We start from the raw sequence: 144,179 nt of genomic DNA, 5'->3' as shown, positions 1-144,179 counted from the left end.
TTTCCTTACTCTGTATTAGCAGGTTATCACATTTTTTCCCCTCTTAGAAATGCAAGTCCAGAAGACATACTGATCAGTTTATGCTCAGCATGAGAAGGGATTGGAGAGGGTATTTCTGAGAATTTAATTTACAATGAAACATGGCTCCATCTGTAGTGATCAATGCCCCCTGGCCAGAAAATGATTATTTGCTTTAGTTGTGTCATTTTACTTAGGAAAATCAAGAAGGTAATTCAACAATAATTCAATCACTTCTTTCTCCACCCCTGAACAATTTTCCTTTTCCTGACCAGGTTTTAGGAAGAAATCAATCACTAAGGGTCCATCTCCATTGCTACCCTCACCATGTATTATTGTCGCAAGGGGAGGACCCAGTTAAGGGAAGGCCTATTTCAAATAGATGGGAACTAAGGAGGGACAAGGGGAAGGGCTGCTGTCAGAACCAGCCACGTAATTTGCGGGGCTCCGTTGCAAAAGAAAACTGCAGAGTCCTTGTTCAACTGTTGAGAATTTCAAGGCAGGGACAGCAGAGCCCTAACCAAAGTGTGGGGCTCCCCTGAGCATGGGTCCCTGCGCAACCACACAGATTCACACACCCAGGAAGCCTGCCTGGTGTACAGCAGCAGCCACACCCCTCTGGAACCTGCCTGCCTACTCCAGCTTCGGGGCGGTGGTAGGCGCTAGTCTGCATGTCAAAGTTCCTTCTCCTCTCACTGAGGTCTCTTTCTCAGAGTACTCTAAGGCCCCTTCTGGAACTTGGTTATTATTGGACAAAGATGTCACGAAGCCAAACATTCAACAGATGTTTGTGTGTTGAAAGCGTCGTCTAAATCAACATCCAGATTTTTGTTTTGTTTTGTTTTGTTTTGTTTCTCCTTATAGGAGTCTCTCTGTCTTCTAAGTCATTCATGATCGCAAGCGGGTGGGAAAGGAAATGGGCCGGACTCAACTCCAAAACAGGACTACCGCACCCCTACCACGTCATCTAACCGCTCTCAGTACTATAATCACCACCAACTCCCACTCCCCTTGCATTCCTGGACATGTATTTGGCACCTCTGCAGCAAACCGTCTTGTGAGACACAGGGACCCAGTCAGTCTGGATGCAATGAGTTGGGCAAATATCGCATTGACTCTATTCTTCCCTGTCTTTATGCCAAGGAGATGGACTTGGACTCCGCACATCCCTCCTATCAATTCATAGCATTTTCTACTCCCTCTTCCCTGCCTGATTACTTCGTCAGGGCTTACTCTGTTAAGAATTAAGCACACATATTATAAGCAAATTTTAAGTGTCCTCGGTCAGGGCCCCTGGGGCCCCATTCCCTTCTCAGACAACCCAACTTGAAATTGGGGCTTAGCCCACACCCCCCGTATCTGCTGGGCTGCAGAGTATAGTTGGTTTCACATAGACCTACATGGAGTCCTAAACGAGTAACTCAGTATTTCCAGCTTCTCTTCCTTTCAAAAATCCCATCAAATTGGGACAAAAATTCATCTTGACATATTGATAAAGATTCTGGGGGAAAAGTATTGAGAAGGACAAAGGGGCTGTCCTCAACTCAGGTTAAACCAGCTTCATCTCATAAGAATGGTGGCAATCAAATTTGTTCTCACCTCTTTCAAAAACATAATTAGAATGCAGGGTGAAGCATATGAAAAGGGATGGGATTATTTATAAAAGTTTTAGAATAAATCTCTCTGGGTCAGGAGATTTGCCCAGAGGCAGGAATTTAATACATAAGCATAACTCTTTAGAGAGCTCTTGCTCTGGGGATTTCCTGCCCCCCCCCAAAAAAGAGGGAACTTGAAGAAATGAAAAATTTCAGAGAGATGTTAGGAGTGGATGGGCAAAACCCAATTTGATCTCCACTGTAATGGTATTATTTGATTTTTGCATTAAAGAATAATATCCATAATGTGAAGATTATGCCAAGTACTCTATAAAAGGATACAAACCTTGAGGCAGTCATCTCTGACTTGCTTCCAATTGTGCTTGAAAGGACACACACACAAAGATATGCCAAGAAGTGCAGTGTCAGCAGAGCTTTTGGGGCTGACAGATTGAAGAAGAAGGCAGCTGAGTCCCACCCCGGAAATACAGAGACTCGTTACATAGGAGAAAAAAAATATCCTTTAGAGGTTGAAGAGTTTGTCTGTGGGATGGGTATGGGTATACTAAAAGTATGAAATGATTATAAAATAGACTTCCTTGATGGAAAAAAATCGTATCTCATACATCTAGATATAAACAGTTACATAGCTATAAGCACAGATACATATGCAGACACATAGGTACAAGTAGTTTTCGGCTGAGTGTGTATATTCTTTGAGAGTATATTCTTTACAGAGTCACTGAAAATGTGTTGCTGTCCAGCCCAGCATCCACACATGAAAGCCCAAATTTCACTTTTGTACCTCTTCATGCTGGTCTATGTCTCTGCTCCTGTTTACAGAGAAAGGTCAGAGAGCTGACCGGAAGTAACCGCTAGGTTTTATTGCACTTGTCACATCCGCAGTGGTTTCCTTAAGAGCTGTGTTGAGAGCAGTCATGTGTGTGTGTCTGAGACCAGCAAGAAAGATTACACAGAAGGAATAGCGATGTCTACCATGGCATACAAAGGAAGACTTTTTAAATTTTCCATCTCTGTTCTGGACTTAACCAAGGTTTGGGAAATAGATGGAGGAGGGTAGATTTTTAGGTCATGAGTGATGAAAATGGCAGGGCGGTCGTGGAGACATATGGTCTCCCTTCATGAGTAACCACACAACCACACCTTTGGGATCCACTGGGGTCCTCACACTGAGGATGAATGAGCATGGCTGGGGTACTAGAGCCAGGTAGTTTCTACTTGACCTGAGTGTCTTCTAAGGAACTATTTTGAAACTCTTCGCACTCAGTCTTCCTTCCTTTCTTCTCTCCTTTGACAAGTGTCATACTTAAATGTCCTCTGATGGTGCTCTGCTTTATTCTGTTCTCTTGCTCCTTCTTCTCTCTGCTACAGCCTTCACAGGTGTTTTCTCAATCAATAACTCAAACTTCTAATTCCTCTTATTCTTGGGAAAAAAACTGACACACAGGATAGAAACTAACATTACCCCTGGTGGAGTATCTCAACAAAACATTTATTCTCTTCTCTCCTTCTTATTTCAGTAAAATTTATGTAATATAAATATTAATTGATTCTGAGGTTAACACAGAAGCTCCTCCTCTTTATAAAATTTTCATAGAAATGAGCAGAGCTATGTATACCATAATGTATCATCAGCCTCCACCACTAGTAGTTGAGTTGTGTGCAATGACTTTGGGTTTGTGGACCATGGATTTGTATATGTTTTGCCCAACCTGATTACTTATAGGTGAGGAAGATACTCTGATGATTAGACTAAGTGCAGAGAAAGAAAAGGATCTATCTTTCACACACATTTGTTTCCTGACATTAAGCTTTGGATTTTACCTATATTTACTATGGCAGAAACGATTTATGTATCTCTTATTATTGGCTCAGAGTGAATCATTTTTTAATCTGATACAGTATCCTGCATTTTTTTAAAAGATTTTATTTATTTATTTCAGAGAGAGAGAGCGCACAAGCAGGGGGAGCAGCAGGCAGAGGGGGAAGGAGAAGCAGGCTCTCTACTGAGCAGGAAGCCAGATACAGGACTCCATCCCAGGAGCCTGGATCATGACTTGAGCCGAGGCAGCCACTTAGCCGACCAAGCCACTCAGATGCCCCAAGTATCTTGCACTTTTTTAACATGGTTTATACATGGATATATATTATATGAACCCAGTTCTCATAATCACTAAAAATCAAGGCATTGCATCAACAAGTCAAATCAACCCCAAATAAACAATTTAACATTAACTCAGTGGATGACACAGAAGTTGTCATTCCTCCTTTATTTCATAGGCCCAACGTTTCTCCAGTCTTGACCTTGTATATATCAGACTAGCTAATGACAGGAGAGAACTTCTCTTGTGGATTATTTTTCCCACTGTGATGTCTTTTGGGTTTGGCCAATGGTCCCTTCGATTTCTATTCTTCCTACTCCAGGCTTTGCCCCTCTTTCACTCCAACAGTACAAACCCATGCGATCTGTTCTTTTTTTTTTTTTTTTTTTTTTTTTTTTAAAGATTTTATTTATTTATTTGACAGAGAGAAATCACAAGTAGATGGAGAGGCAGGCAGAGAGAGAGGGAAGCAGGCTCCCTGCTGAGCAGAGAGCCCGATGCGGGCCTTGATCCCAGGACCCTGAGATCATGACCTGAGCCGAAGGCAGCGGCTTAACCCACTGAGCCACCCAGGCGCCCCATGCGATCTGTTCTGATATCACTACCAGCTATATTTCTATCCTTACAATTATGGTCATGAAATGACAACATGAAACCTATAGTGTCCAGTCAGTATTGATAAATAATGAGTTCAAGGTATTGGAAAAGCTTTTCACAGAAGACATTTATTTTATAAAGGGGCATTTGCCATGTACCCACTTTAAATGGCAAAGACGTTTTATTGTATTTGATATAGGATATATCTTTCTATTTAAATATTTATGAGCATTCTGAGTTCCTTCTCTTTAAACATTGTTCTCCAATGTTTGCTTTTATAATCTTAGAAAAATCTCAAGTAAGGAAAATGAAGGAGAGGCACCACAAGGAAGAAGCTAGTAAACGGTACCAAGACCGAAAGCTTGGTCTCTTCTAGATTTGAACAGATTTACATCAGATCTGCTAAGAAAAAAAAAAAAAAAAAGCCATCTAACGTAGGCACATGTGTTATAGAAAGCAGAAGGAATAAGTTCACCAGATAGTGAGTGGCACATGGTTTGATGAGCAATTTCTTAGATGGCAGCAAGATATTTTCCTGTTAGGATTTTAAAAGACCGATCTTTCTTTTTCTGGTGAATGATTACTTTTCCATTCTCCCCAGAGGATTTATTTTTTTTTTCATTCTTCCTATATTATTTTAGTTCACTGTAGATGCTTCTAAAATTCTTTTTATGAGTTAGAATTTCATTCTGCTTCTGGTGAATCCCTCTGAGAAATTAGGGGAAAAAATGGAAGTCTTTATTGTCTTAGTTTCGGATCATATTTTGGGGCCCATCTGTAATTTAAGGAATACTAGTTAGAGATTAAAAAGAACCAAACACATTCTTGGGAAGAGTTGACTCTGCTTTGTAACCAAAGTACAAATAATAACTTCTATAGAAAAAATCCTGGGTTTTGTTCACTATCCATAATGCACATCTGGAATTTCAGTTTATCTGTTCATAGTCATTTGATGAGGCCCCTATTTAAGGATAGATACATTATTTTTTAGACCATCTCATTGAGCATTTTTCCTTAACTTTAACCATGGCAGTTTAAGTTTTAATTTGGTTGGAATTCACTGTTGAAATCTATGCTTATTATTTAGTTCAATTTATTGACAGAAGTTTAAGTCTAGAGAGAACTACATCTCTCTGATATCTATGTTTAAAAAGGACATCAGTGAATTAAGTGAGTCTGAGAGTCCCTACAGCTTTTGTTTTGACATATGTGGCCATCCATTACACTAGTGATTAAAGCTACCTTACTGCCTAATGTGTCCAATTCAGCTGTCGACATTATGCACCATCTTTTCTTAGATCAAAGAAATGAACGATAAAGGGAAAGCTCTGATGTCACCCCTTAGGTGCTAGGGACACATAGAATCTATTAGTTTTCCCTTTACAGAACAGGATCACACCAAGGTCAAAGGCTGATTTTTTTTTTTTTTTTCTTTACAGAACATTGAAACTGCAGATCTCAACAGCAAACCCCATGTCTACTTTTTTTGGTTGGTTGCAACTTACACAAGATTTTAGCTTCTCATTTCTGGGTGTCTACTTTGTTTGTGTTTATATCTAGGTTCATCCATCTCCACAGCTGTATGATCTCAATTAAGCTAGTCTACATCTCTAAGCATAAGATGCCCCTTTATATTGAATGTCCACCTCAGATATACAGACAGTATTTTTTTTAATATCACTACAGTATTTAGCAAAGTTACTAACAAGAATAAAAAATAATATTGTGGGGCTCCTGGGTGGCTCAGTGGGTTAAGCCTCTGTCTTCGGCTCAGGTCATGGTCTCAGGGCCCTGGGATCGAGCCCCACATCAGGCTCCCTGCTCAGCTGGGAGCCTGCTTCCCCCTCTCTCTCTCTGCCTGCCTCTCTGCCTGCTTGTGATCTCTCTCTCTTTCAAATAAATAAATAAAATATTTTTAAAAAGTAAAAATAATGTGTTTATACTTTCTAAATGCAGTAATTCATATTTGAGATAATGTCTTAAAGAAATAACCTAACATATAGAAAAAGTCCTATGTATGTACAAACATGTTCAGTGGTGATATTAACAGAAGTGATGCTGGTGGGGCCAACACCCCTAGAGGGGGGCCCTCAGGTCCATCACCAATAGGTTTCTGGGCTTTGCTTGAGAAAGAATTTAAGAGTGAGCTGCTTAGAGAAAGAGACAAAGATTTATTAAATATAGAAGAAAGGAGCCACTTCACAGACAAAGCAGTGATCTCTCCTCTCAGATGAGGAAGATGATCCCTCTTTGCCTCTAATGAAGGGTTTTATAAGTTTGTTTAAAAATTAGCTAACTGGAGAGGGGCTTGTTCTTTATCTTGGAGTTCATCATTTACACTGGGTGATTAGTTTTTCCATTGTCTTAGGGTTATGGAATTACTCACAGGGAGCAATGTTAAAAATGTATAGCCTTTGTGGCTTTTACTGTCAAAGGGAGTAGAGTCTTGTGGTTTTCCATGAATTGGATATTGTGACCCTTTTTATGACCAGCTGACTTTTAGGTTAAGGGTCAGCCTAAAACCAAAACAGGTTTAGGTTGGTCAACTTGTCTCCCGAATCTGCTTTCCCTCTTGCCTCGGAAGTAAAAAAAAAAAAAATCAATAATAGTGCATAATGTCAGAGAACTGTTAAAGATCGTCAATAAAGATAATTTTATGCAATCAGGAAAATTATGACCATAAATTAATATATAAAAAGGTGAAGTGCAAAGCTAAATTTATTGTGCCATCAAAACTTTGTAAGAACATGAAAGTCCAAAAACAAAACAAAACAAAATTAGGGCTGTGTGGGTGGTACAGTCGGTTCAATGTCCAACTCTTGGTTTTGGCTCAGGCTGTGATCTCAAGGTCGTAATCTCAAACCTCACACGGGGCTCCAGGCTCAGCATGATGTCTGCTTGAGATTCTCTCTACCCCTCGCTCTGCCCCTCCCACTTGTACAGGCTCTCCCTCTCTTCCTCCGGAACGAACAAACAAATTAAAAAAAAAAAAAATCATATCTATAATTCTTTCAAGATGGTAGATTCACTTCCGTGAATCAGAAGTGTTGAAGTGTTGTTTCCTCTGTTTTTCATAATTTTTATAGTGCAGTCATCTCTTTTATAAATAAAAAATTCAGCAAGAAACTTATCGTCATTATTGGAGGCTTGGAAGCCTGGAATGGTGAAGGAGGACGTACGTTCTCGGAGCTGGCTCTTCAGCACTGGAGATTGCTAGAGTGGAGGCTGCTTCACTTAACTGGAACCGCAGAGAGTGCGGTTCACCTTCAATCCCGAAACATACCGCCCAAGTCCGAAGAGTTCTTTCATAGTCTTTCTACTTCTGTGAAAAATAAAATAAAATAAAAACTTAAAAAAAAAAATTTCTGTCAGCTTGCCCCATCAGCACTACCATTAGCAAAATGCCCAGAAATCTTTTATAGATTTTATAAATCTAGCAATAATCGCGCCTCGGATAAACCTCATTGGCTACGATACTGCCACTGCTCTATAAAAGATTTATAAATCTGGTTTATAAATCGTGGAGCAGCAATATTTCAAATGGGGACCTTGGGTTTCATTAATTTCACACATATACCGAAATACTCTCCACTACTCAGCAGTCCTACCCCTTCAGCCTCCTCCCAACCTCTGACCTCTATCAGCTCATGATCCACAATTACTAACCCTGAGGAGCTAGATACTCTATGTGGCTTTTGCTTTTTGTGATCTCATTCCTAACAATTACCACTTATCTCATTCCATGTCAGTTATGCCTCGCGCTCTTAAATATATCCCATCGCCACTTACCCTGAGCATTCTGAAACCCCAGCTCCTGGAACACATTTACTTGAAAAAGATTTTGAGAAAATCACTTCTCCTTAACCTCTGAAAACTGTTTGAAATGGATGTCCTCCCCACCCCCAGTTCTTAGGCATCAAAAATGTGTGAGAAGGAAGACCGCCCTCACTCCCCCCTGCTATTTCCAGTTGTTCCTTCTGGTTTGTTGCTTTGTTTGTTTGTTTGTTTTCTTGACTCACAACCTCTCTCTTCAATTTCAAAACGTCCTTCTCGGTGTTAGGGATCCTTCTAGAACAAAAGCCAGGACAAGGACAGTCAGCCCTTCTCCGTCAGCCTGTCCTTGTACTTCTTTCATTCTTCTGAGAGTTCTTGGCAGCGCACTTAAAAAGGAATTATAGCATCTGAAACAACATTTAAAGGAACAGGTATATTTTATTGAGCTATCACCGCTAGAGTGCCACAGCATTTCTCATCTTTATAAAAGCATCCACTGATAATGGCCCATTTCCTTGATCACTCTTCAGGGCTGGATGGGTGTTGGAATAGAATGGTGTATTCCCAGGCTGAGCTCTTTCCCTTTGCATAAGATGAGAAAGTTGTAAAATTTCCCAGAAAACATGACCTTTTGTTGGTGACCATCTGATACCACCCTGAACTTTTCCAAACTCTTTTTTGTAGCAGGTCTCATGGACTGAGCAGTTCAAAGTTCTGAGCCGCCTATGTGAGGATTTGTACTGATTTCAGCTCAGCAACTTTTACCCGTTGATCAAAGAAAGCATGGTGGTATTTGGGGGCAACATCAGCAAGATGGCAGAATGGCCCAGTCCCTCCCAAAGAGATACCAACTCAGTAATAATACACAGACCCATTCCCTTTGTGAGAAATCAGAAAAGAGTTTAGAGCAAGAAACACCACATGAGCAGGAAACACCACATAGATTCCAGCAGGAAAATTCATGGCACCCACTTGCCAAAGTTTTTCCCCCAAGCTCAGTGCAGTATGACTGTGAAAACAAACAAACAAACAAACAAACAAAAACTCTCAGTTTTTCACCTTTCCATGAGGAAGGAAACAGAGGACTAAAACATAGGCCCAACATGCAAATCTTTCATGGGCCCCAAAGGACTGGTTTTCGTCTTGCCAGAATCTAAGTGCTGACAGGAAAGGGCGTCAGGCTGGGAGCTGCTGAGAACAAAGGCAAAAGTTTGGACTCACAATCACTCCGCTCATGGTAGCCCCTCCCCCTGGTTCACATAGTCAATACATCGGGAGGAAAAAACCAACTCCCAGCTTCTCCCTGGGGAGGGAAAGAATGGAACATGAGTCCAATGTGACAGCTCTTGGGGCAACTGCCTGAAGGGCTTATTTCTGTTTCTCAGAACTCAGAGAACTAATGAGACTCCAGAAAACCTGCGTTAAAAGTAGCTATAGAGGCAAATACAGAATAGTGTAATACTGTAACAGCAGTGCTCTAGACAGACACCAGAGGGAAGAGATTATGAGCTCCTGAAAAAAAAATCTGCAAACCCTTCTAAACTGAAAATGCTAAAAATGTACACACGCAAGCCCAAAGAAAGCACGTTTATTTTCACTGAGGCATTATTTACAATACCCAAGACACAGAAACAACTGAAACACTCATAGAGTGATGAGCGGACAAATAAGACATGGTATACACAAACAGTTGACTGTTATTTAGTCTTAAAAAAGGAGATCTTGTATGTTGCAACATGGCTGAGGAGCACATGATAATAAGTGAAAAGTAGAATCGTGGTTTCCGGGGCTGAGGGGAGTAAGAAATGAAGATTTGTTGTTCAATGGAGCTATGGACTGATTTTTTTTTTTTTTTTAGGATTTTATTTATTTGGCAGAGAGAGAAAGAGCACAAGCAGGGGGAGTGGCAGGCAAAAGGAGAGGGAGAAGACTCCCCGCTGAGCAGGGAGCCCGACGAGGGACTTGATCTCAGGACCCTGAGATCATGACCTGAGCCGAAGGCAGGTTGTGATCTTAACCAACTAGGCCACCCAGGCACCCCAGCTATGGACTGAATTTTGTCCCTCTCAATTCATATATTGAAGCCCTAAGCCCCTTTGTGACTCTATCATCAACAGGGCCTTGAAGGATGTGATTAAGGTTAAATGAAATCAGAGTAGAGCCCTGGTGTGTTGGAATTAGTGCCCTTATAAGAAGAGACACCAGAGAATTCCTGCTCTCTCATTGCCCCCTCTCACAAGAAGTCCTTTGAGCATACAGCAAGGTATTGCCACCCAAAAGCCAAGGAGATAGACATCACCAGAAACCCACAATGCTTATTCCCTAATCTCGGATTTCCCGTCTCTGCTACTGTGAGAAAACAAATGTCTGGTGTTTAAGCCAACCATCTCATGCATTTTGTTATGCGAGCCTGAGCTGACTAATAGAAGCAGGCCTAGAGTTGTACTCATGCAAGATAAACAAGTTCTAGAAATCTGCTATACAAAAATGCGCATTTAGTTAACAATACCTTACTGTATACTTAAACATTTGCTAGGAAGGTAGAGCTCATCTCATGTTTTTTACCTAATCAAGAAAAAAGTAGTTGTGGGCGCCTCGGTGGCTTAGTCGATTAAGCATCTGTCTTTGGCTCAAGTCAGAGATCTAGGATTGAGGCCCACATCAGGCTCCTTGCTCAGTCTGCTTCTACCTCTCCCTCCGCCCCTCCACGTGCTTGTGCTCTCTTGTGCTCTCTCTCTCTCTCAAGTAAATTTAAAAAAAGGAAAAAAGAAAAAAGTAGTTGTATTTTCATAAAGCCTCATGCTGGCCAGTGTGTTCCTTTCCTTTAAGTCCATGTTCTACTCTTACACACACCCGTTCAAGCTTTCATACCTCCTTCCAGCCCAGATTTTTTTCACTTATTTCCGACATATTATCATTAGTACCTACATCTTGTTTTCTTTCTTTTGTATAATATTTATTATCTTTTTACTTTAAAAAAGTGATTTGAAGAAAAAATAGAAAGATAGGCTATAAAATCCAAAAGATAGAAAAGAGTACACAATAAAACATAAGCCTTTTACCTCTGTCTTCCATCTTGCAGCTACCAACTGTCTTCTCAGAGAGAACCCCTATTTCCTGCATAGTTTTCCAGATAGAATCTATGCACAGACAGACATAAATACATTTTTCACAAGATGATAGTATATTAAACAGTGTTTTACACCATCTTTTTTTCCCTTAAAACTACGTCTCGGTAATCATTCCACATAAGTACATATAGATCTACTACATTCTTTTTAAGAGCAACAATAAAAGTCCCTCTTGTTTTACAGAACAAAACATGTCTATGTCAATAGTTATGAAATGAAGCTATGAGTTCAAACCCCAGATCAGCCACTTACTAGCCGTATTACCCTGGGCAAGTGATGTATCTCTCTGTGCCTCGGTTTCCTCATCCATAACAGAAGGATAATAGGGATGCATGGGTGGCTCAGTCAGTTAAGTGGGACTTTTGATTTTTGGCTCAGGTCGTGATCTCAGTGTCCTGGGATCGAGTCCTTCATGGGGCTCTGCTCCCAGCATGGAGTCTGCTTGAGATTCACTCCCTTTCCTTCTGCCCCTTCTCCTGCTCTCTTTCTTTCTGTCTCTCAAATAAATAAATACATCTTTTAAAAAGAGAGAGAGAAAGATAATAGTCATTTGTGCTAATGGTTTAATTGAGAAGAAATAACATAGTCAATACATATTAAACACTGAAAATGGTGTCTAACTCATAGTAAGCACTCAACATTATTTTCTATTAGCATTTATCCAGTTTCCTATTGAAAGGTGTTAAGTTATTCCCAAAATTTTGTTATAAATAACTCTATAACAAACTTCCTCATATAAAGCCATTTTGTACTTATGCAAGTCTGTCTGCAAAATGATTTCTGAACATGGAAATTTCTAGGTCAAATGAAGTGTGTATTTTATACATTCATACATACTGCCAAGCCACCTTCAATTCAGATTAAAGTAATTTATTCACTAGCAACAGTGATAGGCGAGTGCCTCTTTATCCCACTCTTTCTATCATGATGGTCAAAAACTTGTATTGCAGCACAGTTCTAATTTTAATTACCTATTTATGTTAAGTGTTTTTTCATATTTTAAGAGACTTCAGTGTTTCCTTTTCCCTTTTTTGAGGATCAATTCACTCAATTACTTGTCCCACTTTTTAGTCTCTTCCTTTGTTTATACTAACACATTTTTCTAAAGTGTAGATGGGCAGTGCAGAATCACACACTTCCCTTTCTGTTGAAATTGAAACCTCATGCTCAGAAATGCTGGGAAGCTGCTCTCTGGTACTTATCAGTGACCTCCAAAAGACTTTTTAATTGCGTCTTCTCCATCAGAATTCTTTCTTTTGCTACGAAATTGACCATCCTTGGCCATTTCCCCTTCCTGGGGGCATTCAGGACACTTCTAAGTTAAACATTTCTGCTTCTCTTCAGAGTTCTCCACTCGCTTTTCGATTCTCTGAGGATGACCACGTAGGCCACCTACTGTTAAGGTTAGGGTCTGCCATGTAATTTATCATCAACCCAGGACAGTTTTTAAGGTAAGAGAGGTATAATAATCACTCTAAGGACAATAGTTGCAAATGGATTATGCCCCAACCAAACCATGACATATGCTCACTCGAATCAAGACCTAAAACCATCTTTCTATCAAATATTTTCTTTTCTCCAAAATCCAGAACTTTTTTCGTATAGCTGTGATTCTTCACCTTTGCCATTTATTTCTTGAAGTTGCATTCTGCTAAGATGAGATAAGGAGTAGAGTCTATTCATCCCAGCACCCTGTTTCTTTGCTGCACCCCAAATCAAACATTAATCACTTGGAATTTTTTTTTTTTAAGATTTTATTTATTTATTTGACAGAGAGAGTTCACAGTAGACAGATAGGCAGGCAGAGAGAGAGAGAGGGAAGCAGGCTCCCTGCTGAGCAGAGATCCTGATGCGGGACTTGATCCCAGGATCCTTAGATCATGACCTGAGCCGAAGGCAGCGGCTCAAACCACTGAGCCACCCAGGCGCCCAATCACTTGGAATTTTAAAGACATTAAAAACATGAGGAGTATCAGAGACGGAATCTTATCAGAGAGAGGACAGCATGGTCATGTCTGGAACAGTGATCCACCAGCTAAGGGGGTAACATAAGATGAAGCATATGGTCAGTGAAGATGAGCTGATCTCTTGAAGGTCAATGCTCAGCAGGATCTCTAGAAGCTCAATTAGCTATGTCTTCACAACAGATGATGGAGTACTTCATTCTAAGGAATCTGAGGTCCCTGATATTGTGAGATAGCACCACCGTTGTTTCAAGTTCTCTAGGACCAAAACACCAGAAGGAATTCACTTTTGCCCAGAGAAGGAGACACTGCCAGAGTGAATGGTGGAAGGTGGACCTCTGGCGGGCAGTCTTTACTGTGCGCTTTGAACTCCTGTCTCAAGGAGACAGCTGGTCCACCCTACAGACCTGAGCTATGTGGCTGCTGCTGATGCTTCATTCAGGCTGGATTAGGGTTGCACCATCAGTCCCCGCTTCATCTCTCTCTACATCCATATGTAAGCCTGGGGATAACCTTGTGTTCTTTGCGTAGCTGATAAAAGGGATTTTTTGTGGCTCAAGGCTGAAAGGTATGATATAAAGACTACATTTGTGGAACGGGAATCCAGAAGGTGGGGAGCAATTCACCTCTATACAAGTTTTATGTGGGGCAATCCAGAGTTCCCTACCCAAAATCTATTCCTACCTTTCTCCTCGCCAGCACATTCTCACCAAGGATCACACTAACCTAACAGTTTAGTTTACTCACTTTGTCCCAGCTTCAATCCATTTTATACATTCTCCATTCAAATATCCACTTTAGTTATGTCAGGGTCTGGCTCAGATATCTATTGATATTTCTCCAGTTTCTAATAATATTTAAAGCATTCGCCTTTTTTTCCCTACCAAAAGCATAGCACAGCATACCAAATTCAATATACTATTAGCAATTTTTTATTTTTTAGTTCGCAGCCATTAGTAATTTTCAAACACAGCCAATCCTATGTATGAAAGCATTACTGACTTTTTATTTATATTTCATTAATGAGGGCCCTGAGAAAGACACAGAAAGTTTGCACAGCTAGTCAAGGGAAAAAGAAAACAAGCACGCCAAGCTCTGACTTCGATACCTGCAATTTTCTTGCTAGAGTATGCGTCTCTCTTGTCCGTTGGCTACCGGCACCAGGCCAGCATCCCCAGCAATACTGGGACACACAGTTGCATTTGTGACATCTGGGGTTTTTCCACTGGTTGTCCCGAGGAAGACAGAATTCTTTGTAGTATAATTTCATTGCATACAGAGCTACCCAGAGGTCCCCTTAAGGCATGAGAATAGCAAAATCCCAAGATACCTTCATTATAATAGGAAATAAGAGTAGCCCAGAGAATATGAAGAGGATGTTTCATAGATAAAGGAAAAAATGAAATCTGATAAATCTATGGAACCGTACTTATGCACAAAAGGGATAGCTCAGCAAGTTTGGGGAGCCCAAACCCTCAACATTCCAAATAAAGGACTGGCCTTTCCCAGCTCCAGGAAGATAACCTCAAAGTCTTTGAAATATCCTGCCTAAGAGTGTCATTGTGTGCCTGAAAACTTGGGCCAAGCCAGAGTGTTTGTGCCGGCATGTCCTATATGGCGGAGGCCTTGGGTCATACTATACCGGTTTGACCTCTGGAGAAGATGGAGAGGAACTAATGTCAGCCCCGCAGGGGTTATATGCCTTCAAGACTGTTCTAATGAGAATGCTGAACACCGAGACTCAGGTGAGCTTCCCTAGTTAACGATACTCCGCATGTCTCATTATACGTGGTTACTGGGAATATTAAGTGCTCTCTGTACAACTCCAAGGGGGGAACACTGCTGGCAGTTTGCATCTGGTCTCTCCCAGAATCTGCCTTATGGACATCCTACCTCTGCTGACTTTAACCTCTATCCTTTCACTCTGAGAAGCAATAACCCTGAGTATAGTCACTTACCCAAGTTCTGTAAATCCTTCTCGCAGATCATTATACCTGCGCTTGATCTTGGGGATCCCTGACACCATAGCTTTTGGTGGCTCATTTAGGGTTAAGGGAAAGTCTAAACGCAACTCGATTACCCGAAGTAAACAAACATGTGAAACAAGCATAGTAACTAACATTTGTGTTGATAGTTTATAGTTTACATGTTCTCTTTTGAGATTTTTTCTAAAACTCTATGAAGTATATCCTCATTTTTTTAGATAAGAAACTATATTTGTCATTTGTTTGTGTAAAAAACAAACAAACAAAAACCCGAAACTCAAGTTTATTGGATTAAAACAACAAACAAGTATTAGTTCATCATTTCTGAGATTCAGGAATCCTAGAGCTGGCTGAGCTGGTTGACCTTGGCTCAGGGTCTCTCCCAGGCTTCAGTCACGTGGGGTTGCATTGTATTGTAGAGCCTTGACTGGATTCCAACCTCAGCCTCTGAGAAAGACTTACCCAATGGCTATTAGCTGGAGCCCTCAGTTCCCTGCTGGCCGTTGTCTACAAATCTTAGTTTCTTTCCATGTAGGCCTCTGTACAAGTTTGCCTAGGTATCCTCAAGACATAGCCCTTGGCTTCCCTCAAAGCACATGCTGCCTAAGACAGAAACCACAGTCTTTATAGCCCAATCTCAAAAGTGACTTGACATCAGTTCTGCCATACAGCACTGGTTGGTCCCACAGATAAAACCTTGTCCACGGGTGCCTGGGTGGCTCAGTGGGTTAAAGCCTCTGCCTTCAGCTCAGGTCATGATCTCAGGGTTCTGGGATCGAGCCCCTCATCAGGCTCTCTGCTCAGCGGGGAGCCTGCTTCCTCCTCTCTCTCTGCCTGCCTCTCTGCCTCCTTGTGATTTCTGCCTGTCAAATAAATAAATAAATCTTTTAAAACAAACAAACAAACAAACAAAAAACCAACCTTGTCTAGTGAGGAGAGTATACACTCCCTGACACCATCTTGCAGGTTCACCCCCACATGAACCAGAAGTTGGCTAACAAGGGTCTAGTCATGCCGTGAGAGGCAGAGCCAGAAGAGGCACTCTTATCTCTAGACTCCAAATTTCCTTGAAAGTTCTTCCATAACTGACCCAAATCACTTACAAATATTTCCTTTGACTCTAAGGAAACAGCAGTAGAGGAGAAGCTAATTTAAGCCTTAAATCACAGCTCTAAGTAAATATTATCATCTCATCTGATACATCAGAATAGAGTTTCAGAAAATTTACCCTGTTCTAGTTATATAATAAGGCTGAGGAAGAGAAGCTAATCCATAATGACTTCAAATATATCCATATTCTATTCTAAATTGCCTCTATGTCATGCTAAGGAGCAACACATAAAATCACTCATCTTGCTCCTCCATTTCTCTACATGTTGTTTTTTATCTAATCTGAGGTATCAATGATTGAACTGTCTGGAAAGGAAGAATTGTGCATTTTAAATTATGAATCAGTATTTTAACAAGGTCCTGCACAATTCATGAACTAGTCACACTAGGCTTTCATTGTCTGGAAATTTCTTTCATCTCTCCTAAGAGACATGTTAATTTCTCTTGCCCTCAAATTCATTGCTTAGAATCTACTAGACAATCCTTTTGCATATATACCATTAAGAAAACAATATGGCTTCATTATATGTCAGGATTTTTTTTCTTAAATACTTGGTTGCTGCTTTGTCAAAAAATAAATAAATAAATAAAAGGGAAAGGGGGACACCTGGGTGGCTCAGTTGGTTAAGCCACTGCCTTTGGCTCACGTCATGATTCCAGGACCCTGGAATCAAGTCCCGCATTGGGCTTCTCTCTCCGCCTCTGCCTGTCGCTCTGCCTGCTTGTGCGCTCTCGCTCTCTCTCTTAAAAGAAAGAAAGAAAGAAGGAAAGAAAGAGAGAGAGAGAGAGAAAGAAAGAAAGAAAGAAAGAAAGAAAGAAAGAAAGAAAGAAAAGAAATGAAATGTATAATTTTAGTTATTCCATCAGCAATAACTATTTGATAAGGGAAAATTTATGCCCCACTGCACTGTTTTCATGCCTTTTTTGCTTACATACAAACTTTTCCTTTGATGCCAATTAGATTTTTACCTGCAGTAGGAACAATACAGATGTCAGTAAGTGCATGGAAATGATGACAAATAAGAGCAATTGTGAACAAGTTGTGCACACCCACGTGGCTGGGAAGGATGGTAAAATGCCACTGGTTCTATGATAAAGGTTGATTTCTACTCTGTTAAAATACAAAAAACGTGGGGTGCCTGGGTGGCTGAGTGGGTTAAAGCCTCTGCCTTCAGCTCAGATCATGATCCCAGGATCCTTGGATCAAGCCCTGCATCGAGCCCCGCATCGAGCCCCACATTAAGCCCTGCATCGGGCTCTCTGCTCAGCAGGGAACCTGCTTCCTCCTCTCTCTCTCTCTCTCTCTCTGTCTGCCTCTCTGCCTATTTGTGATCTCTGTCTGTCAAATAAATAAATAAAATCATATATATATATATATATATATATATATATATATATATATATCTGTCTTTGAATCTGTGTACATCTACTTTGGTCCAAGTTTTACTCCACCAATGTTTGTGGGATACAACCTGGTTAATTTCAAGGTGCAAGTCAACTAGTTAAAACCAAACCGGGCCCCTTTCACCTTACTTATTATTCCCTCCAGCAACTTTCATGTTATATTTAGGATCTCTCAAGAACAAGTGAGAAATCAATGCAAAACACTAAGTCCGGTGTCCAAAAGAGAGAGAGTCATCCTTCAAAGCAGTTTATATCAACATGCAGGGGATCTCCACTGACAGAGGCTGGCAAGCCTTATTTGGGTAAAATGAAAAACAGAAACAATTGCCTTTGCAAAAGGAGAACTTGTGAATCTACTCTAACCAGCAATTTCAATAAACGTGAGTAAATTCTCCAGAAAGGGTCAGGAATGGTTTCTGAGAACTAATGGAGTGAGACAGGTTGAGAGGCAAATGCCACGTGGAGTTATATCATCCTGATATAGTCACAACATTCAGGAGACATCTCTCATTTTTTTTACTACAAACAATTGTTTCCAGTTCAGCTGCGTACATTTTAGACACAGATCCTATTAGTTTCTGGTTTGTTGCCATAGCTAATTGCCACAAGCTCAGTGGCATAAAACAGCACAAGTATACATCTTATAATTCTGGAGGTCAGAAGTCTGACACAGATCTCAGTGGGCTAGCATCAGGGGTCGGCTGGGCTGTGTGCCCCCCTAGGTAACTCTGTCTAGGGGAGAATTGACATCCTTGTCTTTCCCGGCTCCTAGAGGTTGTCCACATTCCTGGACTCATAACTTCCTTTCTCCACCTTCAAAACCAATAATGTTGCATCCATCTGTGCCTTTTCCCCCTAGTCAATGGCCCTCTGACTCTTCTTCCATCTCCCTCTTCCACTATAAAAATTTGCCATACAACTATGAGGCAATTGATCTATTAGTAATAATTTGGGTTATGATCATTTAAATGTTCCAATTCCACTACCAGTTCCTTATCGCAGAGCTTCAAGATACTAAATGTTAACAAGAATTGGCTAAAGGCCTGTGGGAGAACGTCTCCTGCATTTTCAAAGAATGAACTATTGTATAAGCACAGCATTTCCTTCATAAGTAAAATGTTTTTCAAGAGCCCTAAAACCCAAGGGCTCCCCAGGGTGCCTCATCTTCAGAAGGTCTGATTTTAAATAGACCGTCTTTATTACAGATGTAAATTGCATGACAATTATGATTGGCCACATCTCCCACTCTGCAGGTGGTGACTTTTTTTTTTTTTTTCCCCTTTCCATACCTACAATTGTATCAAGGAAACTTGTTTAAGTGCAAGTATGCACACAGGTGGGCCACGGCCCATGGTCGGTAATTTAAGGGCACACTTTCATTTTCAATGTAATTAGCTGTCTAATTGAGCATCCTAATTTAGCAGTGCATTTGCATGTGCAATTAATTATGATTTAAAAGCAGTCTGCATTAATGGTTTCTTTTCCATTATCTACAAATGTAATTACTGAAGGATGGATTGAGTTTGGAAATCATTTGGGAAAATGTTTTTGCACCACTGGAGCTCAATGCTGTAAGTGGTAACAGTGAAATCAGAATCCCACACCCAGAGGCATAAGGCTGAAAAGGGAGTTATTTGGTGGCGATGGGCTATAAGACAGGACCAGATTGCTGATTTGGGTATATGGTAATCTTTTTCTTGCTTACTGGAATTAACTCAAATTATAGTCACCATATGACTTCGCTCAGTCAGAACGAAGATAAACCCTGAATTTGCAATAGTAGATTTTAGAGGGGAAAAACAAAACAAAACCCTCACATTAAAAAAAAAAAAAAACTAAAAGGAGATAATATCTTAGTAATTTTTCATAAATCACAAAAATTAGTATCTAGCTCAGTTTAGGAACATTTGTATGGTTTTCTTGATTAAGGAAAGTAAAATATGACTTCAAAAAAACTAGGATAAAATTCAAATGAGGAGTCAGTAATAATTAATAGAGAACAGACTGAAAACATAGTCATTGGAGAGAATACAAAAATTTTGAATAAGCAGACTGTGTACTTTCCATTGGCTGAACAACTGAAAAACTCTGCTATTGTTTCCTGAGGAAAAACAAGCACGAAGCTAACCTAGAATTTTTTTTTTTAAAGATTTTATTTATTTATTGACAGAGAGAAATCACAAGCTGACGGAGAGGCAGGCAGAGAGAGAGAGAGAGAGGGAAGCAGGCTCCCTGCTGAGCAGAGAGCCCGATGCGGGACTCGATCCCAGGACCCTGAGATCATGACCCGAGCCGAAGGCAGTGGCCTAACCCACTGAGCCACCCAGGCGCCCCTAACCTAGAATTTTTATAAATGGAATGCCCATAAGTCTGTGGAAAAAGGAAGCTCAAGAACCATCACAGACTCTGAGTTCTTGTATCACCACCCTAAGGAGCACAAAGACTCTTAAGGATGAAGGGACACTGGGTTGGAGTATCTTTGAAGATAAACACTGGTGTATCTTCACAGGCCTAGTTAGGTTCGAACCTGACCCCCTTACTGGGAAATGCTGAGAGAGAAAGTGGCCATGGAGATACTAGAGGGGGCTTCGGAGTCGGCGGGGGGAGGGTGATGCAAAAAGGTCAGGTGTGAAAGAAAAAATCCTCAACCCTTATTTTATTAAAGTTTAATTCTTTTAAAAAATGGTTAAATAAATAAAATTATTTTAAGTTTTATTTAAAATTATGTGCTAAATTATTGAATTAGTAATTTAAGAAATAAATTTTAAACAATTATTTAGAATAAATTGTTTTAATTAAAGCCAAACAGAATAGTATAAAACAGTAAGTAAAAGCCTTTCTTCCCACTCAGAATGCTGGTTCTTCTTCTCAAAGATGACCATAGCATTTTTCATGTATTCATCCAGAAAACAATATATATTATAGCTTGAAACTTTAGGCAAATTTTTATATCACACTACAATCAATCTCTTTTTTGTTCATTACTTTTTCTTCATATTAAAAGAATTTTGATTTCCTTGCAGATCAAGACATTCAGCTCTACCTCATTCTTATGGCTGCTTAAAACATAAGGAAACAGATTTTTTTTTTTTAAGATTTTACTTATTTATTTGACAGGGAGAGAAAGAGAAAGAGAGGGAGAGAACACAACCAGGGCAGAGAGTGGGAAAAGCAGACTCCCCACTGAGCATGGAGCCCAGTGAGGGGCTTGATCCCAGGACCCTGAGATCATGACCTGAGCCAAAGGCAGACGCTTAACTGACTGAGCCACCCAGGTGCCCGCAGAATTGAACAGATTTTTGATGAAATATTTGACTCTTCTCTAATTGATGGACATCTGGGTTTTTCTAGTTTTTGTTTTTTTGTTTGTTTGTTTGTTTTGTTTTAATTTATTTTTTATTTTCAGCATAACATTATTCATTATTTTTGCACCACACCCAGTGCTCTATGCAATCTGTGCCCTCTATAATACCACCATCTGGTACCCCGACCTCCCAACCCCCACCCCTTCAAAACCCTCAGATTGTTTTTCAGAGTCCATAGTCTCTCATGGTTTACCTCTCTTTCCAATTTCCCCCAGCTCCCTTCTCCTAACTCCCCATGTCCTCCATGTTATTTGTTATGCTCCACAAATAAGTGAAAACGTATGATAATTGACTCTCTCTGCTTGACTTATTTCTCTCAGCATAATCTCTTCCAGTCCCGTCCATGTTGCCACAAAAGTTGAGTATTCATCCTTTCTGATGGAGGCATAATACTCCATAGTGTATATGGACCACATCTTCCTTATCCATTCATCCGTTGAAGGGCATCTTGGTTCTTTCCACAGTTTGGCGACCGTGGCCATTGCTGCTATAAACATTGGGGTACAGATGGCCCTTCTTTTCACTACATCTGTATCTTTGGGGTAAATACCCAGTAGTGCAATGGCAGGGTTAAAAATAGAATTTCTCTAGTTTTGTTTTTAATTTAAAATAGTGCAAAGTACATTTATGTAATTACCTTGGCATACTTTGGTGTGAGTATATAGAGAACACATTTTTAGAAGTGAAACTGTCATCAAATGACATGCACATACATACACTTTTAAATATTGATAGGTATTGGCAAATGTACTTTTAAGATAATATTCATTACCACAAATAGTGTCTGAAATACTAATCTCCCCAATGCTTTACCAATTCATCTTCAACATTTTAAGACTTTTCCCAAGCTCATGAAGAAAAAATATTGTGTTTAATTTGCATTTTCATAATTACAATTGATACTGAATATTTTTCACATACTTAGAGTTTGGTATCTTTTCTTTATGAATGACTTAATTATAGCCTTTATTTTTCTTCCTCTTCTTTTAAAATCATCTTTTCCTTGTTGGTTTGTTTCTATTCTAAGCCTTAACTTCTTGTCTGTTCTTTATGCTACATATATTTTTCATTTTATTTGTCTGTTGGGTCTTGGTCATGCTGTCTTAAGCTCTGTAGTGCTGAGATATCTCTGACTTTGTCCTGCTCAGTGTACTTTAAAGAATAGGATCATTGGCTTACTTTTGAGGTCTGTTTTGGTTTTTTCTGTAATAACAGTTTTCTGTGGGAAATGTCTCCACTAAAATGTACCTTACACTCCCAGTCTTGAACAGACCCTTGTCTGTGATGTCTATTCAGCCTCCGTTATCCTTCATAAAACTAAAAAAAAAAAAAAAAGTTCAGTTTTTTTGGAAGGGCAAACATTCTTACGGCAAAATGACTTCTGGATTCTGTTTATCTTTCTGGAATCCCTGCTTTGCTTTCCCTCCCACTTTGTTCTGCTATTTTCTTACTAGGTTTTGTCAGTTCTTCGATACTTTTCAAGAAGATTCTTAAAATAGTTTATTCAGCACTTTTACTTGTAAGCAGCAAAAAGTTTGTCAGAATAACTTAGTTTTATATTTCCTTAACTTAAAGTACTCTGCTCTTACCCTTATTAATCTTACCATTCATTCTATTTGGGAAAAGGTGGTGATTTTTCTGCTTTTTCGAGCTTTTTGAGACTAAAATGTATTTATTCTCAGGTTTTTGTACCCAGTGAATGTATTTAGAAGTATGATTCTTTCTCTGAGTACATGTTGGGCTGCATCCACTGGATTTGATATGTAGTTAATTTTAAATAGTAATTTAATAACTGAAGTTATTAGCATTTATTTAATAACTAGCAGTTATTAAAAAGGGGTTTATTTTTTAAGGCATCATTTGTCAATTTTTTGGCCCTCCTCCAACTTATTAATTCCTTATTTATGTCATTTTATGCTATCGATCATGAGCCATGTGACATATGGTTTTTATGAGCTGTAAATATCACTCTTTACCTAATACCTGAACAATTTTTATAACTGTTACCTGTATTTAAAATGACTACACATGCTGAAAATTTTCCCTCTTCTGGAGTTGGGAGTAAGTTTATGTTTCTTTATATTAGTTTATCCAACAGATATTCATTGACTACTATTTTGTGCTAACCTCTATCAGAGACTATGAGGACAGAAGAGTCAACAAAACTGACAAATCGGTGTCCTCAATATAACTGACACTTCAGTGGAGGAATCAACCAATAAATAAATAAAGTTATTTTTAGTGGCAATGCCTATGAAAACAAGATAAAGCATTGTAAGAGAATGGAGAATGGCAAAGGTACTCATTTCAACAGAGTCTCCGGGGAAAGTTTTCTTCAAATCAGACATGGAGAAGAAATTTGTGTGCAGGTAATGATTGACCTTGTGGAGATTTTGAGGAAGAACATTTCAGAAGAAGAAAAAAGTTACTAGAATATGGCTTATCAGTTATGTCATTCAAATCATCCATTCCTTAACATTTTTGGCTGTTTTAAATTTCTAAGAGATATTAAAAGATGTTTTTAAGATGTCTACTATCATCAGACTTTGTAAACTTACATATATTTTAAAAATAGGAATTGGGGTGGCTGGGGGGCTCAGTTAGTTAAGCAACTGTCTCTGGCTCAGGTCAACAATGGTCCCAAGGTTCTGGGATCAAGTCCCACTTCAGGCTCCTTGCTTAGCACGGAATCTGCTTTTCTCTCTGCCTGGCACTCCCCCTGCTTATGCTCACTCTCTCTTTGTGCCAAATAAATAAATAAAGTCTATAAAATAAGAACTAATTGAAAATCTAGCTATGAAATATTTGCGTGATATTGTACTAGTTCTCAGCGTATTTAAAGAAAATTAAATAAAGAAATTAAAGAAATGGCTTGGGGGGAGCTAAGATTTCTGGTATTAATATAATACCCTCCAGCATTAAGCTATTTTAATTGAAGTCTGACATTTAGATTCTTGTCTAAGTACCTGAGAATGAAATGGATCAGCCAATAAGGCCAACAGTGTATGTTCCAAGTGATTCTTCCCATTTAAAGGACAGAAAAATGGGAAAACCATACTACTCATACAACAGTGAAGTAGCTATGAAGAGAAAAAGGACTAGCCCACAATTCTCAAATAGAAAAGGACAACCAAGGATAACCAGATATATAAGGAAAACAGTGTCATGAAAGAAAAGATAAAGAAAGATCCACACATAATACAGGAAAGATAACACAACTTAAATCTTCTAATTATTACCCTGAGAGAAATTTGAGGTGATATTGCAACACACACAAAAGTGAAAAATAAAATTGCTAAAATAGAACAGCTGGAAGATACTACATTAGCTGGAAGATAAAGGCAAAGATATCATAGAAAATTAGAAGGAAACTTTAAATACACAACATCTGAGAAAGAACATTAGGGACAGAGACAACATGTTATGCCAATATTCAATTAGTATTCTAGAAGAAAAAACAAAAAAAAATGGAGGAAATAATTTTATCAAAGAAGAACAGAAGGATATTTTCTTAAACACATTAATTGAGCCATGTTGTAAGGCCTTATGCTAAATACTAAAGAATTTAGAATTAATTCTATAGAATTAAGGGCAGTAAAGTCTATACCTATAGACTATACTATACATATATAGCGTATATGTATAGTGTACACTATATACAATGTGTGTATATATATATATATATATATACACATGTATATGTATATATATATATTATGTTACTCACATGCTTAAAACCTTCCTATAGTCTATATATATTATAGACTGTACTATGATCTATAGGCACTAGAGAACCAGTGGAAGGTTTTAAGCATGTGAGTAATGTAATCAATATTTTTCTTTTAGGAAATGATTTCCTATCAGCAATGTGGATAATAGGCAAGTTAAGAAAAAGCTTATATTTTACTAAATCTCTTCATCAATATTTTCTTTGTAATTGTAATGAGGGCGAGTTGCTACTATTTCCATTGGACAATTCTGACTGAGGTGCTGTAGACCGTATTTGCCAGATCAGAGACTAAACATCTTTTTTTTTTTCTTGACATCAACATAATGTTCTTTTTCCTCATGGTTATGTTTTTTGTCCTTTGTTGACATTTCCTATGTATTTGGCACCATTTTGGGCAATAAACTTTAGTCTGCAATTCAAATGGAAAATGTTTCTTTGAATTAGCTAAGGACATATTATTCAATAACTGAGTGTTATTTAATAAATCTATTTCTCCTATACCTAGATAGATGACATTTTCCAGATCCCAGTTTGATGTTGCCATGAACTAATTTCTAGCCAGTGGAATTTGAGGGGAAGTTGTGTGAACCTCTTTTGATCCTAGTGCTTAAAAAACTCACACGATAATGAAAACTCGTGTGATAAAGAAAGAGCTGGCATACGTAATTGTGAGAAACCTAAAACTTTTCGACTAAGATCATGTACAAAGCAAGGATGTTCAAAGCAAGGGTGTTCCTTCACCATTCTTTTTCAACATCATACTGGAAGTTCTAGCTAATGCAATAAGAGAGGAAAAGGAGATAAAGGTACACAGATGGGGAAGAAAGAAATAAAACTCTCCTTATTTGCAGATGATATGATTATCTACAGAGAAAATCTGAAAGAATTAACAAAAACTCCTGGGTCTAATAAACAAGTAGAATAAGGTTGCAGGACACAAGGTCAATATATAAAATATATAAATAAACAAAATATAAAATATACAAAAGTGAATTGCTTTCCTATACACCAGCAATGAACAACCAGAATTTGACATTAAAAACAAAATGCATTTTACATTAGCACCCCAAGAATGAAATACTGAGGCATAAATCTAACACCATATGGACAAGATATTTATGAGAAAAACTATAAAACTCTGATGAATGTTGTCAAAGAACTAAATAAATGGAGATATTCTATGTCCCTGGGTACAAAGACTCAGTATTGTCAAGATGACAGTTTTTCCAAACTTGATCTATAAATTCACTGGAATTCCAATCAAAATGGAAATGAATTATTTTGTGAATATTGACAAAGCAATTCTAAAGTTTATATGGGAAGTTGAAAGACCCAGGGTAGCCAACACAGCATTAAAGATCGAAGTTGGAGAACTAACTCTACCTGACTTCAAGATTTATTATAAAGCTACAGTAGTCAAGACAGTATGTTATTGGCAAAAGAAAAAAAAAATAGATCAGTGGAACAGAATAGAGGGCTCAGAAATACCCACATGAAAATAGTCAGCTGATATTTGGCAAAGGAGCGAAGACAATATAGTGGAGTAAAGATAATCTTTTCAGCAAATGGTGCTGGCACATGCCAAAAAGATGAATCTAGACACAGAACTTACATAGAAGGTGAAAATACCTGTCACAAAATGAACTCAAAATGGGTCATAGACCTAGATATAAAATGCATAAAATACACAATTATAAAATTCCTAGAAGATAACATAGAGGAAAACCTAGATGATCTTGGGTGTGGTGATGACTTACTGGATACAACACCAAAGGCACAATCCATGAAAGAAATAATTGAATAAGCTGGAACTTTGTTAAAATTTAAGACTTCTGCTCTGAAAAAGACAATGTCAAAAGAATGAGAAGACGAGTCACAGACTAGGGGGAAATATTTTCAAAAAAGATACATCTCATAAAGGTTCTTATCCAAAATACTGAAAGAACTCTTAAAACCCCACTATTGCCTGGTGGTGGGTATTATGGAGGGCATATATTACTTGGAGCACTGGGTGTTGTGCATAAACAATGAATTTTGGAACACTGAAAATAAACTTAAATTAAAATTTTTAAAAAGCCCACTATTGATAATATTGATAATATTTAGAACAACATTGTCTACAATTGCCAAATTATAAAAGTAGCCCAAGTATCCATCAACAGATGAATGGATAAAGAAAATGTGCTCTAGATAGATGGATAGATAGATAGATGGATGGATAGATAATAGATAGATAGATATAAACACACAAAATGGAATATTATTCAGCCATGAAAGGATAGAATTTTGCCATTTGCAATGACATAGATGGAGCTAGGGAGTAGAATGTTAAGCAAAATAAATCAGTCAAAGGAAGACAAATATCGTACGATTTCACTCATATCAGGGACTTTTTTTAAAAAAATGAACAAAGGGGGGAAAAAGGGGAAAGAGGCAAACCAAGAAACAGCCTCTTAGCTATAGAGAACAAACTGATGGTTATCAGAGGGGAGGTGGGTAAAGGGATGAGGAAATAGTTGATGGGGATTAAAGAGTGCGCTTACCATGATGAGCCCTGAGTAAGGCATAGAAGTGTTGAATCACTATATTGCACCCCTGAAACTGATATAACAGCTGTTATGTTAATTATACTGGAATTAGAACAAAAACTTAATAGAAAAAGCGTCAGCAGTTGAAATCAAACAAGCTGGTTAAAAATTAGCCAGACCTTAACAGACACCTGGCCAAAGAAGACATACAAATGACAAATGGCATGTGAAAAGATGTTCCGCATCATATGTCATCAGGGAAATTCAAATGAAAACAACACTATGTAGCACTACACATCTTTTAGGGTGGCCAAAATTTGAAACACTGACAACACCAAATGTTGGCCAAGACATGGGACAACGGGAACACTTATTCTTTGATGGTAGAAATGCAAAATGGCTCAGCTACTTCGGAAGATAGTTTGTTAGTTTCTTACAATCCTGTATATGCCTTTACCATATAATCTAGCATTTGTTCTCCTTGGTGCTCCTACCCAAGGAGTTGAAATTTATGTCTGTAGAAAACCCTGCACATGTTTATTGTAGCTTGCTTCATAATTACCCAAACTTGGAAGCAACCAAGATGTTCTTCAATAGGTGAGGTAATAACTAAACAGCTATACCGAGTCAATGGAATATTATTCATCAAGCAAAGAAAAAAAGTTATGGGCTATTGAGCCATGAAAAGACACAGAGGAAACTTAAATGCATATCATTAAGTGAAAGAAGCCCATCCGAAAAGGTTACACGCTTTATAATTTTAACTATGTAACATTCTGGAAAAGGGACTAAGGTGCATGGAGGTATGAATACCCCAGACAATTTTAAGGGCAATGAAAATACTAGGTATGTTTTTATATACACTAATACTGTGAAATACAGTGTATCACTGTGGTTATAGATACTTGTCATTATACTTTTGTGCAAACCCATGGAATCGGAAACTAGGTATATGAGGGATTTATAAAGTGTTGGTGTAGGTTCATCAGTTGTAACAAATGTACTGCTCTGGTGAGACATGTTGATAATGGTGGTGGGTTATGCATGTGTGGAGGGAGAAGATGTAAGGGAAATCATTATATTTTCCTTTCAGTTTTGCTGTGACCATAATACTTCTCTAAAAAATATATATATTTAAAAAGAAAGAAAGAGAGGAAGAAAGGAAGGAAAGAGGAAAGAAGGAAAAAAGGAAGGAAGGAAAGAAACTATCAAGTTAGAACAGAGAGCTGATCCTGACGCTTGGAGTCTTTTTGCCGTAGGAACTTTTGCTTTTGACAGCTTCTTGTGTCTAGAACAAGTAACAACAAGCTCTTTATGTAAAGTGCTGGCAGTAAATATTTCAAGTTTTGAAAGCATCATGTAGTCTGTTGCATACTCTGAGTGTGTGTGTGTGTGTGTGCGTTTACAGCTCTTTTAAAAATGTAACAACCTTTTGGAAATAGCAGTGATGATTGCAAAACATTGTGAGTATAATTAATGCCCGTGAATTGCACACTTAAAAATGGTTAATAAAAACTAGACCAGGCGCCTGGGTGGCTCAGGGGGTTAAGCCTCTGCCTTTGGCTCAGGTCATGGTCTCGGGGTCTTGGGATCGAGCCTCACATCGGGCTCTCCGCTCGGCAGGGAGCCTGCGTCCCCCTCTCTCTCTGCCTGCCTCTCTGCCTGCTTGTGATCTCTGTCAAATAAATAAATAAAATCTTTAAAAAAATAAAATAAAATAAAAACTAGACCAACTTAAAAAGAAAAAAAAAGCAACACCTTTCATGCTCTTTCTCCCTCTGCTATCTTGGAGCAGCTAACAGATGTTAAGTGTGGAAGATGGTAGAGCAAGAAGATGAAGCAGCTTGACTGAATCATCGTTAGGAGAACCACCCAACAATTAGGACTAGTTATTACAGATTTGACATAAGAAATAATTCTTTATCATTTGGGGGAAATTATAATTATAATCTTAATACATATAATTATATGGTATAACTATAATTACAAATGTTATGATTTTTCATACACATATGATTTTTCATACATATATGTATATATACACATACATACATACACACACACACATACAAATAATTGGCAGCTATATAAAAAAATCTCAGGAAATCTCAAATACATATGCCAAAATATCTAGTCTTTCCATTACCAAACAAGTGCCTAACTAAAAATAGGCCTGGTTTCCAACGTTGATTTTTATATCTTTTTTTAAAAAACCTGAGATGAGTTATTTAGCCTATCTGAGCATCATGTTTTCAAGATTATAATGCCTATTTCTTAATGCTATTTAAGGATTATAGAAAAAGGTCCCTTTTAGCAGTGCCTGGCATAGAATAGGCCTTCAATGTATGTTCCTTCCCTCTTACAGCTTTGGATATTGCTATAAAATCAGCCAAGACCAAAAACACCACAGTAAAAAAGGAACAAAAACATTTCTTCATTCATGATGACCTGGTGTGGTTTGATATGGAATCAATGCCTCCAGTGTTTTTCCAAAATTTGTAGTGAATCACAAATCACAAATCTATCTCTATTAGTTCTTTGTAGTTCACCATTTTAGCTAAATTAGGTTATAACTTTAATTTTCTAAAATAAATGAAGTGTAAACCTACAAATGGAAAAAAATCCATATCTTAATAAAGTATATTTCATTTGGATGTTCTTTCATTTCCTATTTATTCTCCAGGGCCTCTTAGAGCACAGCCAAATTGGAATCCTTAATTATAAGTAGCCATTTGGAATTGCTTAATCAATGGTGACTTAAAACTGAATGCACAGACAAACTTTATTATCATAGCTACTCTCCAAATGAATTCCTAAGTATATATGTCTTGGTGTATCACGTAATTTTCCTCTGATTTCTCCAGATAATGTCAATTAGACTGATTAGAAGTAGATCTAAGTACCTAAACTATACATACACATTTTCTTATAAGGAGTAGAGATTTTTTATTTCTAACAAAATATTTACCCTAGAAGTGTCTAAGCTCTCACAAACTCTTGAAAGCTTGGAATGAGGACCCAGAAGGGTATAAATGGGCCAATGCTATGGTGCTATGATTCTAAATAATCATATGTATTTTTAAAAGACCTTCAATGTTTTTATAAGAAGAGATCTAGAGGATGTTCTAATCAAGCAAGAGTGAAGAAAAATATTTGGATAGTTTGATAACAGTCTCTATCTTTCTATCTCTATCTCTTGGTTTGTTGCCTTTAAATAGAGTTATCTGGCAAGTGTTGAAAAGTGAGTTAGTGCTTCTGGGTATGTTTAACAGAGTAAGAGAGTATACTGTGTCTTTCTACTCACTAATGTTTTCTGTTATACAAATAAAAGTCTTTGATAGTACTTATAGTAGGTCAAACATAATTGCTAGGGTGTGTTTATTTATAATAAGGGAGATTATTTAATTTCTGTCCCCAGGCTTAAGAAAAACCACACTCCTTGAATATTTTAGTTTATATTGAAAACAATTTTTTAAAGATTTATTTATTTATATTTATGAGACAATAATCATGGAAGGGGGGAATGCAGAGGGAGAGGAAGAAAGAATCCCAAGCAGACTCTGTGCTGAGCCTGGAGCCCAGTATGGGGCTCAATCTCACGATCCTTACATCACAGCCTGAGCTAAAACCAAGACTCAGAAGCTTAACAGACTGTGCCACCTAGGTGCCCCTATTTAAAACATTTTTAAGACAGTCGTATCTTGCATTCTTTTTTGATTGTTCAGAGCAGTTCTGGTATCAAATTTCTTTCAGGCAGCAATTTTATAGTTGTTTTTATAGTTGTTCCTTGACTTCCATTTCTTAGAGACACAAATAGACTCTTGCGGGGGGTGGGTGGGGAGATGACCCAAGCCAAGGTTGAAGGCTTTGTTCAGCTGGTAAGCATCAGGGAGAGCTGAGGACAGGTAACTCCTGAGTAGAAGCAGATTGTGGTTTCAGAACGTGAGAAGAGAAAGACAGGGTCCTTGCAGTCTGGCTGGGGTCACAGTTTGGTCCTTGCAGTCTGGCTGGGGTCACAGTTTGGTCCTTGCAGTCTGGCTGGGGTCACAGTTTGGTCCTTGCAGTCTGGCTGGGGTCACAGTTTGGTCCTTGCAGTCTGGCTGGGGTCACAGTTTGGTCCTTGCAGTCTGGCTGGGGTCACAGTTTGGTCCTTGCAGTCTGGCTGGGGTCACAGTTTGGTCCTTGCAGTCTGGCTGGGGTCACAGTTTGGTCCTTGCAGTCTGGCTGGGGTCACAGTTTGGTCCTTGCAGTCTGGCTGGGGTCACAGTTTGGTCCTTGCAGTCTGGCTGGGGTCACAGTTTGGTCCTTGCAGTCTGGCTGGGGTCACAGTTTGGTCCTTGCAGTCTGGCTGGGGTCACAGTTTGGTCCTTGCAGTCTGGCTGGGGTCACAGTTTGGTCCTTGCAGTCTGGCTGGGGTCACAGTTTGGTCCTTGCAGTCTGGCTGGGGTCACAGTTTGGTCCTTGCAGTCTGGCTGGGGTCACAGTTTGGTCCTTGCAGTCTGGCTGGGGTCACAGTTTGGTCCTTGCAGTCTGGCTGGGGTCACAGTTTGGTCCTTGCAGTCTGGCTGGGGTCACAGTTTGGTCCTTGCAGTCTGGCTGGGGTCACAGTTTGGTCCTTGCAGTCTGGCTGGGGTCACAGTTTCCCTGTTAAAGGCTATGAAACTTGCAGTTGGAAATTTTCCAGGTTTTGTGGCTCTTGCTCAAGACTATTAGTTCAATGCCATTCCATTGTCTGTCCTAAGAGGACTTTCCAAGACGTGTTTTTGCAAAGCCTTTCAGCATGGTGGTTAAGCAGTATGAGGGGAGGTGTATGGTGGGAGCAAAAAGCAAGCAAACAAGAAAGGGAGAGAGAAATGGAGAGAGGAAGGAAGGAAAGAAAGGCTGCAGAGAGGAAAGGAGACACAGGAAAAATCAGGGACTTCCTATTATGCCTGTTTTAGTCCTTTTAAACAGTACAGAGAAGGAACATTTTTCATACTATATGCTCTCCTAATTTATACTTTCCCTTGCTTTGTTTTGTTTTGTTTTTTTAATCCACCGCAGGAAACAGAAAAAGGTCTTTACCATGTAATACATCTACATTTCTGCAGTATTAAAAACCACGATTACTTTTCTAGCTACATTGGCACAGTTTCCTATTTTATCCTTCCCACAGACTAGTCACCGTACAGCTTATTCCTAAAGTCTCTTTTCTATCTTGTACTTAAAATTATTGCAATAGTTTGAATAATATGCTCACTTTTACACATTCAGCTGTTTCCTTGAGAACATTATTGCTTGTGCCTTAAAACATTTATAATCTCCTTTTTGACCTAGACTATTTTCTTCAAGACTTTGGAATTACAAAATCTCAGAAATATTAGAGCATGACTTTAAAATATGCACTTAAATAAAAGATACATTTTTAAACAGAAAATATTACTTTCTCTATTCAGAGTAGTAATTGTGAAATCTGCATTGATAGTCTTAGAGTGTTATAAAAGTCCTTTGAAACTTTCAGCAATGATAGGGGTACCTCCATTTGGAAGTCAAAAACAATTTTTTTTTAAGATTCTATTTATTTATTTGACAGAGAGAGATCACAAGTAGGCAGAGAGGCAGGCAGAGAGAGAGAGGAGGAAGCAGCTCCCCACCAAGGAGAGAGCCCGATGCGGGGCTCGATCCCAGAACCCTGGGATCATGACCTGAGCCGAAGGTAGAGGCTTTAACCATCTGAGCCACCCAGGCGCCCCTCAAAACCAATCTTTAACATGGCTTCTTTTTCATACAAAAACAACTTCCATTGTTGTGTGGGGGTTCAAACACACAAGTACTATCTATTGTCTTAGAAATGGTGATTAGTATATTGTCCCAGAAAAATATGACTTACACACATGGGACTGAATAATTATGAATATTAATTTTCTTCTTGGGATTCACAGGTTATTGGGATTTTCTATACCTTTAAAAAACAAAAATCTCTGAAAGAATGTGCTTTGGCAATGTTTAAGCTTCCTATACTAATGGAGATGCACAGGTCCTTATTAAAGATTGGCTTGTGAGTAATTTATACATTTTTAAAACATTAATTTTGATATAAGTCATTTTACTCTGAACTCCAGAGCCAACATGTATGACTGCCAAGCAGATGGACTTGGTACTTTGCTTAAGTCCACTAACTATTCAATTAATTTGCTCCCCTGGTGGTTAACGGGCCCAAAAAGACTGTAAAATCATTTCACTCCCTCAAAGTCATTCAAAAGAGACTGACCGTTTATATATGCTACTTCAAGAAGATGCCTTGGCAATTACCTATCTGAAATGGAGACAGAAACAAGCTTTTGGTGATTGGATAGTAAGCCTCAGATGCATATAAGAAAACTATTTTTAGGTCAGCAAGATGCATCAGACCCAGGCCATAAAAGCCCATTATCTGTAGGGTTTTGTTCTTTCCTTCCATTGTTTTTAGTTTGAACTTCTGGTGCTACCATCCATTGAATTCCCATTAATGGAACTATCAAGGACTGGCATGGGTGACCTGGGAAATGCAGGTAGTTTGTGTAGAATGAGAGGGATAGACCTTTGGGAAAAGTAAAACTGTCTGCTGTCCTTCAGGTCCTAATTAAATGGAATGTTGTGACTATTTCAACTTTAGCCAACATTTCCATACTCTAACTTAGAACTGCACATTCTTTCTATGTAACAATGTTCCTGAGACTCAATTGTTTGGAGTTCTGTTATTTTGAGTTATGATCCTGAACAGCAAAGAAAGGAATACGAATTTTCTATTTCACTAGAGGGCCCTGGTTATATGACTACTGACATGAAAATAAACTACTCCTCAATACTTTAGAACTAGAACATAGTAAATAATACCCTCAATGTTGTTTATGTCTAGTCCTTCAAGGTTAGACTATTTCTACTAGAAGCCTTCAAGTTTTATCTTGATTTTAGTAAGATGTGAAGTTTTTAAACAAATTTTAGAAAATTTAGACAAAGAAATTTTTAGACAATTACCTTGGAAATATTTTCAAGGCCTCAGAAATCTGCCATCTGTATCAAGCAGCAGTAGAAGACCATAGTGGTCTCTTACCACTCTGGAAGGAAAGAAAGAGGGAAGGAAGGACGGAAGGGGGAGCAGAAGGTCAACATGTACAAAGCAGCTCCATTCTCTGACCCATAGGATTAATATTGAACTTGCCTACCTTCATAGAGAATAAGTTTCCATGAATTTACATCTGGAAAGGCAAAGCATTCTTTCTCCTCTCTGCACTTTTCCAAGTGGGAACAGCTAACCTCATTGTGTAGCTGCTCCAATCCAATTCCATGAATAGGATGCCAACAGTTCAACTGGTTCTAAGACAAAGAGAGAACTTCTGAAATTTGAGAATCACCCCAGTTTCAAAGCACTTGCTCTCTGTTCTTGAACTCCTGATCCCCATTCAAGTACACTCTCAGTTGACTAAACCCGATGGCCTTACCCCCATCAAAGTTACTCAAAAGTTTCAGATGGGAAGATGAGACCAAGCGTATTCATGCTGGATTTTCGGTGGTGGGAGGATGGTTCTAATGTGGGCATAAACTGGGGTTGGGATTCAGAGAAATACGGCATGGGCTGGAAGGGATTACTAAGGTATCATTTAAAGAAGCCTCGTATTAAGCAGAGCAGCTCACCTGAGCTTCTTGGGCCAAAGAGGAATTGAGTTGATTGGAAATTTGGGGGAAATAAATACTGCCCCTCCAAATTTCCATTATACTTGAAAGTTAACAGCCTAAAACTGTTGCACATTTCAAGCTGTTTGCTGAGTCTGGAAGCTTTGTGATTCAGATTAATCCCGTGGTGACTGCTTCCACCCCCATTGTTTTCTTTATTAGGAAGCAAAGATTCCCATATGTTTCCGTGTAAGACAGAATGACTCAGGCGTTTTATATTTAATGCACCCTTGGATAGCTGCTTTCGATTTTATATGCTGGTACGCGAGCATAGCAATCAACTGTGACACCGTCTGTTGGTAAAATGTAGAGAATGGCCCTGGAGACAGAGTTTTACGTTCTGGCTGGAAATATGCAGAAATCTGAATCTGTTCAATGCTATTATTTGCCAGTATCTCTCAGATGGACTTTTGGTTCCAGCATTAAATCTAATCCAATGGTGGAAGTGATGGGATTTGTCTTGATCGATGCAGAGATGAGATGCAAGTTGCTTATCCCCTAATACTTCTCAGCAGCCAGCAACATGTTTACAAGAACTTCCGGGCACCTCCGAAAGAGAGAACAATATGAGATAACTTCCATTTTTCTCAAGATGAGGCTGGCCCACATTACCTACAACCACGTTCTTCCTTCTGAGGCAAAGAAAGGGGAACTTTGAGATGTGTAGTTTGTGCAAGCCTCCAAAGATCAGTGCAGAAAGTCCCAAGGAGAAAAAACGTAGTTCCCCATATCCATTTTCATAAATGAGGTGGGGTTTTTTTTTTTTTCGCCATCAGTGAGTTTTAGTACCATTCCCCCAGTCAGAAGTAATTCTCCACTCCATACTTTCTGAGAATCATTCTCCAATCACATCTTTACAAATGCATGGTTCCCAAATCCTATAGACTCTACCCTCGAAATATTTCTTAATTTTGTATCTTCCTCTGCTGATTTCTTAGTGGAATCCCAGTAGCTCTTCCTGAATTATCTTAATGGATTCATAATGAATCACCACCACCCAGTGTCCCCTCTCCCTCATCCATTATTTATAAAACCATTATCAAAGCTGGTGTCAAAGTAAAAAACTGCCCTAGACAAAGTTAACAGGAAAGGAAGACTTTATTCAAGACTATTTCAAGAAGGAAGAAAGAATGAACTCAACTCTGCTAAAACAGCAGGCTGGAGATTTTTGAAGAACTGGGATGAGAGGAAGTATCTGTCACCTTGTCACCTGTTTTTGCCAATTGCCCTCACCCCCTAGTAAGTAAACTTTCTTCTATCTTCATGATAGGAGGTGGTTTTACAACTGAACTCTGAACAAGTAGCCCATGGAAGTTAGGCTCCTACCTCCCACAGAGACAGGGAGATAGGGGAGCAATCTTCCTTGATGATTACATCTCAAAGGGATGGCTCCCAGGTCTTTGAGAAAGACATTCTCTGGATTGTAAAACTGGCAAGAGGCTTTTAAGGAGATTTGCATATATTTCAAGGGGACAGAGAAAGAAACGGCAATTACAGGTTTTTCTAAAGTAAATTCTCTAAGAAAAGGGAGGTCTGGGGCCTATAGACAGAAAGAAACCCATCTAAAGTTTAGCCAGGCTCAAGGGAACTTTAAGTCTATCTTGGACCCTGGCAGTAGAGGGATGTTTCTAGAATATTAATGTGGACACAACAGCCCCCTGCCTAAGAGTCTTTTTTTCTTGTTTTCATATAGAATAAAACTGAAACGCCTAACTTGTCTTGTAAGACCCTTGTCATCATCTGACATCCTACCTACCTTTCTGTGCCTCTTGGCTTCAGACATTGGAGTCTTTGCAAATCTCTAAATACACACACACACACACACACACACACACACATATATATATATGTATGTATATATACATATATATATAGCAATACCTTTCTTGGCTCTCTGCCTTCACGCCATCAGATATGCTGTTCTTTCTATTAGAGATAACTTCCCTTGCCTTATTTGCCTACCAAACTCAAATTCTTTCTTTGTTACTGTCTCTACGAAGCTATCCAGATGAAGTTATTTACTCCTTTACCGACCACATAGCAACTTCTATATAATTCTAGCATGGACTTATAAAGTTATATTATCATGGGGTGTTTCTGAGTCTCCTGAGGGTTGGAGCAGCTGTAGGTAGTGTATATTTTTTATCTTATTTCCCTAGTTCCCACTATAGTGTCAATTACCTTGGAAATACTTATTTAATATTTTCAACTAAATTAAAGATGTAGTTCTTAGAAATAACCCCAGGACCCACAAAGGGAGCTCTTAAATGCTCTCAATGGTAGCAAATTATCATCTTTGAAGGGTTCTATTTTAAAAAATAATAATCAAATGTAATTTGGAATTATATTTGGATAAAGAATATAGTTAAGACTGTTTTTAAAAATCCACAGTAAGTATTTTGTCACATGTTTTTTTTCAAGGTGTGTCTGTGTTGTTTTTTTTTTTTTAAATGCAAGCCAGTGTTTACCAGATTTTATTTTCTTCTTAATGTGATTTTTTAAATTAGCACTCAACGTTTTTAAGCAAAAAACATACAGTTTTAAATGGAAACTTAGATCCAAGGACTTGCAAGGACAATGCTGACTTAGATAAATGACATTGATATGTCTGTTAACAAATTAGTCTCAGCACTCTATTGGTGTTTGCAAAGAACCCTGGGTAGGGTTATGTCCTCTGAGAGTTCTCAGTAAACATATGTTGAATAAATATTCTGGAATATTCCATTGTTTAAGCCATCACAGCAAAATAGAATTTAAGTGCTCTGGTTTAAAAAGTGTAACACATTCTCAGCACTGTGAAATCATGCTTCATGAGATAATGAATGCATTAGTCAGGCTTCTTGTAATGCTCAGACACTTTCCCACTGGACAGCTGCCTTACACCTGCTTGTGAATGAACTTCACTCACTAAGTGGGCTTAGTTCAATTTAAAGTTGGTTCATATCTGTTAACATGAATTATTTAAATCCCCAAAGTCTTTGGGGGTGGAAAAGACATTCTTTAAAGTTCTTTAAAAGGTAACTCAAATCTGGCTACATTAAGTTAACTCCATAGAGGGGAAAATGTATCAGGTCGTGTCTGTTTAACAAAATATAAGATTGGAAGACTTAAAAAAAATTGTTGTTGTTGAATATAATTAATATACAGAGAAATATACAAATCTTAAGCGTACATGTCAGATTTTGACAAATGCATAAATTACTATAATCCACGCCTCTAACAAGGCACAGAATATTTTTATCACCACAGAAGTTCCTGTCATGACCTTTCTCAGTTGAACCCCACCTGAAACAAATACCGTCAATTTGTTTTGCCTGTCCTAGAAGCTTCTATAACTAGATTTTGTAATAAATACTGTGCTGGGTCTCTGTTCTTTCATTTTATCATAATGGTTTTGGTGAATTTTATAATGATGAATCTCTAGATTTACCCATATTGTTTCTTGTTCCAACAATTTGTTCTTTTTTATTACTGAGTAGTATTTAATGTCTATACCAAGCCTTGTTGAATTATTCTCATATTGGTAGACAAATTGTTTGCTTTCAGTTGGAGCTATTTTGAATAAAAATTCTGTAAAAATTATTCTATTTAAGAGTACAATCACTGAATTGTTTGAAAAGTATATTCTAGGCTTCATAAGAAACTGCCAAACCATTTTTCAAAGCTGTTATGCTACTTAACACAGAGAGATAAACAAGAGTTCTAGTTTCTCCATATCCCTTCTAACATTCGGTGTGATCGATCTTTTCCAGAGTCACCATTCGAGATGGTAGGTAGAAGAGTCTCATTGTGGTTTTAAATTGTGTTTCTCAGTGACTAATGGTATTGAATAACTTTTCACATGCTTATTGGCCATTTGTGTATCTTCTCTAGTGAAGTATCTGTCAAATGTTTTACACATTGGATTTTGTGTCTTTTTATTATAAAGTTGTAAAAGTTCTTTATCTATTCTGGGGAAAAATACTTGATCAGATACTTGCGTTAAGAATACTTTCTGCAGGGATGCCTGGGTGGCCCAGTTGGCTAAGTGTCCGATTCTTAATCTCAGCTCAGGTAAGAATACTTTTCCCAATCTGCGACTTGCTTGTTTATTTTCTTAATGATCAGCTTTCATGAGCATAGGTTTTATTTTTGATGACATGAAGCTTATTGATACTTTTCTTTTGTGGCTAATACTTAGTGAATCTGCTCTAAGAAAGCTTTGCTTAAATCGAAGTAGTGGAGGTCCTCTTATGTTATCCTCTAGAAATTTTATAGTTTTAGCTTTAGGTCTAAGTGTATAATTCATCACAAGTTATTTTTCCTTTATGATGTGAGATGCTTTTTTCTTCTACATGGATATCCGGTTCCTCAAGCACCATGCTGAAAAATTTCAATTTCTGCATTGAATTGCTCCAGTCTCTTTGTCTGAAACCATTTGACTTACAAGCAAGTCTGTTTCCAACCTCACTGTGGAAGAAACCACTGTTCACTCTCCACGGTCAGACCTGGGATGCTGGGGCTCCCCTCAGATTCCTCCTTCAACACCGTGCCTTTCACAGGGTGGTTTCAAAACCTCAGCCCTTGAGTCTCCCTCCGGTGGCTGACTGCCATTCCTTAGCACTTGGTGTAGTTTGGAGTTCCTGTGAAGTTTCCTCTCCCTGCCGTTGTTAGGGAGGCTCCCTGTATGTGTACCTCAGAAGGGTCTTTTTCAGCTGTCCTGTCCTACCCCTGAAAAAGACTGCTACCATATCATATCCAGGAGTGTGAGAGAGTTTCTCTTTGATCTTTTGCTTTGTCCACAGACAACAGCAGGCTGGGGCACTTGTGCCACAGAAGGGCCTCTCCATTCACCTGTCTTGTCACCAATGTCTTGCTGAGCATCCAGTAAAGGCCTGTGTTAAGGGGTTAGGAGGGTAGTTTGGAGTCACCCATGTACAGGACCCTAGAGGTCTCCAAATTCCTACACCCACCTATACTCAACATTTAAAAATCCACGTAATTTCATCTGTTTTCTTCATACCATTTTTATGACAGTTTTCTCTTCTACTCTGCTGAAGATGAAAATATCCATGGATTCCAACTCCCCTCAGAGAACTTGGCTTGTCTCATATTTTCATTGATTATGTTCCCTTCAGACCTTAGGTCTTTGATGGTTTAAAAAAAGAAAGTTCTTTTGTTTGTTCGTTTGTTTGGGATTTTTGGCTTTTGGTTTTGTTTTTGGTTCTTTTAGGATTACAGCTTATTCTCATTTTATTAGTGATCAATTTCATCAAAATTAAAAATATGATACAGGGATAGACTTCTCCATTGATAGTTTTTTAATACCAGAGGGAATGTCGTCTGCACTTAGCTTCCCAAAACACTTAACATAATTTTGCTTAAAAATTGTTGAAAGTTTAGTCATTCTTGTGCCCACTAAACCAGCAACTTCTTTAACTTATGTGGAGGTCTTTCAGCAGTTTTGTAAAATACTTATATAATATTGAGGTTTTATTTTAGACTTTTATTTATTTATTTATTTATTTGACAGGAAGAAAGAGAGAGCATGCACACAAGCAGGGGGCGCAACAGAGGGAGAGAGAGAGACAGACTTTCCGCTGAGCAGGGAGCCAATGTGGGGACCTTATCCTAGGATCCTGAGATCATGACCTGAGCCAAAGGCAGATGCTTAACCAACTGAGCCACCCAGACACCCTGAGGTTTTGTTTTAACTGTGAGATCACTTTTTCCTCCCAAAGGCCTCAAAATGTTAACATTCTGTGACAAATATAAGAACCACTGTGACGTTTGAGCTATACTGACATCATTCCCCTGTTACCAACATTATTTGAGCAAATTCTCTTTAAAAACAACCAACCAAAACATGCTCTTTAGCAAAACAGATCACACTAGTGGCTCAACAATGAATAGTGTCTACATATTCATAATAATTAAACACTTACTATTAATTGAATCAAAGATGTTGGTATTGCTGTATTGGTATGAGGGGAAGCATATAGTGGGACTAGGGGAAAATGAGAGTGAAAGAATCCTGGGGCGCCTGGGTGGCTCAGTGGGTTAAGCCTCTGCCTTCAGCTCAGGTCATGATCTCGAAGTCCTGGGATGGAGCCCCGCATCAGGCTCCCTGCTCAGTGGGGAGCCTACATTCCACACCCTCCCCCCTGCCTGCCTCTCTGCAGACTTGTGTTCTCTCTTTCTGTCAAATAAATAAATAAAATAAAATAAAAAAATAAGAATCCCATCTGCCAAAGAAAAGAGTCACTAGATAATATGTAGAGTTATAATTTCTATTCTACGGCACCTGGGTGGCTCAGTGGGTTAAGCCTCTGCCTTCGGCTCAGGTCATGATCCCGGGGTCCTGGGGTCGAGCCCCACATCAGGCTTCCTGCTCAGTGGGGAGTCTGCTTCTCTCTCTCTCTCTCTCTCTCTCTGTCTGCCTCTCTGCCTACTTGTGACCTCTCTCTCTCTGTCAAATAAATAAATAAAATCTTTCAAAATAATTTATATTCTATTTAGATATAAAGTATAAGCTTAACATTTAGAAATCTGAGGGCACATGCTGCGAGGAGCACTGGGTATTATACTGAACTATTGAATCATTGAACACTTGCATCAAGGACTAATTATGTACTACACAGTGGCTAACTGAACACATACAAAAGAAGAAAAGAAATACAAGGAGATACACGGAGGTGTTACAGTTATTGACAGCGGATGCGACCTGAGCAAGACTCAGGCATGAGGCATGGGACAGCTTTTGCTGGCTCGTGGAAAAATATGTCCGTAAATTATTTTTGTTAGAGAGAGAGAGAGAGAAGCCAAATTTAATAGAGCAGAAACTTCAGACATAGGTCTTGAAAACAGATTGGTACAAAGTTACCTTTTCTCCCTGATACATTTTGTACCAAAACATAATTTATCAAGTTTGAATATTAATGAGATTTTGGTACTTTTATTTTTAAGTAAGGAGAAAAAAAAACTACATGTCGGAAAATCAATTTCCTGAGCAGGCTGAAATGTACTTAATTTTGTAATACCAACTCCCAAGTACAGATAATCACAAATAACATTATCACCACAAACAAATGATCCTCTCTTTTGAATATTTTTGTGAGGTAAAAGCACATGAAGGGCAACACTGGAGGGGAAAATAAGTCATGATGTTAGCTGGAAAGGCACCCAAGAAAGAAGGGGGTAGTCCAATCCTCTTGGACTTAGTGAGGAAAGAAAATAAACAGAATGGAGAGAATGAGAAAAGAAAGGAGAAGGTGGGATAGTTCATTATCTAATGAGAAACATTTTAGTGTCTTCTGAAGCTGCTAATTTGTAATAAAGCGCCCTCCACCCTCCTCAAAATTCAAGACCACAGGAAATACACCATATCTCTTTACCCTCATAACAAATCTTTAAAAATAATTTCCACTTTTTTTGGATCCCAGAGAAAAGAATTTGAGAGAAGACAACTACTTTTTGAGCCATAACCTCTAATGACACTGTCTTAGGAAGAAAAAAAAAAAAAAAGATTTGCAATGAAATTTCTTTTTTATTTTTCCTCATCTCTTCCTATGATGGATGGAGACTTGCTAAAGAATTAGAACCACTTGTTTGTTTTTCATGATTTGAAGAACAAATTAAATAGGATTCCTCTACATATCAACACCACCTTTTCTTTCTTTGATGTGTTCCCCAATTTTTACTTAAACTTGAAGACCTCTTGAGGCTGATGAAATGCAAACAGTTATAACCACATACGATTTTCTTGAGGTGTTTTTTTTTGTTTTTGTTTTTGTTTTTTTTCCTAAGAGGAGTTAACGCATTTTAAATTGAGAATGCTTTCTTGGGGGTAAATAATTAATATGTGTTTTCTTTTAACTGTGCCTTAAAATCATTTGGTATTATTAAACAGGCCTCCCAGTGATCCTGTTCTCTAGCCATTTAAAACACAAAAAGGTAGGGAATGAACTCTAATTGATGGAAATACAGAAAGCGCATTTTTGGAAATGTGGATTGTTTGGTTCAGTCAAGACCGGGGTTGCATATCTATTTACTCTTACGTGAATTCTATTAGCTCTGCTCAGAGAAAGCTCCTGAGTCATTTCTATGAGGGGCCCTGTCTCAATGACACCAACACAAAGGAGCTCACTAGAGGAGGGCAGGTAAAAAACGCACGAGGAGAGGTGTCATTGCCAAGCAAGCGACCAGAGGCACAGAGCCCCAGGCCAGGACCTCATCTCTCTGGCAGCAAATCAATAGGAAGCCGGCATTAATTCAGAGATTCTCTCATTCAACAGCAAGTCAGAGCGAGGAGAAAGACAGAAAGTAAAATTCAAATATTTAGTGACATTTCGGCTCAGAGCCTGGTCCACGTGTCACTGAGAAGAGAAGAGTTATCTCTGGCATTTGATAAGTCAAGTCTGGAGCTACAGAACCCTTTTTCCAGGGAGCAAAAACTTCCCTACCATTTGCTTGTCTTTGTGGCCTTCCTTTATCTTTAGTCCATTTATGGCCAAAGCTCCTTATCATGGACACACACACACACCTTTTTCAGTTATATTATCTCTGTCTCTAGAGTTATATGCCATTCATTTCCTCTTTTAAAAAAGACTTTGCAAAACTCTGAATTCACCATTCTGCCCAGGGTAAAACTTTCCCTTTGATTTTTATTTTATTTCCTTAAATTTATTATTTTCTTCATATATTTACTAGTTAATATCACAAAGACCAGCAGAATGTTTCATGGCCAGCTCAGACAACAAGAATAACAGACAGAGGAAGAAAAAAGACTAGAGAGAGTCTAGAAAAGGATCTAAGTATATATGTGATGAATAATCATTTAATAAAATGCGATTGGTTGACTTTGGGGGGACATAATGAACTGAGACACGCCCCCCACCGGCTTCATACCTTGAACTAAAATAAAGGGTCAAATTATTTCAAAACCAAAATGAACCCAAAAGCCACCTGGAGGAAAGATTCATGGACTTTCATTTGGGCTAAGGCAAGCCGTTCCAAACCAGATACCAGGGACCAAAACCATAAAGAAAGTATTTGATCGATTTAACCGTGAGTACATGGGCCTTGAAAACTTCCTGCCCAAAACATGACAAATGTACTTGATAATAAGCTCTGAGTCTTCTCATGCCCCCAGTGCTTTCTTAAGGAAATAAGCATAGAGGGTTTGGGGGGGGGGGTGGTTTTTGGTTTGTTTTTATTTTTGTTTTTATTTCAGCACTTACCTACTCTCTATTCTAGGTTTTATTGATGAGAGATGATGCACAAAATAAATGATGGAGAAATAAGCTGCTGGTATACTTAATATCGGCCAGTGCTTAATACCACCTCTACACCTCTTTCACATACATACCAACACACGGAACATGGTTTACATCAGGAGTCTTAAGTAAGACTTCTTATTTCTCAATCCCTAACCTTTGAACCTGACTCTGTTTATCCACCCAACCACAAGAACCTGGAGCCAAGAGAGAGACTTACGGTTTCAATTCACCCACCACTCAGTCACAGAACAAAGAGAGAGTATGGCATGGCCAGAGAGAGCTAGATGGACATTCAGGCCCAGACCAAAGTACAAGACAATATTTTGGAATATCTGGAAGTACAGACAATACCGGAGGCACAAGGCACACAGAGCTGACTTTTAATTTAAAAATCTTGGGGTGCCTGCATGGCTCTATAGATTAAACATGTGCCTTTGGCCCAGGTCCTGATCCCAGGATCCTGGAGTTGAGTGCCACATCAGGCTCCTTGTTCAGCAGGAAGCCTGCTTCTCCCTCTGCCTCTTGCTCCCCCTGCTTGTGTGAGCTCTCTCTCTCTTTCTCTAAAATCAATAAATACAAATTTTTAAAAAAGTATAAATCTTAACTACTTAACTACTAAAGGAAGGAGCCCTCTGGTCAATTAAATTAGCTAGCCTTCTTCCTGGGAGAGGATGAAGAATAGGATGGAGAAAGGTCAGCTGTATCTTCTCTCACACGTCCCTAACTGAAAAAGCTGGGAGCATGTTCAGTCTCTCTTACAAGCAGGAACAAAAATGTGAGAAGGGGACAAAGGTCCCATTCAATATCATTGCATCCTTAAATTCTCCTAGATCCGTTGACAGGGAGGCATATATCTTAACAGAATGATTAAAGATATGCAAAAAGATTTGTCTCAAAGATATGTGCTGAGATAGCTTATAATAATAAGAGAGTATAAAGTACACAATGTCCAAAAATAGAAAAAAAAGCTTTCATTAAAGAAATATATTTCATGTATACAGTAGACTGCCATATGGCCATTGAAATCAGGTTAACAATAAATTAGGTGAAAATAACTGATAAGATATGATATATAATATAATTTGATCTTTATATTTAAGAAGTGTATGTACATAAGAATGGCCCGTTGTTCATAGTGATTATCTCTAAGAGGTGGTACTATGTGTGATTTTACTTTTCTCTTTATTAAAACCCGAATTGCCTGTCTGATCTTCCCATAAAGAACATGTAAGACGAAAACTAATGAATGAAGAAGAGTTGACTGGGTCAATCACAATGAAACACACAGTGGTGTCGGGAACCGGGGAAGAATATTAACATCTGGTCTATATAGGAAACACTTCCCCAAAAAGGAAGAATTGATTCAAAACACTCATTTTGGGCTACCTATTGGAATTGCTATGGGTCTCTTCCATGTTACCTGGTTTTGTCTCACCTATCTGACCTGACATTTTTCACTCTCACCTGCAGATGAACCAATGTGGAGATCTGCAGGCTCATTCATCTGTCCATCTAGTCACACCCATTTGCAAATGGAATGAATGCATGATTTACTAGTGCTGTGGAGATGCAAAAAAGATAATAATTTCTCCCAAGTGACACTTGCTGCAAACCTTATGCCTATTCTGGGAAAAAAATCATACCTGCTTGAAATTACTTGATTACAATCACCAGATAACATTGGTAACATGGCACTATGCAGAGATTTTTACTGAGGACTGTGAAGAGGGGGACAGATCTAGATGTCCTGGGTGCTATGGTAAAAGATTCTTGAGGAAGAATCAGCTAACCTTGAACCTTACAAAGTATAGGGGATTTAAATTTGCAGAAAGGAGGATTTTATTATTCTAGGATGTCATATCTGATGAGGTTAGGGAAAGAGGAAGTTTGAGAAAACGAGAGATGTGGGGTTGGAAAATTAAAGCAGACTCTTTTGATGGAAAGTTCCAGAACCCAGATTGAGGAATTTTTGCTTGCTCTCAAAAATTAAGAATTAAAAAAAAAGAAAACTGATCTCCATAATTCAATTACTTAAATTTTCTCCGAATTTTTCTACAGAGCCACTTCCAGGCAATATCCTCCCCAACCAACAAGAGCTGATCCAGGATCACTGCACAAGCTGAATGTTAAGCACCTTCCTCCAGCCACACAGAAAAACCCTGTAATCCCTGAGACATAGCAGAATTAAGCTCAAACATGTTATGTTAGACCACCCTGCTGAATAGGACTAGTCATGGGGTTAAAGATCGGAGTCAGCATACGTGATGGTGGTAGGGATGGGGTATGTTTTTGGCTTTCTTTTTCCTCTAGGGGCTCTCTTCTCATAGAATTGGTAATGTGAGCAAGAATTCTATGCCTAGGAGTAGCCAGATGGACTCACTTCTATTTAAGGATTAAGGAAGTGTTCTATCCTTTATTGGGTTTTTCCTGATGGTTTATTTTTACTCCCTTGGCCTTGGTGCCGAGTGTTGAAATTCAGAGGATGGGCTTAAAGTGTCAAAAGCCAGCAGCACCAACACTGCCATCATATAGCACAGCTCAACAAACTTGAAGTCATCAGAGCCCAAGCTAGTGATAGTCGCTAACACAAGTTTCTGCCTTCCTCTTCAGTACCAATGTCTGTCTCAGAAATCTCTCAGGAAAAGATGGATCTGGCAGCCAGTATTTGTGTTCTGACACCATGGTTTCTAAGCTAACCCCATAATATAAAATATAAATCCCAGGATTTTCCAGTGTTTGTATGTATCACCAAATAGCTGCAGACACCGGGGAGATACACAGATGTAAAAATGATAAAAATGATAGGCAGGTATATGGGGCCTATGACTAAAGACAGCCCTTCCCAGTGATGTAAGGAACATTGGACTGAGCTGAGTATTTTGTAAAACTATAAATGGACTTCAAATAAGCCCCCGAAATCTCTCAGAAATGTCTGGAATGTCAAGGATACAAAAGAACCTAAGCCAGTCTCAGAGATGACCAGAAAAGCCAGGGATCAGGCAGTCTTGGTCATTCTTTGCAAAATTTTACAGGCTCTGTGTCGGGTGAACCACTGGAATTCCCTGGTGACTGTTTAGGACCAGTCTCTCTGGACACCCTGATTTCTTTCTTTCAAACACCGATCATCATTTCAGTTTGATTAATTTTCCTGGAGGTGGTTGCTAGGACATTAAAGCAGGATCTTCCACAGTAACAATTTTGTTCTTAAGTTATTTGGGGAAACAGCTGTACAGAAAAGGTTAAATTATTAGTCTTCAGGGGAAATGATGTGAAGAGAAAATGAAAAATAATTTTGTCTTTGATCGAACAGAAAATAATCTGTGCAGCATGGAAGGACAAAGAAATCACAAAAACTTTAATATGAACCTGGAGTAAGAGATGCATGCCCTGGACAAGGCACTTGCCTTTTCCACTTTTCTGGAAGAAGGAGGAAGATCAAGATGGTTACAGAGGCAGAGAAAGAGCATCCAGGAGGTGAAAGGGATGAGGGCCCAGTGACAAGGGCAATAATTCTGAAGTCAGACTCATGGTATTGGGATGCCCTTCTTCACACATCATTTTCGGTCAGTTTCTATTCACTATTAAACTGTTTTATTTACCTCCTTCAAGAGACACACTTTCACCCATCAGGCTCCTTTCAGGACTCTTGAGTTCCCATAACACTCCCAAGAATGTGCTTCCATTTAGTACTCTATTGAGATAGCGACTCTGCTTCCTTTTGCCCTACCTCATCCTCTTTGAAGTCTGGGCGATTTAACTGGGAAAGGTAGAAAACTCCGTTATGACACCCAAAATTCTGTAGTACATATGATAGAGACAAAGGTAAAATGCTATGTGGTTTTGCACTTGCAAAGTATGGACCAATGGTAAGTTACCCATTTGTTGGCCATGCAACAAATTCTGTTATCCATCCTAACAATGGTGTCCATAACCCTTTAATTACTTCTAGAATCAAAAAATATTCCGCTTCCCCCAATTCATTGCTAAAAGCAATCATCAGGTTTGTTCTTGTCATCAATTGGCATAATCAAAAATTTATATCATTGCCTTAACAATATGAGAATTGAGTTACTGAAAAATTATATGGTATTTCTAGAAGGGGTTTTATTCCTAGAGATTTGTTCTTAAAATTGTCTTTTTTGAGGTTCTATCAGTGAATTCTACTGTGTTGTATTTCCTTGTCTCTGGCTACCAACAGCCAGCCATGTACATGGCTCCTGATATATATATCAGGACCAAAGAGGAGTTAAAGATGCTGGTGCAGACCTCTTCAATATATCTGAGTGGTCAGACACTTGGGGAGTTCCTCTCATGGGGTCACACTACTCATTGAAGATACCCAAAGTCACTTGGGAACATCAGAACAACCTGGACAGCAGAACTAACACCTAGTATTGGGTAGATAAGTCAACTCCTCTCCCTTTAGACCAATTGCTAAAATCAAACAATAGTACTATAAAAAAACAATCTTTGTCTTCCCTCTGGATAAGCATCTAGAACCTCCTTCAGGAAGAGGGAAGAAAACACACCTATGTTCTAGAAAAAAGGAAATAACCTTTATTCCCCACCCCCTCCTTTGGGGGGGGATGTTATCAATCAAGTTAATGGCTACAGCTTCCAGAAAGATCTCAGAAACAACATGAATTGTCACTGATGTACTTGCTAGCTCAGGGGTCCCCATGGAAAGGATGTTCATTTTGTAGCTAATGTAAATTACAGTGCCTGTCTTTGTATTTCAGTGATTTGAAGTGACATTCTATTAAAGGTGTTCCTGACATAAACAGAATTAGGTGGTAATGGGAGAATTAAACAAGAATTACGTTTGGCTGGTAACCTTGAGACTAATGGTCTTCAAGAATAACGCAAAAGTCTTTCTTTCTCTCCATTTTTTATACTGTGATTTCTCTTTACAAGTGGCAACTTCAAGGATTAAAAAATTATAGATTAGTACCTCTGTTTTCTGTCACATTTGTTTACTACCACTGCTCAGAAACTTCATCAATAATGAGAACTTGATAGTAGGTCAAATTAGTGTAAGTTCCATGTTGATCATGACCTTGATACCTTGGTAATAATAATAATAAGAAGAAAAGTACTGACCAAATTGTACTGCCTTTGTAGCTTAATGAGAGCATGAAATCATTCATTAGCTAGGGCAGTGAACTAAAGTCCAAGAAAGAGTAACCATGACCTTTTAAAATGCATTTAAGCCCCCACTTCACCTGACAGTTGGGAGTTTTGATGCAATGCAACCTAGACATACTTGCTTCTTGACAATCTAAGGACAAAAAAGTAAGATGAGTAACCAAGGTAATATATCAGATCAAAAATGAATATCAATATTGTAAGCAATTATATTCAGCAGCAGTAATCGGGTCAATATTGTAGGTTTTAGGGTAGTGAGATAGGTGTGAGCTAGCAGGTAGAATAGATTGAAAATGAGTTGGAAGAGAGGAAGAATTTTGGAATATCACAGTATTCGCTGTAGTAGGTGGCAATTAACGGATACAGTTTGCCCAAATAAGTGTTGAAGTTGAAATAGAGGTGAGAGAGGACATTGGTCAAATTAGCTGAAAGATAGCATTCCCAGGGCAACCAGTTGCTAAGCCTAAAAGCCTCACAAATAGGCAATTTGTTTTGCTACTTTACTGATGAACTTTGCTAGGTGGAAAAGACTGGAACTCTAATTCTGCTCGAGTCCAGGAGGTATTAAAATAGAACTCTTTCAAGGAAATTCTGGACATATGCAATACTGTACTTGTTTTTATCCGGAGGCTATCTTCAGTGGTGCTGGTTATAACTCCTGAGTAATTGCCTAACCAGAGTAAGAGGAAACCATGGAAGGCTCAGGCAAGGAGATAGGGAACAAAGTTATCAAGTATTTACTCTGTACCAAGATCTGTAGTCAGCATCTAACTGAATTCACAATGATCCTGTCACATGATATTGTTTGTGCCTTTTTAGAGACAAGAAAATAGGCCTAGAGTAGTTAGGCAACTTGCCCAGCATCAGGTGATGGAGGCCACATTTTGTTCCTTGGCTCTCCCGGTATCTACTCGGTATTGGTTCCTGGAATGGTGGCCTCCTGAAGAGCTCAGAGGCAAAAGCTCTCCTGTGTCTAACTTTATGAGTACTGTACCTTTGTTATCCAAAGTGTGGTCCTTGGATACCAACATGGCACTTCCTCAGAGCTAATGAATCATAACCTGCATTGTAACCAGATCCTGAGGTGGCATTAAAGTCTACTGAAAACTTTACAAGACATGGCACTGCCTGACCCTGTGACTTAATGGGGGGAGGGCGGGGGAGGGATTCCTTTTGATTCATGGAACACTTTAAGAACCTGATGAAAACTGTGGAATTTTTCTAGAAAAACAATGTATCCACACTGATAAACACACTCATCCTTACTTCCTGAGGGTTAGGTACCCCCTGAAACCCGTGCATGTACAACCCACATGCCTGCAGACTCTAGGTTAAAAATACCTTCGAGAGGTGATCAAGGTAACAGGGAAATCAATACAGTATAAAGAGTTTGAAAAGTGAAAAACCATAGCCAAAAGAAAAAGCCCAATGCTGGCCTCAATACCATGATCCAGAGATCATGACCTGGGCCGAAATCAAGGGTCAGATGTTCAACTGACTGAGCCACCCAGACACCCTGGTGTCGCCCCAATGTCCACTCTTTCAATCATCAGCAGTACGATTATGTAAGTTGAACCACATACATATTCCTAGAAATTGGCAAAACATTTTCTTTAATTCACTTACATTTTCCTAGCAATTTTATCTCCATTTCTTTATTTATTCATTTCTTCTCAGGGGACTTAATCAATAGTTATTTGGAATTTCACTCCCAATGCGAAGATCTTTCACATGTGATAAAAGGTGTTCTTCAAAGATGATGTTTGGGTGTTACATCACTCTTGGGGACTTTGGGATATAATTTCAACTATGATTTTAAGACTTGGCTTCAATAATTTTATAACTGCAGTTATTTATAAAGCTGTATATTCCAGATTTTATATTATTAACTACAAATCTGCAACAAAAAAAGACAAAAATAAATATATATATATTTTATGCTGATGAGACTCTCCAGATTCTCAACTCTTTTTCACCATTTTGTAAATATACTTAAAACCATAAAGTCATCCAGTGTTGCCTGCATTCTTCATCCTTTTCTCCCTTTCCTTGGACTTTAGAAAATGCTTTTTTTTTTTTTTTTTTTTTAATCCTAAAGAGTCCAGTTCCCTCCCAGTAAGATGAACTGTCAGGTCATCTGGAACTGATTCTGGACACACAGAGATATGAAAACAGATTCTCATCCACCCTCTCTTCCTTAATGAAGTTGTGATCTTGTCCAAGTCTTTACTAGTGTCTTGGTTTAGTCTTATTTGGCCTTTTACTAGTGTCTTTCTCTTCTCCATTTAAAAACAAATTCAAGAACTCTTGGTTCTGAATTTTGCTTACATTACTTCTCTCTTCCTCAGTGTCCCTGCTGGAATAGAATGTAATCTCATCTTGCTATAATTCCTTCACATACATTTCTTTACAAAATTCAGAATTATTCTGAATTCGTTGTTGATTTTACAAAAAGACTACAAATAATTATAAGTTCCTTTAAGTTTCTAAAGAAAATAAACCACAGCTATTTATTTAAATCTTCATAACAACTCAGACTTTAATTTTGCAGTGAGTCTGATGAAGTAATATTTTGTGCAAGTGACCAGTAATAAGTACATTTTAATGAAACTGAGACATTTACAAAAGACACAATTAGGCACCTACATAATCATATCACCACTGAAACATTTCATTTTCTTCATTCTTATTTTAGTTTTAAATCAAACATTTGACACTTTAAAAAGATCAAATTTCAAGGTTAAAGATAAATTAGTCATATTCTGGAAACTTTTTTTTTTTAAGATTTTATTTATTTGTTTGAAAGAGAAAAGGCCAGAACAAGCATGGGTAGGGGCAGATGGAGAAGGAGAAGTAGGCTCTCCCACTGAGCAGAGCCCAGGACCCTAGGGCTCAGTCCCAGGACCCTAGAATCATGACCTGAGAAGATGGCAGACGGTTAACTGAGCAACCCAGGTGCCCCAAGGAAACTATTTCATGAGCGAATTAAAATCTGAATTTATTAAACTATTACATTGCATGGCTTTCTCTCTTTCTTCAAATCAAAATTGAAGTAAATTTCAATTTCTTACTCTTCACAATCACTGTGTTATCCTTGTTTATTTCAATCTGCTTAAAGAATGTGCCAGGCCAGAGCAGTGAAAATACCAGTGATGCTTGAGGCTGATTTGAACAAAGCTGAACACTTCAGAAGTAACTGTCAGCTGAATCCACTGGAGCTGATGGCCAGCCACGTAACTGAGGTCTCCAAGTGAACTTCCACGTGGAATAAATATTTGCTGGGCACCTGGTTGGCTCAGTCAATTAAGGGTCTGCCTTTGGTTCAGGTCATGATCCCAGGGTCCTGGGATGGAGTCCCGCATCAAGGCTCCTCCCTATTCAGTGGGGAGTCTGCTTGTCCTTCTCTTTCTGCTTGCCACTCCCCCTGTTTGTGCTCTCTCTCTCTCTCTCTCTGATAAATAAATAAAATCTTTTTAAAAAGGAATATAATGTTTATTAAAGGTAAGTAATAAATATGTCCCAACTTGCAGATCACATGTATATTATTAAAAACAATGTAACCCAAGCAATGTGTTTAAACCTTAGACTTCCAAAAATATTTTTCAGGGAAGGGTATTTTACCATTGGCATCAATTTAGAGTCACTGACACACAGTGATCACAAAAGCAGACAGACTTTCAGTCAGTTTTATTATTCTCTGCAGACAACGCACCTACTTGAAGCCTACAACTTGTGATTCCACGGTCAGCCTTAGGTATGCCTGTGCTTGCAAATATTTATTCCTCTGAGCGCATTTTACATTCATTGTTTGAAATAAGACAAAGATGACTAAGAATGAAATAAATCTTCAGGGACATGTCAGCTTGGCTGAAAAATAACATGGTCTCATGGGAAACCAAGTTCCTTCAAACAGGGGAAGTCTCAGCCCAATCAGATGCCTTGCAGAGTTATGATCTCATTGTGTTGACAAGGGCTTATATTATACTTCCTTTTATCTCTTTCGGCTCAGAGTTCAGCAGACCTCTCTGTAAGGGGAAAGAGTTCCTCTGCTTTGCAAACCTACCCTATCTTACCAAAGTGGGGTGGGGGGACCTCTGCATTGGCCATATTACTCTTCAAAATGACATTCGACTGAAAAGCAGGAAATAGCATCATCGTGACATTTAGTCGAAGCCTGTGGCTGCCTGTTAACTTTTGGTTGGCAAGGAGAGGGACTTTGCTGATCTCCAGACGCTACACCTGTGAAACACTCAAGACTCGGAGCCAAATGACCAGCAAAGACAATAACCATTTAAAAGAGTACTGCTTTATGCCCGCAATTTGAATTAAATCCTTCTGCTACAGAAAGTGTGATGTTTCTCTTACGCTGCGGTGTGGATAACAGGCCGATGGTTTTCATAAACTCTGGAACACCAAGAGCTTTTGTTATACTGAAAAAAGTGGATTTCTTGTCACATGAGATGTTTAAAGCGATGTTATTAATAATGCTGTGTATAACAGCTGCCTTTATTTATTCATAAATACAGCACAAACATCTTACTTGTCACAAGGAGAGGATTTTCTTTTACTATAAAAAGATAATTAATTCAGGCTGAACAAACTTAATGGCGCATTTACCATCTGGGCAAAGCAAACAAAGCACCAGAATAGAATTGTGTGAAGAAAAAAATAATCAAAATATGGAATAAAAATACATGCTTAAGCTCTGTTTTGATTTCTTTAACAACAAATAACTTTCCACCCCAAGTATTGTGCTCATGCTTATTTGAAAGGAAATGTAAAAGGCAATAGAGCATTTAAAAATACATAGCTGAACGTAGACCACAATTTCAGGTGATTTCTTTCTGTCTTTATTTTTTACACATGAGCAACATAAGCAAAATGTTTCATAGGTCTGCATCTCTTCTCCTCTACACCCCCGAGGGACAGAAGCTCTTCTCGAATAAAATCATCTAGATAAAAGTGCTTTGTGAACTTTAAAGAACCATAAAAGTATAAGAGAATTAATATTATTTCCATCAGCCTGGTGTGTCCTGAGCAGAACTGATAGATATACTGGGGGCTTGACTTTATTAAATCAACTCAGGAAAGTGAATTCTGTTAATGACCCATGATCTTGAAAAGCTTTGAAAAGATGGCCCTTACCATGGGGAACCATCACTGCCCTAACATTCAAGTCTCACCTATAGGCTTTTAGCTGCTTTTCCAGAAATGCTGCTTCTTTCCTTTCCTCTCCATCAACATCTCAGATCTGTCCTTTCTCCACCACTGTGCAGCTGAACCTCATGAGTCCCTGGAGGCTATGTGTTTCACTGGGCTTTCAAAGTTACCTCCTTGCCCGCCACCCACCCACGCACCAAGCCACACCCCTCTAGCACCTTTCCATCCCCTATTGTAACTATGCCTGGCCACCAGACAGCAGACGACCATCATTATATCCTGGGGCCTTCCTCTACCCCAGCTTTCTTGATGAAGATGACTGGTCTCCCTCACCTCAAAGAGTTCTCATTAAGAAGGGCACCTGGGTGGCTCAGTGGGTTAAGCCGCTGCCTTCAGCTCGGGTCATGATCTCAGGGTCCTGGGATCGAGTTCTGCATTGGGCTCTCTGCTCAGCAGGGAGCCTGCTTCCTCCTCTCTCTCTCTCTCTCTGCCTACCTCTATGCCTACTTGTGATCTCTCTCTGTCAAATGAATAAATAAAATCTTTAAAAAAAAAAGAAGTGACCGAAAAATCCTTTTTTCCAAAGGGCTTCCTGGTGTAAAGATTCAGAACACAGATCCATTCCAGCTGGCCTCAGAACCCAAAACTGGATTCACGTACTAATCCTGATGACAGAGGCATATATAGTGCAAACAGGTTTGTTTGATTTGACAGCAAATGAATAATTACTTACCAAAGTTGGTCTCCATTAAGTGTTGCAAGGTGTTCATTAAAGGACTCCAGTAATGAGGTCCATGAAAGACGATGTTATTAGAAATACTTTCATTACCCTGGGATTAAGAGGTAAGGGGATTTTGACGTCGACTCTTTTCTCAACTAGAAACAAAGCCTGCTGTATTTTTCACACATGCCAGAAAAAAAGCCTCTTTTTGGAATATAAAGCGAAATCTTTACCACCAATATCCTTACCTGGCCTATGAGACCATCTAGTATTTATCTTATCAGTTTCTTTCATTGCTTGTTCTGACCCTAGCCACTCTGGCCTTCCTTCGGCTCTTTGAATGTGCTCTCATCCTGCCTTACTGAAGATTATGGCAGGATGTTTCTCAGGTGGATTCCCCCCAACCCCCCGTCCGCCGCTCCACAATCCGTCTTTATACTGCATAGCAGAGCTCAGACACCACTGTTTGAAAGAAGCTCTGACAGCTTGAAAGGATCTGCCGCTTCCTTTCTGTGCTCACCTGGTGCCCTTCAGAGAACTGGTAATCCAATAAGCACGCGAGCGGTTAATGGGGTAACAGGATTCTCCTCCGGGAATGTCAACCCTGTGACGGCCGAACGTAAGGCTGCCATCACAGGGTTGACAGGGTTGACACAGTAGGTTTTCAACAAACCAGGTTATGATCCGGCTGAAGGAGTAAGACTTCTTTCATGAGAGTGAGGATGATGAGGAAAAATCACTTTTAGGGTGACGCTGGACCCTCTGGTAATTTCCGTAAGTGTTGACACAGCTTGTAGAAACTCAACGTACAAGCTTCCGTTTGACATCTGGGCAACAATCTCCTCTCCAGCTCCTCTAGCGGTCAACTGATTTTGAAATCTAGGATGAAAGAGGTAAAATATAGGACTGTCCAAAGTTCAGAAATACCGGAAATAAAACCAGTCAATCCTTTAAGTGGTAATTCATGAAAGTTTATTGAGCACACACCACAAAGGCAGCCTGTAAACCAGAAGCATCCGTATCAAACTACAGAAGGCAGCTCAGGGGTATATGGTTACAGAGTAGTGGCTTTAAAGGTGAGAGAGCAGTGATGATTTGTTCTTCGCAGTGATTGGTTATATTAGAATTTTCTTAAATGAAAGGGAATTGGTCAATGGTTACCTCATATCAATCTTGGGAAACAGCTTAGGTTTTGCTTATGATTTTCAGATGCATAAACAGGAAATGATCCAGTCAGGTTAGTCTTGCCAAATAAGCTAAATCAGGGTTTGTTTGTATGAACAAACTGGTTTTGTCTGCTCAGGCAATTTTCAAGGCTGGTCTCCATTTTGCTTCTTAACAAAGACAAAGTCACCGCTATTAATGATTCATTAATTTTTCTTCTATGTTCCATCAGATAGATTATACAATTAGGGGACTTTTCAATGAAGCTAAAGTTTGCCTTGCATAATAAATTTCTTAGTGAAAATAAAATTCAATCATCAGACACATTCAGAAGCACTGAACTAAATCTCTATGGAAATGGGATTTCCTCTGGGCAAAATATTTATACATGACATGCATATGTTAACTGTGACTCACATATGAATGCAGAGAACTTGCCTGAGATAACACAGATGGAGGAATAAAAATGCCTTCTCTCGTATTTCTGGGGGTGAGAGGGGGAATGGATCGATCCCAGACTTGGTTTTCATATCATATATGTTGGTCTGACTTTACGAGCCTCTGAATTTGATGGACGGAAAGAGTAACACATCAAAACACATAGAAGCTCCTCTCACAAGACTAATGGCAAAAGAAAAGAATTCCATCGATTCTCTGTTCTAAGGTAAAGACTGAAAGTATGTACAACTAGGCTTGTGACTGGGTTTTAACAGTCTCTGGACTCACAGATTATGTGTTGGTTCAGTTTACATTTCCATGTCTTCTGCCTTCTGACCCGTTTTTTTGCTTATTGCCAGGGAGAGTGTAGAAATGATATTCCCTCATGTATCTTTTTAGTCATTTGAAATTTTAAAGACGTAACAATATAATCCATCAAAATGACTCCAGACTGTAAACCTAATTTTTATTAGGCTTGCCTTTGCTATTTGAGCTTCTAAATCTATGGATTTGTGCTTTCTTTATTATATGTAACATAAGGCGAATGCTTTCAGCATTTAGGGCAATAGGTGAGATAAAAACAACGTATTCTAGTCTGCACAAATAACATAGGCTGACTAATTAAGGAGGATGGTTCAAGAAGGAAAAACTCTGGGACGCCTGGGTGGCTCAGTTGGTTAAGCAGCTGCCTTTGGCTCAGGTCATGATCCCAGCGTCCTGGGATCGAGTCCCGCATCGGGCTCTCTGCTCAGCAGGGAGCCTGCTTCTCCCTCTGCCTCTGCCTGCCTCTCTGTCTGCCTGTGCTCGCTCTCTCCCCCTCTCTCTCTCTGATAAATAAATAAAATCTTTAAAAAAAAAAAATTTAAAAAAAAAAAAAAAAAGAAGGAAAAACTCTGAACACAAATAAGAAACTGATCTTGTTGAGAATTCAGGCCTGAACAATAAAATTTAGGTTGTTTTACATAATTCTTTTCTTAAGTTAGCTAAGGATGTATTAGGAGCTGTACCTCTACGCCTTGAGTTCCTTAAGATTAACTGAATTGACCCAGACTAATTAACTAATGTGGGAGGAATTCCAATTTTGAACACTGGAAAATACCAAATTTTAAACCCACCTATGTTTGCCTATACAAGCAGAACGGATCATTGGTTACTAAAAGATACTTTTGGTGATACGGCTGCCATTATGATTTTCCTTTCCCATCCCAGCAGAAACTGGAAGGAGGCTAACTTTTGTTTAAGGATTAGATTGTCAACTTATAGTTAAAAATGGTGCATTTTTCCTATTCTCCATCAATAGAGAAGCTATGAAGAAAAAAAGTGAAAGGTAGATTTTTAAAAATCCATTTTGGATGAAATTAAAACAAGCAAACAAAACCCCTTGCCACAATCGCAATCCCTAAACTTTCAAGTGTGGCTGTCAAATACTATTTGGCTGGACCGATATCAGGAACAAACTGATAGCTGACACAAGACTCTTCAAAAGTCAAATAGGATGTAGATTTCTCCAAAACTATCTCAAAAGAAATGTTTAAGCATACATTGACTAGAGCAATGATATACATGAGCATGGACGGGGTACTGGAGGGTAAAAGAATGTTTTGATAGAGAATTAGTTCCTATTGTGAAAAGAAGCAAAATCAAACTCGTAGGACATCAATTCCTACCCTTTAGCCCCTCAGTGAAAAATGCCACAAGTGAATCAGGTGAAAGAAATTGTGAGGAGACAAAAATATTTCATTTTAGTCATAGTTTTATTTTAAAAAAGTTGTAAATTTCAGACAGTATAGTGCAAAAATATATAAACAATTATTTTATGTCAGATAATGTTGGCTCTAACAAATCAACAGTTTGTTTTTTTGTTTTTTTATTATACAAACATGGCAAAAAAAAAGTGAAAATAAAACACACTCAGGAACGCATGAAATATTAACATCATTACAACCATGAGTTCTCTATACACGATTCTACCTACCAGCGAAGGTTTATTATTGCCATTCCCACCCAAGATTTACTGATGCATCATACATACCAGGTTCGTGCACTGTCTTTAGTAACAGGTGCTTCTGATATCAATAACTATGTTGCAGAGTAAAGCACCCGTTCCACACCTATTTCTCCTTCCTCATTGGGAGTCAATTCTTCCTCCTTCTGGGACACCCACTGGAGAGGTGAGTGAAGGCTTGTGGTTAGGGGTTCCTAACTGGCTGGAGTACACAGCTGACCTTCCCCAGTGGTGCTCAGGCCCACCAGCTGTGTAATTCCACTCTTGCCCTTGAAGGAATGTCCCCTATGTCCTTACAAGGGGTAAATATCAGTGCAATTTCAAAGGATAAAGTAGGTACACAGTTTTATTCAATACTATATATTATGCCACAAATATGTACAACTTCAATAATAAATTAAGTGAACAAAATAAGTATGAGGACAGTTCATAGACACCACGTAATTCAATGCCATTTTTCTGCCTTCATTTCCAAGAGTTCATCCAATTCAAGATTCCGGATCATCCTCTTGTTAGAAAAACTGGTTTGGGCAGCCCATGTGAACTGCAGAGGGTTTCACTGCTTTACATCGTGGGAAGATGTTTGTTAATAGCAGAAATGCTGAAGAGGATCTGTTACAATCAAGAATTATGGAACATTTGTACAATATGTAAAAAACTCTGAAAAAATTCTTTAATATTTTTCTCCTCCAGTTCCTCACATTCTTTGCATCCCGTTTCAGTTATGTTCTGCCAAATAAAAAGAAAGGATTAGATGGGAAAGTCTACTGTATATCCTTCCTGGGAATATCCCATCATTTGAACCACATGCTGAAGTCTTGAGACATGAAAACTTTGGCAAATTAATATCATGGTAGGAGGCACCACTGGGAAAGGGAACTGGGAGATTTGACTGAGGTTTATTTTTCCTATAATAGGTTAAAGGCATTGGAAAAATAAGCCATGGCTTTCTGACCATGGACTTCCTGCTGAGCGCCCTTGAGTGGTCATTTACTCTTCTGGTCATCTACCCCAGCATCACATCCATGCCTCCCCACACGGCACGCAGGGGCCTTGAAGTGTCCCTCGCCTGTTTCTCTCACCTATCTCCATAGGACATAGCGTAAGTACACTGAGCTCATGCCTTTTGCCCCACGCACACACATCATGCTATTAGCTACACCGCCGTGTTGGCTTTTCTATCTGTATGTCCCTCATCACTATTTTAGCTACCACTGCCCAGGTGCTGTCTCCACTGGGAAGGCGTTCCTGAACCTAGGAGTTCCCTAGGCTGGGCTCAATGTTCCATCCCTACATACTCAGACTCCCACATCATTTATTATATTGACATTAGGGGAGTTTCATGCTTTTTATGCTACTATTCTCTAGGCTTTTCTAAGAGCTCAAAGCCACACAGTTTTGTTTCCCTAGCATTTAGCATAGGGCCTAGCACATGGTAGTCACCCAGTCATTACCAGTTGAATTGAACTATTTAGGTAAAGATCACAAGTTGTAATTCAAACAGTTTCATGGCCAACTAGAATCTTCCAAATGCAGTCATCACAAATAAACTATTTAGAGATCGTCTGAACCATGAAAGCCGTACCAGCAAAAACCAAAAATTAGATTTTACATCCATTAAGCATTCGAAATTCAGATTCACCAACATTTATCAAGCCCATACTCTATGCCAGGCACTGTCATATTCCATATAGCACTGTCCTCCTGGAAAATCATCATGTCAGCCGACAAAGCAGAGATATTCACATCATGCATCTCAGTTGACATAATCAATGAAATTCTCAGACTGTACAGCCTGCCTGCTCCTTCTGCTAGATGTGCAGAACACACCACATCACGGTCACAGTGACCGTCACCATGGTCATCAAGAGCTCACTAGGGATGTTGTTAGGAGTTATCTGTTGCCTGGTTCGCCTTTCTACCAATAACATAGGAATAACATATCACAAGAGTATTTTAAAGATCAGTATGTTCATTTCATAAATACATCAACTGTCTAGAATATGCCAGGCAATGCTTGGGGAGTTGGGATACAGCACTGAAAAAAAAAAAAAAAATACAACACAAAAATAACTGCCCCTTTGAAACTGGCATTCGAATAGGGAAAAGCAGACAAAAGCCATTAAGGAAAATGTCAACTAGTGGGGCATGCAGATAAGGGGATGGGCGTGGGAATGGATTGCCACGTGAGGAGCTGACAGCACTGAGAAGGTGACATTTCAGCAAAGACCTAGAGCAACCTGGCATGTTTCAGGCAAGTTCACAGCGTCCGACCATCCTAGCTGAGGAGCGCCATAGTTTTCAGTCGCCTCTGCCTAAACACCCTTCCCGGGAGATGAGGTTCATTCCCTCTCGTCCGGGTTTGGTAGAGAAACCTCTAAGGCAGAATCCCAGCCCTCTTACCTGCCTTCCTTTTGGCCACTGGAATTAATAAATAACTGAGCTATTACTCATTCCTTTCTGATTGCTTTATTTATGCTTTACTTTATGGTGGATCCCTTAAGAGCAGAGACCGATTTGGGCATGGCCCTAATTCTCTTTGAATTATTAACATTTTTATTACTACCTTATTGCAGCGTTTGTCCTGCCAGTGGGTAAGAAGACATGCCCCAAAGTGAATCTGCTTGGGTATGAATCCTGGCTCCCCATTCCACCAACTGTGCTAACTGGAGGAAGTGATTTCAAGCCCTGAGCGCTGTAATTTCTTCAACCTTAAAACAGACACAAGGATAGCTATCTCAAGATTTATTATGAGGACGCAAGGAATTACCCCATTGCCGCTGAAGAGCAGTGTTGTCTGGCATAGAGTAATAACCGAATAAATGTGAATTGGGTCGTGTCGCAAAACACTTAACTACGTAATTAGATTCATGTCTCTGCACAGCACCTGGGGACAAACACCTCGAGGTCAATGACCTCCCTGGTTCACCAGTGTCCCTCTTGCCCCAAAGTGCACCGCCTGGTGTCATGCAGTAAATGTCCATTGAGTAAACTGGTGAGCTTGTTCAGGGCTGTGCCCATGGTAGTGATGGTGGCCACTCCACCGGCGTGAACTCCCTCTCCCAAGAGCGCCCCCAGAGGATCTGCTTGTCCCTTACATCCAGCCAATGACCTCACCCCACCAAGCCATAATCATCAAACAAAGCTCCATCCGACTAGTGGAAAACTCACCGCATTAGAAGATAAATTACTGTTTGCTTGGATGATAATGTTATGTATTGTTTCATTAAGAAGGTCAGCATGACTGAACTCAAGCAAAACAACACGTAACTCCAGGAGAAAGCAGTTCATCGCTGTGACTTTGCAGCCGGGCTAAAAATAGAGTTACAGAGAATCATTGTGAAAAAACAACAATCTTTCTGTTATTCATGTTTACATAGATGTAATTTTGATTTCTTAAAAAAGTCAATCCAAATACTTTATAAAGAAGCACAATATCCCTAAGAAATTTTATATAGGAGACAGTTTTGTGTTTTTTTTTTTTTTTTCTTTTTTGGCTTTGAAATCAAATCCCAAACAAACTGACAACAAAACAATCTAAGAGGATGGTGATATTACATGGAAGAGTGAACATAAGTCTAGAAAACATAGAAATAATAGGATACTTTTTCTCACTGAGAACATTTCCTCTTTGTAAAAGGGTGGTAATATCAGCCTGAGACTCTCCAAACATTAGTATGTCTAGTGCACTGAAAGAATTTTTAGAATCAGATTGTGTTGTTAACATTTTCAACAGTGATAGCTGCTGATCTTGCTATTTCTGCAAGTTCCAAAGTTCCAGAAACAGAAGTGATTCCAAGAAATGGATTAGAAAAATCAGCATTGGAGCACTGCCCTCTCATGGGCTGGCCAAATCAGAAAGGCATTTTCAGATACCACAGGAATATGTTTCCCACAACGCTTACTTGAACGAAAGCCTAAACTTCAAAGAAACATTGATGACTGTTTGGAGGTTTGACCACTGCTTGTTTGACCTTCTGTTCTCACTGCCTCACACAGTGCCTGGGACCCAGCAGGCACCCCACAGCAGTTGCCCAGGATTGAAGAGTAAATGCCGCCCCATATAGATAGATAGATAGACAGATAGAGAGAAAGACAGATAAAGTAACAGATACATAGATAGATAGATAGATAAAACAGGTTCAGAAATGTTTAGTGACTTCTAAGGTAACACAGCTAGGAAGAGACTGAATCAGAGTTTAAATCTAAATTCCAAACACAGTTTCTTTCTATAACCCATGAGTTACAAGGTTATCTTCTTGCAATAAAAAAAATAAAAAATAAAACAAAAATAAAAAAGCAATCTCGGGAGTTTGGGTGGTTAATTGACTTCTCTCTACTTTGGGAAAATAAGGCATGCTGAAGCCAAAGAGCCAGACAATTTTTATATGTAGTAGCACTAGCCAAGTGGTTGAAGAAAGTCTGTTTCTTTCTAGTTTGCGGTGAAGGCTTCCTCCCAAAACTAAGAAAGTCTTCACAGGAGCAATATCTATTTCAGAGAGGTTCTAACTGAACACTAATTGAGAGCGGACTCATGGTTCTCCACGCACACACGTAGAGTTTGTTTCTGATGAGGTGACATGCCTTTGGCAATTTCAAGGTATTAATGAGACAAGTTCAAGATCATTTATGAATTCTGATAGGTTTTTATGAGTTGTGTTTATTTCTTTTCTCACATAGAGGGTAAGCAGCCAGAATCCTTTTCTGACAATTGTAGAGATTCATTCAAAATGTAGAACATGGATGCATTTAAGTGATTTGTAGAAAATTTGATTAAGGGTTGTAATACACTACAGCACTGGAAAGGACAGATAGGGTGGATAGTTTTAAATTCAATCAGTTAACCCAATTTTCTTTTAATTGCATCACAAAACGTATAATATATTTTGTTTGACATTGATGGAAAAGGCTGTTTTATATTTTGATTTGGTACCATCATGAAAATAGCATCTCTGTAGCTCTTTGTCCCCAAGTCCCACAACCTCAACAATTACTTACAAAATTCATTAATCATATGTTGTCAGAACACACCAAAAGTCAGATTTAAAAACTATACACACTTCAGTAAATTTATGAAAATATACTTCTTCAACTTTTGAAAACTGGAAAACATAACAATTTTCAAAAAAAATAAACTATACTCACATGAGCATCACTTTCAGTATATAAAGTGGTATCAATATGTATAGACTGAAAGGAAACACAATTAGACAATATGAAAAACTATGCCCTGCTTTAGATATAGTGAGAACAAACTACTGAAAACATTACAGTAAGCTTTTTAAATTATTTTTTTATTTTGAGAGAATTTCAGATTCATATACAACTCTAAGAGCAAACAGAGATCCTGTGTCCCCTTCGCCACTCCCCCAGCAATAATACCATGCATAACCATAGTACGATATCACCACCAGGAAACTGACATTGATACAATCCACACACCTTGTTCAGATCTCACCAGTTCGAGGTGCGCTAAATGCGTGTGTGCAGTCCTACTCAATTTTATCAGATGTGTAAATTCATGTAATCACCTCCACAATTACAGTTACCTCACCATTAAAATCCTCCTACTACTATTTTATAGCTCAAACCACCTTTTTTTTTTTAATTAACATGTAATGTATTATTTGTTTTAGGGGTACAGGTCTGTGAATCATCAGTCTCACACAATTCGCAGCATTCACCATAGCACATACCCTCCCCGATGCCTATCTCCCAGCCAACCCATCTCTTCCACCCCCCTCCCCTCCAGCAATCCTCAGTTTGTTTCCTGAGATAAAGAGTCTCTTAGGGTTTGTCTCCCTCTCTGGTTTCATCTTGCTTCATTTTTCCCTGCTTTCCCCTATGATCCTCTGTCTCGTTTCTCAAATTCCTCATATCAGTGAGATCTTGTAATTGTCTTTGTCTGATGGACTTATTTCGCTTAGCATAATACCCTCTAGTTCCAACCACCTTGTTGCAAATGGCAACATTTCGCTTCTTTTGATGGCTGCATAGTATTCCATTGTGTGTGCGTGCATGTGTGTGTGTATCTATGTATGTGTGTATATATGTGTATGTATGTATATAGTTATATATCTATATCTATATCTATATGTCACATCTTCTTTATCCATTCATCTGTTGATGGACATCTGGGCTCTTTCCATAGTTTGGCTATTGTGGACATTGTTGCTATAAACATTCAGGTGCACATGCCCCTTCGAATCACTACATTTGTATCTTTAGGGCAAACCACCTTTCTTAACACACATTCCAACCCCCACCTTTCTAATCCCTGGCAACCACTTCTCTCCATTGCTGTATCATTTCAAAAATGTTGTATTAGTGGACTCATATAGTATATAACTGTTTGAGATTGGCCTTTTGTATACACTATTTTTTGAGCAGTTCTAGCTTTATAGAACATGAACAGAAACTACAGAAAGTTCCCATATATCCCCTGCCCCCGGCCCCAGTTTCTCCTGTTATTAATATCTTGCATTTGCATGGTACATCTATTACAACTGATGAGTCAGTATTGACACACTTGTAACAAATGTCCAGAGATTGCATTGGGATTCAGCCTTGGTGCTGTAGGTTCTGAGTTTTAACAAGTATATAATGACATGTACCCACCATTACAGTATCATTTGCAATAGTTGCTTTACCACAAAAATCACCTGTGTTCCATCTATTCATCTCTCCTTTCCCCCTGACCCCTAGAAATTTCCCACTGATGTTTTTGCTGTATCCATAGTTTTACCTTTTCCAGAAAGATATATAGGTGGAACTACAGTATGTAGCCTTTTTAGATTGGCTTCTTTCACTTAGCAGATATGCTTTTGAGGTTTCTCTGTGTCTTTTCACATCTAGAAGCTCATTTCTTTTTATTGCCAGATAATATTCTATTGTACGGATGGATGTACCACAGTTAGCCTATACAGATCAGCTTTTTTTCACCCAGCATAAGAATACTCTGGAGATCTGTCCAACTTGTTGTATCAGTAATTCTTTCCTTATATTCGCTCAGTATTGTTCCTCGATATAACTTACGACAGTTTATTCATCCATTGAAGGGAATTTCATCGTTTTCTGTTCTTAGCTATTACAAATAAAGGTCTATGAACATTCATGTGCCTGTTTTTTGTGTGGACATGAGTTTGCATTTCTCTGATATAAATGTTGAGGAGTGCAACTGTTGGATCATATGGCGAATGCATGTTTTATTTTATAAAAAAACAGTCAAGCTATTTTAGAGCAGCTGTAAATTCTTATATCCTCATAAAAAATATGTGTGACCCAGTTTCTCCACATCCTTGCCAGCATTCAGCATTATTACTACTTTTTAATTTAAATATTCTTATAAGTGCATAGTGATGTCACTGTGGTTTTACTTTGCATTCTCTAAATAATGGATAGCCATTTATTGACATTTTCTCCCAGAAAAAGATATTCATATTTATAATTTATTCATTTCTAATCTGCATACTTTTGTTCTTTTTCTTGCCTTGCCAATTTAGCTCAAATTCCAAGACTGTGTTGAATAAGAGTGGTGAGAGATGACATATTTGTCTGGTTTCTAATCTTAGGGGGAAAACATTCAGTCTTTCTCCATTAAGTATGATGGTAGCTCTAGGTTTTTGTACATGCTCTAAATCAAGTTGAGAAAGTTACTTCTCTTTCCTTGTTTGCTGAGGAATTTTACTAGGAATTGGTCTATTCTTAAAATGCTTTTCCTCCATCAATTGATCCAACCATGTGATAATCTACTTTTGCCTATTAATAAAGGCGGATTGCAGAGACTGACTTCCCAAATAGGAAGCATGTCTTGCATACCTGGAATTAATCCCATTTGTCATAGCATATACTTCTTTTGATACGCTGCTGGATTTTATTTGCTATTTTATTGAGAATTTCTGCATCCAAGTTTATTAGAGGTATCTGTCGCTTTCTCTTTTGGTATCATCTTTGCCTGGTTTTAGCATCAGGGTAACACTTGCCTACGTGAGTTAGAAAGTTTTTCCTCTTCTATTTTTGGAATAGATTGTAAGAGATCTATTTAGGAAGAGAGTGTAAAATCAGTGTTAATGTTTCTTTGTTTGGTAGGAGCTCCAGTGAAACCAGGTGGACCTAGGGATTCTTTCTGGGGAGATTATTTATGGTGAATTCAATGTCTTTAATGGTTATAGTAGTTTGGTGATTGTTTATTTCATCTTCATTACATTTTGGTAGTTTGTGGTTTTGAGAAATTGGTCCATTTCCTTCAAGTTGTCAAATTTAGAGAATAAAGTTGTTTATAGCTTTCCTTTATTATCCTCTGAATATCTGCAAATTCTGTAGTGATAGCCTCTAATTTCAGTTCTGATATTAATGGTTTATGTCATCTCTTTTTTAATCTTTGTCAGTTTTTCTAAAGGTTTATCAATTTTATTGATTTTCCCCCAAATAATTAGTGTTATGTTTCATTAAGTTTCCCTATAATTTTTTATTTCAATTTCATTAATTTCTGCTCTTATCTTTACTTTTTTCCTTCCTTCTGCTTGTGTTAGGTTTATTTTGCTCTTCTCTTTCCAGTTTTTTGAGCTGGGAACCTCAATTGTTGATCTGAGATCTTTCCTCTTTCTTAACATAATCATTAAGTTTTCTAAATTTCCCTCTCGGTAATGTTTTCTCTGAATCCCACAGATCTTGATGTGTTGTATTTTCACTTTCATTCAAGTCTATGTACTATTTTATATCCTGTGAGATTTAATCTTTGACCCATGGAATATTTAGAAATATATTATTTAATTTCCAAGTGTTTGGAGATCTTCCTGCTCTATTTGTGTGATTGGCTTCTATATGATTCCACTGTGGTCAAAGAGCACATTCTGCATGATTTCAATTCTGATAAATTTGTTAAAGTGTGTTTTATGGCCCATGATATGATTAGTCTTGGTGAACAGTGCCTGCAAAAAAAACCAATTCCTCATCGGTGGGTGAAGTGTTTTATCAATGTAAATTAAATATTGTTGGCTGACTGTGTAGTCCGGTTCCTCTATATTCTTTCTGAGTTTCTGTCTTGTCATTCAGTTTGTTCCTTAGGAGGTGGTGAAGTCCTCAACTGTAATTGTGAAATTGCCTCTTTCTCCTCTCAGTTTGATTAGTTTTAGCATCTTGTATTTTGAGGCCTTGCTATCTGGTGTGTACACATTTAAGATCACATTTTCCTGGTGGATTAATCCCTCACCATTTTGTAATGTATCTCTGGATCCTAGTAGTTTTACTTGCTGTAAAGTCTAGTGATTTTACTTGATGATATTAAGAGAGCTATGTCTGATTTTTACAATTATTGTGCATTATGTGTATTGGCTTCCTAGAGCTGCAGTAACAAAAATATCAAAATGAGGGCTTAAAACAACAACAATTTTATTCTCTTATAGCTCTGGAAGTTGGAGGTCCAGAATCACGATGTCAGTAGGCCAGGACCCCTCTGAAGGCTCTAGGACAACCCTTCTTTACCTTTCCCAAGTCTCCAGTTACTCAGGCCATCCTGGACTTTCTGTGGCTTCTAGCTTCATCATTCTATTTTCCTTTGCCTTGTAGCCTCCAAGTTCAGGTGGCTTTCTTCCCTGTTACTCTCTCTGTGGTCTGTCCTCTTCTTAGAAGGTCAGTGAGTCATGGAGTTGGGGTCCAACCCATGCCAGTAGGACCTCACCTTAACTAATTACATTTGCAAAGACACTATTTCCAAAGAAGGTCACATACGGAGGTTCCAAGGAGACATGAATTTTTTTTTGCGGGGGTGGTGGGCAATACTCTACAACCCATTACAATATGGTACATTCTCTCCTCCTTTCAATTTCTACCTACTTATATCATTGTGTTTAAAGAGAATTCCTTGTAGACAGCAAAATATTGGTTTGTTTTTGTTACCAATTTGGCCAATCTCTGTCTTTTACTTGTATTCTCCTTCCTCTCTCCTTCTGAGATGCTAATGCTAAGAATTCTGGATCTTGGGTGCCTGGGTGGCTCAGTTAGTTAGACTTCAGACTTGGTTTTGGCTCAGATCATGATCTCAGAGTCGTGAGATCAAGCCCAGCATTGGGATCCGTGCTCAACACAGAGTCTGCTTTTCCCTCTACCTCTGGTCTTCCCCCCACTCTTCCTCCCTCTCTCCCTCTCTCTCTAATAAATAAATTTTTAAAAAAAATTTTTTAAGAGTGTTTTTATTATACCAAAGATCCCTGAGGCTTTTTTTTTCAGTGTGTTTTATATTATTCTATCTTCAAGTTCACTGTCTTTCCTCTGTCATATTCTTTCTGCTAGTGAATCTCTCCAGTTTGTTTTATATTTCAGTTATTGTATTTTTCAGTTCTGTCGTTTCCACTTGGTTCCTTTTACATATTGCATTTCTTTGCTAAGACTTTGTTTTATTCAATTGTTTCAAAGGTATCTGTAGTTGCTTGTTGGCACATTTTTATGATGGCTGCTTTAAAACCCTTGTCAAGCAATTCCAACATCCAATCCATCTCAGTTTCAAAGTCTATTTCAGTCATTTCTGAGTAAAGTTGTGATGTTCTTGCTTCTTGGTATAATGAGTGAGTTTTAGCTGTATTCTAGTATTGAACTTTATGTTAGGAGACCCTGGTTCCATTTAAATTTTCGATATCAGCCACCCTGTTTAGGTTTAGGTTTGGACTTCTGTTTATAAGCTGTGGTTTCAATGACAGTATAGCTTTCAGAATCTTTGTGGTGCTAATTTGAAATGGTTGGTTCACTTGGTGCCCCCAGGACTCCCACTGGTCCCTGCTGTGTCACCCCTTGTGGTGGAAAGCAATTCCCTGGCTGTACTGGTCCTCAGTGGGGCTCCTGCTCTCTTTCGCCCTGCAGGTTCTGCCAGGCCGGCTGGTGTCTCCAGGTGAGGGGGGGTTTCCTAGCCACAGGACAGACAGCTCCTCCCTGGGTCAGGCCATGCTCCCTACAAGAGCCGCCAAAGCTGCCCTGTTTCTTTGCTGGAGACTCGAGTCCCTGGACTGTGGTGACAGAGAGCTCTTCATACCAGGCCACTTACAAATTGAGTTTTAAAGATAATTAGGATCTGAAAGGTGTAAGTAAAAGATTTCACTTAAGGATTTTCCAGGCTCATGAACTGCTACAAAAATATTGTTTCAAGTGAGATTTCATGAAGACCGACAGCAGAACACAGGGAGAGGCATACTCCATAGCAATCATACCAGAGAGCTTATGGAAAAATGAGTACTCACTTGAATAATATTGTCAATTTTTTCCAAATCCTTTATTACAAACTCCCATTTCGCCTCTGTTTTAGGAAGACCTGCACTGATAGAGCTGAAAGCAAAACCAAAGGGCAAAACATTTTGAATGGGTATAATAATACTGATGGAATATTACTTGATGAATAATACTTGATGAATATTACAGGCAAAAGAGCAACCAAGATTTTTTTTATTTTGATCACTGAAAAGGTAAGTGTTATCCTTGCCTTTGTGCATTCAGCAGACTTGTAGATGAATATAAACACCAAATATATATATATATATATATATATATATATATATATATATATATATAAAACTCCTTGGTATCTGAGGCTAACTTATGGACTGACCTACCGGGATTAGGGATAAACCTAATTTGGAAAGATAACTTATAAATAACCTGGTGTAATCTATCACAATGGAATAAACATAGCACCTGATGTGCCATAGTGCTCAATAACTGTTTTTGAATGAACGGCTAGTTTTCTATTGACTTTTAAGTCCAATAAAGGCAAAATTCTTAAAATAAGCAATAATCATTTTCACATACGGGGTTTTTTTGTTTTTGTTTTTTGTTTTTAGAATTTATTTAGTTATTTAACAGAGAGAGATCCCAAGTAGGCAGAGAGGCAGGCAGAGAGAGAGGGAAGCAGGCTCCCCGCTAAGCAGACTCGATCCCAGGACCCTGCGATCATGACCTGAGCCGAAGGCAGTGGCTTGACCCACTGAGCCACGCAGGCACCCCCACATACAGGTTTTGATAGTAAGTATTCTTTACCATCTATGGTTCCCTACACCAAGAAGGCATTAGTAAGGAAAACTGAGCTGAGGGTCATATTACATAACTACAAGCTGGGTGCTTTGGGCCAACTACGTGCAGAGAATTAGCTACATCTGAGAGAGAAGAAAAAAGTTAATAAGCATGGAAGTATATGAATGTATAGTAGTAAGAAAAACCAAAGGCCTAAATAAAGAAAGAAACATTTCAAACTGAAGTAGGATAGGGCTCAGAGGATGGGAGATGTCTGTGTCAGAGATAGATAAAAAAGTAACATGGACAAGCCCTAAATATCTGTATTTTACTGCTGTGAAAATCATGTAAGCTATTAATAAGAAACAGGCTTCCAAGTTTAGTTAAATACCAAGAGGTCTAGTTTTTTGGAAGCATAGAGCACTCATTTGGAATATTACCCAAATGCAGAAATGCCCATTCGGGTGTTTACCACACCCACTCAGAATCTCCGTATTCTGCCTTCTATCGTACCCAAATACTTAGTTCCTAAGGATTTAAGCAAACTGAACACAAACCAGTTTAATAGAGAAGATACTGAAGAACAATGATCATGGCCATTTACATGATGCCATTTATGCTGAAAAATAAACTCACCCCAAAATGAAGACATGAATGCCAGCCTCGGTTAAAAAATGACAATGTAAAAGTAAACACAAGTAGCATTGGATGGAAGTACTTCTCAAATACGTTTTCTGAAAAATATAATCACAGGCAAAGTGGTTAAAACTCTTCTAGTTAAAAAATGATACTTAAAATCATATTTTATCATATTTTTAGATGCCAAAAGGTAATTTTATCACAATTTCAGAATTAATGCTCTTTGTTAGAATGAATGAGGCTAGAATTCATCCTTCTTGCTTTCTCCCCACCTCCAGCGCGGTCTCTTATCGCAAAATTCTTTAATGTATATTTCTCCAGGCACATTTCAGTGACGATAATTTTAAGATAATTCACATCTTTACTAACTTACATATATACTGATATCACCACTTACTTTGTTTCTATTATCCTTATCTTCGTTCTCATCTTTTTTTCTCCTTTTTAATAGTTCAGCACATATTTGTTTGATTGCCCTTAATTCTTTCTCCATGGTACATTTTTTTTTAAATTTGGGTGTGGTTGACAGTAGTTCAACATATTTTATACAGCACAGGTTAATAACATGAGTTACTAATATAGGTATACTAGATACATATTAACTTCATGCAGCTATATGAAAATTCATTATATATTGATATCATTTAGAGGAAAAAATGGATAAAAATAGACCCAAGTAAAGATACTCTATGCCATCCTAACAAGCAATATATAATAATTTTTCTTGGTGATTAGGAACATATTTACTGTAGAATTTCTTACTTTTCACACTTTTGCCTGCCTCTCTCACACTGTCAAAACCTTTACAGTTTCAGACAATACCCTAACCACTAAGAATCTGTGCCTCATTTAGTCTACACCAAAGAGACAAATAATATTCAGACACTGTCATCAAAGACTAGACAATTCGTTGATTAGATGGAAATTAAAAGCACAAAATTAGGTAAAATAAGTGAACTACTACATTTACAATGACATGAAGAGCTAATCAGGGTGTTACTAGAGTTAAAAGAGCTATTTCTTGTTATTTTTTTCAAAATAAGAATAATCCAGAGATCTGGGACATCTCAAGGTCTTTGGAGAAGAGTCCTCTAACTTACTATGAACGATCTGATACAAGTGATCTTTTATGAAAAGTCCATCTACTCTCTTTATCTAGTTTTTCTTACCGAAATTCTCATTACTCAATGCCAGGGTAACTCCTTGAGTACGGAAGAAGAGCTGGCTACGGCAATGGGTTTCCAACAGCCATCCATCCAGAAGACTTCCTACAGTACAACCCAAGGCAACGAGTGAGGCATTAAAAACACAAGTGGTCTAGCAGGGGGAAGAAAGGGAGGAAATTAACAGTCATTATGCACTTACTCTTTCAGGGGCTATTAGTTACTTAAGACTTATATCCCATCACATCCTCACTACAGTCGTATAGGGTAGGGCTAGCAGCGCACGCGGAAGCTGCCCAGGCCCAAAGCAAGTACGAGACAGCCAGGCTTTGAGACCAGGTCTGTCTGATAAACTAGTCAAACACTCTCTACTAGAGTATGTCCCTGAATTGGCAAATTCCAAAATTCCGTATCAGGCAACAGCAGAAGCGACCAGACACCTGCAATCATATAAACTACTGATGTCATATAAACACTTAATTTATGACACAGTAGCTACTTCTACAGACCCTGAACAGCTAGCTGTCTGCAGTCTTTGAAATGAATTAAAACATTATTTTGAGAATCTCAGAAGTAACAAATTCTATTTTTTCTAATTCGAGGCAACGAAGCATGTGAAGATCACACACTCCCAATTTCAATTCCATTTTATTAAAGCAAAAATTAAAAGTAAGATACATACAATGTAAAGCTATTTGTGCCATTCCTTTAAAATAGTATGTATTTATTGACCTCCCCACAAAGATCTGCCACGGCCCTGACATAAATATTCATTGCAATTAAGTCCTATAAATTCAATTATTTAAACTATTTTATTTATTTTTGATATATGATGTATAAGTCTTTAAAAGAAAAAAAAAGCATCTATCTAGGTGTTAAACGAGCTATTATGAGAGTACATTCAACAGGAATGCCTTTGTTTTTCAACAATAACATATGAAATTGAATCCTCCTATTACATATGATCTGACTCTTATGCACAAGTTTAATCACAGCAAACCCTCCTTATTACTCCCATCTTAGAATCATCTTCTTTGTCTGTATTATCTCAGAGCTTCAGATTTTCACAAAACTTCATAATTTTCTTATCCTAATTATCCAAAGTCTCTTCAATTCCCTGCATCCTTTTGAGTTGTATCCCAAACTCCACATTTTTCCAATGAAAGTACTTATTGACTGGAGCCTGAGCAAAACTAAGTGTGCTAAGGTGTTAAGAAGGCCTTTCTGAAGCTACTTGAGCAAGCAATGAAGTTTTCACAGCGCGTCTCCATGCGTGTAAGGGGTTCGATTCTCACCGGGGGCGCAACGGACATCCACCGCCATGCCCAATCACCCCCGGCGGGCTCCCGTGAAGCAAGACTAAGCCTGTACCCAGAATGTTCCTGCCAAGCTTGGTGGAACGCAGCAGGAGCCCTCCTCCAAAGCAGCAAGCAAAATAATGACCGTGGAGGCCAGTGTCGCTGAAAAGGGAAATTCACAGCTTTGCCACTGACGCAGTGCCCTGGGCGAACAGCGAAGAATCCAATTTTTACCGCGGCTTCAGCAGCATTCAACCTGCCCCTTGCTAGTTCCGTGGATCAGTAATTTTACCAGAAATATGGGTGTATGCGCACGCGTGCACGTCTGTGGGTCAAAACGCAGCATGGGTTAAAGAAACCTGAGAAGGTAAAATAATCCTTTCTCTTTAGCCAGGACTCAAGGTGAACAATTAATATAACTAATTAATATTAGTGACGTTAACATTATAAGTATTTGTATCTGGTGCTTTCAGGTTTACCAAAGTACTTCCTATGTGTCACCCCTCCAATCCCAGCAATCTGTTCCTGTGAAAGATACTACTCTTATTTTACAGCGAAGAAACGGAGGCTCCGAGAGGTCAAGCGACTTGTTCCGGTGAATGTCATACGCTTGGCCATGAAAACTGAGCTCACAGCCCAAGGCGGGCGGAGGGAGGAGGGATGCCAGAAACAGAGACGCGTGGCCCCTTCCTCTAGGAAGCAGCCAACCCACCCCTCAGGAGTAAGAAAAAACCACTGCTCCACAGACACTTTAAAACCCGGTCATTCTGATTCCTTGTGTGAAACAGAACTTCAGCTCTCTCACAACCGTGATCTCATTTGACTTTTCACAAAACACCTGTTAGAGAGAAGTGGCTGAAACCAGGCTGAGGACTTTCTGAGGAGGCAAATGTAGGGATGAAGTAAATTACCCACTTCCTTTCACGTCATATTTTTGGAGAACCAGGAGAGCAGTGTGTAATCCTGGCATACTAATTGCATGTGACACACTCGCCATCAGGCACCTTTGGTTTGTCCCTCGTTCATCTGGGGGCCTGGATCCAGGAACAAACAAACAAACAAAAAAGACTGAATCCCGGCCTTGCACTCAAGTGGCTCACAAATTTGAAGCAGGATTTCTGTGTGACCTTGTGATGGGGTGACACGGCAGGATGGCTGTTGACCTTATGGCAACACTGCTATGCTAGCAGGACGTCGCTGCCCAGGGGTAAGACGTCGGGAAGAGCAGACTTATCAACACAGCTGGGCAGCTCTAAGAGCTTTAATTCTGGAGTGACTTGTGAAAATAATTGTACACATCTTGTGTTCCATATCAACATTGTAGTCCTTCCCGGCGAGGAAATATAATCTAACACACCGCTGTTTTATCTTGTTTTATTCTGCCTGATTATTTACTTGCCTAGTCACACGTTCAAAGTAAATTTTAAAAGGTTTAGCAGAGAAGAGGAGTTTTAAGTATTGGTTAATTTGGTAAACACAGTCATCTATTCAAACACCGCACACACACACACACACACACACACACACGAAAAATGAGGGCAAACCAATGTCGCAAGCTTATGTGACTATAAAGGATGAAAGACAGAAGGTTGCCTGGGTGGCTCAGTCAGTTAAGCGTCTGCCTTCCACTCGTCATGATCCCAGGGTCCTAGGATGGAGCCCCATGGGCTCCCTGCTCAGCCGGGAGTCTGCTTCTCCCTCCCCCTATTCGTGATGTTTCTCTCTTTCTCTCCCTCCCTCCAATAAAAAGAAATCTTAAAAAAAAAAAAAAAAAAAAAAAAGGAATGGAAGACACCTTTGCTGCCCTTTACTCATTTAGCAAATATTTACTGAGTACTTACTATGTGCTAGGTATTTCTCTCTGACCTGGGGATACATCAGTGAATGCAGAGGACAAACCACCTTGACTTTAGTGAGAAAGACAGACCACGTCCATTATACATAAACTAGCTAATTATATGTTTTATTAGAGAGAGATAAGTGATTTAGGAAAAGGAAACACAGAATAATCGTGAACGGTATGGCTCTGATTTGGAGTAGGTTGTCAGGGTCAAGTTCAGTGAGAACAAAATGAGATCACAGACAGACAAGCAGCAAGGGAATGCGCCCCAAGGATATCGTAGTAAAGGGCATCTGAAGCAGAGGGAAGAGCTGGAGCAAAGGCACAGACGCAGCGGCAGCCTCTGAGTTTGAGGCTTGGAAAGGAGGCCGAAGGCGCAAGCAAGAGAAAGCAGTCAGAGATGAGATGAGAAACATAGGGAGGCGTGGGTCAGACCTTTCCGTCACTGTAAACATCTAAAGCGGGAAATCACTGTCAAAGCAGATAGCTGACAGCAGATAGCTGATACCATCTGAACGAGCTTGTTGAGAATCTGTCTTGGCTCCCGCGTTCAGGACAGGCTGGGCTGGGCAGAGCAAGGCTGGAAGCAGCAATCCCCTGATGACAGCAGAGCAGGAGACACGCGGCAACAAGACAGGTTATGGGCTATGGGCGGAGCAGAGACTTTGAAGGGAGGGGACAGATCAGGAGGTTTTATTTTGGACGTCTGTAGTTTAAGACATCTGGTACACATCCACATGGAAATGTCGAAGAGGCAGTGAGATGTAAGAATCTTGAGTTCAGGAAAGTGGTTTGAGCCTGAAATCCACATGGGATTCCTGACACCGGTCAAGATCACCAAGGAAAAGGTAGAGAAAAGGACCGAACCTGAGCCAAGGTATTTCAATACCAACTAGTCAGAGACACAAAAAAGGACCCGCAGGGGCACCTGGGTGGCTCAGTGAGTTAAAGCCTTTGCCTTCGGCTCAGGTCATGATCCCAGGGTCCCGGGATCCAGCCCCACATCGGGCTCGCTGCTCAGCAGGGAACCTGCTTCCTCCTCTCTCTCTGCCTGCCTCTCTGCCTACTTGTGATCTCTGTCTGTCAAATAAAAAAAATAAAATCTTAAAAAAAGAAAAGGCCTAGCAAAGAAAAACTCAAAGGAAAGACCAGCAAAAGGGGGGGAAGTGAATAGTGTGATGATCTAGAAATCAATGAAAATTATATCCAGGAAAAGAAATGATCACATCAAAGGCGCTGAAAGGTCAAAGAGGACACAGATTGGGTCCTGAAGTGGGCTTACTAACTTGGGGGTGCTGGGTGACTCTGACAAGAGCATTTTCGAGGAGTGATGGAGACAGAAGCCTGCCCAAAATGGGTTGAGGAGAAAGTGGGAGGAAAGGATTTATAAAAGGTTAGTGCAGGCAATACTGCTCCAAAAGGGAGAAAGAGAGTGATAATAAGTAATGGAAGGTGGGCGGAGATAACAGCACATCTGTATGCTGAGGGAGACACTGAGGGAGAGAGGACCGTTGCCAGAGTGAGGTTCATGAATAGGCAAGTGACGAAGAGATGGGACTTCATGCACAAGTGGGCTGGTGGCTGGGTCATCCACTGTCAGGGAAGGAAGGCTGAGGGTCAGGCTAGATGCGGTGTCTGGGTGGTAGGATCTGTGGCGGTGTATGTTCTCAACTGTTGCTTCCATTTTCTCAGTGAATTGGGACAAAGAGTCATGGGCAGAGACTGAGGACAGGGAGGGAGTGTTGGGGGTTGAGAACAGAGGAAAATCTATAAAGCAGCCGTTGAGGTAAGGAGAACAACAAAGGTAAGTACAATGTGAGAGCTGTGCCCGCTGGAAGTCCGGGGCCGTGAAGGGTCGGAAAGGAAGATTAGTCGGCACGTGTGTGTTTTCTCCAGCCACATTTAATGGCAAGGAAGCAGCCAGCCCAGCAGAGGTGGAGAACCATGTTTAATTGGGGTCGTGTATGCCAGCAAGCTCGAGCAAGAGGCACGGGACTTCAGAGTACCCGTGAGGGAGTGTAATGGAGATACGCCCAGGAAATCTAATTTGCTGTTTTTATGACAAAACTTCAAGGAGAAAGTGTTCCTGGAATCATATCGTAAAGAACGAATAGATGTTAGATATAAGTGAAGAGAGAGAGACAACATTCTAGGGGGAGGGAAGAGCCAAGGACATATGCAAGCACGCGCAGTGTGTACTCAGAAGAAAGTGCGTCACTGGCTAACGGTGTGGAAGCAGGGGTAGGAACGCTTGGACAAAACAATCACGGGTATATGAAGCAGGGACCAGCAAACATAGTCTCTTCAGGGCCAGAGAGCGAGAAAGTCAGCCTGTCCTGCGTTCCCAGTCACACTACTCAACCCTGCTATGAGAGTGAAACAGCCGAAGATGATGCAGGAACGAATGCATTCAGCACGGTCCGTTGGTGAATTCGACCCACGGGCTATATATATAGTCTACAGACCTCTGACTCCTGGGGATCTCCTAATCAGCCCCAAATGGAAAATAGCTGAGAAAGTGATACGTTTCAGACAAACCATAAGAGACTCTTTGACATTGGGAAGGGTATGGGTTATGGTAAGTGCTGTGAAGTGTGTAAACCTGGCGATTCACAGACCTGTACCCCTGGGGCTAATAATACATTATATGTTTATTAAAAAATTTTAAAAAATTTAAAAATTAAAAAAATAAATAAAAAGTTAGGAAAAAAAAAAAAAGAAAGTGATACGTTTAAATGTCTCAAATTGTCTTAGTACCAAGGGTGCCAGCATTTTGTTCAGCAATCGCGTTTAAGCTGTTTTCAATTGACACTAATATTACAAAATTTTCAAATACGAAATTGCATTAAACACAATCTGTGTTCAGTATTAAAGCTAAAAAGAAAAAGAAAAACCAATATGGACTGTGTTACCATGGGTACTACTTTGATTTTTAAAAATTAATTCCTATAAGATCTGAAGTTGGTATTTAGTTCTCTCACAAGGCCACCCAATAGGTTAACAGGGCCTATAAATCCCATAATTTATCAAGGCAACAAAAATAAATGATTAAGTAAGATGTTTCTCCTTTTAAAAACACTATTTCATATAAGGTTTACAAAGTACTTGTTTATATATGTATATATATATTTTTTTAAATAAAAACAATGTTTAAGTTTTGGAGAACAGTGAAGACAAATTGCTTAGTTACACTGAAATGCCTCTAAAGCAAATCATAACCATTGAGCTGTCTATGCTATCAAGGGGGCACCTGGCTGGGTCAGTCCATTAAGAAGCCAACTCTTGATTTCCGCTCAGGTCCTGATCTCAGGGTTGCCAGATCAAGCCCCACATTTGGTTCCACGCTGGGAATGGAGCCAGCTTAAGATTCTCTCTCTCCCTCTCCCTCAGCCTCTCCCCCTGCTTTTGTGTACACGTGTGTGCACATCCTCTCTTTCTCTAAAATAAATACTTAAAAAAAAAAATGTCTACACTACCAAAGACAAAGGCACTGATAAAATCTGGAGACCTTAGTTATGATGACTGCTCAAAAGGCATTAATTAAATAGATGGTATTATCAAAAATGAATATAGAAACATTGTCATCTAAGGTAGCTTATCATCTAAGAAAGACAATGATGCATACGTGTAGCTGAGAGGGATATATACACTGATCATAGTTCCATGTAGCAATACGTCTGTTTGTTTTTAAATCATTTGGTGCAAAGTTCTTGAAAAATGTGTTGTGTAAATGTTTTTGAAAAATGGTAGCTAATATAATTCTCTAGGGCAAGTACAATGGACAGCTTGCCCAGAATAGTACAGTCTTAATACTTAACCTACTGTCTAGGAATAATGAGATCTGTTCCTCCAGCCCACTTTCCAAAAGTACTGCATTCAGAACACTTGAGAAAGGTGAAGAAATTCTCCCAAACCACAGCACGAAAGGACAACAAGCTGGAAATTATGAGAGATCTAGAAATTCCAACATAGAATCGAAATGGAACTCCAGAAAGAGCAAAGAAATGGAGAGGAGAAAATCATTACAAAATGATTTTTAAGAACTGGGTAGAGTTGAAAAAAGACACTAGCTTTCACAGAGAAGGAATGTAAAAAGAACTGATGAAAAACATGGTATTTTTTAACTTAAATTCTCTAATTCAAGAATAAAGAAAACCAGGCTAATAGCATTCATGGAGTAAAAAACAAGTTACTTAAAAACAAGAATCAGAATGAATCTGATCATGGTACTTACAAGACCATAGAACTCATCTTCAAAGTTTAACGGAAAATGAACTTAAGCCTAGAAAGATATTTAAAAAAGAGGGAAAAAATATTCTTTCATAAGACTTTCTATGTGAAATAATAGTGTTAAAGTGCATTTTGGAAAAATAAAAGTGCCCCCCCCCAAATAGAAAAAGATGTGGGATATCAAAATATGAAGCGTAAAACAAGTAACATTTATATTTGGGTCTAAATAAAGGAACCATTCTTCTCAAGTCCATGGTTTTTTACCTGTTTCATTCATTCATTTATTTTGTAAAATGTGAGATCCTTGTGATTAGAAACCCTGTTTATCTTGTCCACTACTGCGCCTCCAATACATAAAAGCATACTAGCTTAATGTAATAAGGACATATTCTATGTTCCTTGGATTTGGTTTTTCATTTGTTTGCAATTACATTGTTCCCCTTCTCACAAGCATCAAGCCCTTAGCTGCACTTGTTTCCCCATCCAGCAGGTGTCGCAGTTAGTCCCTGTAAAACTACCCTAGGTAGCACCCTAAATTCCCTCCTCATTTCATCTTTCTGCTACTTTGATTTTGCTAAGTTCAAATTACAAGCTACAAAGTACTGCTGGAAAAAATGTACCATTATAACTTCTTGAGACACAGCCTCCAATAGGCCATCTCTACATCTTGCTAATAATCTCTTGCTCTCTGACATTCTCCCCACTTTTAAAGTCAGCTTATTGAGGTATAATTTCAGCATTAATAAAACATACCCATTTTAGGTATACAGCATGGGTAGTTACACAACTGAAACTGGCAAATGCTACATATCACTGCTTTTTTCTTCTTTTTTTCTTTTTTTTTTTTTAATAAGAACCAGCTTCCTTGCCTACCACGGACCATAGCCTTACTCATTTTTTGTATTTAAATTTCTCCAAAATATTCTAAAATCTTTAATAACTCCTTGACTTTCTATTAGTTTTTCCTTTATACAATTTATCACTAAATTCTTAGGTGCGTGAAGTTTTGTGATTATCTTATCTTTCTGTAGTTCGTAACTTTTACCCATGTGCATTATCCTTTGTATTGCTTAGTACTTATCACTTGAAACCTAATTTTCCTGAGATTATCATTACTAGACTTATATTGGCTTAGCATATCATTTTCTGTTCTTTCATTTTGATGCTTTTTGTACCATTGTATTTTATTTTTGTTACATGTTATAAATAGCCTATTTTAAAATTTGTCTTTCTGCCTCTCTACTTTTTAAACTCAGTCTAAGTGTGTGTTCTTTTAGCAAGCAGAGTTTTTAATCACATCTTTGCATGTGCAGAGGGATCTGCTTGTATGTTTAGACTTACTACTGCCACTTTACTTCGTATTTTTTACTGTGCTTCCTTTACTGAATGTTTTCCGCTCCTGCCTCCACTGGTATAAAAGAGAAAGTCAGAATGAAAATTAGGCTTTATTAAAAAAAAAAAAAAAAACTGGGGGCACCAAAATCTGATATCAGTACTGTGTAATGATAACCCCCCAAAAGAAAAATTACATGGTGATTTCTTGTGAACACTGACACACAGGCACAGCTATGTGGGTTCAAATCCCGCTCTCTTACTTATCTTAAGATGTGTATATACCTTAGTCTTTTTTTTTCTAAGTCAGGAAAATGGAGATGCACATGGAACATACCTCCTATGACTATTGTGAAGATTAAGTGAAATTTTACAGGGAAAGCACTTTAGATCTTCTGTGAGATGGGAAAGATTCTGAACACCATCTATCAATGTTACCTTGGCAACTCATCAAGAAGCTTTGAGAAAATATGGCAGGCATCATTATTATCAGCCTCAAATTACAAATAAAGAAAAGTAAAACTCAGAAGTTAAGTAATTTGCCCAACATCACACGTGCTGAGAACGAACACATCAGAGTTAAGTCTTGGTTCCTTCATTCACGTACACATTTATCAAATATTTTCTGAGCGCTCCTGTGTGTCAATAACTCTTCTTCTAAGGACATAGCACTGAAAAGAATTGCTCATCACCACCTCTCCCCCTTTTTTTTTTTTGTTAAGTACCACAGTGTCCTCAGTTACCACTGAGAATGGTAAATACAGCCCGTGTGAAATTTTACACAGGATGGCAAGAAAGATCTGACTAAAAAGGTGACATTATATTTACGTAGAGACCTATAGTCAGCAAACAGTATCTGAGGAAATAGTTTTCTGGGCAGAGGTAACAAGAAATACAAAAACGAAAAAAATACAAAGATGCCGCAGATGAAGTGTGCTAGAAGAGCAAGGAGGCTCATTCAGACAGAAATTCAGGAAGTAAGGGGAGAGGGTTAAGTAAGGCAGAGTGGCAGGGAAGTGTGCCATCAGGGAAGGACTTGGGTTTAACTGAAAAGCTGGTCTGAAGCGTGGTGAGCACAAGGAAGATGGGGATTGGCTTAGACTTTCAAAGCCACACACTGGCTCCCATATTGGGCGAGATTCCGGGTGGGCACAGCAGCTGGGGGCTGCTGCAATAATCCAGGGTACTCGTAACAGAGTTGGAGAGAGAGGTGTAAACCCCGATGAACTGGGTGTCGGGTACGAAAGAGAGAGAAATGTCAAGGACGTCTCTGAAGGCTTTGGCCTGAGACCGGAAGAGCAGAGTTGCCACTGATGAAAACAAAGGAGGTTCTGAAAGGAACAGGCTGAGAAAAAAGTCAGGACTCAGTTTTGAAAAGATTAAGTTTCAGGATTATTAGATATGGAATTTTATCAAGTTGTGGGGAGGAGAGGTGGATCTCAGCACAGAGATCCCAGAAAGAATTGTGGGAATATTGATAATATACCAAAGAAGCAATGAATCAGTGAAGGCAAAGGCCTGTTGGTCTTCACTCTTCAGTTCGGTACAGCCTTGACTGGGTATCCCCTGTGTGGCGTGCACTAGGGGTTACAAAGGGAATAAACACAGCCCCCGTTCTTCAGGAAATTACAGAAACCCACACATACTTTCGTTATAATGTTGTAAATACTAAGACAGTTTGGGAGTTCAGCTTTTTAGGCTGAGAGAAAACATCCTCGAGAATACGACAAAAATAGATGACCCAAGAGGATGAATAAAATGGGTCAATCCAGGGAAGCGGAAAAGGACTTTCCAGGCAGAGGGAAAATAATGGGCTAAGGCAGAGAGGCATGAAACAATAGGAAACATGCAGGAAAAGTCCGAGACTGCAATTTTTCTATCGCGAGTTAGAGGAAGAGAGTGCTAGTGGTAGAGTGAAGGATGAACGGGCTGTCATGGGCAGCCCTACCTGACAGGAGTACGCGCTGTTTGTTCACTGTCTGTGAGTGCCTCGGCACGATAAAATCTGCACTCCATATAGATCATCCTGACCACTGTGCGGAGGACGTATGTGAAGGAAGCAAGACGGCAGGTAGGAAAATAGGTCAATTATTATCACAGCCATCAACAGAAGGACCTAACCTGAGGGGGAAATAACAGGAATTGGAAGGTAGCCACAGTATTAGTTATCGTAGTACTACTGCCCAGCAAAATCAGCAGGCCATCTGGGAATGCTGGTGAGGGAGGAGGAAGAGTCTAGAACGCCAAACCAGTTGTATGCTTTGATGTCAGTGTCGTGAGGTCACTCATTGAGACTGGACACAGGCAGGACTCGTCGGAGGGGAAGATGACTCACTCCGAGTTGCAAATGCTAATTTGAAACGCTGGTTGGGATACCAAAGAAAACATTCAGGCACACAGATGAACATGCAAATTAAAGCTTAAGAGATGTCAGGGCTGGAGATAGAACGCATTGGCTTTAAACCATGCGTTCAGAGGAGATCAAGCTCGGAGAGCGTGTAAAGAGAAAACCGCAGTGAGAAAAGAGAGAATAGCCGTCTTTAACCTTTCTTCAGATAATGGCTCCAGTGAAAGGATTCTAATTGCTTCAGGTTATTGGTCACAGCTAACGTGATCATACAGCAAGCAATTACAGCACTCTCATGGACTGTCATGGCGCATCTCCTTGAATGTAAGCAGCACGTTCTTTCAATGGGAACATTTCTGAAATAGGGTCGCGTCTTATAAATGATCTCTGTCCTCATCCTCAGAAGAGCTGTTATTAAAAAGACTCTGCCTCTTAAAGAACTGATGATGGTGTTTCACCATGCAGTTTTTCTGGGAAAGAGACTCAGACAGATTTATGGGGAGGAGGTATGTTGAGAAATGTCTTTAGGATCAGTATCTGTGAGGGAGAGGAAGAATGCTCACTTGTACAGAAGTAAGGCCATTGTGCCATCACCAACTGGGCTTTCAAGAGCTCTAAAGTTGGGATGGCCCTCTGGAGTTGTACCAGTTGGGAAAAGCCCTTAAAACGCTCCCCTCTTACCAAAACACCGGAAGGCTGCCTCTGGGGCATGGGTGTGACCCTGGATAAAGACAGTTTCTCCCAGAGAGGACTGCCCCCTGAGACTCTAGCAAGCAGCCCTCCTGGCAGCTGTGGTAACCAACTCTTCATCTCTTAAGGAGAAAATGGCTACAGCATGGCATCCATTACAAGTGTATGAATGAAGGCAGTGCAGCATTTTTATTTCAATATCATTTGGTCTTACCACGATCATGAAGTATTAAACATAAATCTCCTCTGCACAACCCATTTTAAGATCCATTTTTAGTAAAGTATAGGTCATCTGAAATCCTACCCTATTGGGGATAAAGCAGAGAAAGAGGATTATTTCTGAAAATTAAAAAAATTATGTTAAAATTGAAAAAGACATTCACTACAAAACTCTTAGGGATTTCCTGAAAAATTATTTGGCAGTGGAAGAATAAAATAATAGTGGTAAGTGCTAAGTTACTGAGCACTTAGGAGGAGAGGCAGATTTACTATAAAGTCAGTGGTGCTCCAACACCTCTGTCTTGCCCTGTCAATGATGAAGAAGCAATAGTCCCAGCCCTATCGAGGGGGCACCGAGGGTGGGTGGCCCCAGCCTCTGGTCTACCTTCTACCTCCTAGAGGTCATACTGGGTTTGCAAACAGGTAGTAACTGTAGGCAGGCGCCAACACTTCCTTCGATCTATCTGGACTCTAGGGACAATCTAGCCCCAGCAGACCTTGTGAAGAATCTAGAACTCATCTGTGACTCTACGGATATGAATATGATACAACAGGGCCACGATGTCCCAGGTTCTCAGCCACTTTACATTCCCTCCCTGCATCTCTCACAGCAAGACCTGCCCACGGGGTTAGGATGGGGGGGTCAAGAGGAAGCAGTAAGGACCTGGCCAAGCTGTGGAGACACTGACCTGAGATCTGGCCAAGTGAAACCCAGAAGCTGGATCTCTCTGAGGCTTCCCTCCAAACAAGGAGGACTGCCTGAGCAGGAAGCTGTGGGGTCATCAGAAGTGCCCTATGTCCAGGAATGTGTTATCAAGATCAACGAATCCTTCCTAAACCATCAATAAGAAGAAACAAATTCCAACCTACTTTGCCACAGAAAAAAATAAACTTTGTCTAGCACCTAGCACATTCCCTCAGCCAAAAAAGGGACTATTTGCTCTATAAGAAAATACTAACAGTCACGATCATCTAAAAGAGGACATCTGAGTCTACAAAGAGATTTGAAGGAAATAAAAGTATATAAAGATGAGTTAGGAAGTTTATTACTGATGATGATAACATTTTGTGATGTTTGTGGTATTTTTCAGTGCTTTCAATATCTGTAATTTGTGATTGCTCTTCCCCCTCTAAATAAATATCCCCCAAAATGTGCTAGTCAACTAATTTTTCATTCATAATTTAGTACTCTTTTTCCCAAAGAGGGCCCAGACACTGTAAATGCTCGAGGCCCTACGAACCTGGATTCTCTCTTATTTGTGATACGCTAGACAACTTCTTCCAAGTGCTCCATTGATTTAATCAGATAAATGTATGAGGAGATGCTTTCATTAGGAAGAAGGCTGAGGACAAAGACTTTAAGGAACCTGCCATTAAGTGACTCACGGAGGACAAGGCAGTGTCAAGATTCGAATGCATCTTTCCTGAGCTCATGTTCTTTCAACTCTGGGCTATACCGAAATACGGCGGTTTGCAGATTCTTTTGATGCACTTTGATATGCAGCCTTTCATATATCAATCAACACTTACTAAGTCCCTTTTTTGGCTAAGGGAATGTGCTAGGTGCTGGACAATATCAGGCAGATGCTATAAAGCTCCTATCCCCACAAACTATACAGACTAATAAGAAGACCCAACATGCTGCAAAAGAAAACATAATAAAATCAAAGGTATTAAAAAGTGCCACAAATAAATAAAGGAGGAATAATGAATTCAACATTCTCATCTCCCCAATGGAAGAGTGTGAGCAAAGGTGTATAAACACAGGCTAAGTCTTCCTTTTATTCACAGAACATTGGGGAGCTAATGTTACAATATTTTAAAATTTCAACCCAAGATAGTGGATATATTTGGGATAACACATTATTAAAGTTTCATTTCAAGACTAATTAACAGATGTCTTCTGAGTGCCCATGATGTGACTGGCATTTTGATAGATATTTGGTGATCGCACTGAGAAAAAAATTTCAGATCTGGAAAGAATAAAGAGATCCTGGAATCTAACATCTTTTGTAGCGAGGAAGCTGAGGCTAAAAGGATATGTGGCATATGTTTCAGGAGTCCTCCCTTTCAGGAAGCCTTTCCCTAAATGACCACAGTCACATACCATTTTACTTTTTTCTAAACTCTGCACAGGCTTTGTTCTGTGGCTCTTGTTCTTTGATTGGGTACTTGTTTTGTGTATATTGAGGTCACAAGCTTTTTAACTCTTTTTTTAAAGTGATCAGTGACACTTTTAATATCTAAAAGCTACAGACCCATTCCTCAGAAAAATGCACATAAGCACATATCCATGGATTTAAATAAAATCATCTTAAGATTAAAATTTCATTCCTCTAGAGGTCTCGAGATCCCAGGTTAAGGATCTTTCTTCTAGATTGTTGGCTTCATGAAATGATTTTTTCTTATACAAACCCATAATATATGCATAAAGTACACTTATTTGTGTAACTCCTATAGTGCTAAATAGTGCAATAAATATGGTAGAAGCTTAGTAAATGTCCACGGATTTGAGTTACCCAAGAAGAAAGCTGCAGCCAGCTGAAGACACAGAACCAGCCTCATCACTATGCTTGGTCATGTCTTACACTATTTCATGATTTCTCTTTAAAAAAAAAAGTGTGGGGCGGGGCATGCACCTGGATGGCTCAGTCAGTTAAAGGGCTGCCCTTGGCTCAGGTCATGATTTCAGGGTCCTGGGAACAAGCCCCATGTAAGGCCCTCCGCTCAGCGGTAAGCCTGCATCTCCCTCTCCCTCTGCCCCTCCCCCTCACTCATGCTAAACTCTCTCAAATAAAAAAATAAAACCTTTAAAAAAAAAAAAAGACAGTCATTACCCTTGTGGGTTCAGTTTTACAGTGGAGGTAAAATAAACATTCAAGTTCAAACTTAGTGTATAGGATATACACTAATAGGACTATATGTGGAACAAAAATTCACGTTTAGGAGAGGACAGCACCTGTAACATAGAAAATACTCAATAAATATCTGTAGGGTGATTGTGAATACATGAATAAATGAATAATAAGGAATGAATAAATGCTGCTGCAAATGGAGAGGGCTTTCGAATGGGGTGGCAACTGTGGTCAGTATTGAGTGAGCTGTGACGAGCACCGGGTATTGCACGGGAGTACTGAATCACTATGCTGTACACCTTAAACTAATACTACACTGTATGTTAATTAACTGGAATTTAAATCAAAACTTAAAAGAGTGAATAAAATTTGAGTAAGATGGAGGATATTTCAGCTAATATAGACCCAGCATAAATAATGCCATCTGATTAAAAGAAAACCCAAGAGCTTCCACTGAATAGAAAGTATTTAAAGGGAATCAGACGACACTACAGGGAAGCAAAACTTATCACCCCAAAAATGTGTCTCTTTGACGCTGGATTATTGTCAGTTGGTTATTTTTTAAGAAACAGAAGGTTCAGGGAAAACCTTTGGCCTTCCTCCTAACTGCCTAAAAGAATTTAGAGGCCTCTCCTTGGGAAGGGAGCTATCAGCATAGATAACAATAGTATAATACGAATAATACAACAATATTATAATATGAACAATAGTATAATGTGAAATAATATGAATATATTATATGAATATAATAACAATAGTATCAGATGGTGGCAGACAGGCAGGAACTTAATAAAATCAGGGCTTCTGCATGGCCCAGGAAATATCTGTTTAACGAAAGGGCACTTGTTATGATGAGCACTGGGTATTATATCTAAGTGATGAACCACTAAATTCTACTCCTGAAACCATTACTACACTATATATTAACTATCTAGAATCTAAATAAAAATTTGAAGAAAATAAATAAAAGGGAGCCCCCCCACCTGTTCAGTAATACCCCCCCCTTGAAGAATTTACTCTTTTTTATCTTCCTGTGAATTGTCTTCCCCCCCTTTGAAGTCCCAGACCCAATCCCCTTCTCCGTAGCTCTGCGTGGCAGGTAAGTCTCAACCGCCTGACTACTCGTGGGCCTCATATTCTTATGGAGCCCTCCTACACACATAATTCAATTTGATTTTCTCCTGTTGATCTGTCTCGTGTCAATTTAATTCTCAGACCAGCCACAAGAATTTTGAAGGAGAGAGGAAAGTTTCTCACCAACCAAACACATTTGACTCATCAGGCTTGGGTGGGATTACACGGAATCTAGAAAGTGAAGCTGAGGAATCCGATTTGATTTTCTAGATTCTTAGACAGTGATGTTACCTAATAGCTGTTCTTGACAGAAATTGGTAATTAAATGCCAAACTGAAGAGAAAAAAGTCAAATGTATCATTTTTTTTAACATCAGTTTGTATAAACACTCAGACCAGTTATTCATCTATTATTTCACAAACCATGGCCCTAATCTGATAAATAGTCCTCTACTTTAATAAATAAGTTTGTGTTTCCTGGTAATCAATAGCCATTTTTTTTTACAGGGAAGGAAAGACTTGATTTTTTTTTTATAATTTTTCAAAAGATTTTATTTATTTATTTGACAGAGAGAGAGACAGCGAGAGAGGGAGCACAAGCAGGGGGAGTGGGAGAGAAGCAGGCTTACCGCTGAGCAGGGAACCAGACGTGGGGCTCAATCCCAGAACCCCGGGATCATGATCTGAGCTGAAGGAAGACCCTTAATGACTGAGCCACCCAGGCACCCTAGGAAAGACTTGATTTAATGCTGAGCCCATGTGTTAATTATTAGCTGGGTAAGTACAGGGTTGGGTCATAATTAGTTCATATCCTATATGAAATATTCCAACTCCTCAGCACATATGCCTAATAGGAGCTCTCTTCTGGATTGTGGCCCTCTTTGTTACTATTGCTTCCTTAAGTGTATTTTTTTTTTTAATTTGTATTATCAAGTATTCATACCGTTTCTGTATTTTGACCAGGCTGCTAAAGCTCATCAGGATTCAACCTCTTTACAAATCCCCTCACAGTATGACTGGGGTATAGCCCCCTGTGGGACTCTACCTAGGAAGCTGGCATCCATGTTGTCAGTTCAGATGAAAGAATGAACTAGAGGTTGTATCAGCCCCAAGGCACACAGAGGCCGAGGCTCAAGGGATAGGAATGCTTACTCATCATTCAAAGTAACTTGTAGGACAAGTAGCTAATCAGCACTGATGAAATCTCTCACATACAAAGATATTTCTCACATTCCAAGTCTCTTGAGATGAAACAGATCTTCAAAGGACCAGATGGAGTGGCACCAGAAGTTAGTAAGTGGCATCTGCTGACACAACCCTCAGGGCCTCCGATCGGCAGTGGCCACCTTCTCAGGAGACCCCTGCCCCAAATTTGCACTTAAAAACCCTCACTTGCAAGGCGTCAGAGAATTTGGGATTTTTGAACCTCCCCATTTTCCCACCACACCAATAAAGTAGTCTATCTTTGTTTGCAGTAAGAGCTCAGTGTCATTTTTTATTGGCTTGCTGTGACCTGAGTGGATGAACTCTCATTTGGTTCAGTTACAGAAGTTTGATGGGGAAAAATATGTAACTTGAAAAAATTAATTTTAATTGTGGAATTCAATTACTGATATTTTCCAAGGTTGGCCTCAGTAAAGAAAATTCAGAATTAATCATCAGTAAGTGAAATTTTCCTAGTGTTCACATTTTCTTTCAACAAATATGGATCTTAATTTAAGAAGAGGGTGAACAAAGCTGGATATTAATATATGAATAATTTATATGGGAAGCTAATAGTTAAACTTGCCTTTGCTGTTAAAGCTGAACAAACGCTCAGAAAAAAACTCCAAAGTGCAGCGAGAACTATTTTCAAAGAAGGAAAGGTCCACTGGAAGAACAAAACCTTGCATTAATAATCTCTATAGCAGAGCACATGCATTCAAACATTGTATCTAATGCTGACTCTTCATCAAAAATTTTGAACAACTGTCTAGAAAAATCACTAAGTCTGTGATTTAAACTGAAACACAGTCTATATGGTGCCAAAGGAAAATAATGAGTCTTGGCCTCAGGAACAACAAAATGGGTCACTTAAAGTCTGGGAGTTACATACAACAAATGGAGAGAATTGCCTTTCTGTACAAACAACCCCTTACCAAGCCAATTAATGACTTAACTCAAGCACCCAAAGAGATTTTATGGGTTATTATCTGAAAAGAAAGAAGGCTCTATAATAGGGTAAAAAGGTCATGCAGAGTAATTGCCTTAGGGAAAAAAATAAAGTTTTCTCACTTTCCAGTAGAAATATAGGAAACATAAATTATACAGGAATGAGAAATATGTTAAGGATCCTGTTATTTCACTTTGATTCCCTTGGGCACCCATTATCATGCTAGAACTTAATATTTCCATAAAACAAACACCATGAGCAGAAAAGAAGATGACAGAAAATTCTTTTCCCACTTAGGGCATTTCAACATCTGGGCTACCATGGGCCCTTAAAGCACAATGAAACCGCCTGCGTGGCCTGCCACGTACCCTTTTATTTATTTATTTTTAAGGGGAAAATGTAAGGAAATAGCTGGTTTAGACTCCCTTTGGCTGCTGAGCAACCTATTTCCAAGCAAAGCAGAAGATTACTACGATTCTACTCCCCTTTAAACAACACATCTTCTCCCTTTTTATTTAGGTTAATTAAACATGCCAACTCATACCAAAAAAAAAAAAAAAAAAGAGAGAGAGAGAGAGAGAGAAGGAAAAAAAACATGTTTCATGGTGCATCTCATGCAGGAGTTCAGAGCAAAAATCCAAAGGTGTTTTGGGGAAAGAAGAAAATTTACAATAATGGAAAACAGGCAGTCTGTCGGACTCTGCTTGAGGAAGGCAACATAGGACAACTAATAAATTGCAGAATTACAGGAGAATTGAGGTGTGTGCTGGCTGAGCTGAATACCATAGATGTCAGAACACAAGAATACAAAGACAGGGTGACATGTAAGTGGAGAAGAAGTCTGAATATAAAAGAACTGGCATTAAAGGGTGCTTATTTCAGTTAGGAAATCTCCCCCAAAATGTTCAATTTATACTCACTGAGGACATCCTGGTGCATAGCAGCTCTCGGGAGCTATGCATAGAGTAGCAAAAGAGGTGAATTAACTTAATTGATATTTGGTCTTTGAGAGTGTAACTATCCAAGGAAGACACCCAGAAAGCTTGGGTCTAATGTCCAGCATGGATAGGTCCAACAAGGCTATATAGAGCCCCTGAAGGAAGGCTGGCGGGAGAGGAAAAGAGTGGTCCGATGAAGGATGTGTCCAAATAAACTGGGCAAACAGAACTCTGAGTTAAAACTAACACTCATGTTCCGAGATTTTAGTAGTACACAGGGCAGAAACTTATAAAGATAATTTCTGACCACATTTTATAAGACATCCCTTTAGAGCCAAGACATAAAGCCATCCCCATAGAGGATGGCTTTGCTGTAAAGCTTCATAGAGGAAGCTTTACAGCAAAACTTTCCATCAAGTGTTTGTTCGACAGAAACAGAACCAACCGACAGCTCTCTGATATTCAAAGAACAGCCAAAAAAATAAAAGCAGTAATACAATATTCATTTAGTGGAATGAAGCACATAAAACACAGGAGATAGCTCACTTCTGGACATGGTATTGGTGGCATCAGGCTTCCTGCCTTGAACACGCAGAGTCACACTCGCCCTCCAGCTATAATAAAATATTGCTATCCAGCTAGAAAATCAACACATTGGCTTCCAAAGCACATGGACGCGGTAGTTTTCCTATCAGAATCCTACAGCTTTATGAAGCCACGTACTGATGGAATAGCAGTGTAAAAAGAAAATAAAACCGAAAGGAACAGACAAACAGCTGTTTCCCCTTGCAACTAAGGCATCACTGCAAACATAGAGTAGTGGAGGTTCTTACACAGTGAAAACTCTTTTTGTTCTCTACATACTGAATGACAGCACGAATAGTCTTGTTCTGTTTTGGTTGCTGTTTTCCAAACTTTATTACCAGAAAACGCATTCCCTATGTGCATGTTGCCCATAATATCTTCCCTTCCAGGGAGAGAAGTTATAGCTCAGACCCCATTTCTAACTTAAGTGTTGATTTAATTTTCTTTAACACTTTAGAAACTCAACTGGATGCTTGGACTTGTCACAGCTGGGCCACTGACTTGGAGGAGAACCCAAGAGAATGGCAATGCCAGTGCTCTGTACCACGTCCTCTACAAAGAAAGGCAAAATTAACTTTGCTGAGACAATGCAGAACAGCTCTGGCCATCATCTGCCATCACAATGTCTGTTTTAATATTCAGTACTTTATTCTCAAGAGCAGAAACAGGGATTGCTCATTAAAGAGCAATGATGCATATATCGTGACCAATGACACGCCAAATAAAAGGTATTTCTAGTGACATAAAGAGAAAGAAGATAAAGAATGGAACAGTTTTTTGAAAAGAGCAAAGTGTGCATAAAAGTTGAAACCCAAGAAAGTTTTCTTGTGTGACGAAAGAAAAGTAACTCAATGGCCATTCCAATGAATTTTACTATAATATCACGCACATTCAACTATAAAATTTTTTCACATATCTTTATGAGATCCAGCAAAGAAATTTATAAACTGTTAAACCAAAATAAATATTTCCAGCAGCTCGGACACTAGCCAAAATATGTCACTGCTATGCTTAAAATAAAAGAAACTTAGAACAGCTCATTTAAGGGACAATAAAGTTCAGAGATGTCTAGTGATTTATCCCAAATTACGTAGTTATCAAGAAAAACCAGGACTGGACTTTGTTTCACACACAAACTACACTGTTGCTAATACAACTGAGCAGGTTATAGTCTGTGAGGCTCCATCTGACCCGGTTAAGTCATGGGGGAAAAAAAGCAGATGTCTATTACCATCTTCATGACGAAAAAAAGAAGATTCAAAGGGGCCATAGAGAAATCAATGGTTCTCTCAAAAAAAAGTTGCCCTCAACAGCCTAAGAAATGTATGCCATATAACTATTATTTAAAATCAACAAAATAATACTTATCTGTTTTCCTTTTTCACAGTGTACAATATATTCGGCTTCATAAAAATCCATGTGGTGTCCAGTCAATGGCAGCTTTATTAGATTAAGAATTGGTTTGATCTTAATTGCTTTATATCTTCTGCAGTTTGCAGCAATCTTTAGCACACTGCTATAGGAATTATAGTACTCAACTCAATTGCTTCTTAAAAGTATATAAATAAAAAGAAAAACTATGATTGCCCTCAGACTTCAAAAAGACACAGAAATGAGCGTGACTCTTAGTTAACCAACTCTTTAAAGCAGGGGGGAGACGGGGTACAAAGGAGAAACCAAAGCTTGAAATCAAAACAGGGGGCGCCTGGGTGGCTCAGTGGGTTAAGCCGCTGCCTTCGGCTCAGGTCATGATCTCGGGGTCCTGGGATCAAGTCCCGCATGGGGCTCTCTGCTCAGCGGGGAGCCTGCTTCCTCCTCTCTCTCTCTGCCTGCCTCTCTGCCTACTTGTGATCTCTCTCTCTCTCTGTCAAATAAATAAATAAAATCTTTAAAAAAAAAAAAAAGAAATCAAAACAGGGCAGACCAAACCAACATTAGCATAAATCACAGAAATATGGAGAGTTAACAAAACCTAATGTATGTGATTCTTGACCATCTGGATCTCCTGTTTTACAGGACCAGTGTGCATAGAAAGCTTGTGCTAGAACACTCTGAGGCAGTACTTTTTCTAGCACGATGTGGCACCAACACAGTCTGACTATAGAGCACTAAGGCTGGTCTCCATAATGCTCATGGATGACATCCAACCCTCAGATCAATGTGATATGGGGACAAAGGTCTATCATTCAACCAAAACCCGGGCTTGACCTCCAAATCTGTCAGTTACTGTTTTGAGTAATAGGATGCAGCAAGTAGAATTATACACCCCCCTATACCCCCCAAATCCCACCCTAAATGTGCATCTGATGAAGGATCACCCCTAGGGTTGTGTTATGTTATATGGGTACAGCTGATCTTAATAGAGAGATTATTGAAGGGGGTGGGGAGGAGGTGGCTAATCTAATCACACGAGGCTTTAAAAGCAGAGCATTTTATCTTCCTGGTGGCAGAAGGGAAAGCCAGGTAGTCTCAAATCGTAAGGAGGACTACACACTGCCTCCGAGAAAGCCGCTGTAGGAAGCAATCCCAGTGGCCTCTAGGAGTGGTGCATGACACCTGCCGATAGCCAGCAAAGTAGTAAGGACATTACTTCTAGAGCCACAAAGGACTGGGCCGCCTGGGTGACTCAGTAGGTTAAGCCTCTGCCTTCAGTTCAGGTCATGACCTCAGGGTCCTGGAATCGAGCCCCGCCTCGGGCTCTCTGCTCAGCGGTAGCCCGCTTCCCTCTCTCTCTCTCTGCTTGCCTGCCTGCCTGCTTGTGATCTCTCTCTCTCTCTGTCAAATAAATAAATAAAATCTTGGCCTGAGTTCTGCCAACAAGCTGAATGAATCTGGCATGGATTCTTTCCAGAGCCTCCAGATAACAGCCCAACCTGGCAGAAACCTCAATGTCTACCTTGAGACCCTCGGTAGACAATACAGTTGAGTCTGCCTGACTTTTGATCTCTGAAACTGTGCTATAGTTAACAGGAGTTATTTTAAGTCACTAAGTTTGTAAAGATTTGTTACACAGCATAGAAAACTAACATATGAGGGAATTTATTTAACTTCCAGAACTGCTGAAAAATATAAAAAAAACCAAATCACTCATGGTTGTCATGAGAAGGCACACCGGGTACAGTATTTCACATGCAGAAAGAATTCAGGACGTGATTACCGTACCTTTAAATACTTCATTTTATGATATTTCAGAGATTTCTGACACATTTTGGAAGTCAACCTTTCTGAGGTCCTCTGCAAACCTGTTTAGGTGCTACTTCTGCCTTTGTTCCCCTATACATGAACAGATTTACAGGTTTGTGAGATTAAAATGAAGTTTTATGAGTATTATGGTAAGTGAAATAAGTCAGACAAAGACAATTATCATAGGATCTCACTGACTTGAGGAATTGGAGAAACAAGACAAAGAACCATGGAGGAAGGGAGGGAAGAATGAAACAAGACGAAACCAGAGAGGGAGACAAACCATAAGAAACTCTTAACCTCAGGAAGCAAACTGAGGGTTGCTGGAGGGGAGGGGAGGGGAGAGAGATGGGGTGGCTGGGTGACAGACACTGGGGAGGGTATGTGTTATGGTGAATGCTGTGAATTGTGTAAGACTGACGAATCACAGACCTGTATCCCTGAAACAAATAATACATTATATGTTAATAACAAAATGAAGTTTTATATCACAATAAAATATTCAGATGATTCTACAAAGCCCATGTAAAACCCAGTCTTGTTAACTTGTTATTCTGTATGTTTATTTTGTATGTCTTGTTAATTTGTATGTTCATCGATACACGTCACACTTCAGTTGACCATAAACTAACCACAACATAAAGGATTCGCATCCTCGTCAGTAAACAAAGGTCCCGAGGCCTCTAGGTTGTGGCTCACTGCTGCAATAAAAAGCACCTGAAGTATTAACTGAAACCTGCAAATCTAGTATCAACTTCAGTCAAACAGTTTAAATTCTGGCACCCAAACAGAAAGATCAAGTGCTTTGTTAATGTTCAACTTGCTGACTTGTTGAACTGCTCTGAGTAACATGCAGTCACCAAAGTACAAATGTGTGCTGAGAGAGAAAGGCAGGTCGTTAATTATGCTGGAATATTTGGAATGCAGTAAGAAACCAGAGTGTTTGCTCTGAGAGAGAGAAACCATATAGTAATACTGAAAAGAGACTGAATTCATGAGGCTATTGTCAGGATGACAGGATATTCTATATGTTAGGCAAATATGGGCAGAAGATAGGGAGAGGTAGCCAATTACAGTGTGTGAGTGGAAACACACTGTGGGAAGGAAATAAACACATTACCTCTTATGTGTCATAAGAGGCTGATGTGTTCAAAGAACTGCCATCTAATAGTGGGGAACTCTGAGGACAGTGGGGCCAGGAGGTTATTATCCGTCTGAAGAGGGCAAGGAAGCCGTAGAAAGCTGTAGGAAGCAAAGAAACATCACCAGCATAGGAAATATGGTGAGGAGATAAAGCAAAGTTGAGGTATTTGATTTAGGTGCCATCATTCTCAGAGCAACGTCCTAAGGGAATTGCCAAAAATACAAAGGCAGTCAAATAAAATCATATCCTGTGTGACATAAAGCTACCATTTAACGAGAGACCATGTAAACAGTCGAGCTGAATGTCTGATCTTTGGCACACAACGAAAAGATGGATCATTGTATGCTTTTTCTTTTTCAATGCCAAACAACTATGGGTCCTGATCCAGAAAACAGGGCTTCTGTTGAATTTGTAATTGGATGAAAAATGCATAAAGGCAAGAAGGAAATTTTATCAGTCTACCCCCAATTAATCCATTCAACAAATATGGATCACCCACTGCAACGCTCTAAGTGCTGGCTATGAAGCGAAGACACAACGGTGACCAAGGTCAATGTCATACCTGTCCTCGTTGAGCTCACTGTCCAGTGAGGAAGACAAACCCACAGCTATTACATAATAGTGGGAATTAGTAGAGGAGGATACTATGAAAACACACAAGAGAGGTGTCTAGCCTGAAAATAGACTTTCTGAAGGAAGAAACACGGAAACTAGGGCCTCCAGGGCAAGCAGACATTCCTTAAGTGAGAAGGAGATGGGAGAGTGGTACATGCAGGGGCCACATGTCTAACGGCTAGAAGATAAGAAACGGAGTTGTGTTTTCAAGAAAATGAAGACATTCCCTAAAACTAGGACTATACTCAACATACGTACTTGTCTATAAACTGGAGTATCTCTCCTTTGTTATTACTGCTTTTATGTCTGTTTTTAAATTGGGCAGTGCCAAAGTAGAAGTGGCGAGGAGCCCTCCCTGATTTTATGTATGAAGTTTGCTCTTATGTATGAAATCTACTGTTCAATCTATATCCTGCGAATATTTTTCTATGGAAAACTGCTACTCCCAAATGTTTGAAATCCCTTGTTTTTAGCAAAATGGGCAAGACTGTGTTCCCATTTTGTCATACATACCCACAAGATACTGTAGTATATAAATCATAAAGTTACTGAGACTACAAAATAACAAAGATATATGCAACAACATATTTTGTTGTGAATTCACTTAAAAAATAAGACAACTCTAACCAATTGAAATGACATTGAAACTACAAGATTAAAACAACAAACAAAAAGCTAAAATCACTCTCCATCCCTATTCTATGTTCTTTAAGTCTTGGTTAAACACCGAGAGAAAAAAAAAAACTGAATTATAATCTATTTCTCTTTTCGTCATCAAGGAATTAAAGTGACAGCTATTAAGAATTAATAAATTCTAAAAAAATTCTAATAAATTCCATTGCTAAACCACTGACGATAATGTAATGGTTCAACATTCGCAAATCAATCAATGTGATACAACAAATTAATATGAGAAGAGAGAAGAACCACATGGCCCTCTCAATTGATGCAGAAAAAGCATTTGACAAAATCCAGCATCCATTCCTGATTAAAACACTTCAAAGTATAGGGATGGAGGGAACGTTCCTGAACCTCATCAAATCTATCTATGAAAGACCCACAGCAAATATCATCCTCAATGGGAAAAAGCTTGCAGCCTTCCCATTGAGATCAGGAACAAGACAAGAATGCCCACTTTCACCACTCTTGTTCAACATAGTATTAGAAGTCCTAGCAACAGCAATCAGACAACAAAGAGAAATAAAAGGTATCCAAATTGGTAATGAAGAAGTCAAACTCTCTCTCTTCGCAGATGACATGATTCTTTATATGGAAAACCCAAAAGACTCCACCCCCAAACTACTAGAACTCATACAACAATTCAGCAACGCGGCAGGATACAAAGTCAATGTACAGAAATCAGTGGCTTTCTTATACACTAACAATGAAAATACAGAAAGGGAAATCAGAGAATCGATTCCATTTACTATAGCACCAAGAACCATAAGATACCTGGGAATAAACCTAACCAAAGAGGTAAAGGATCTGTACTTGAGGAACTACAGAACACTCATGATCAACTAAAAAGACTTTAAAACTCTCAAACTAGTAGATTTCCTCAGAGATACAAACAGACTCTTCATTCAACACATTAGTTAGAAGTGGTTACAATTTTTCTTTAATTATAAACCATTACTATGAGCTGTATAGATCGTAAACCCTATCTTATTTCATATTATTATGTGCTAGTAATGATCACTGAAGTATAGGAGAAAAAAATAAAACCGTTAGCCCCTGTATATAGAAAAATACCTACATTTCATCAAATGCAAAATGAAAACCCACAGTATTAGGAAGATGGTCACAACAATCCCAGGCATCCTGCGCCCTTATACAACACGCTTCACCACTCCGCCCACCGAGAGGTGAAGTCTCTTTCCCCTCCCACCAATCTGGATTGGCCCTCTCCCTAGAACCTGCTATGACTGAGAGGATGTGGCAGAAACAACCAGCAATCTCCAAGGCTAGGTTCTAGGAGGGCTTGCCACTGCATTTTCTCCATCTTGGAATGTTTCTGCTGCCTTGAAAGCAAAACCAGGGAAACTACTAATGAAGAAACTACAGGGAGAAAAAAACTCAGACCACAGCCAGTCCCAGGTTCCCAGACATGTGAGTGAGGAAACCTTGGATAAGACGAGACAAGGCCCACAGAAAAGTTGCCCACCCAGCAGAGAGAATCATGAGAAATAATAAAGTGTGGTGGTTTTGAAGCCACTAAATTTTGGGTGTTTTCTTATATAGCAACAGACAACTGAGTCGCTACATATAAACTTTTCAATCACAAGATTTAGAAAATAGGAGTTTGTAAATCCTTGTCAACATATCCCTCAGACTCTATAACATGAGATCATCTAACCCTCCATAACACTCTGAAGTACTTTTCATAACCTCCTTTTTTCCCAACATAACCTATGAGCTAGTTACCATTACTATCCAGATTTAAAGAGGAGGAAACAAAGTCTGATTAGTTTACCCAATTAGTTAGTGTGTCCACAAAACCGAGTCTCCCTTTTAGTCTGTGACTTTCTTCAGGTCAGGCTTACCTAATGCATCTTTGTATCTCAAGCATATGCATGGCGACTGCAATAAAGAAGTGTATATTTTTAAAGCTGGATGGATGAATGTGTGGACAGATAGATGGATGAATGGATAAATGAATCCATTGGTGCCTCCTCAGCTATTTTAAATATTCAAGAAAAATGATATACATCATTTTGGTGGGTAGCTCCCCCACCACCTGCAAACACACCCCCAGCCCCTCCAAGTTTTTTCTTTTCCATGCTCATTGTTTTGGCTATTTTTCACTTGAGTTAGTACCTAGATATTTTATATTCTTGGCTGTCTTCTCCTAAGTCAAATTCTATTTATCAATGCTTCTCTTAAAACTGAGAACTTGAAACTGAACATAATACTGAGTTCATCTAAAACTACTCTCTGTAATCTGAACTCTGCATCCATAAGAAAGGAACAGTCTCTGTGGATTTCAAAAGTTTATCAGAAATAAAGCATCACCTTAACTAAAACAAAATAATTTCTAGGTTTTAACGAAAAAGACTGAATCTCCCTAGAAATTTGTTGTAAAATACAAAATGCCTTGGCTAAATTTACAATCAATAAAAGTCAGCTAGGAAAACGTACTTACTCTCTAGTAATCTACTTGAATTGAGGGAATAAATGGACTCATTAATTTTGGCTAGCTTAAGAGCCTTCTTTAAATTGTACCATTGATTCTGGTTAATTTGGATAGAATTAAAGAACTCAAATTGTTTTTTAATTCTTTCTATACGTATTTACTTTGGTCAGTCTTAAAAGAATACAACTCCCTCCAACCCCACATTTAAAATACAAATAATCTCAATGTTTTAAAGTGACGGGCAGCTGGTTATGAATAAGGGACAGGCAGGGCTAGGCAGGGAGAGACAGGCACGGGGCCATAAGATCAGGCTCACAAAATTCAAAACGTAGGAGATGAAAGAAAACCTGAGATAAGGGAACAAACCAGACCATCCAGTCCTAGATGTCAGAGGTAGGGTCTTATGTAACAGCTACTTGTGACCAACCAAGAATTACTGGACTCTAAAAAGGACACCACTGAAGGGGTTATCACTAGTCCTTACTCAACAGTGCAATCACTAGAGATGTTAAACAGATTTAAGATCCCTGGTTAGTTTTCTATAAAAGAGATCCCTAAAAGCCTTCAGTGGCAACCTGTAGGGGCCCCTCTGACTCCTGAGAGATTTTCTCCTGTATCTTTGCTTAATAAACATCTATTACTTTACTCACTCTCCTTTGTCTGAGAGATTCATTCTTAGACCCCATGAGACAAGAACATCTCTCTCCCACATCAGCTACAATTCTTATGTCTGGTTTCATTCTATCATTTATCATGATTACAGCATCATAGACCGAAAGTAACACTTTTCGTCTCTGTGACACCCGTGACACCCAGCAAGTCAAAATTAATTTTGCGTTAATTTCTGTGGAACTATGAAATCATGAATTCCCTGAAATGGCTATATTACGTTCTCATGAGTATTTTAGAAAAGGATCTATATTAATTTTATTGAACTTACTTTGGTATCTAATTGAAAGAGAAGTTCTTACAAAGTAACTTTACAGGACTCACAAGAAGAAAAATACAATTTTATAAAATCTAGTTCTAGACAAAAATTCTTTTGCTTTAAATATTTATATCATTTTATCTTCACAACACTATTCAATTTTAGTTAGAATACTGTAATACAGGCATCCATGCTCACTAATGACTTCTCAAATTATATAGTTGCTGAAGATGAAGAAATCTAAATCTAGGGGCACCTGGGTGGCTCAGTGGGTTAAGCCTCTGCCTTCGGCTCAGGTCATGATCTCAGGGTCCTGGGATTCAAGCCCTGCATCGGGCTCTCTACTCAGCGAGGGGCCTGTTCCGCCCCCCCCCGCCTGCCTCCCTGCCTGTTTGTGATCTCTTTCTATGTCAAATAAATAAATAAAATCTTAAAAAAAAAAAAAAAAAGAAATCTAAATCTAGATCTCTAACCCACAACAACTCTGCCAAGGTTCTGTTCTTCTGCAATGAATTACAGCAGGGGTTGGCAAGCTAGGTCTTTAGATGATAAATCAGGTTGCAGCTTGTTTTTGTTCTACATTTTTTATCTTTTTAAAAAAATTAGAAGAAGAGTTTAAAACATTTAAAAAGAAGATTCTTCACCATATTTGGTGCACAAAGACTAAAATATTTATCATCTTGCCCTTAACACAAACTATTTGTCAATTCCTGACCAACGGATGTTTCTACCTGAATAGCCTATCACTATCTCAAACTTGACCTAAAATCAAAATTTTTCTGTCCAGGCCTACAAAAACTCTTAAAGACTACAGCAGAGAAAGAAGTACCTCCCAACATACACCACCCCCCTACCCCTCAAAAAAAATTCTCCCTAGACAGTACCCTCTTCTGAAAACTCTCCATTTCTCTCCTATTCAACACTAGCTGGAGTCCCTCTATAACCCCAGCCAGTCATCTCTATGTCTTCCTGGATTCCTGCTGCTATTTGCAACAACTTAATCTGGGCTTGTGTCTCCTTAAGGCTGAACTGTCTTAGCTTCAATCTTTTCTCTCACTTTTTGACTCTACTCTTTGTATTCCTTATGGGTTCATTTATAACAACATTACCATCACCCAAATTTTATCAAGTCTTCCTAGTGCTTACTATTATATGTCTAAATACTATGGTACTTTCAATACATACATACCTACATACTATGACACTTTCAAAGTCCTACTCACTCAAGTACCTTTATTTCCAAATTTTCCATTTAGTTGTCAATAGCAAGTTTCTTATTTCCCTCCAGTGAGGTCGATCAGTTTACCACATTCCACTTATGTTCCATGCCTTCAAATATCTAAAAGAAGGATAATTTTTTACTATGACTAATAATATCAAAGGAATAATTGCTAACAAATAATCAAGTACTACTTATCAGTTACTATTCTAAGCTATGCATCTATTTTTAACTAACTTTTTTATTACGGCAACTTTGTAAGGAAGATAATGGTATTATCATAGCACAAAGGTGAGAAATCTGAGGAACAGAGAAATTATACAATTTGCCCAAAATTACACAGTGAAAACAGGTGGCAGCATCAGAGCAGGAAACCAGGCAGCCTGGCTTGCATCCATATTTTTACCACTATACTATCCTCTTCTCAACTAAAGCAATGTTCATTCCTGTTTGGAAGATCCCTACCATCTGGCTTTACCAGAGGCTCCTACCTTGAAAATGTGACTTGGTCTAGAGAGAGCTTCTTCACAGTAGAGAGTAAAAACACAATCTATATGTAAACACCAGACAACAGGTTACCGTCAGGATCAGAAGGAAGGGATGCAAGTCGATGTCTCAATGAGGATGTAAGAAGCCTAAGAGAAACAGAGGTTGAAGAAGACACGTGTACAGTAAATCCCCCCTTCAGGGGTTGATATATTTGGGAAAGGGAGTGGAGAGTACACTTGGGGGAAGGCTTGGTCCTGCCTCTCAGCTTTGAAATCCCTAATGGATACCAATGTGTTGGGTAGCCCCATTCTAGAGGCAGTAAAATGTGATAGAAGAACCAAGACAAGGATCAGCTAGGCAGAGAAAAAGACTGGAGAACACAACCAAGCCTCCTCTCTGGAAGCAAGTCAGAAGTTTCTCCCTAAACCTACAAAAGAACATAGAAGGTGACTGAGAAGGAGCCAGCAGCGTGCACAGGAGAGGCAGGGGGGAGATAGCATAAAGCAAGCTGACCCCAGGAGAACAGAGATGGCTTCAAAAGCATGACCCAGGAAGGTAGACTGAGGCTCAGAGGATCTGTAGCCTCTATCATTCCAAAGGACTTCCATTTCAAAGAAAATCTCTCTCAGCAGACATATGCACATATGCTTGCTGAAAGTATTATCTCTATCATGAAAGTAATCATACAACAGATTTTAATAAAATTACAAAGTAGTTTACCCACAATTATAAAGTACATATTGAGAAAAAATAATCACACATCATGGATACTTTTGTAATGCACAAATCCATCTCTACAAAGTGGGCTTTACTAATAATAGTGATGGTAGACAAAGTCTAATGTCCCATAAAGAAATGTTAACCTCAGGTGCCTGGGTGGCTCAGTGGGTTAAGCTTCTGCCTTTAGCTCAGGTCATGATCTCAGTGTCCTGGGATCGAGTCCCGCATCAGCCTCTCTGCTTGGCAGGGAGCCTGCTTCCTCCTCCTTTCTCTCTCTGCCTGCCTCTCTGCCTACTTGTGATCTCTCTCTGTCAAATAAATAAATAAAATCTTAAAAAAAAAAAAGAAATGTTAACCTCAGGTTAGCTTTTTCCTTCAAATATTTAAATAACCGATTACCTCAGAAAATTAAAATTTAGATACAGAATTAAGTAAGCTTACTTAGGCAGATGATGAAAGTGAGGCCCATGCTTATGCACATACATGACTAATCCTCGGTATATATATGTGTGTATGGCTAACCCTCAGAGGGCTTTGACAACCTTCTGAATATTATGTGCATTACAATACCCAGACAAAAATAAGCACCTTTCCCAATATCACCCACTATAAGAGAACTAGAAGGAAAAAACACTGAAAAATTAGTATTTGATTCAACTCCACACTTCCTCCTGATAACTGAATAAACAGAGCCCTGAAAAGTAGAAGACGAACTTGTTTCTTAATCCTGCTGACTGGACAAAGCAAGTACACATTTTTGTTAAGGTGAGTGGCATACTGAGAGTGGAAAAAAAAGAGTAAGAATAAAACCACAGATGCTCAAACATGGGGTGGGCAGATGTGAGCTCTCACTAAGGTGGGCCATGCAATCGAAGATTCCAGTCAGACTTGCTTTGCTCAAATTCTTTCATCTTAAGTTACCCCATAGAAAAATCATACCATCATCTCAACAGATGGCAATAATAGTCATCGCTTACTGAATGCCAGCTCTATTCCAAGGGCAATGCCAAACACATCACAGGCTTTAGCTCATGTGCCATTTATAGAATGCCTATGAGGTAGGTATGATTGCTATCTGCACTTTATAAATGAGGAAACTGAGAGCAGAGCCTAAGCAGCCACCCAGAGGCTGTGATGCAATGCGGCCAAGTTGTAGAGCCGTGTTTCAAATTCTAGTCAGCCCAATCTCTTAAACACCGCACCAGTCCTGCGCTAAAAATACCTCTGGCAAAATTCACTACACATTTTTTTAGAATAATAAATTCTTAATAACAGGAATAGAATAGTAATTTCCTATTACAAGCAAATCTTCCTGAAACTAATTCCAGCTTCAACCCTACTAGCAAATCACTCCAAGTATCCCCGTCGTATTGAAGAATAAGAATGGATGCTCTCGCAGTTATTTGGTATCTGGAAGAAATTCCCAGAATTTCTTTTCTTTCCTTATCTTTTTTGGGTTTTTATTAGTTATTTGAGAGAGAGAGAGAGAGAGAGAGAGAGAGCACAGAGGCAGAGAGAGAAGCAGACTCCTCTACTGAGCAAGGAGACTGATGTGGGCAGGACTCGATCCAAGGACCCTTCCATCATAACCTGCTCCAAAGGCAGATGTTTAACCAACTGAGCCACCCAGATGCCCCTGAAATTTGATTAATAAAAACAAGATGTAAAAATATACAATTATAGCTATTCAAAAACATAAAACCATTACTTGTAGCTATTACAATTATTTACTTTGATTCTATAATTATTTAACTAACAAAGTAAGCAAATTACCTGAGACATCATATGAACTAAAATAGCAAGTTCTATGAGAAAGTTTGTAACAAAATGAATGAAAAATAAAAATTAAATAACCACTTATTTTCATGTTCATCATCTGTATCTTAGGAATATATAGAGAAAATTACCTAATTCACATTACTGACAAAATTATACAATACTTAGGAATGAACATGATAGGAAATACATTAGAACAATATAAAAAATCAGTAAAACTAAAGGACAAAAGCAAAAAGTAAAGCAAAAAGGACAATCAAATACTTTGAGAAGCATATTTAATTCCTGAATGGTAACACTGTATATTACAGAGGTATAATTTTCTTTCTAAATTATTTCATAAGAAATGAAATTGGAAGTGAAATTGACATAAAAATTGAAACAGGAAGTGAGATTGACTCTGATTTTTAAGTTCATGTGGAAGAGTCCACTGGTGAAAATAATTTTGAAATTAAACAGGAAATGACAAATGCTGGCGAGGATGCGGAGAAAGGGGAACTCTCCTACACTGTTGGTGGGAATGCAAGCTGGTGCAGCCACTCTGGAAAACAGCATGGAGGTTCCTCAAAATGTTGAAAATAGAACTGCCCTATGACCCAGCAATTGCACTATTGGGTATTTACCCTAAAGATACAAACGTAGTGATCCAAAGGGGCACGTGCACCCGAATGTTTATAGCAGCAATGTCCACAATAGCCAAACTATGGAAAGAACCTAGATGTCCATCAACAGATGAATGGATCAAGAAGATGTGGTATATATACACAATGGAATACTATGCAGCCATCAAAAGAAATGAAATCTTGCCATTTGCGACAACATGGATGGAACTAGAGCGTATCATGCTTAGTGAAATAAGTCAAGCAGAGAAAGACAACTATCATATGATCTCCCTGATATGAGGAAGTGGTGATGCAACATGGGGGCTTAAGTAGGTAGGAGAAGAATAAATGAAACAAGATGGGATTGGGAGGGAGACAAACCATAAGTGACTCTTAATCTCACAAAACAAACTGAGGGTTGCTGGGGGGAGGGAGTTTGGGAGAAGGGGGTGGGATTATGGACATTGGGGAGGGTATGTGCTTTGGTGAGTGCTGTGAAGTGTGTAAACCTGGTGATTCACAGACCTGTACCCCTGGGGATAAAAACATATGTTTATAAAAAATAAAAATTTTTTTAAAAAAAAGGCAATTAAAAAAAAAAAACTAGTCCTAGTAGATTTCAAAATTTACCACAAAATGAAAATAAGTGACCGCTGTACTGACAGATACCTCTATGAAAGAATCTTGGAACAGCAGGTAAGAAAAATGGTTACTACTTAACAAAGATTCTATGAAGTTACTGGTTAGGTGTTGAGAAAAATTATATTCTCCTCTCACTTCATATGACAAATTCCAGCTTTAAAAAAAAAAAAAAAACAGCTAGAAAAAATACATTAACTAAGCACCTGATTTCTGGATAGGCTTAAGGCAATTAAAAAAAATTCAACAAAATAAGATTGATAGATTTGACAAAATAAAAATGATTAAGTTCAATATATTAATGAATAATGAATAAAATAGTGGGATAAACAGACTAAAAATGTCTAAATAAAAATTTTAAATGTACTGGTGACTTACATATTAAAGGATTATAAAATTTGGTAAGAAAAAATATCTCCAAATATGAGAAACTTGAACAGATAGGTACAAAGAGTAAAAATGCAGACAGTTTTAAGGAATTCAGTGTCCACAGTTACCAAGAATGCAAGATAGAATGAAATAAGATTTCTCACTTAACAAATTCACAAAAAATTACATTTTATTGTATTTTTTTCTCTAAAGGTAATACAATCACAATGTTGAGAAACAAAACAATATGGAAAGGTAATTCATTTAGAAATCACGCCCTCATTCTCTTCCCTTTCAACCCTGTATTCTTTCCACCCTCTTCTCTTTAATTAAACAACCATTTTTATTAGCTCCTGTGAATCCTTGACAGTTTCCTGATGAAATGCAAGCAAACTGAGAAATATATATTTATATTCCCACATTCCATAAATCAAAAAAAGACTACCATTTTGCATGAGGTTGAATTTTTATGAATTCAAAGACTGCATTTCTTGTTATGTAAACTGCCTATTGATGATCTTTGCCGGTTGTTCTACTGCTTTTTATTTCTCTCCAAACCCACGATTTCTAAAATACACTGGAAAACTCTTGGCGGGGTGCCTGGGTGGCTGAGATGGCTAAGAGTCTGCCTTTGGCTCAGGTCATGATCCCAGAGCCCTAAGTCCCAGCTCAGCTGGGAGTCTGCTTCTCCCTGTGCCATTCCCACTGCTTGTGCTCTCTTGCTCTCTCTCTCAAATGAATAAATAAAATCTTAAAAAACAGAAAAAAAAACTTGGTGATTTCAGAGGTAAATACTTTTGCCAAGTTTACCATTCGTCTTCAGGATTTCTCTAGAGTAGCTGTTTTTTTGTTTTGTTGCCAAACCAAAGGATTTAATGAGTCAGATTTGTCTTTTTTTTTTTTTTCCCCATGCTCTCTTTTAGATGTTAGAATTGAATCATAGTTATAAATCTTTTCAGTTACATTCTTTGGGGTTTTCTAAGTATTAAAGTCATCTACAACAACAGTTTCTCTTGTCTGGTGCTGTTGACTAACAGCTCTGGTAAAGCATCAGCAGTAGGCATGAGAGCTGTGCGCCCTTATCTGGTTTGTCTTTTGGCAGAAATAGAAGTGCCTCTAGCATTTTGCCATTAATTATTATACTGTTTTTGGCGTGTGTATATATGTGTGATTGCATAAATTGTTAGGGTTACAAAATGTTTAACTCTTACTTTACTGAGTTGTCTCTTTAAAAAAATATATCTAGAATGGCTGTTGAATTTTGTCGGATGAACACTCAGCATCTATAGAAATTAAAATAATTTTTCCCTTACATCAATTAATATGATGAATTCTTTTTAGTAGAGTTCATAATTTTTCATTCCTGGAATGAACTCTACTTTATCATGATATATTACTCCTTGAATGAGTTACTGGATTCTTTCTCCTGATAATTTTCTGAGTTTTGCAATGATGTTCATAAATGAAATCATGGGTAGTTTTCTTGTGAAATTTTGACCAAGCTTAGGTGGTCAATGATATTATGACCTCATGAAAATAATTTAAAGTTTTTATTACTCTAAAAGAGGTTAAAGCACACTGAAAGGATCTCTTCTTAAGAAAATCACCAGATAAGGGGCGCCTGGGTGGCTCAGTCGTTAAGTGACTGCCATTCGCTCCAGTCGTGATCCCAGGGTCCTGGGACTGAATCCCCCATCAGACTCCCAGCTCAGCAGGAAGCCTGCTTCTCCCTCTCCCACTCTCCCTGCTTGTGTTCCCCCTCTCTCTCTGTGTCAAATAAAAAAAAATTCTTTAAAAGAATCACCAGATAGAATGTAATACACAAATGATGTAGATAACAACTAATACCCAGAGTATCTACTTTAAAAAGATGCATGTTTTAATATTTAAGGTAACGCAGAAGAGTAAAATATTAACTAACAAATTAGTAGAGGAAAAGGGGATAGTAAAAAGTTGATTAACCTACACAAAAGCAAGAAAGGAAGAAAAAGCTGCATAAAGAGATGGATGGGAGATATAAACACAATTATATCAGTACTTATATTAAATGAAAATGGACTAAGATTGTCAGGTGGAATTAAAAACAAAAATGTAAAACAGAGCCAAGAGACATGCCTGTAACATACGGGCAAAGACATGCCGAAGGTAAATGGAAGGGAAACTATATATCATGCGAACATTAAATGAAATAATCTGGGATAACTGTATAATATTGGCAAAAGCAGACAGTAAGCCAAATCACAAAACAGGAGGGTACTTCATACCCATAAAAATGTCCATCCATCAGAGGGGTCACCATCCAAGAGAAAACCTCCTAAAACTATAGCTTTAAATTTTATCAAGAAAATGAATAGAAGCCAAAGGAAAAATAGGCAGATTCACCCTTATTGTGGGTGATTTAAAAATATCCCTCGCACAAGTTCATAGAATAATAATAAAATGTAAATTCACAAAGGGTAGGGTAGTTCTAAAAAAAAAAATCCTCTTGATCTACCTGACTTGTACGCTGCATTATACCAACAACGTCAAAATTCACACTTTTTTCAAGTTCTATTGGAACATTTGCCAAAGTTGACCATATGTTGGGTCATTAAGCAAGTCATTACAAAATTAAAAGGACTGAAATTATTCAATGCTTATTCTCTGACAATTCTGGCTGTGAAATCAGTAACAGGAAAATACCTAGGGAATTCTTAAATGCTTGAAAATCAAGCAATACATTTTTTAATAACAAATGAATCAGAGGAGAAATCCCAATGGAAACCAAACAATAGATACGACATCATGATTAAACACAGAAAAAGTATTCCATTAAGGAGTGCGATTCCAGACAAACAGGAGGAAGTGAAAACGGGCGAGAAGTAGGAGAGGGAAGAGAGCCCACAGAAGGGAGGACTGTGGAGCTAGGCATTTCTAAGGGCACACAGCACACAGACTGCACCTTAAGCGGTCATTCTCAGGCAGAGAGAAGGTCAAGAATGTGTTACTAACTCCATCATCATCCTGGTTAGAGATGAGCCACAGAGCCTGTTTGTTCATTCCCATCTCCATGTCAGGAGGAAAGCCCAGGCAAGAAGCCCCTGTGAAGTCCCTCGGAGTTTCTAAGAGGCGGCATATACCTCTGTTTTGAGCCAGTCTAGCTTCATCCCTGGAAGCTGCCACTGAGGAACACAGTCCCTTCCTTCCGGTGCATTCCCCTCCTTCTGGAACGTGCCCTCTGAGATCTGCCAGCAACAGGAACAGAGAATCTTTCTCCATTTCTTACAGCAGTGACTTCCTGTTGGAGCTTCGTTCCAACTCAGAACAGGGTTCTTTTCCTTCTTGGACTGCGGATCTGCTGGTGACTGTGGACCTCTGCTGTCACGGGGCCCTCCTGTCTTGCCATTCCTCTGTGCCATTCAGTAGGGCTTCCGGGACAAATTCTGCTTGGCCTCCACTGCTTTTGCCTACACTGACACAAGGCTGGATTTTATGGCTTTTCTCTGACTCTGACATTTGTTATGGATGGTTTGTGAGTCACCCTGCAGTCCCATGCCATATGAGTTCCTGGTGGGAAATTACACTGGTCCCAAGCTACTGCGCTATTCGTCACGGCACCAGGAAGAATTGTTTTAAAACTAAAATGTCAGCACTCGGGAGGATACCGTGTCACCAAGGCTCACAGAATGGGGCCAAAGGTATAAATTTATACATATTTTCTGGAATATGTGCTGAGCACCATTAAAATATTTAAAATGTCAGACATCTTAATTCCCCTCTTTGGAAATTTTCCTTAACAAAACTGTCAAAAATCTAGATGGAGATTTATTCAAAGATATATTCACATAAGTATTATTTTTAATAACCACAAATGAATGCAATCACAATAGATTGTGATACATTTTAAATCAGAGTATTATATGCACATTAAGAATAATATTTACTTACTTACGTAATGTCACAGGGAAATGTCACCGTCTGCTGTTAAGAAAACAAACTACGAGACAAATGTTCCAACTTTTTTGTATCCACTATGTAGAAAAAATAATGATGCAACAAGTTGTCTCTTAGTAATTGCATTGCTGGATCTGATATTTTCCCCACTTTACGGTTTCCTATAGTTTCACTCTTACCATAAGGAGCACATATTACTTTGATAATCAGAAAAACAGTAAGGAAAAAAATTAAAAGCTTGATATAAATTGAATTAAAGATGATGACTCAAGACCACCCATGCCTATAAGTTGCAGTTCTGGTCAAAATAAAAAAAGGGAAGCGTGTAGAAAAGAGATCCTATATAATCTAGTCTATGCTCAAATTCAGCTTTCTAAATGCATTTATTTGAGAATCTAAAAAAAGAAAACAAAGATAATGATAAGTACTTCATGAGATATTTAGTTAGCACAAACATCAATGTGGCCAAAATTTCTTGAGCATAGAGTCTAGTATGCTTCCCAGCGGATTCCCCAAAATAAAAGCTACCTTCAAAGGAACAGCCTACAGAAATAACACCTCTCTGAATCCTTGTTACTGCAACCCCAGTGCTCAATAAGAAACATCTTACAGTTGATGGCCTATTTTGACTATGCAAATTGTAAGAATGTATCTTTAATTCTAGCTGCCTATCTTCTTCTCAATCCTCCCTCACTTCAGACAAGAACAACTATCACAGGCCTACACAAAATAACCACATCAAAATGCTTCTCTTATGCAGTATCCCAAAGGAAGCCATAACTAAAAGTCTAGGAATCAAGGAGAATTAGAAACACAGAAAGTATATGGCACTTTGCTTATGACCTCAAAACAACTGAGGGGAGGTTCCTGTTAAATTTTTTGATATTGCAAGTATGATTTCATTTAAAGAAAATTCCTCTATTTCCTGCCCCAGAATAGATCATAATGGGTTTTCTTAAAATAATGTGTCTATTTATTTTCAAAAATCTCTCGTAGTGACAAGACAATTCAGAGCTATGCTGCTATTCTAAGAATGATATTCTATCCCTCAATATCCAAAATCCCATCCTGATTCTTCCCTGAGCTCTCAGCAGCAGCAACTCCTAACACGTGTCTACGCTGAAACTGTCATTAAGTTGTTTCTTGAGTTTGGGGAATTCCTAATAAAAATTCTTCTAAGAAACAGAGCAGTTTCGAGGAATCATATGAAGCGAGCTCATCATACTTTTTCTTTCAATTTATATTTACTTTATTATTTTCTGATGCCGGAAATGACTGCACAAGAGAGGAGTTACCTTTTTCCTACAAGTATTTGTATTGTTTCAATTTTCATAAACACTTCTACTTACTCCTTTGTTTATCCTGATCTATACACACATTTCAGAACTTTTTCTTGAAGGGATAAATGTAAACTGAAAGTAAAAATAAAATGTGTATTTTCACTTTATCAAAAATAAGTCACATCCCTTGAATTTCCATTTCTATGACTTTATTTTGTTTCATTCTTGAGACTGAACTTGACTTCACATTGTTCTCAATATTTTTCAAAAGTTTGAATGAGTCATTCAGAAAAATCTGATCTACTTTAATCTCTAATTTCCTTATCCTGGTGAAATCATTCAGAAACTGGATGGTTGGATTACATATTTGGTTGGTTTTAAGCATCTCAGTTCCTTTAAAATAATAATATAGGATCAAGTGAGAAATAGAATTTCTTCATCTTATATATGCAGAGTAGGCAAACCATAACCCACAGCCCAAACCTCACCCACCACCTGTTTTGTACATAAAGTTTTATTGGGACAGGGTCACACCCATCGACGTCTATGGCAGGAATAAAGGCAGAGTGGACTAATTCGGTAGATCATTCAGCTTATAAAAGGTAAAAGATTTACTTTCTTTTTTAATTTAGCAATCTTAAATTCACTAGTTCATTCAAAGAATGCACAAATGTTATGATATTTAATTTCAAGGACCTTCTGACACTTTTTAAAATTTTTTATTTTTCCAGTGTTCCAAAATTCATTGTTTATGCACCACAACCAGTGCTCCATACAACACGTGCCCTCCATAATACCCACCACCAGACTCACCCAACCTGCCCAACTCTCTCCCCTCCAAAACCCTCAGTTTGCTTCTCAGAGTCCACAGTCTCTTATGGTTTGTCTCCCCCTCCGATTTCCCTCAACTCACTCTCCTTTCCATCTCCCAGTGTCCTCCGTGTTATTTCTTATGCTCCACAAGTAAGTAAAACCGTATGATAATTGACTCTCTCTGCTTGACTTATTTCACTCAGCATAATCTCTTCCAGTCCTGTCCATGTTGCTACAAAAGTTGGGTATTCATCCTTTCTGATGGAGGCATAATATTCCATAGTGTATATGGACCACATCTTCCTTATCCATTCATCCGCTGAAGGGCATCTTGGTTCTTTCCAGTTTGGTGACTGTGGCCACTGCTGCTATAAACATTGGGGTACAGATGGCCCTTCTTTTCACTACATCTGTATCTTTGGGGTAAACACCCAGTAGTGCAATTGCAGGGTCATAGGGAAGCTCTATTTTTAATTTCTTAAGGAACATCCACACTGTTTTCCAAAGTGGCTGCACCAACTTGCATTCCCACCAACAGTGTAAGAGGGTTCCCCTTTCTCCACATCCTCTCCAACACATGTTGTTTCCTGTCTTGTTAATTTTGGCCATTCTAATTGGTGTAAGGTGGTATCTCAATGTGGTTTTGATTTGAATCTCACTGGTGGCTAGTGATGATGAACATTTTTTCATGTGTCTGTTAGCCATTTGTATGTCTTCTTTGGAGAAGTCTCTGTTCATGGCTTCTGGCCTTTTTTTTTTTTTTTTTTTTTTGACAGGATTAACTGGTTTGTGTGTGTTGAGTTTGAGGAGTTCTTTATAGATCTTGGATATCAGCCCTTGGTCTGTAGTGTCATTTGCAAATATCTTCTCCCATTCCGTGGGTTGCCCCTTTGTTTTGTTGACTGTTTCCTTTGTTGTGCAGAAGCTTTTGATCTTGATGAAGTCCCAAAAGTTCATTTTCACTTTTGTTTCCTTTGTCTTTGGAGACATATCTTGAAGGAAGTTGCTGTGGATGATGTTGAAGAGGTTACTGCCTATGTTCTGCTCTAGGATTTTGATAGATTCTTGCCTCACCTTGAGGTCTTTTATCCTTTTCGAGTTTATCTTTGTGTATGGTGTAAGAGAATGGTCGAGTTTTTGATACCAATGGTCGAGTTTTGACCAACTCCTGGCAAGATGCTGAAAATAAGTTACAAATATCTATTCTAAGAGTGGAGTAGCAAAGTCTCCACTCAGACACTCAGTAGTAAAACACATTATAACATCATATTTTCAAGGGATATATAATTTTGAAGGGGTTTGAATATGCCAATAAATTATACCATTAGAAAACCCTAAAGTAAGATATTTCCATTTTAAAAAAAGGTAGTCAGGGTGCCTGGGTGGCTCAGTGGGTTAAAGCCTCTGCCTTCAGCTCAGGTCATGTTCCCAGGATCCTGGGATCAAGTCCCGCATCGGGCTCTGTGCTCAGCAGGAAACCTGCTTCCTTCTCTCTCTCTGCCTGCCTCTCTGCCTACTTGTGATCCTGTCTGTCAAATAAATAAATAAAATCTTTAAAAAAAAAAAAAAAAGGTAGTCATACTTATGCCATTTTTAAAAGTTAAGGAGTATAAAATAAGAAACATCCAAATTTCGGTATGGCCCATAACATACAGGATATTTATGTTAATATTAATAATAATAAAATTATCCATATAATCTTATTTCTGACTCTTACCGATTTAATAAAAGCTTCATATAATTCTAAGTCCAAAAGTGTAGCCATTCAATATACATTGTTGTATGCTGGAACCTTTTGAATTATTTAAAATATTTATTCAAAACTCAATGTGTACAAGAACCTAGTAACTGGTTTTGATCCTTAAGGAACTTGTCAACCTGGGAGTAAAATTGCAAATAACTAACTAATGCACTTAGTGTTTGAATAGAAAAACAAAGAAAGGTCCATGTTAACCCCAAAGATACAGATGTAGTGAAAAGAAGGGCCATCTGTACCCCAATGTTTATAGCAGCAATGGCCACAGTTGCCAAACTATGGAAAGAACCAAGATGCCCTTCAACGGATGAATGGATAAGGAAGATGTGGTCCATATACACTATGGAGTATTATGCCTCCATCAGAAAGGACGAATACCCAACTTTTGTAGCAACATGGATGGGACTGGAAGAGATTATGCTGAGTGAAATAAGTCAAGCAGAGAGAGTCAATTATCATATGTTTTCATTTATTTGTGGAGCATAACAAATAGCATGGAGGACATGGGGAGTTAGAGAAAAGGGGGTTGGGGGAAATTGGAAGGGGAGGTGAACCAGGAGAGACTATGGACTCTGAAAAACAATCTGAGGGGTTTGAAGGGGCGGGGGGATGGGAGGTCGGGGTACCAGGTGGTGGGTATTATAGAGGACACAGATTGCATGGAGCACTGGGTACTCCATGCAAAAACAATGAATACTGTTATGCTGAAAATAAATAAAAAATAAATTAAAAAAAAAAAAACAGGGTGAAGCAATTAATTCTAAAGAGAGGAAGATAAGGGATTGGGACAGACTTCAGTGAGAAGGTGACATTTGAGCTGGCCTTTCAAAATGAGACTTGTACCCTGGAAACAAATAATACATGTTAATAAAAAATACATAAAGAGATAGATTGAAAGTAAAAGAATAAAAAATGATATGCTACTTAAAAAAAAAATTAGTGGGGCACCTGGGTGGCTCAGTGGGTTAAAGCCTCTGCCTTTGGCTCAGGTCATGATCCCAGGGTCCTGGGATCGAGCCCCACATCAGGCTCCCTGCTCAGTGGGGAGCCTGCTTCCCCCCTACTTGTGACCTCTATTTGTCAAATAAATAAATAAAATCTTTTAAATAAAAATAAAAATAAAAATAAATTAGTAGTGTCACTCCAGCAAATTGACATTGCCCACAGAGCTGAGAATTCAAGAAGGTGGGTAAGGATGATAGTTTAAGAGGATCTTGAATGTGGCTTTACGCTTGCCCTGGAAGTGACGAATAGAACCAAATGCTGGGGATGAAGAAGCATTAAGTTGCCCCACATTCTAAAGAGAGTTTTACAGCTAGGTCCAGACACCCAGTCCAGAGCTAACTCAGGCAAGCCCTTACTACTTTCACTTCCTCTAGACCACCAACTTCACCCCAAGAACCCTTCCCACATCCATACACAGAATACTAAAATACCAGGAAGGAAGAGAAAGACAATGATTAGAATCACAAGCCAAGGGAATGATGAGAAATGCTATGGGGCTATACATAAAAGAGACTGTGCTACAGACTGAATTGTTTTCCCCAAAATTCTTATGTCACAGCCCTACTCCCACTGTGATGGTGTCTGGAGATGTGATTAAGGTTGAATGTGGTCATAAAGGTGGGGTCCCCATGATGGGATTAGTATGCCTATAAGAAGAGACACCATGGACATTATTTCCTCTCTCTTCACCACGTAGGGACACAGCGAGAAGGCAGCCACTTGCAAGCCAAGAAGAGTCCGCAACAGAGAAGCAAATAGTGGCCATCTTGATCTCAGACTTTCCAGCCTCCAGAAGCTCAGGTCTGATATTTTGTTATGGTAGCTAGCCTGAGCAGTACAGACTGACATCTCATCTCCTGGGTAGACATCATATCAGCTCAAGGGATTTGCTGTTAAACCTACTTGACCAAAGAGGAAAAAATATTATAATGGAGAAAAGCATCAAATTTTATTTCCAATGTTTGATTCAGCAAAGCTGTGGATCAAAGCTGGCCTCTTAGCAAGGCGACTCAGGTAAGTCCCCTTGCTTATCCGATGGGTTAAGTCCCATTAGGGACTTACCTGGTAGGCTGTCCCACTAGTGGAGAGAGCTGAGAGGACAGGAAGAGGTTAAGACTAATCACACACAGAGGGCCAGTGTAGAGACCACTATACGTGTGAGGAAGAACTCACACAAGTCCCAAGGAAATGCCCAACTCTAGAATCCTCCCCCCACAGAAAGCATCAATGATGAGTTACTATTAGCCAGGAAGAGAAACAACAACCAACAGAGAATGACCTCCTATCAGAAGAGATCTTGCCCTTTTGCCCTACGTCCCCCTCTGGGTCCCAATTTCCATCAGTGAAAATCAGAAGGAGGCTAGAAGGTATGAAAACGTGAACCACGCCTTCTTCCCCCTACTAGTCCCACAGGTCTAACATGAACTGGAGGAACATACGAAGATGAGACTGAGATTTTAAATGGACTCCACAGTTAAATCATTAGAAGCAGCCAGCATGCTCTAGGACCTGACACTCTGCAAATGAATCATTGCAAATGGTTTAAGAAGGACGTGGTTCCAGAAACATTTCAGAGTTAGCATAAAGACATCTTAGATACCAACTGTTAAGGAGGAGAAGGAAAGAGTCAATGACTGGTCAGAAAAGATTAATTTGTTTTGGATTTAAGGCAAATTCCTATTTTCATCATTTCATCATTTTTTGTCCTCTAACAATATCTTTTCTAGTTTATTCCCTTTCAAATCCCCCTTTTAAATAATCTATCACTTAAGGCATTACTATTATACAATATCAAGAATCACAAGAATTCTCATTAAGCTTTGTGTTGATGGCAAAGATCAATGTTTTTGAGAAAAATGATCAATTTCAAAGTTGGTCTTGGACACAGCCATCAATCTTAGTGCTTGTTTTTGTTTTGTTTTGTTTTTCTTTTTTGTCTCCACTTGTGCATCATATTCATTTAACAGCCAGCCCTTAATCGTGATTTTACCTCCCACTTCACTGGGCTCCTCTACCACCTCCTAAGAACTTCTTTGAGATTTTTCCTGGGTATTTTTCCATCCTCTCTATGAAGCTCCATCAACTCTATCAGGTACACCCAAAGAGGTGCATTCCTGGGATACTTTTCCCTCTCCCATCAGGAAGCAAAATACCTTGACAGCCAGGACAACTGATGAATTCTGCATATGGCATGAGATTGAAATTAGCAGACACAAAAAGGGCACAGAACAAGCATTCAGACCCATCCAATTTTCAAATATAATGCCCCTGAGACATGGCTATGGCTTGTTGGTTTCCTGTTTACCCGTGAACTTCAAAAGGGAAAATAAGTAAGAGCACCTAAGACTGTGGTTTAAAGCTGGGTAGATTCAGGACAGTCTAATCCTTCATCTGTTAGCAACGTGGACTCAGATTTCCTATCCCAGGGAGACTGCAGGTTAGCTCCTTCAGGAAATACCCAAGAAGAGGCAACACAAACACTAAGAGAACAAATGAAACTCTAACTCAGCTTTCCTGCCATTTTGCCCCAAGAATCTACCCCAGGTTAAGTGACACCCTCTTAAAAACACTGTAACAATGTGCCTTCCCCATGAATGCATAGCAGTAATACCAGATTACGGTTGACCTAATCAGGTCGTAGGACCCTGTGTGGCCAAACGTATGTTTGGGAAAATTTATCTCGTTCCCCCGCAATTTAATTAGTACATACTGAAATGGAATTAGAAACAAAGAATGTTAGATACTCCCAAGAACTTCCGGCTGGGTATCCATCTATCATAGAGAAAGTTCTTGATGAAGACATCAAGTGACTTGCTCTGAACAGCAAGGCTATGAAGGAATCCATACGCATTCCCATTAAGTTGTGAAGGTGCTATTCAGAGTTGTGGTGAACACAGAGGCACTCACTGCACTCACTGCCCCAACTAACAGTTCAGAGCGGGGTCTCTCCCCAGAAACGCCCCCAGTGGAAGGGAGCTATCTAGCACAAGATCACAACATCTCTGTGTGGGGGCTTGGCCTCCTTCGTTGGGAGTTGGAACATCCCTGAAACTCCATCTGGGCTGCAGAGCACTCACTCTCCAAGGGACATGGACCCACTGGCTGAGGTCTCTGCTGACAACTGGGTCCCTCTTCACTAGCCCCCTCTGCCTCCCTTACTTCCATCATGGCTTCCTTCCAGTACGTATCCTTCCGGAGAACATACCCCAGCAGGCCTCCTGCATGTGCATTTCTAGATCACAATCGGCTTCCCAGGGATCTCAACCTACAAAAACAGTCTCTTCTAGTACATCAGAAAATCCAGCCCTGGGAAACACATGGTCTTCACCGATGTAGATTATTGCAGGATTTATTTTAATTTAACAAGGCAGACTATGAATCCCCAATGAATACCCAGAAGTTACAGAAATTTATTTAGACAGAGAACCCTCTTTTTGTGTTGAAAACCTTCTGAGACTGTTTGTGGAATATTCTCTGGGGAACATGAATGCAATTCACTCTGGCTCACGTTAGAAATTTACTGCTAAATTTACTCATGTCTGTATGTCCTGTAATAGCAAAAGATTGGAAAGAACTTAAATCTCCACAGAGGACTGCTTAAACAAATCACAGCAGAGCCACAGAACGGAATATTATGCACCCAGTATGAAAAAGTATCCAAGATACAGATTTTTAAGTGCAAGAAGCAAGGTTACTCAATAGTGCCTATTTTTTTCTTAGAAAGGACTGAACATACGTTTATGTTTCCTTGTACATGCTCAAAATATTTATAAAGGTATGAACTAGGAAATGATAACAGTGGTTGCTTCCATAAAAGGGAAGTAAAAGCAGCTCAATCCCCTCTGAATTTTAAACCATGGGAATACATTACCTTTTGAAAAAATTAGAATATTAAAAATTAAAAGTGAAACACCACAAAGTATAAAATAGAAGATATTTAAATTCTTTAATTATACATGAAGAGACTCTGAAAGAAAAATGCATAACATCTCTACAAGGTTCCTTAGATTATGAGCTCCTTGAAGACAGGAACTATGTCTTCCTATTCATTTTTTCATAATGCCCAAAGCTTTGCAGAATGCCTGAACCAGAGGAGGCAGTCAATAATGTATTGTTTAATTGAGTCCTACTGCTTCCATATGGCAAAAGATTTCAAGTAGCCCTTCTTTCCTTTCCTTCTCTTTTAATATTAAACAACAAAAAATATTTTTTTAATGTAGGATCCAGGGAAACTCTAGAAACAAAGGAAGACTAGCAAATTCTTTTAACGTATTTTCCTGGTTTGGTTGTTCTGTTATTAGCCTATAGTCATCTAAAAATTATCTGGAGCTATGCTGTCCACTACAGTTGCCACTAGCCATATGGGGCTATTTAACTATAAATGTAAATTAATTAAAATTAAATTAAATTAAAAATTCACTTCCTCAGTTGAGCTAGCCACGTTTCAAGGGCTCAAATGCCACATATGGTTTGTGGTTACTTTATTGGACATGGCAGATGGAGAACATTCTCACCACTGCAGAAACTTCTTTTGGACAGCACTCAAACAGATATGACAGACTTTGGTTTCAGTCCTATCCGGATTGAATTCCAACTTAATCACTACAACTAACAATAAGGTTTAATGGAGATTAACCAATCTCCCTGCGCCTCAGTTTCATAGTGCCTCCCCTCACCAGGTCATTGTAAGGATCAAGTTCACTCGTGAACACTCATGTTCATACATAGAACAGGCCCCGACACACAGTGAGCACTCGAAAATGTTACCTCTCTGTGATTATCACCATCGTGAATGTGACACCTCAGCATGAACCAGGCATCATAACCCTCACAGTCAGGCTGTTCTACCCTTCCCAAAGGTCCCACAGAAAAAGTGGCCATTAACATCCTTACCTCAGTGTTATTGAAGTACCAGTCTATAGTGAATACAGCGTACATGAATTCCTCAGGAGGGCCTTGCGGGAAAAAAAATTGTTGGGTTGTGTGGTGAATTTGCATTCTGGTGCAAGCTCTATATTGGGTCAGATCCTGGAAACAAATATTTTCATACTTTGGAATGCAATAGTCTAGTTGGACATGATTTTAAAATTCTCACCAAGAAGACATCTGTCATACTTTGCCATGTAAAGAGCGAAGTCTACTACCAGCTAAACCGAAGGGGAAGAGGCAGCTGGGTCAGTCAAGGTGAGGTTTTTATAGCTGGTAAATGTGAATTAAATTCTGAAGAACATAACTCATGATGAGAGGAGAGAGAGAAGTGGAAAAGAATGGCCAAGGAACAATACCCCGGGAAAGGAAAAAGAGAGAAAAGCCTTCTAGTTTTTGCCCTTCAAAAATCAAGAAATATTTTCCTTTTACCCCAGAGGGCAAGCCATTTCCTTGCTACCTTGTGGTTTCCAACAACAGAAAGCCACAAAGACCTGAATTTACTAGTAGCCAGTTTTGGCCTCTTTAGTGCAACTGTGCAGTAATCTTGATAGAATAGGATAGGATATGAAATATATATAACTTTAAACTCGGAAAATATGATAACTGTCTTTCTCTGTTTGACTTATTTCACTTAGCATAATCTCCTCCAGTCCCATCCATTTTGATACAAAAGTTGGGTATTCATCCTTTCTGATGGCTGAGTAATATTCCATTGTGTATATGAACCACATCTTCTTTACTCATTTGTCTGTTGAAGGGCATCTTGGCTTCTTCCATGGGCTGGATATCATGGACTTTGCTGCTATGAACATTGGGGTGCATCTGGCCCTTCTTCAATGAATCACGGAATACCACATCAAAAACTAATGATGTCCTGTATGGTGACTAACACAACATAATATAAACAAACAAACAAACAAACTCGAAAGTGGGAAGCTATTTTGGTGACTTTCTGACCCTTCCAGCATCTGTAGTTAAAGATCAATGAGCCAAAAACAAAACAAAACAAAACAAACAAAAGCGTTCACGTGTGTGTTTTAGATGATTGCTCTTCTTTCAAATTCCTCGGGTATTTATATAAAAAGACCTATATAAAAATTATTCTTCATCAAATATCAGGCAGTTATTAGTAACCAATTTTCCAGTACTGCCTCTATAGATAACTGTTTAATTATTAAAGTGGACGCTGTGATTTATGACGGCCGTAATGACACCATGTGATCACTCTGTGTTGTCACAGAAGACGTTACCTTATCTCCTGCAGCATGAGATGCTGTATGACAATTTATAATGACGCACACTTCTTATTACCTGCTGATAATAACTTACCAGGGAAATGACAGCTTAATTATACAGCACGTCTCCTGCTGGCAAGTAACTGGATTCCAGCGTTTCTAGGGCTTCTCACCAATCCCTTACAGAAGCAGAGAGGGGTAAGATTACCGCAATCCTCAGAAATAACACAATTAAGTAAAGAAGTCTAAGGCAGAGTAGATCTTTTAGATTAAATACAGATGCACTCGAGGCCCCATAATCCCTCAGCGCCCTGATTCCAGACAGTCTCAACCAGAGCTGGCTGTCGCTCCTCTAATGTTTTATTTTTCCCAGCTGATTAGGCCTCTGGTATCTCGCATTCCAAACACCCAGCACGTTATGAGAGGCATCAAGTGATTAATTCTGTACACCAGGTCCCTGAATCAACACAGTGGCAACAGATTTGCTGTAGTAGGCCCAAACGGCTGGTTTCTAAAGCATTACTTGCGGGCTCCTTCCTGAGGAGTAACCTGAACGTCTCAAGTCTCCACAGCAAAGCGGGAGTGCTTGTAAAAGTGGTATGGGCAGGGAGACTGGGTGGCTCAGTCAGTTTAAGCGGTTCAGGCCAGGATTCTGGAGTCCAGGAGTCCAGGGATGGAGCCCCACATCAGGTTCTCTGCTCAGCAGGGAATCTGCTTCTCCCTCTACCCTTGGCCCTGATTGTGCTCTCTCTCGCTCGCTCACTCTCAAATAAATAAATTTAAGATCTTTGGGGAGAAAAAAAAAAAAAAACCGCTAAGAGGCACTGTCTGTATTCATAAAATGTGCTTGCAATGGGCAGAGCGCTTGGACTCCTGAGTTGTATGGTGGTGCATGTGGCTGTTGGCCTTCTTTTCCCTGGACTGGATGCAGAACTTCTCTATCTCTGACAGCACTGCTGGTCTTTTCTCTCTGCCTGGGCTACGTGCAGTCACCTGGGACACGGCTCACCGAATGCCTGCCCCCAGATTTAGGACATTTCATCAGATGTTGTAGTTCTTTATCTGCCCTGGTCTCATGAAATATTCCTATTTAAGGAGTAGTTACCAAAACTAGGACTATGAATAGATTGTCATTCCTTTATTCTTCCTAACCTCTGCTTTTCATTTTTCTCTGCTTTCTAACCTTTGCCTTTTCATTTTTCATACTCCTCAGCTCGCGTGCAAAGAAAAATGGGTAACATCAAACACGTAGTGTGCACCATTCCTTCTATGAGATTACACATTTGTTAACAGTGTTTAAAAGTCTGACCCTTTCTCTTGGGTGAATTTGTACAGAATACCCCCCAAATGTCTGCATTTTTGTAGACTAAAATGTCACATTTCTTTTGAAGGTTTTTTAGGGTTTTGTTTGTTTTGTTTTGTTCCCCCTGAGGGGGCTGACGAAGAGATAGACTAGGTGACTGCTTTCTGCACCAGACCCATCCCATCCCTACGTAAGAGGCTGTCCTATTAACTTAAACGACTAAATTATTAATGAGAAGATTTTTGACAAACATGGAATGGAAGCAAATGAAACCAAAAGGTCTTGTAGAATATATCATCTGGGATAGAAAACAACACAGAAGATAATCTCCATTCAGTTACAGAACACAGCCCTCCAGGCAACTCCCATTAAATGTGTCACTACCCTGTGCTGAGACCACAGACATTCCTTTCTATAGACACAGAATTTTTCTCTTTGGACTTGTATAAACAACAGCAGTGGCGTTCACTATCTTTTCTTTTACCAGATGCCATGCAGACTACCGTCTTTACAGACTATTCACCACTAAAACGTTGCAATTTCCAAAACTATGGTTTATGCAACATGGAGCCTATAGGCTCCTTGATAAAATCCCGGGCCTCCCTAATCTTATCAGAAGCACAGAATGGATTGAAAGCCTAGAACACCGAGCGCTGATTCTGTCTTTAGACAGCCACATGACCTTAGCAAGGTACTGTGTCTCCTAACCTCAGTTTATCTTTACAAATAAAGAAACCAGACTGGAAGGTGTCCAAAGTCCTTCTCAGTGTCTACGTACATGTATTAAGGTCACAGGTGGCTTATCATCATATGGTCAAATCCATCCACATTCTATTAATCATCAGTGCCACCAGATTTGACACCTGAGGGAATTCCTCTGTTCTAATCATCTTAATTTTCCAGAAGAGAAAGAAAGTAAAGTGAAACTAAATGCATTTTCCAGTTTTACACCAAGAGGTAAAACTGGGGTTTACCATGTGTTGTCTTGGATTCCCAGTTTTTAAATCTTCACCAGTAGTCGAATCAGCTCACAAGGACTACAAGGCATGTGTTGTGCCTCATGCTGCCTATCCATATTAGTTTCAACTTCAAAACAGGTCTACTTATCCCTAAAATCAAGGATTATAAAATGCTCGGGGCTTACAATCTGATATGTACTGATCATAACTAAAGGGACGTATTAGCGGAATTTGAATTGTTTTAATTTTATACCTTAGATCTAACTATCCTGTCCCAGCACTGGCACCATCAGCAAAATGCTATGATTGTGCAATTTACTCTTCTACTTACTTCCAGAGGGCTACTTTCTGGATCAGAACAACTAAAGTAAACATGTCACCCATAACAACTGTGTGTCATCCTAAGCCACTGCCATTTTAACAGTCACCTCTCGACCTTGGAGGATGGGAAAGAGAAATTTCGTAAACCCCTTTACCCTGTGGCTAAGCCACAACACTCTTGCATTTACCCTGGGATCTTTGAGATCTTTGTCCAATGTGGCTTGATGATAATAATGGTAAATATCATTATGTATTTACATACCTACTGTTTCTTGGATGAATCACTTGGGAGAAGGAAAAATAATTAAAACCCCAAGCAGTTCCAAATTAGATAAAGAACCAGTAAGACCAACTACCTTTTTCTTTGGAAATCTGTCCTACAGATTCTACAGAAATAAGATGATTTGTGTGGAATGTTAATCCATGTTCAGGAGCTAATGGCAAAACTGTAAAAACTCCCTTGGGAGAGAGGAAATTGTATCTCAGTTCAGCCAGACCAGAGTCAGACAGCCTAGGGCCAAAAGCAGAGGAGGAGATGAGGAGGAAGGTTCTAGTTGCTGTACCCTGCTTCCTCCCTTATTTTTCCCTGAAAAAGTAGGGTGAGTAGATGTTTGTTTCACTACACCTGTTAACCTTGGCTGTTACTTTCTGCTTGGGCCTGGATTGCAGGGCATTCAGAACCTGGAAAATTGGCCACACAATTGCATAAGCCCATATCCTGGATCCAACTAATTGTTCTTCCCATCACTGCTACAAGACAGAAGGGGTACCCAGAACAAGGGACTGGGAAATATCTGCGGAGAAGATGGTAATCGACTTGTGGGAGAGTCATGCAGTTGTTCAACAGTATGGGCTCTTCAACCTGAAGGGAACCTCACCTCCACACAGTTGGGGGACATAAGCTAGAGTCAAGGGTTTTGTCTCTTGGCTGATAATGCTGGCCAATGATGATCTCAATTTAAGAAAAGGAAGTTTACAGGGAAGGATATATATAGTGGGGTCTCTATTGGAGAAAGACAAAATTGAATAAAAATGTAGGCCAGATGGGAAAAACCAAATGGAACCAGTAAGATAACAATCGAAAAAAACTAAAAAATACTTGGTAGAACTTAAGAAGGAGTTTGGAAATATGAATCAGGAGCAATAAATATGAAGAAATAACTGGGTATAATAAATATTTTTTTAAAAAACCCACAAGTGATCAAAGTAAAGAGTTAAGTAGATAGACTGAATGTCAGAAATGAATACTGTTGGAAAGTGGCAGAATGAACCAGACTGTTAAATTAGGCAATGTCCTGCAAAGCATTAGGAACTAAAAATTAGATGGGGAAAAAACAGAGGAAGAGTGAAGTATAGATGGAAAATGAAAGTAGGAATTGCAACTCTGTCTACTTGCCATCTGAAAAGAAAATAAGACAATTAGTGAAAAGATAATAATAAATATTTTTCCTAAATGTTAAATATAAGACCTCAAAATAAAGATTAAGAGTAGAAAAGAAAATAAATTAAAAACCCATCCCACTCACAGCCAGGCATATTTTAGTGGCATCCAAAAAAATTCAAGCCCTCCAAAGAAAACACACAAATGGCCAACAGATACACGAAAAGATGCTCAACATCACTGATCATCAGGGAGATGCAAATCAAAATCACAGTGAGGTATCAACTTGCACCTGTCCAAATGGCTAAAATCAAAAACACCAGAAACAGCAAGTGTTGGCAAGGATGTGGAGAAAAAGGAACCCTAGTGCACTGTTGGTGGGAATGCAAACTGGTACAGCCACTGTGGAAAACAGTATGGGGCCTCCTCAAAAAACTTAAACTACAATTACCATATGATCCAGTGATTCCAATATGAAAATACTAATTTGAAAAGACAGATGCACCCTTAATGTTTATTGAAACATTATTTACAATAGCCAAATTACGGAAGCAACCCAGTGTCCACTGATAGATGACTGGATAAAGAAATATTACTCAGCCACAAAAATGAATGAAATCTTGTCATTTACAGTAATATGGATGGAGCTAGAGAGTATAATGCTAAGTGAAATATATCAGTCAGAGAAAGACAAATACCATATGATCTCATGCATACACAGAATTTAAGAAACAAAACAAATAAACAAAGGAAAAATAGAAAAAAAAACAGATTCTTAACTATAGAGAACAGAGATGGGTAAATAAAAGGGAATTAAGAGTACACTTATCATAATGAGCACTGAGTAATGTATAGAACTGATGAATCACTGTATTGGACACCTGAAACCAATATAACACTGTATGTTAACTACATTGGAATGTTAAAACAAATTCAAGCCAAAGAGAAACTTCAACCACATTCATTAAAGTGAAAGCAGACAAAGGTCAGAATGACGTCACGCTTCTTGAAAGCAACAACAGATGCAAGATAATGGAGCAGACTCTCCACAATGCTGAAGAAAAACTAACCTTGGACCTAGAATTAAATACCTGGGTAAACCAGTATTTACATGCGAAGGCAAAGTTAATATATTCACAGGCATATAAAACATCAGAAAAATTCACCCTTTATGGACCATTTGAAGTAATTTTTGGAGAAAGCAAAAAGATACAGGAAGCAAAGATAAGAAAAGAATTTAATGTTTACGGTTGTTTAAATAAGCAAAACTTACAAAGGACTGCTTGACACATAGTAAGTACTCAGGAAAAATGAGCAACTATTATCTTTGTTTTCAGTATTCGGTTAAATAGTTGTGCAGAGGGGCACCTGGGTGGCTCAGTGGGTTAAGCCTCTGCCTTCAGCTCAGGCCATGATCTCAAGGTCCTGGGATGGAGCCCCACATGGGGCTCTCTGCTCAGCAGGGAGTCTGCAGCCCTCTCTCTCTGCCTGCCTCTCTTCCTACTTGTGATCTCTTTCTCTCTCTGTCAAATAAATAAATCTTAAAAAAAAAAAAAAAAAAAGTTGTGCAGATATTGACATCCTCAGCATTCTCCAAAACTGAAGGAAATGCTTTTTAAAGTTCTTTACTAAGAATGACATTACTAGGGGCACCTGGGTGGCTCAGTGGGTTCAGCGTCTGCCTGTGGCTCAGGTCGTGATCCCAGGGTCCTGGGATGGAGCCCCATATCGGGCTCCTTGCTCAGTGGGGAGTCTGCTTCTCCTTCTGCCCCTCTCCCCTGCTCATGCTATGTCTTAACCTCTCACTCTCATTCTCTCTCTCGAATAAATAAATAAAACTCTTAAGGAATGACATTTACTCAAGATTATTTAGCAGATATCTTTCATTCATTCCCACATTTGGAAGATCCCATTTAATCTTATGAAGCCTTTATCCAAATGCTTGATAATAACTTTCTCTGCATGCATCCATTAGCATTATACTGACAGATTTTCTAATATTGGACTATCCATGCAATCCTCGAGTAAATCCCATTTGATTATGATAAATGTCTTCCTGGTGGGGGCCGGTGTGCCGTGCATTTTATTGTTACGTTAGCTAATATTTTATTTAGTATTTTAAAATGTTACTGACTTTTTGTTACTCTGTCTGGCTGTCTTGCTGAACTTACTCATTTTCATAGTTTGTTAATTTTCATGGCTTTCACTTATCAATAATGATAATTCTACCTCCTCCCTTTTAATCTTTATGCTGCTACTTCGTTTTTCCAGTGTGGTAGCACATGCTAGCTGAAGCATATAGGCTTTGGAGAGAGACTTATCTGTGGACCCTGGGCACAAGGTCTTGGTACGTCTTAGTACATCACCTGAGAAGTAGTTAAGAAAAGCACCTCAAGGAGTTTATGAGGATTCCACAAGTTGAAATGCTTGGCACGTGGCTAACCATAGATGTTAACTATTGAAATATTTACTAAATATGTGTTATTGCATCAAATATTTTTTCCTCTACCCTTTCTTCTGACTCACCCACCAGGTCCAGAGGTTTCACTTTCACTTACTGGAGGGTGTGTGATGTAATAAGCACTGGGCATTACTACGCAACTAATGAATCACTGAACTCTACCTCTGCAACTAACAATACACTCTCTGTTAATTAATTGAATTCAAATAAAATAAAATAAAAGAACAAGGGATACCTAATCCCATCGTAGAAGTTTAGGAAAATCTCCCCAAGAAAATAATACGAAAGTGAAACCTCTGGACCAGGTGGGTGAGTCAAAAGGAAGGGTAGAGGAAAAAATGTTGGGATACAATAATGCATTCCCAAGGAGGGACATGCATGCCCACATCCTTCGCCAGGACAGAAAGCACAGCATGTTTAGAGAATGGACAGCTATTCTGTAGAAGTATACTGGTTGCCAATATTAATTGTTCCAGTAGATAACGATTTGATGAAAGGAATTATGTTTGGTTCGGTTTTTTACCCCTCAGAGCACTTGGCAAAGAGCCATGCACTGAAAAAGTGCTCAGTAAATATTTGCTATTTTTAGGAAGGTTTCTGGTCCACTGTAAGCCTACTTGATTCAAAACCATAGCCTGGGAACCAATACTTTACAAACTGCAGAGGCTAAGAGTAATTTGTCTTGAATTAAGAAAGGTCAATATTTAGAAGAGAGATACCTCAATATCAAATTTAAATCAGCCATCATAAAACCATAGGTCTCAAGTTTTAGAGGTCCTTCACAAAACAATGAGAAGAGTCCAGGGGTAAAGTCTAATGATATAAAATACAGACTCTTAAAAATCTGACATCTGGGATTACTGCAAGTTTTAAAGTGACCTAATAAAGTTCTTATGACTATGTATTTGTTTCCTTGGATTCTCAGGAGAAGGAGCACTGAATAAATTAAATATTAACAGTACTCCTATTTTTATAAATTTCTTTTCATCTTTTTTGTATTCTGAAATAATTTTTTTCAAAATACTTGGCAAATAGAATTTGAAAAATGAAAAAAATTTCTATTCAATGAAATTTAGAAAATAGAGTGTGGGGCTTTTTCTATTTCTTTTTGTTTATTGAAGGATTTTTTTTTGCAATTTATAAAATTATCCACTCAATAACAACTGGCACAAAATATTAAACACCACCCCCCCTTTTTTTTAGTTCTAACAGGTTCATGCTAATCTAAAGAGCTCATATGCATCCTCCTAAAAACTAATATAAGGATTCTATCAGTAGCCTGGTCCAAATTAGATCCTCAGGAAATTGTTTCCCTTCCTGACCCTGACAATATGCTGGGATTGGTTTTCCAATGCTGGGGAATGTTTTTTCCATTTGCTGGGAATGCTTTTCCAACAGTCATATGATCACTGATTATTTATTTCCAGTCAAATGTGGTCAAACTCCTTTTCTCAAAACCTTTTATGACTTGGCCCCTCATCAATGTGTGACAGATTATTGACAACAAAAATAACATTATTAAACATCTATTATGTGCCAGGCAAGGTGCTAGGCAGAAAAGGATGAGGTGTTTCCCAAACTCCAGCCTTTCTAACTCCATCATCACAATTCTTGTCTTTCTTGGTACCACTTTTGTCATTTACTCAAGAGGAGAGTCCATAGGAACACAAGTCAATATAATGAAATACTGGAGATACTATTAGAGAGGTATCCACCAGGAAGGGACAGAATGAAGGAGAAATGTAGTCAGTATTTCCTGGGGGGCTTAAGAGGAAGTAAAGCAGGGGATCTGCCTTGAGAACTTCACAGAGTAAGTGACTCTTTAAAGACTGGTATATTTAAAAAAATTTAAAACAAACGAACACCTCATGGATACAGAAAACAGATGGGTGGTTTCTGGAGGAAGAGTGTTGAGGAGGGGGTGAAATGGGTAGAAGGAGCCAAAAGGTACAAACTTCCAGTTATAAAACAAGTAAGCCATGGGAATGTAAGGTACAGTTAATAATGTATTGCATATTTGAAAGTTTCTAGAAGAGGGCGCCTGGGTGGCTCAGTGGGTTAAGCTGCTGCCTTCGGCTCAGGTCATGATCTCAGGGTCCTGGGATCGAGTCCCACATCGGGCTCTCTGCTCGGCAGGGAGCCTGCTTCCCCCTCTTCTCTCTGCCTGCCTCTCTGTCTACTATGATCTCTCTCTGTCAAATAAATAAATAAAATCTTTAAAAAAAAAAAAAAAAAGAAAGTTTCTAGAAGAGTAAGCCTCTCTTGCATGCGGGCTTTAGGGTAGGATGGGAAGAGACACACAATTCAGTCCGTAATGGTTACCTTCCCCAAAACTGAAAAAAATCTGAACTCCAAACCTATCTGACCCTAAGAGGTTTGGATAGGGTACTATAAACCTAGCAGTGTGTCAGATAGTTATAGGTGTATGGAGGAGAGTTTAAACACAGTGCTGATGCGAGTCCAGTAAAAAGTACACGGGTTAGGGAAAACCTCACCGCAAACGGGATATTGAACCAAGCCCGATGAGGTAAGGGAGTAGGCTATATCCAAGAAAAGAGCAGTCTAAGTAGGGGGACAGCAAGTTCAAGGACCCTTAGATAAGAACAGAGAAGAATGTGTGATGAGGGGCAAGTTTGTCAGTGTGACTGAAACAAGAGCTAGAGGAAGAATAGTAGGGGGCCTTACTGACCATTATAATGGAATTTGGCTTTTAAGAAGTGAGATGAGAAGGCAAAGAAGGGTTCTGAATAGAGGAGGAGCATGACCGAATTACTGTTTGAGGATGACAATGTGCGGCTGATCATCTCCAAAGATGGCTGCCATCATTGGCACCTTCCCTCCCTCAGTGAACAAGCATGACAAGCTACCCAGCATAGGTCTGGTCCATGCCCTCTCCCCCTGAAATTTGAGATGGCCTTCTAACTTGCTCTTCTCAAAAGAATGAAACACATGTAAAGTCTGGGAATTCTATACCCAGGCCTTAAGAGGATTTCCAGCTCCCACTTTCTCTTTTATGGACGCTGAATACTATATAAGAAGTCTGACAACCCTGAGACCATTGCAGTAAGAGAAAACCCAATCTAGCCATGTGGAAAGGCCAAATGGAAGAGAATGAAAGAACCCACCCAACAGCCTGACCCAATACCTTGAACTTTCTCAGATAGTCCTTGGACAACTGGAGTCAGCTGAGACCACAGACATTGTGGAATGGAAACAAGTCATTGTCGCCATGTCCTGTCCAAATTTCTAGCCTCCAAACCTTGAACAAATAAAACGGTTCTTGTTTCACACCATGAAATTTTGGAGAAGTTTATCACATAGCAATTAGACACGGATATTAAAATTGATAATGAGACCAGGTGCTTGGTAGACACCTCATGAAGAGCAACAAGGCTACTCTTTCTAGTTAAAGTTAGAAAGGCAATATTACACTTCTTACTGAAGGCTGGAGAGAGGGCAACTTACATTACATAGTGGCCAAATATCTGGCAACAATATGGAAGAAAATATATCTAATGAGCTTGTGGATCTGGCTAAGAAGATTTCTGAGCATTATAGCTGGCTTCATTTAGCTGCCTAGGATTCATTACAGGAAGAGAAAGATGAACTAAAGTGTTCAAGTGGAATTTAGAGGAAATTGTTCAACCCAATACTTGCCAGCTTAGAAAAGAAAACTTTTTGTCATTCTCGCCTCTCCAGATAGCAAAAAATTCTCAAAGAAAGAAGCAGTCTTAGGACAAAGTTCAAATCCAAGGTCTATTCTTACAATGTGCTCTGAGGTTAAAGATCAAATCAAGTGCGTGGCTGGAAGATGCCTCATTAAGACCTTACGTGAAGGCAGTGCCTCCTAGACCCAGTCAGCGGGACAAAAATGCTTCAAAAAACTGTAAGGGTTTCTCCTACAGCATTCTGACTTGTAGCCAAAATAAAGAGGGGAATATTGTAAGTGTCTTCTGGGTACATCTTTCTCTACTAGAGTGAACCTCAATAAAATTTATAGGAAGCCCTCAAGAAGAAACATGTACTTAAAACAAAAAACAAAAAACAAAAAACAAAAAAAAAAACAGAAAAACAACCTCACCACCAGGTAAGCGAAAGGAAGGACAAAAAATGTCCTTAGATCCAGCTCAGAGCAGGAACTGGCCTCTTCAGTTGCTGACAAGCGCTATTTCTTGTGGAAAAGAAAGATTAAAGGCGGGGGAAGGGGTGGTGCTTCACTTTCCAGCCAGCCCAGATGAGATGCCAGAGGTAGGAATGAAGAAACCTTCCAGAATGTTTCCTCCTCAGCGGCCTTGTAAGAGCTAAGGAGCTGAATGTGGTGCAAACTGCAGAATCATGATAAATAACAAATTACTGTTTGCTAAGCCAGTGGTTTCTGGGTGTTTCTGATAGTTTGTTTTGAGGGTTTGCTTGTTTGTTTTGTGAGTTTGTTTAATGCAGGCAGGGCAAGTAACAGAAGCTTTCTGGCTGCTGTGTCCCATTGAGAACAGGCGGGGGGAGAGGCAAGTACAGCAGCAGGGAGACCAATTTTGCAGTAATACCGTGAGGCATGACAAGAGTGGCTTGGGTCCAGGTGACAGCTGTGAAGCTGGCGAGAAGTCAGATGTGGGATATTCTCTGCAGGGGCAGCTGAACGACTTGGTGGCAGATTAAAATGTGGGGTCTGAAAAAAAGAGAAGTAAGGACACCTCTGAGATGGACTAAGTGATCACGTATGCAGCTCCAAGAATGGAACTTCCACCAAGCTCCAGGAGGGAAACAGCGGAAGAAGCAGTTTGGAGGTTAAACCAGGAATCCAGTGAGTCCTAGACGTGTCCTCAGAATTACTGACTGTTGTACCTAGGAATCTGGAGTTCGGGGTCGTGACTGGATACGGAAATCACTACTCTAGGAAGCCATTAACAGCCACCAGGCTGGATGAGATCACCAAGGGAGTGAGTTACACAGAGAAAGGACTGACCCCACTGACTCCTCTGTTTAGAGGTTAGGGAAACAGAACTGGGAAGAGCCCAAAATGAGTGATCGTGAGGCAGAAAGACAAGCAGGAGAGTTGGGGGACTGTCTGGAAGCCAAATGAAAAACAATGAGAACAGCTCTGCTGAAGAGTGTACTGGAAGAGAGTCAAGCCCTAACCGGTGGATCTAACATGGCGGGGCTTGGTACTTCTGACAAGAACAGATCTAGTGGAGCAGTGGGGAAGACGACCTGCCCGGTTCAAGAGACAATGAGAAGAGAGAAACTGGAGACAGAAAGTAGAATGACTTTGAAAGTTTTCCTGTAAAAGGGAGACCGAAAAAGCAGGTGGTGGCTGGGGAGAAACATGAGGCCAAAGAGAGCTGTTTGTTTTTTGTTGTTGTTGTTGTTTATGGGAGAAATTACAGTGACGGCAAAGACCCATTAAAGAGAGACAAAAATTGATGACAGAAAGAATGAATTACTAGAGCTCTGTCCTTGAGCAGATAACAGTAATGAGAATGCATGTCTGTAGGATTGCAATGGATTTCTGGCTGGTTTCCTTCTCTCCAATTTGCTTTTTCTTCAATAAATCCTACCCCAGACTGACTTTCCCCAAATACTGTTTTAATGATAGCAGTCCACCATTGTTTTTGGTCTATATTACATTTCCTGTTTTCCTGGAAGTCCACTTAGTTGTCGAAATGTTGAATGTCCTCTCATCGAAGTCAATACAAATCAACCATGTGACCAACCCTTGGTTGGGCTCACACAGTCTTTATTCAAAATGTGACTGGAGACACACACATATAAGATGAATTTACAGAATTACAAAAACTAGCATAGACCAAATAAATTCATATAAGGGAGAAAATAATTTTACCTGGGCAGAAGGGGGCAGCAAAAGGTATGGAGGTTGGATGCTTCAGCAGTACGCAGGAAGGATGACAAGGAGTGAGCAGGGACAGCAAGTGTGTCTAGTGTCTAGAGCACAGAGCAGTGTGACTGGGACTAGCACGGAAGGGGAGCCCAGGCTGGGAAGGCTATCCAAGTCCCCAAGCCTGGCTAGAAGCTATTCTCCAGCCCACAACCCACCCCCCCCCACATCCCCCCCAATCCCCTCCTCTGCTTTCAGTGGAAAGCCAGTTCTTTACCTCTCCCTCTTCTACACACACACACACACACAGTCTCTGCTTTAAGCACAATGAGCCACGGCAATCTACAAACCAGCCTTAGGGGGCAGGCAATAGGCTGAACCAGATCAGAGATCTTCCAAGTAAACACCAGGCATCCCCAGGGAACCCCACTGCTTCCTGAGCTCTGTATGGATATAGAAGAGTTCTAAAAAAACCACTTTCCAGATCCTCTATTTCCATAGGAACCCTTTTTCACAAGTGATATGCTTGAAATGTGCCAACAGTGAACATTTTCTGGCAAGTTCTCCTTTCCCACTTCCCTTTTTATAATTACCCTTCACCCGTTTTACCAAAGAAAGGCACATCTCTCTCCCATTCACAATCTTACTATATGCCTTGCCTCCCCAAGGTGCCTAATAAAGGGACAATTTGAAAAACTGATATTAGAGAAGCGTTCTTTCAGGAAAGCACTGATATCCACATTACCCATACCTACATTTAGGATACAAATTTCCACTATAGTTTACTTTTATGCCTCATAATTACTTATCAAAAGTTAATGAATTACTTTGGTTACCTGTGTACTAATATTTAAAATAGCATAAGAAATAATTTTTAACAAAACTATTTTAAAAATTAAATTTAAATGTATATATTTTTTGTTGCTGAGGAGTAAGAGGAGCACAGAAGTTGGAAAAATATATTGTAAAATTTCGAACTATAAAATGTTCAATTGAAGAATAATTGAAAATTTTAGAGGTCAGAGCTAAGAGTGCACAAGGGGTATTTCATTTCTCAAATTTCTATTAGAAGGCATACGAGCAAAGTGCCCAGTGAGAATGAAATGATACAAGGGATTATTGAATGTGTCACAGGGCTTCTTCCCTGTGTCATTGTGATAAGTAGAACTCCCCCACCAACAACCAACCTTACAACCATTATATTTTCTTCTTGTAGGATCATTTTCAGTTTCAATTCCTTTATTTAACAAAATATTTTGTCACTCTCCGGATCCCTTCTGCATTCTGTTAGCACTTGGAAAAATCTTAGCATCAGGAGAAGAAGCAACTATGCATTATTAGAACATGATGACGGAATAGGCAGACTTTTTTAATCCATTTTTATATAGTCTATATAAAAATACCTATTTTGTATACACATACACACACATGTATGCATATGCACATACATATACATACATATGTATACTTAAGCCCTTCCAAAAATGACCCACAAGACACTATTAGAGTCACAGTGGGATAAAACACCCTGCCTCCAGATATAAAATGAGCATGAACAACATTGCTGAACTAAAATGAGACCAAAGAGCTTCTTATTTCCTACATCTGATTCCAGTACTGAGGAACTTGGGAGGAAAAAAAAAAAAAAGATAAAGCAAAATAATAAATATATAATTAATAATAATTAGTCAAATTCACCACTATATAGCTAGTAGTGAGTATCTGCTGTACTAGCTAAAACCACAGAGGTTCTTTCAACTCCGCTATGGAATTTTTCCACTCAGTCCATTCCAATGGGATAGCAGCAAGCACTTTCGCATTGTTCAATCTCAACAGCCTGATGTAGCAATCTACAACCACTGTGGAAGTAAACCAAAGAGCTAATATTGAACTAAGGAAAGCAGGTGGCTTCTTGCCAACCCTCATACCATAAAGCCTCTGAAAAATCTTCTCAAATACTTGACTACACCACCGTGGTTGTGATATAATGGAAAAGGCTTCTGTTCTGATCTCTCCAGGAACCCCAGCTTTCGACTTGGATGGATGAATGGATAGATAGATGGATAAATTCAGTACCCAGATCAATCCCCATGTACTTACATCAGGTTCTATCAGCAAAAGCTGATGCAAATTAATGTTTTCATTCAGGAACCATGACAGAAGCCTCTCCAAGGAGCCAAACACATATAGACACTTGCATGAATATCAGTTGATCATAAAGCTAATCTTTAAATATATAATTAATGATTGATGTCAATCATGCAAGTACCATATAAGCAGTATTACTTAAAAACCAACATTCTATCTTTATCACATGGGGTCAAAATGAAGTCGTGGTTAGTTGTCACTGCCAAACTGTGGGAAACACTTATATGGAAATATCATTCTTCATAAATACCTGTGACCTTAAATCTGTGCGGGTTAAATCCTCAGTTCTCCCACTTAACTAGCTCTGTAACTTCGGGAATGGTACTCAGTTACCCTGTGCTCCAGTTTTCTCAGCACTATAATATAGTTCCTACCACCACATAACTTTATTATGATGATTTTTAAAAATTCATACTTGGAACAATGTCCAGTACATAATAAGACCTCAACAAGTATTAGCTATAATATGAATTGTATTTCCCATATGGGAAATAATATATTTCCCATAATTCAAGTTGCTGGCAGAAAGACGGAACTCTCTGTATTATCATTAACTAACCTTCAAAAGAATAGCTACCTGGGGCGCCTGGGTGGCTCAGTGGGTCAAGCCTCTGCCTTCTGCTCAGGTCATGATCTCAGGGTCCTGGGACTGAGCGCTGCATAGGGCTCTCTGCTCAGTGGGGAGCCTGCTTCCCCCCCCCCTCTCTGCCTGCGTCTCTGCCTACTTGTGATCTTTCTCTGTCTGTCAAATAAATAAAATAAATAAATAAAATTTAAAAAAAAAAAGAATAGCTACCTAATGAACAAACTTAACAGGAAGCTCTAAGAGATAAATGAAGAAAAGGACAGTTTTCTAAGTTTTAAAATGTTTTAAAACCTAGCTGGGGTTTGAGGCCCACTTAAAAACCTAATTAGAGTTGTGGATATTTTCCTAAGAAAAATCCACTTACACTAACATTTCAGGGCTTCAATCATAGAATTCCTGAAATCTGCTCAGAGCCAGCAAACCTGAGATGGAGAACCTCCTGGGGTTTAAGATCCTTTAATTATCAAACTCTATTTCAATAAACTTTAAATCACTGATTTTCTCTCTCCTTCAAAGATGTTGATAAATATGTATTTCGTTAACAACTAGTATGTGTTACAAGAGAGCTGCTGACATTTATATATGAATCTCACCAGTGAAAACAGAAAGCATCAAATCATTTTCCTTAAATCCACCAAAATCTGCAGTTAAATTCCAAATTTCAGGACTATAATTTTCTGGAGTTCCCATGCCAGACTGTCAGAGAATAGTGAATCCAAAGTATGGGAAGGGACATCTGGCTGTTTCAGTCAGTAGAGCATGTGACTCGATCTTGGGGAAGTGACTTCGAGCCCCACATGGTGTAGAGCTTACTTAATAAAAATAAATAAATGGGTTAATAATAAATTAAAAAGCAAAGTATGGGAACACTGCCTACTGAGCTTCAGGACCAGTGACCAACCTAACTCCTCTGTGTCACTCTGTCACAGAGCCAATGACCCTGCAGGAAAGACCATTCTGAGTATGACTAAAACTTTGAGGAGAAAACTCATTGAGAAATGAAAGAATATGACCTTAAAACACAATCGTAACAAACCTTTAGAACTTTCTGAGACTTAACTTGATTTCATAAAATTTTAAATTCTTTGTCACTTTTTAAAGCTAAGAAGGCTCTTACTTTTTCTCTTCAGCCCCTCCTTTACATATCTTTTTGTTCTTTTTGTACCTCCTTCCTCCACTACACCACTTTTCAACAAAACAAACGGGAGTTGTAAAATTGAATCAATCATTGCACCTTGATGCTTTCAGTAGAACAGCCCACCTCACAGCCACCCCCTCTGGGACACCACAACCATCCAGAGCTAATCTGTTCATTCAGTCAAGTCAGCAAAACCTCCTTAGGCACACTGACAAGATAAGGACGCCTATCAGTTACAAGTAGATGTCATCACCCCTGTAATAACTTTAGAAAGTAGCTTTAAAAAACACAATGGAAAAACAGCTAGCGACAACAACTTTGCTTCCAGTTTTGAAACTTCTAACTCACCCTGTTTAAGAATCTGTTCGTACACATTGTTTAGGAATAATCTAGCACTATGGCTAAGCTGAAGCTCTCAAAATCTTAAACGCACAGCATTACATAAATTAAAATGAATTGTATATGTCCCCGAAATGCAATCTCAATAACACTGGGAAAAAATTAACTGGATTTTCATTTAAATCCACCTTGGATAAGGATTTTATTGCACCTAAGTTCTCCTGCATCTCTTCCAAGTTTCTAATACTGTTTTTCTAAGAGATGAGTGGCTTGTACTGGGTTGGAACTAAGAATCCGAACCCAGGCCTGACTGCCCAGCAATAGCCATTTCTGCAAGCTCCTTTCCCTAGGAAGGGTCCTCATCCAAAAAGGGAAGGGTAACTCGATTTTGCAAACAAAGGTAGCGACAGACGTGCAGAGTCCTACACACCTTTGCTCCGACCGAGAGGGAGTTTGGGAGGGCAGAGGGAAGAAGCGAGGAGCTGCAGTACCTTTCTTGAACTCTCTGAGCTCGGTTAGGTGCAGAACTCAGCGCTCGGTGCTGCCAGACCGCGTCTTCCCGGCGGGGGCAGCCAGACGCACGTCCCTCGCTCTCCGCCGGTCAGCTGGCAAAGTCAGCGCAGGGGAGAGCCCGGCGCAGGGGAGAGCCCGGCGCGGGACGCTGTCTCCCGCGCCTCCGCTGCCTGCAACACCGAAAGACAGGAGCGCACGGAGGAGCGGCGCGGGACCCGCCAGCCGACGAGCAAGCTGCGCACCTCTGGAAGCAGCGGACGGCGAGCCCGGGGGAATAAAGGGTCAGAAGGGGGAAAACCGCTCTCCGTAGTGCAGCGGAAAACCCGAAGCCGCGGTCAAGTGTTCCGCGAGAGAGGGCGGGGCGGCGCAACCCGCAGCTGGTGGCGGGAAACGGGTGGGTCGGCCCCGAGCTGGGAGAGGCCCGAGGCGTAGGCTTTCGGGGAAAATTCCATCGCCTTTTCAACCACCACCACCTCCCCTCCCAGAGCCGAGAAGCAGAACTCTACCTCCATCGAGTCCGGGCTGCAGGGCTGGGGGCGGCAAGCGGCGCAGCGGGCGGGCGCTGCCACCAAGCTCTCTCAGCCGGGCGACGGGCTTCGACTGCCAGTCCGCGGGGGTTCCCCCTGGGCGCCCTGAACCCAAGGAGTCCCAACCCTCAGCGAAAAGAAAAGTGAAAGAGAGAAGACCAAGGAGCAGAGGGCAAGACAAACTTCCCCAGCGGCGGCAGACCCTGAAAGATTGCCCCAGGTGTCCAGTCCCCGCCCTCTTGGCTGGGACGCTCCGCAGGTTTCTGCCGCTGCCAAATCCGGGGGCGCAGAACTTGGAGGGAGGAGGAGGTCAGGGAGCGCCGGCCCCGCCTCGCAGAAACGCCAGACCGCGGCTTCGGCCTGTGCCTTTATCTTTCCTGGCACCTCCAGGGAAAGCGCGAGAAGTCTCGGAGACCACCCAGGGCCCCCGCCCCTACCCAGCCTGGTTTAGGGCGGGAGGCTTCCCCGGAGAAGCCTGGAGACCTGGGCGCGTGGTTGAGCACCCAGCTGGCCCAGAGGCAAGGGAAAAATGGGTAGTAGGATCGAGCTGGGCTGGGCGGCTACTCCAGACCATTCTCTCACCCCGCAGCGCAGGCTGGAAGAAGACAGGCTCAGGGTGAAGTCTTGCGGGAGAGGACGGAATGAGACAGGTGGATGACTACTTTGTCCAAGGCAGTTGTGAGCACGGAGGTGAACTGGCAGACATGAGCCTGCCTGTGGATCACTTTTCCACTGTAGGGCACACTGGACTGTAATCACGGTGCATGACCCCATTAAATGGAACGCTGTGAAAATGTTATTAGGGTATTTCACAATTGACAGAAGGGACTAAGTTCTTTGAAGCTCAGTAATCCTCATGCCACACACAGCAGAAAAGTCCTCATGCCCAGTTTTGGAAACACTCTGAAGAACCTTGAACACATGTGAATCAGCGAAAATCCCTAATGGAAGGTCGTCCCCAAATTTTCCAGTTATGTCACAGAAAAACTGATATGGCTCCTTGGAGTTTAGTAAACATTTAACTACCTTTTCTTTACAATTATCTATTTTAAAAAAAGAAAAATATTATAAGTCATTTAAGTATCAATTATGCATAAAATTCCACGTAAAATAATTTCATATTTTTATGAAAAAGTTGATCTCTAGATAGTCACATCAACAAAAAAGGTGATATATAAAAATTTAAAAACCATTTTTTACAACAATTCAAAAATTTTACCATAGTTGGAAATTATATTTAAAGAAATTAAACAATCCTTTTCTGTCCAAGACAATGTTATGTTGAATTTTCTTGTAATAATGCCAATGATCTCAAATCTAATCTGACTTTTTCACAGCGATATGTTGAAGCTCTGATTTGCAGAATGGGCATTCATTGTGAGAGCAGGGGTGCAGCCAGACTGGATTCTGTTGCAAAGACAGTAGCCACAGGAGGAGGAAGTATGCCTACAGGTGAATTTACAGATCAGGGATGGAGAAGGGAATTTATGTCCTATCAACCTAAACTGTGGAAGAGCATTTTGGACTCCTGCAAAGTGAACTCCTCCCATATCTCCTTCAGTATCCTTATGGATGCTGTGTGCTGTGAAGCTGGTAGCTGAAATAGATGTCCAGACAGTAAGACACAGTATTGGCTATACCTAGCCTCAACCAGCAGAGCCTGATATCATTGTTGCCAGAGGATACATCATCACCTCTCAGACCCTGTTGTGCTCGGGCTGCCCAAGAGCACTAGAGAAAGCTGCTCTCTGCTCTTAGCCCAGGGGCTCCAGCTGCCCATGGAGCTGAATAGCATCAGCATCTGACATCGCACTTTGAACATTTGATCACCATGAGCTACTGGAGAAGTCCTCACAACACTCTGAGAAACCAATGAGAATTTTCTTCATAAACCTGAGTTTTAAAGTATAATCTGAGCACATAAGAATAATAAAATTGGTCTATAAATATTGATCCAGCTTCTAATATATGTGAGTTCTGCAACAAGATGGGCTGAATGGGATATAGGACATTTGGTTAAGTTGGGGAGATTTAAAAAAAAATAACAATACAGTGAAAATCAAAATTATTCTAACCATAAGATATGCTTTGCCCTATTTGCCTCCCCAAGATGTAGGTCAAATTTGTTTTCTTAATTACAGAAAATAAAGTATTTTTGAATTAGTTATACAAGTGCCTACAATTTAATGATGCTGGATTTTCAGCATAATTTGTTTTTGTTGCACTGCTCTCAAACAGAGAAGTCTCATATAAGCAACTTGTATTTTCAGTTGCCACAGGGTGTTTGGCAAGATATTGAAAATTACTCACACCAATGAACAAGTAAATTCCACTGTATAAATTAAAAACAAAGATGAAGATTGATGAAATATTTTGAAACCACTGTAAGATAACTCATAAAATTATAATGTAGAAAGATGTAAAAATTAACCAAACCTCACAGAAGGGACTATAATAACCACTTTTTGAATCTGAAGAATTAATAATAAAATCATAGTTCAATAAATGTTTAATATCTGATTTTTCATTCCAAAGATAATGGTTGCCAATTGGGCAGTTGTCTTTAAAAGAATTTACTAATAAATGTTTCCTAATAGCTTTTGAGACAATGGGGAAGAAGTTAAAAGTTGGCTCGTCTGATTTAATGTTCAAAGTCCATAACTGTGACCTTATCTATGATCCTAAGAACAAACCACAGGCCAAGAACTAAGTTGACTTTATGCTCTTTAAAAAACTTGGCCCAAGACCCCTCGAGTTTCCGTTTTGATTAAAACATGCCTGAAATAAACAGCTTTAGCTCAAAGATGCCCCCCATCTCTGGTGTTTGTTTTTTGGAGGTTGTTCGTTGTTTTTGTTGTTGTTGTTTGGTGTTTTTTTCGTGTTTTGTGTGTGGTTTTTTTTTGTTTTTGTTTGTTTTTGTTTTTGTTTTTTTGGTGATCTTGATATTGATAATGGGGGGGGACACTCTTTTTATTTAGGATTACTGAAGTTTTCAAGAAGTTCTATATTTCTGCTTTGTCAGAGGTGCAGCAATACTAGCTAATATTCTTAGAGTTCCTTTTGTGTTCCTGGGTGCCTGCTCCGCACAAATGTTAGCTCTCAAGTATTCAATTCTTACAGCAATGCTATCAGTTATGAACTATCTCCATTTTACAGATGGAGAAACTAAAGCCCAGAGAAATTACACAACTTGTCTAAGTTCCCATGCAATTGACATGCCCAGCAAGGATTTGAATTTCAGTGATCTTAAGTATACATGCCTACCCTCTGCCACCTCTGAATGGACAGCTACCCTCCACTGCGTATAAAACAAAGGGTTCCCGAGGGAACCGTTCTTGAGGAAAAAAGCCATTGACTTCCAGGTGGTGTCTCTCGGTCCCATTTTGCTTGTTCTAGAAGAACTTTAGCCACTGCTAGAAAGGAAATTCATCAGTTCCATGAATTTCTGCTTCCTGACCTCATTGTATTTCTGTAATGAAACCACGATGGGTGTTGCAGCCCCACTACAAATCGGTATTTGAATAAAGTCACTGGCCAAAGGCTAGTGGAGCTCTGCTGCAGATTGGGCGCAGCCAAGCTAGCAGCTGGCTTCTGGTAGAGACACGTGACTTGGTTTCAGCTGAAGCATCAGATGTACCCAAGGCAAAGGAAGAGAAAGGATACCTACTTTCAAGCTGCAGGGGAATTATAAACAGTTAAATCATAACATACTGAATTCTTAATGTATTTAAGGGTCTATAGAATCTTTAATGTTTGTGTAGTTAGCAATTGCGGGGAGGGGTGGTTAAGTAGAAACAAGAGATCATTTCATGTGCTGACAATACTGTACTGAGTGAAATTTGAAGGATGAACTAACTAATCAAAATCTACTGCAAAGAACTTTACTTACCTTACTTAGATTTATAGTGAAAGTGTATCATAAATATACACAATATGACTTGTGATGGCATTTATTTCAATGAGTAACTGTAAGAAAGGGATTTTACTTTTCATCATGGATAGGTGGAAAATTCATATGGAAAATACACATTTTCTTGAATTAGCTCTATAACTTAAATTTATGCATTTTTTACAACATGTAACCACCTTAACAAAAAGATGTGAACCAAAGTCAATAGCAATGATAGGTGCATGTTAACATATCTGACCAAAAAATTAATTAATTAATAGATTAATTAATTAAACTGACATCACTTTTGATTTTGATTCTGTGGCTGGCAAATAGGCCCTGAATAAAAGTTTGTTGAGTCTATTTTGGTAAGAAATAATTTCAGTCTTTTCACAGTTTTAAATTCTTGCTAGAATCAAAATCTGAGAATTCATAGAGCTACATGTAGATGTGTGGGTATGTATACATATATAAACACATATATACAAATGCACATATACATTCATAATATATATGTATATATATTATGTGTATAAATTTACCTAATAGTTCTTTGCAAGTATCATGAAATAATTTGATAATTTATATAACTTAATTTTGTGGTCACTTTTTATTGCGTTTTTAAATAAACTGCCTTCAAAACATCCATCAAAATCAATTTTCAGAAACACTCTGACAAATATGAACTATGCCAATAGAAGGCTCATAATCATCTTTTAAAATACCATTAGTTTTGTATTATAGGTATTGTTGTA

General features: G+C 39.2%; 1 protein-coding gene and 1 pseudogene across 7 annotated transcripts; both read right to left on the bottom strand.

Annotated features, from left to right (window-relative positions):
- Positions 1-7,675: 7,675 nt before the first annotated feature.
- LOC116585362 lies at positions 7,676-7,827 on the bottom strand (annotated as a pseudogene).
- Positions 7,828-58,634: 50,807 nt separating this feature from the next.
- Positions 58,635-139,729, bottom strand: IL15 (interleukin 15). Of its 7 annotated transcripts, XM_032333483.1 has the most exons (9): positions 138,987-139,072; positions 131,600-131,713; positions 122,124-122,208; positions 72,709-72,807; positions 71,537-71,634; positions 70,135-70,219; positions 64,052-64,096; positions 62,078-62,218; positions 58,635-59,635 (listed from the first exon to the last, which is right to left on the bottom strand). In XM_032333483.1, exons 4-9 carry the CDS (start codon positions 72,718-72,720, stop codon positions 59,528-59,530), a joined length of 489 nt encoding a protein of 162 aa, XP_032189374.1. In that variant the 5' UTR covers positions 72,721-72,807; positions 122,124-122,208; positions 131,600-131,713; positions 138,987-139,072; the 3' UTR covers positions 58,635-59,527. The 7 variants fall into 7 exon arrangements, with proteins under 7 accessions (XP_032189374.1, XP_032189375.1, XP_032189377.1 ...); XM_032333484.1 differs by lacking the exon at positions 122,124-122,208; XM_032333486.1 differs by lacking the exons at positions 122,124-122,208; positions 131,600-131,713; positions 138,987-139,072 and adding an exon at positions 139,515-139,729.
- Positions 139,730-144,179: the final 4,450 nt, after the last annotated feature.

This window comes from Mustela erminea, chromosome 2 (genome assembly GCF_009829155.1).
Source record: "Mustela erminea isolate mMusErm1 chromosome 2, mMusErm1.Pri, whole genome shotgun sequence".
Classification (NCBI taxonomy): Eukaryota; Metazoa; Chordata; class Mammalia; order Carnivora; family Mustelidae; genus Mustela; species Mustela erminea.
The sequence above is the reverse complement of the archived record's forward strand: the minus strand, read 5'-3'. Positions and strand labels throughout refer to the sequence as shown.

Coding starts and splice junctions, on each gene's coding strand:
- IL15 (XM_032333486.1), bottom strand. Junction 64,097..70,134: donor AAATTGACAATATTATTCAA/GTGAGTACTCAT, acceptor GTTTCCTTTCAG/TCTATACATATTGATACCAC. Junction 62,219..64,051: donor ATACTGAAAGTGATGCTCAT/GTGAGTATAGTT, acceptor CTCTATTTTTAG/CCCGGCTGCAAAGTCACAGC.